The 144179-nt window shown below is 34.8% G+C and overlaps 3 protein-coding genes and 2 non-coding genes across 6 annotated transcripts in view; all 5 read left to right on the forward strand.

Annotated features, from left to right (window-relative positions):
• The first annotated feature begins 4489 nt into the window (after window positions 1-4489).
• Window positions 4490-4561, forward strand: TRNAC-GCA (transfer RNA cysteine (anticodon GCA)). The gene has a single exon. It is a non-coding gene; the product is annotated as a tRNA-Cys (tRNA).
• Window positions 4562-14070: 9509 nt separating this feature from the next.
• On the forward strand, window positions 14071-77716 carry LOC148941505 (uncharacterized). The gene is made up of 3 exons (XM_089104185.1): window positions 14071-14239; window positions 22499-23808; window positions 77516-77716. Exons 1-3 carry the CDS (start codon window positions 14071-14073, stop codon window positions 77714-77716), a joined length of 1680 nt encoding a protein of 559 aa, XP_088960311.1.
• On the forward strand, window positions 76829-76900 carry TRNAM-CAU (transfer RNA methionine (anticodon CAU)). Its single transcript has one exon. It is a non-coding gene; the product is annotated as a tRNA-Met (tRNA).
• Window positions 77717-135084: 57368 nt separating the features above from the next.
• Window positions 135085-135645, forward strand: LOC148941507 (uncharacterized). The gene has a single exon (XM_089104186.1). The coding sequence runs from the start codon at window positions 135085-135087 to the stop codon at window positions 135643-135645; it is 561 nt and encodes a 186-aa protein (XP_088960312.1).
• A 7775-nt stretch (window positions 135646-143420) lies between these two features.
• Window positions 143421-144179, forward strand: part of Abl (tyrosine-protein kinase Abl) — a 104285-nt gene continuing 103526 nt past the window's right edge. Inside the window, exon 1 of one of the 2 annotated variants that reach the window (XM_089104490.1) lies at window positions 143421-143465. Coding sequence is in view for 1 of the 2 variants with exons in the window: in XM_089104488.1 (XP_088960614.1) it covers window positions 143561-143592 (32 nt within the window). In the remaining variant the exon portion in view is untranslated. Of the gene's footprint in view, window positions 143593-144179 lie in introns of both variants that reach the window. The other variant, XM_089104488.1, reaches the window with a different exon arrangement.

Consider the following 144179-nt stretch of genomic DNA (forward strand, 5'->3'; position numbering starts at 1 on the left):
AATATTTTTGCAGTTTACATAATAATTTTAGCGATTAAGCCAAAAAAGAAAATTTTGGTTCCAGGAGTTTCGGTTACTATTGAGACAAGTAGCTATTATTACTATAGAGTTCATTACATGGACTGTTTTATTGCTTCAAAATTCAAATATCTTTGAAAAGACTGCAGTATGAAAATACATCAAAAATGCAATTTTTTTGACAAAATTGATTCTACTTTAAAAAGTATTTTATTTTTAAATACAAAAGTGACTAGATGTTGCAATTTCCTTTAAAATGAGCTATTATACAGCTCTCTATGATTTTCCAGTGCCCAGCTAGCTGAGCAGAAAAAAAAGCGGAAAGAAAAAAATATCCCGTTTGTGGAGAATAACGTGGTAAAAGTCAATTTTCTTGATTTTCAAGCCAATATATTTTCTTTGTTATTCAAGCCAAAGGGCGGTAAGTTTCCTTTATAGAGGATTCGGACAAGGCGGTTCTAATGGTGTACTTTTTGTTTTGATCTGACTCTTTTTTTAGGAGTTGGGGGGTTTTATATTTCTTGACATTGGAGGTGATCGTCTCTTACTAGGTTGCTAGCTACCGCTGCAACCCGGATTACCATGAACTGTTTGATTGCTTCAAAATTCAAATATCTTTGAAAAGACTGCAGTATGAAAATACATCAAAAATGCAATTTTTTTGACAAAATTGATTCTACTTTAAAAAGTATTTTATTTTTAATTACAAAAGTGACTAGATGTTTCAATTTCCTTTAAAATGAGCTATTATACAGCTCTCTATGATTTTCCAATGCCCAGCTAGTTGAGGAGGAAAATCAAGCGGAAAGAGAAAAATATCCCGTTTAGGCAGAAGGTTGTAGTAGCTGCCATTTTTCTTGATTTTCAAGCCAATATATTTTCTTTGTTATTCAAGCCAAGGGACAGAAAGTTAACTATAGGGAAGTTTCAGACAGGGTGGTTCTAATGGTGTAATTTTTGTTTTGATCTGACTCTTTTCTTAGGAGTTAGGGGTTTTTATATTTCTTAACATTGGATGTGATCGTCTCTTACTAGGTTGCTAGCTACCGCTGCAAACCGGATGGAAGAGAAAGCAAAACAGAAAAGAAAAAAAGATGTCGTTTAGGCAGAATGCTGTAGTAGCTACCACTTTTCCTGATTTTTAAACCAATATATTTCCCGTGCTGTTCAAGCCAAAGGACAGGAAGTTTCCTATACAGGGGTTTCGGACAAGGCGGTTCTAATGGTGTAATTTTTGAGACACTCTTTTCTTAGGAGTTATGAGTTTTTTTATTTCTTAACATTGGTCGTGATCGTCTCTTGCTAGGTTGCTAGCTACCGCTACAACCTGAATTAAGTGGCCTGTAAAATTTAGTATAGGCAAGAGGTGGTTCTTTACTATAAATTTTATGCTATATCATTACAAACAGGAAAAAGCCTAAGGCTTTTTCTTCTTTGAAATAGTAAGAGACGAACCACAAGTAACTACCCCTGGAACCACCATATATCAGTTACTATGCATGAGCGATCGTTCTTTACTGTAAATTATCATAAATTTTATTGATCCTTTATGTAAATTTCTTCTTTGTTTGATGTAAAATTACAAACAGGAAAAAGCCTGTGGCTTTTTCTTAATTGGAATAGTAAGAGACGACCTGGTTACAAACTATGATTAAGACATCACTGATCAATCTTTAACATGAAATGTTTTTACTGTAATAGTTTGTTCTTTTCTTGGTTTCAGCAATCTCTACAGCCATGATACTGATAAATATTACACAATCCCTATTTATGTTGCAGTTATCATGGGCTAGGTGTCGTTCTTTATTGTAAGTAAAGCATTGGACATGAGTCTCCTACTAGGTTGCTAGCTACCGCTGCAACCCGGATTTTATCTCTATAATCTTCAAACATTTGAACCTTTTATAATTTATAATGATGTATCATATACATACTGTAATCTTAACTATAGTGAAGTTGCCTATGCAAGTTAGTATAGGGAAGAGTTCGATCTTTATTATAAAATACCGGGATTACGAAAAATATTCAAAATTAAAGATTAAAATTATCTCTGAAAGAATGGATTTTGTTGAAAAGTCAGCTAGAGATGCTTTCGGAAAACTCCATAGTAATATCCAAAAGAAATGTTGCATGTTTAGTGAAAAGCTTCCAAGGTATGAACCGGCAACTGTGGAACAGTTTATAGATGTAATGGGAAATTTTATAGATCACTGTGAAAATATGGAGGCATAATTGTTCTTTACTTAGTTTCAGCTTTAATTCGATGATCCAGACTTTATGTACTAACTACATCCAAAGACTATGACGTCATTGATTAATATTGTATATAAAAAATTAAGTTTTTCGTAAAAAAAATTAATTAAAAAAAAAATTAAGTACAAACAGCGCTAGATCTAGAGATTTCCTTTAAAATGAGCCATTGAACAACTCTCTACGATGTTCCAGTGCCAAGCTATCTGTGGAAAAGAAAGAATAAAAAAAAAATATCCCGTTTGTGGAGAATAACGTGGTTAAAGTCAATTTTCTTGATTATCAAGCCAATATATTTTCTTTGTTATTCAAGCCGCAGGGCGGTAAGTTTCCTTTATAGGGGTTTCGGACAAGGCGGTTCTAATGGTGTACTTTTTGTTTTGATCTGACTCTGTTTTTAGGATTTTGGAGTTTTTATATTTCTTAACATTGGACGTGATCGTCTCTTACTAGGTTGCTAGCTACCGCTGCAACCCCGATTATGTTATACTAACTACATCCAACGACTATGACGTCATTGGTCAATATTTTATATAAAAAATTAAGTTTTTCGTAAAAAATAATTAATTGAAAAAAAAAATTAAGTGCAAAAGTTGCTAGATCTAGAGATTTCCTTTAAAATGAGCCATTGAACAACTCTCTACGATGTTCCAGTGCCAAGCTATTTGTGGAAAAGAAGAAAGAAAAAAATATCCCGTTTAGGCAGAATGTTGTAGTAGCTGCCACTTTTCTTGATTTTCAAGCCAATATATTTCCCTTGCTGTTCAAGCCAAAGGACAGAAAGTTTCCTATACAGGGGTTTGGGACAAGGCGGTTCTAATGGTGTACTTTTTGTTTTGATCCGACTCCTTTTTTAGGAGCTATGGGTTTTTATATTTCTTAACATTGGACGTGATCGTCTCTTACTAGGTTGCTAGCTACCGCTGCAACCCGGAAATAATGTAAACCACCTTATATCAGTTACTATGGGCCAGAGATCGTTCTTTACTGTAACAATGATTAATCTTTAACATTAATTATAATCTTATTTTAGCTACAATGGGCTGGAAGTTTGTTCTTTAATGTAAAATAGTAAGATACGAAACTCAAACAAACAAGTAGCTAACTAAGTCCAATGTATGGAATGGTTTGTTATTTCAGTGATCGTCTTTTAATGTAAAAATATAAATACTGTAATATTAACTATAGTGAAGTTGCGTATGCAAGTTAGTATAGGGAAGAGTTTGATCTTTATTATATATATTTCTTAGCATTGGACGTGATCGTCTCTTACTAGGTTGCTAGCTACCGCTGCAACCCGGATTAGCATTGGACTGATCGTCTCTTGCTAGGTTGCTAGCTACTGCTGAAACCCAAATTATGAGAAGCAGCTTGGCCGAGTGGTCTAAGGCACTGGTGTTAGCCACCAGTCTCTTCGGAGGCGTGGGTTCAAATCTTACCGCTGGTATACGATTATGTTTGAAAGATCGCAGTGTGAAAAGACATCAAAAATGCAGTTTTTGGTGGAAAAATCTCTTTTAGAAATAATTTATTTTAGTTACAAAACGTTTTTAACCCAATTAATTTTCTTTAAAATGAGCTATTGAACAACCCTCTACGATGTTCCAGTGCCATGCTATCTCTGGATACAAAAGAAAAAAAAAGAAAAAAATATCCCGTTTAGGCAGAATGTTGTAGTAGCTGCCACTTTTCTTGATTTTCAAGCCAATATAATTCCCTTGCTGTTCAAGCTAAGGGACAGAAAGTTTACTATACAGGGGTTTCGGACAAGGCGGTTCTAATGGTGTACTTTTGAATTTGATCTGACTCCTTTTTTTAGGAACTATGGGTTTTTATATTTCTTAACATTGGACGTGATCGTCTCTTACTAGGTTGCTAGCTACCGCTGCAGCCTGGAAAACAAAGAAAAAAAGAAAAAAAAATATCCCGTTTAGGCAGAATGGTGTAGTAGCTGCCACTTTTCTTGATTTTCAAGCCAATATATTTCCCTTGCTGTTCAAGCCAAGGGACAGAAATTTTACTATACAGGGGTTTCGGACAAGGCGGTTCTAATGGTGTACTTTTTGTTTTGATCTGCCTCCCTTTTTAGGAGCTATGTGTTTTTATATTTCTTAACATTGGACGTGATCGTCTCTTACTAGGTTGCTAGCTACCGCTGCAACCCAGATATGATTTATGTCTAATATTCATGTAAACATCTTTAATTCTCTCTTAATAACAAGGGTTCGTAGCTCAGAGGTAGAGCAATTGACTGCAGATCGATAGGTCACCGGTTCGAATCCGGTTGGACCCTTATTTTTCAGAAAATAATTATGGTTTAAAATCTATTAACTGGTCTTTTACCCTAAACAAGATTTTAATTTATGTCTAATATTAATCATTATCTATATAATGATTTCTTATAATGCTTCAAATACTATGGACGAAAGTTCGTTCTTTAATGTAAAAAAAAATATCCCGTTTAGGCAGAATGTTGTAGTAGCTGCCACTTTTCTTGATTTTCAAGCCAATATATTTCCCTTGCTGTTCAAGCCAAGGGACAGAAATTTTACTATGCAGGGGTTTCGGACAAGGCGGTTCTAATGGTGTACTTTTTGTTTTGATCTGACTCTTTTTTTAAGAACTATGGGTTTTTATATTTCTTAACATTGGACGTGACTTACTAGGTTGCTAGCTACCGCTGCAACCCGGAACTATAAATACAAACAGGAAAAAGCCTACGGCTTTTTCTTCTTTTAAATAGTAAGAGACGAAACTCAAACAATCAAGTAGCTAACTAAGTCCAATGTATGGAATGGTTTGTTATTTCAGTGATCGTCTTTTAATGTAAATTTACTAACCTATACTATAGTTAAGTGGCCTATATAATTTAGTATAGGCAACAGGTCATTCTTTATTATAATTAATACAGAGCCACGGATAAAGCGGTAAAGAAGAGTGCCAGAAAAGACCAGAAAAACCTGCTGAAGCGGAAAGCAGCGAAGGCAGGAGAGGCAACGAAGAGAGGTGACTCAAGAGCCGTCTATAAAATCACTAATAAGATTATTGGAAAGAAATTCTTTATTCAACATGGACCAGTAAAAGATCCCTCGGGCATCCTGATAACCGAGCAGTCTGACGTAAACGAAGTCTGGGCCAGCCACTCCGAGAAGCTGTTGAACAGACCTCCGCCAGACGATCACCCAGAGATCCCAGCAACAACACTGTTTTCCTTAGACATCAGCACGGATCCGCCGTCATTCACTGAAATTATAGCAGTAGCAAAGAAGCTGAAAAATGGGAAAACGCTTGGCGAAGACAGGATATCCGTGGATATGATAAAAGCGACTCTTCTGACCTGCCCCAAGTTCTGGACAGCACTGTTCGCAGTAATATGGGCGACCACCAAAATACCTCCAGATTGGAAACGCCGCACCCTGGTGAGGATCTTTAAGAAAGGCGATGCGTCCCTCCCAGGCAACTGGCGAGGAATCTGTATGCTTTCAATACCTAGCAAATTGCTGACGCACATTTTCCTGCAGAGAATTAGCTCGCAGCTCGACAGACATCTTCGCGACGAGCAGCATGGATTCAGACCGAACCGTTCATGTGCGGACCTGATATTTACTCTATGACTACTGACGGAAGAGAGCAGAGAGTGGCGCTCCAAGATCTAAATGATATTCATCGTTTTTGAGAAAGCATTTGACTCAGTAGACCACCAAAGTCTGTGGTAGATCCTACTGCATTACGGAAGATAGTTTCACTGATCTTTTTCAGTGAGTTCAGTGAGATCTTTTTCACTGAGTTTTCCTGAGTTTAACTCAGTAGTTGCGTCCTATGTAGATAGCGAGTGCTGTGTAGACACCAGATGGCCAAACTCGTTTCTTCCGCATTCTGTCAGGAGTTAAGCAAGGTTGCGTCTTGTCACTGCTACTTTTCGTAATCGTCATTGATTATATACTGCGAAGTACAAGAACAGACAGAATCCAGCTGAATCCCGAAATACGCCTCAACGATGTAGACTTTACTGACAACCGTGCCGTCCGGGAATCATGCAAGCGAAGATTCCAAGAACTCCTTTACAAAGTGACGGAGAGAGGTGGCCAGGTCGGCCGGAAAATAAATAATGAGAAAACAAAATTCATGGCTACCACAGACTCACCCCTAACCATCACTTGCGGAGACCAAAACATAGAGCAATTCGTCCATTTCAAATACTTGGAAAGCACAATAGAAAGCACCGGATCGACCACAAAAGAAGTACTCACAAGAATTGGCCAAGACGATGGGGCCTTCAATAGATTACGGAAAATTTGGCGGTCCCAAAGCTTCTCTTTACGGCTAAAGCTACGACTCTTCAATCGTAATGTTATGCCAGTGCTGGTTTATACAGCCAAAACCTGGCACCTGAACAAGGAGAGAAGAATACGTGCTTTCGAAAACATATGTCTTAGAAGAATTCTACATCCGTTGGCAGCAGAGAATAACAAACCAATCCATTTGCGACAAGACGGGCCAGCCTTTTGAGACATATATCATAAGTTCTCCGATGAAGATGGAGATACCTTATCCAAGTACTACGTATGGACAATCTCCGACTGCCAAATGTAGTGATCCATTGGAAGCCCTTGGGTCCACGCCACAGTGGCAGACCCAACGCCCTGCGTCAAACGTACCAGACAGATCTCCGTAACCTGCACGCACCAATCCAATCTCAATGGGACGACATACTGGCAACAGCACAGCAGAAAACCTGCGGGAAGATTGGCGGCTCCTTCTTGATGCTCTGGGTGCCTCTGACGGCACAGGAGGATCTAAGGTAAGTAACATCCTACCTAACCTCGAAACAGTTATATCTCCTAATGTTAGAGTGTTTTTGAGATATGTAGTAAGATGGATACATTAGTAGGCAGCTTCAGACAGCGATCCGAATCAGTCATAGATTTTCCATTTGGTTGTATTAATCGTTTGCGAATCATTATAAGTGTATTGTTAGTGTATGCGACGATAAGTGTTTTTATTATGTATGTTTCTTTCTCATTTTTTATTTTATATACCTCCATATTCTTTTCGGTACATTTTTGTGTGTATAGAAGGTTCAAAGACATATCATTATTATCCAACCTAGGTGTAAATGTTTTGCATTGACAAGCTGTGTTTTAAAGTATTTTGCTAAATGTCCCTGACACTGATACATGTCCCTAACTCTATGAAACACCAGTTTATAGGGAACCCGCTCTTTTTTATTAGTACATCAACCCCTGCGAAAGCAGTGGATAGATGTCTGCTTGGTATTAAGAGGCCCGAGATTTCATGTCACCAGGATTATTGCTTCTTGCTTTAAAAAAACCGACAACAGTAACATCGAAAATTCCCGGCGCCAAGTTGGCCTCAAGTACCTGTACCTTGTTTCGAGTATCACTGCACCAAACTACAAACAACTAACATAGCCAGGCTACATCAGACCAGCCAGGCTAGATTAGAAAACAGCGTCGGACTCTCATAGTCGGGGTCAAGGGTTCGAGTTGGACATAGCGTTTTATTCCATCGGTAAATAGTAACATATTGGAATTATTTTTTCCTTTTTTATTCAAATTTGCATAAAGGGGAGAGGCCGTGTTTGTACCGTATTTTGCCTTACAGCCGAGTAACTTAATTTAAACTTCCAGTGTTTTCTAAGGGGAAAGAGGGGGAAGATGTCAAGGCAAGAAGATGTTATGTGGGATGGAGCAAACTTTCCCCCGACCCCCACAAAAGAATTATCCGCTAGCCTTGTGTCTCTTTTTATGGCTATCGTTTGACAGTCTTTACTGCTCGTAAATAAATAAATACCTTCACTGGCTGTCCCATTTTGATTAGATATGTAATTGCTTGACTTGCTTCCATGTGAAACATTTATGTTCTCCTTTCTTAAATGTTGAGCCAATTTCCTTGCTTTCTTCTTTAGAAATTCAACCGTCTTTTCTTCATTATATTTAAAAGCTTTTAAAGACTTGTCACCTGCAATTTAATGAAGTTACTTAAAAATCCTGAAAGAAAAACATCCACGGAGGGAAATATAGTTCCTATTTAAAAATATATAGCCTTTTCTTCATTGTATTTGCAAGCACTTAACACTATTGCTTACTGATCTGCCATCTATTTTAAACATTATAATTTCTTAAAAATAGAGAGAATGGATGTGTAAAATAAAGCTCTATTTTCAGTACCTGAATGGAAGCAAGGGGAAGGGATAGGAGGATTATTCTTAAGAGTTCCTTGGGGGTGTATCCACAAAAAAAAAGAAAAAAAAAATGAAAAAAAAAATCAAGAGTGTTATATCGTAATATTAGAGCCAGAAATTCTTATGCTTCGCTACCATTATTTAATCCAAATTCTATATGAATATACAACTATATTCCTTATAAGGTTAGAAAAATTCCGATACCCCTTTGACATTTAATGTCGCTCCAGAATAAGTTAGATTCAGCGAACAAGCACAAAACACTCCTTACATCATTTTTTTTTTACCAGCCTCTTCGTGTCGAAGGGGTACTGTAGAAACTTCGGAGAGGGTTCATTCAATTCAAAATTGAAAGTTCTATTGCCCTTTTTAAGAGCTAAAAGCGATTGGAGGCAAACCAGACCCCCCCCCCCCCCAAACCACACCTGATTTGGATGTTGTATCGGATTAACGATGCTTTTTGACTACTAAGGTCCTTGAGTAAGCCTCGCAGTGTGTTACTACAGCCGGGTTCAATCTCTGGGTCCCGTATTACTAAGCTTAGGTCAAACCCAATGCACCACCACAACATTTTCGGCTGATTTCTAAGACAAATTCTTTATTTTTAAAATTGGCTGGGTTATTTTTAAAAAATCTTCTTAAAAAAATAATAAAAACCAAAATTATGGACCTTCTAATTAAATTTCCAATTTTTTCCCATTTTTTAAAACGTATATAGTTGCGTAAGTTTCCACTTTACGAATTTAAAGACCCTATTTTTGGTGTCCTTGGTACATTTAATTCTTAAATCAAGGGTACCCTACTACATAAGAAAAATTAAAAAGTGCTATTCACCCATTCTCCCCAAAAATGGGGCCAAAAAAAGAACAAAACATAGTTTTTCTAAGGGGCTTGACACCAACACTTGGTTAGTGGGCAAAAGAAACCTTAATTAACAACAAAACACATTACGGAACGTTAAAGATCTCCTTAATCAGCGCTCTTTTTTCAATTGGCTTAAAGCCCATATTTGAAAATGCTTGGCAGATGAAACTGAAATGCACAGAAAGAAACAATAAAAAAAAAATGGTTCCCCCTGAAAATAAGGCCCGAAAACGGAACATTTTTTTTATTCCTTATAGCCTCAAGTTCTTGGGCCAAGAGTAGCCATTGCAAAAAAAAACAAAAAAAAAAACAATTTGGTTTTTCCAAAACCAAATTACTGATCTGCCATCTATTTTAAACATTATAATTTCTTAAAAATAGAAAGGAGAAGGGATAGAAGGATTTATTCTTAAGAGTTTCATGGGGTGTATCTTTCAAAAAAAAAAAAAAAAAAAAAAAAAAAAAAAAAAAAAAAAAATATCAAGAGGTGTTATATCGTAATATTAGAGCCAAAAATCCTTATGCTTCGCTACCATTATTTAATCCAAATTCTATATGAATATACAGCTATATTACTTATAAGGTTAGAAAAATTTCGATGCCCCTTAGACATTTAACGTCGCTCCAAAAGAAGTTAGATTCAACGAACAAGCACAAAGCACTCCCTGCATAATTTTTTTTTCAGCCTCTTCGTGTCAAAGGGGTATTGTAGAAACTTTGGAGGGGGTTCATTCAATTCAAAATTAACAGTTCTAATGTCCTTTTTGAATACTAAAAGCGATTGGAGGCAAACCAGCCCCCACCACCAACCGTACCGTGCTTGCCCCCCCCCCCTACCCTCTTCCCCATGGTATCAAATTAAATTTCTAGATGACGATTTTACTCATTTATTTATTTTTTTTTAATAGTCAGAAGACCCAGTAGGTATGCCCCTGGGATAACATAACCCCCGCAGCTCCAGCGACGAAGGGCCCTAATTATTATGCAAAAATTATCATTATGTACAGATAGGTTTTATAATGGAAAAAGGGCTTGAAATATTCAGGAATTGTTCCCGGGGTCAAGGGTTCCAAAATTTTTGTTGGGTTAAGGAAAGGTATTAAGTGGCCCAGAAATAAGCCGAAAAAAAGTATACCGCTTTTCAGTTTAAAGCTTTCATCTGTAAATCTCTGGCCCAGGGGTACACTTCTTTCCAATTCCAATTTGCTAACAAGACGTTACGATTAGCTTATTTTTGTTCATTCAATCACTGAATTTTTACCCAGATTACTTCCAATTAATAGCTGTGTTTTCCTTTTGCAGCAGCAATCGGGGAAGTAACACTTTCTAGAGCTCCATGATAATACATTTTTCCCTAATTTTCTGCTGATTTGTATTTTGTTGTATCGGGTTAACGACGCTTCTTGACTACTAAGGTCCTTGAGTTGGCCTTGCAGTGTGTTACTACAGCCGGGTTTGATCTCTGGGTCCCGTATTACTAACCTGAGGTCAAACCCAATGCACCACCACAGCACTTTCGGCTGATATCTAAGACACATTCTTTATTTTTAATATTGGCTAGGTTATTTTTAAAAACTCTTCTTAAAAAAATAATGAAAAACAAAATTATGGACCTTTTAATTAAATTTCCGATTTTTCCCATTTTTTAAAACGTATATAGTTGTGTAAGTTTCCACTTTACGAATTTAAAGACTCTATTTTTAGTGTCCTTGGTACATTTAATTCTTAAATCAAGGGTACCCCACTACATAAGAAAAACTAAAAAGTGCTATTCACCCATTTTCCCCAAAAATGGGGCCCAAAAAAGGACAAAACATTGTTTTTCTAAAAGGCTTGACACCCACACTTGGTTAGTGGGCAAAAGAGACCTTAATTAACAAAAAAAAAAAAAACACATTACGGAACCTTAAAGATCCCCTAAATCAACCCTCTTTTTTCAATTGGCTTAAAACCCATATTTGAATATGCTTGGCAGATAAAACTGAAATGCACAGAAAGAAAAAAAAAATGGTCCCCCCTGAAAATAAGGCCCGAAAAGAGGACATTTTTTTTAATTCCTTAAAGCCTTAAGTTCTTGGGCCAACAGTAGCCATTGAAAAAAAAAAACAACCAAAAAATAATTTGGTTTTTCCGAGAATGGGCTTGAGAAACAGTTAAAAACGTCGTTCCAAAAGTCTTGAAAAAGTTTTTATTTGCATTAAACTTACATTTTCAAGATCTTCTGTCAAAAGGATCCTGATTCAAAAAAAAAAAAAAAAAAAAAAAATCAACAGAATTTGGTTCACCTGAAAATGGGGCCAAAAACTTATTTTTCCAAACAGTTCGAAATAAATCTCAAAGTTTATGTGTCAAGGGGCCTTACTCTGAAACAAATCTTTAATTTGGGGTTAAGGAAGAGATTTTAATTTTGGGTTAGAATAGGTCAGAAAGACGATTTTTTCCGATCAGTTTGAAAGTTTCTGGGATTGTTTCCTGTACCAAGGGGAGCTAAAATTTTTTTTTTGCCAATCGGTTAGGGAATAAGGGATAAAAATATGAGCCACAGCCTGCTTTTCTGGTTAGTGAAAAGCTTTCAGGAATTGTTCTTCGGGCCAATAAGGTCCACAAAGCAAAAAAAAAAATTGTTTCCAGAAATGGCCGAAAATCTTTCTCGAACCTTGTCGAAGTTTCTTTTCGAAGCTGTTATTTTCTTAACAGCTTGAAAAAAAAAAAATCCGTAATTTCCTCCGCGAAAGGGACTCCAAACAGAAAAAATATCTTAAATTCGGGCACGAGTCCCTCTGGCCCAAAATGGGCCAGACCCCTGTTTTTTCGAAAGTTTTTCTTTATATAATTGTTGATTAAAACACGCTATATACATGATGGGGAGCAGAATGGCTTCAATCCCAGCGACCACAAGTAATCCTATTCCACTGAGGACAAAAAACCATGTAAGGGCTTGGGTGTCATTTGTGGTGCATTTCTGAAAACAAAATACATTCTAAACAGTCTTTCTTTTATGAATATAGTTTGGAAAATTAAAAATTGGTCAAATTTCCAAGTAAGTCTTTCTTTTTATCAGTATTTTTTTTATCAATATTGTTTTTCATCAAATATTTTTTTCTTTCATGTAACTCTGATTAGTACTGTGATTTCCATTTCTTTTATTACGTTTTGATAAACAAAAACACTGTTCAAAACACATGTCATTTTCAGTAAAGTGCAAATAACAATGACCTTTTGGTGGGTTTAAGGGGACAGCATTCCCATTATTATTTCTAAACCTTTATAAAAACTCTGGTTTTCTTTTCCTATTGTTGTCGAAAAACATACTATTCGAAATATAGATCACTTTCTGTAAAGTACAAATAACACTGTCAAAGACTGTCACAGATGACAAATAAAGCTGATCTCAAGAAAGAACTTTATCAAACTCTACAGTTAGCGGCTAATAACATTCTGGAACATTATATTTTTTCGTATTCTCGGTGATATTAACTCATCCTAAGATGCTTGGTAGACACAGAAGGAGTGCGCGCATCGAGAGCAGAACGACGATGACCGACTTGGCAATAGCCCAAGACCAAGTGAGAGGAAGTAGCATCATCCTATCATATTGGCTGACTGTTCCCCTGACGGAACGGTCTTCTTCTTCTTATTTGATTATTTAAGAATGTTTATATATAATCTTCAAGTACTTCCGGGCCCTGCAGCTGCTGAGATTGAAAGCCAGGTCCTGCATTACCAAGAGGAGACCAATCCCACTGTGTCACTCCAGGATTAAAAAGCTAAAAGAGTATTTTTGTACAAATAATTTGCGATCACTGCCGTAATCTGATTGCATCTCTTAATCCACAATTCAAAGGGAGAATCTCACAACAATAGTATCATGACAGCTAATTTTTGCATGAATCAATTGAAACAGTTAGAAGTCAAACTGATCAGTTTCTTATCATTGGGATGTTTCATTGAAATATACAACCTGTGAACACATATAGACGTGTTGAAGTCAAATTGGGCTGCCAGTCGCTATTCACTAAATCCTCCCTAAAGTTGAGGAAAAAATGAGCCTAATTATGAACCTGATATGGTTCGGACAAGCTGCAGGATTAAACGACTAAACATGAGCTCATTATTGAACTGAGCCAGACTCAATTCGGGAAGCGGAAAGTGTGCCGTAATTTAAAAACCGGCTAAAGAAGCATCTCCTTGCGGGCAGTTGGTGAGCGTGGGACTGGATTGCGAGAGAGGACAATTTAAATATTTTTTTTCTGTTAAGAACTTTTTTTTTAATTTATTTTTCTGTAATTATTATTAACATCTCTTTTTTTCTTTATTTATTTTTATTTCAGTGATGATTGGCTTAGTTGTATAATTTAGCAATTGTGTACTGGTTGCGTTTTTCAATCAGATTTGTGCTTTGTTGGTAACCGGTTGTCAAGCCGGCATGAATTATATTTAATAAAGATGTTGAATCCATACGTTGAATCCTGAGCGACAAATTATAAGCATTGCGTATGACAAAGCTTAAATTCAATTCGTGCCAAAATTTAAGACACAAAATTCTTAAATTTAAGAAAAAAAAAATAGCCCAGCGACCAGAAGGAGGGTCAGCAAAGTATAGAAGGAGGATTCGGCTAGTATATATACATATCTCTATAAGGATTTCTGCACATTACTATCTTGTGCCTTAGCCAAAAAAAAAACAAAACAAAAAAAACAAAAAAAAAACACACTTATTAACAGACAAAAAGATGAATAGTAGTTTAAGCTCTAAATCTTGTGGCTCACAAGGAAGAAGTTTCCTCATGGAGGAGAAAAGAAAGATGGCAAGCAATAATATGAGGAAAAATAAAGATTTGTACAGCGAGTCGGCATACAATAATCTTAGGTGGCTTAAGAGACCTCGGGCACCGAATGAAGGTACGTTAGAACAGCACCATAGTCTGCTCATAGTCGCTGTTTAAGAAGGGTGACGTCAACTTGAATCTGAAAAGAAACCATATTTTATACCCTATCTAAACAAAAGTGCTGATTCTTCAAAAGCATGAATGGATTCTAAAAGTTAGTTCCAATTGATTCTAAATGAATTAGTTCTAAAACAAGTCCTAAATATGCATACTACGACAATTACAATAGTAATCCTGAAATTTGTGTGCAATTTCTTTTCAATTAGTAGACATAAAAACGCCATACATTTACTGGGTCAGGCTTGACTGCCGTGGGTATTTATTGATTCGCTCATTATATGCTTCATTGCATCTGCCTATAGTACTATTAGAGTCTGCGAAGCAGCATCTTCTAGTGGCCTCAGAATTACTTACCTAAAGCGGAAGGCCCGGAAGAAATTTCGCATCTTCTGGTGTTGTTTTATATTAGGAATTTATAATGAACTGTATCGATCCTTTATGTAAAACTAAGTCCAATATATGGATCGCCTTTTAATGAAAACATCTAAGTATAGCATAAACTATTTGAAAATTGTGTCCTTGAAAGCTTGCGTGGTGCAGTGGATAGCGTGTTGGAATTAACTCCGAAGGTTCAATTACTGCTGCAGGCAATTTTGTATTTATATTTTTTACCCACTAATGACAACAAGGTAAATAGCGGAGCAATGTATAAGAGACAAAAAAAGACACAAGCTACTAAAAAAAATATACACACAAGACACGAAAAAATATATACACTCAACAGACAAAACGAAAGAGCAAAAAAAGACTCAAACTACTAAAAATATATACACTCAAGACAGTGAAACGGCGGTAGTTGGTTCTTATTTATATCCTGAAAACGTCTGTATACTTCCCAATAACCCATGCTATATATCAACATTGGGTAAAGTTCATAACTTTCAGCCCTTCCCCCGGGGACTTTGGGGGATTAAGTTATCCTAAAAGACATAGTTATTATATTTTCGACCATGCTGAACAAAATGGCTATCTCAAAATTTTGATCGGGTGACTTTGGGAAAAAAATGTGCGTGGGAGGGGGCCTAGTTGCCCTCCATTTTTTTGGTCACTTGAAAAGGACACTAAAACTTTTAATTTCCGTTCCAATGAGCCCTCTCGCGATATTCTAGGACCACTGGGTCGATACGATCATCCCTGAAAAAAAAAAAAAAAAAAAAAAAAAAAATCCTTGATCTTTCTTCTGGCAAAAAATGCGAAGTTCCACATTTTTTTAGATAGGTGCTTGAAACCTCTACAGTATGGTTCTCTGATACGCTGAATATGATGGTATGATTTTCATTAAGATTCTACAACTTTTAGGAGGTCTTTCCCCCTTTTTTCTAAAATCAACCAAATTTTCTCAGGCGCGAAACTTTTGATGGGTAAGATTAAACTTGATGAAAGTTATATATTTGAAATCAGCATTAAAATCTGATTCTTTTGATTTATCTATTGGTATCAAATTTCCGTTTTTCGAGTTTTGGTCACCATTGAGCCGGGTCGCTCCTTACTTACAATTCGTTACCACGAACTGTTTGACTAACTAAGTCCAATGTATGCAATAATTTTTTATTCCAATGATCGTCTTTTAATTTAATAATTGACATATACCATTTTTGATGAGCTATATTGGTCCTTTATGTAACATAATAATGGATAATTATATAATAAAAACCTAATTGACAAATACCATTTATGATGAACTATATTGGTCCTTTATGTAACTTTGTTAGGAACTATGGGTTTTTATATTTCTTAACATTGGACGTGATCGTCTCTTACTAGGTTGCTAGCTACCGCTGCAACCCGGATAAAGAAATGTATTTCTTAGGGTTGGACGTGATCGTCTGAAACTAGGTTGCAAGCTACCACTGCAACCCAGATCAAGTTGCCTATATGAGTTATTATTGGCAAGAGTTCGTTCTTTAATATAAAATTTTAAGAATCAGGCAGCTATCTAAATCCAATATATGCAATTTTTGTGTTCTCCAAGTGATCATCTTTCAACATGATTCCGAAGGATTTGAGTTCAACACACTCTGTGGCAACGATCGATCTTGAATTATATCTTTTCTTTTCCCTGTTGGATCACTTACTATGAGATAGACTTCGGTTCTGACTGTGACAAACAGGAAAAAGCCCATGGCTTTTTCTTATTTGGAATAGTAAGAGACGACCTTGAAAAAGTCACGTACCAAACTTCCGTTTAGAAGTTGAATTTATTATCTTAACGTTTAGTTACTATGTGCCATGGTTTGTTCTTTACTCGGCTTCAGCTATATCCACTGAAAGTAGCTTAGGCCCCATTTATCATAAGTGTTATCGATCCTTTATGTAATTACATTATCCCTATTTATGTTTCAGTTAACATGGGCTAGGTGTCGTTCTTTATTGTAAATATCTATAAAAACCTTATATTCCCCCAGGGTAGAACTTACAACCTTTGCCCTTGGGGCTCTGTGGGGTTTATCATCCATAAATACATAATTTCCAGAACTTTCAACTATGTTGAACAAAATGGCTATCTATAAACTTTGATTGATTGTTTTTGGGGAAATGGTGGGCGTAAGAGGGGGTTAGTTACTCTCCAATCACTTTCGACTATTAAAAAGGGCAATTTCTATTTCCAATGAAATGAGCTCTTTTTGAATTTCTATAAAAACTTTCTATATAAACTTTATATGCCCCCAGGGCATAACTTAAAACCCTTGCAGTGAGGGCTGTGAGGAGGTTATCATTCTCAAAGACTTAATTTTCAGAACTTTTAACTACGTTGAACAAAATGGATAACTCAAATATTTGATTGAATGTGTTTGGGAAAATGGTGGGTGTCAGAGGGGCGTTAGTCGCTATCTAATCACTTTCAACTATTAAAAAAGGCACTAGCCGTTTCAATTTCCAATTGAATGAGCCCTTTTGAAGTTTCTACGACAAAGCTTTCAATAAAAACTTTATATGCCCCCAGGGTATAACTTACAACCCTTGCCCTGAGGGATCTGGGGAGAGGGGTTGTCATACTTAAAGACCTTATTTCAAAAACTTTCAACTACGTTAAATAAAATAGCTATCTAAAAATTTTGATTGGATATGTTTGGGGTAAAGGCGGGCGTGAGAGGGGGGCTATTCGCCCTCAAATCAATTTCGACTATTAAAAAGGGTACTAGTCCTTTGAATTTTAAATCGAATGAGCCCTTTTTCAAGTTTCTATGACAAAGATTTCAATAAAAATCTTATATGTTCCCAGGGCATAACTTATAACCAAGTTATGCCCTGGGATCCCAGGGCATCCCAGGAAGGGATGCTCATTAAAACTTCGGAGATGGCTACTTTTATTTAAAATTTTAAGTTCTGGCTCAATTTTTAATATTAAAAAGTGATCGGTGGGCAAGTCCCCCCCCCCATCCTCCCCGCCCTACCGGCAGCCGATAAAAAAGTGAGATAGACAATTTGTTAAAATTAGTTCAAATTTATGATAACAAAAAACTCTGGTATCGACACAGCCTCCAAGGGCCAGGGGGTAGGCGTTGTAAGATATGCCCTGGGGGCTTATGTGGTTGTTATGGAAGGGATGCTCGTATAAACATCCAACGGGGGCTCATTTGATTGGAAATTGAAAGTTGTAATTCAGTTCTTAAGAGTCAAAAGGGATTGGAGGGCAGCTAGCCTCCCCCCACACTCTATTATTTTTTTTTCCCAGAGGCACTTTATATAGAAGGGGTCGTCTTATAAACTTCAAATGGGGGTCATTCGATTGGAAATCGAGATGTTCTAGTGCCCTTTTTAAGAGTCAAAAGTGATCAGAGGGATACTGGCCCTCCAATCCCTTTTTCCCCAAACACATCTGATAAAAAATTTGAGGTAGTCATTTTTTTAAAAATAGTTCAAAGATCATATAACAAAAACTCATTTGCGTATGTTAAAAAAAGTTCAAAGGTCAGATAAGAAAAACCCCCGTGTCGAAACAACCCCCTCCAGGGTCCGGGAAAGACGCTGTAAGTATTTCTCTGGGGGCATATATGGTTCTTATGTAGGGTATGCTGGTATAATCTTCAGAGGGCTCATATGATTGGAAATTGAAAGTTTTCCTTCACCTTTTACGAGTCAAAAGATATCGAAGGGCAACTAGTCCCCCTCTTCACGCCCTATTTTCCTCAAAATCATCCGATAAGAACATTAAGAGAGCCCTTTTTTGAAAATAGTTCAAAGGTCAGATAAAAAAAACTCTGGTGTCAACACATCCACCCAGGGCCCGGGTGGTAGGCATTGTAAGACATGTTCTGGGGCTGTATGTGGTTCTTATGAGGGATGCTCGTATAAACTTCAGAGAGGGTTCATTTGAATGGAAATTCAAAGTTGTAGTTCATTTTCTTAGAGTGAAAAAAGATAGGAGGGCTAGCCCCTCCTGCCCTCCCCACCTTTGGATGTATTGAATGGATAAACCAATCGGATAAAAACTTGAGGTTACCATTTTGTTAAAAATTGTTCAACCATCAGATATTAAAACTCCAGGGTCAACACAATCCCCCAGGGCCAAGAGACAGAAGTTGTAATTTATACTCTGGGGATTTATATTTGGTTCTTATAGAATTACAGGGCCCGGGCGGTAGGCATTGTAAGACATGTCCTGGGGCCGTATGTAGTTCTTATGAGGGATACTTGTATAAACTTCAGAGACTGCTGATTTGATTGAAAATAGAAAGTTCTAATTCAGTTTTAAAGAGTCAAAAGAGACTGAAGCTTAATTAGACCCCAAAGGCCCTTTTCCCCCATACCCATCCGATAAAAATTTTGAGATAGCAATTTTGTTAAAAATATTTCAAACATCAGATAATAAAAAATCCGAGGTTGACACAAACCAATTTTTCACTTTCTATATTGTTACTTTGATACCAGTTTTGATACTTTGATGAATATTTGATTTTTTTTTGTTTAATTTGATTTTGAAATAAGGAATTTTTAAAAACTTGAAATTTTTTGCAATCAAAAACGAACAAAAATTAATTAAGAAAACTTTCAAATAAATATTTTTTTAAATGGATGTTTGTGGAAATTTTAAACTTAAGATAAGCAGGTAGGTACAAATACCTTTTAAAATTCAAACTCAAAACGACCAGAAATTACTATTAAAGAATAAATGAAACCTAAAACGAACAGAAATTAAATAAACAGTCATAGCAAAAACATACAAAAAGTAATAATATAAATGAATAAATAGATCTTAAAGCAGGTAATGCTTATATTGAATATGAAAATCAAGCTTAAAACGAGAAAAATATTTATAAGCTTAAAACTGAAAACTATATGCGTCTTGAACAGTCTTGGAAAGTATAAACAACATCAAACTGAATATTTGATGTATAATGATAATAATTGTTGAAAGATCCATCCTTTCAAGAGGTTATTTCACTGTAATTGTATTTTTGTTTTCAATGCTGTAAGAACTGGAAAAGAAAATTTTTGTAATATAATTTGTTTTCAGTTAAGCGCCAATAACGCAGTAGGCTTTTGGTTTTTATTTATAGTTAGGAAAGGAGGCAGTATCCAAACACCTGTTTGTAGGGTAACTATATTCGTCTTTAATAACTTTAAAAGGTGCTAATAAATTAACTGAATATTTGATGTATAATGATATTAATTGCTGAAAGCTCATCAGTTCAAAATGTTACTACAATTTTAATGTTTATTTTCAATATTAAGTACAAAAGAAAATATTTGTCATAAAATTGGTTTTCAGTAAAGCGCCAATGATGCAGTAGGTTTTAGACTTTTAGAGTGAGAGAAGGAGATCATACCCAAACTCTTGTTTGAAGTGATTTTTTTTCGTTTGAAGCTTGATTTGCATATTCAATTTCAGTTTCACACGTTTTAAGATTTATTTATTAATTTACATTAATATCTATTTTATGCTTGTTTGCATTGATTGTTTATTTCTGTTAGATTTAAGTTTCATTTATACTTCAATATGAAAATATTTTTTTTCGTTTAAGCTTGATTTTAATATTCAATCTAAGCATTACTCGCTTTAAGATCTATTTATTCATTTATATTATTGCTTGTTGTATGTTTTTGCTATGATTTTTTATTTAATTTCTGATGTTTTGGGTTTCGTTTATTCTTTAATAGTAATTTCTGGTCGTTTTTATTTTGTATTTTAAAAGGTATTTGTATATTCTGATCTTAATTTTAAAATTGATTTTAATTTTATTTTAAATACTTATTTTCGGAAAGTTTTTTTTTATTAAAATAAGTAAAGAGCAATTAAGTTTCGATTTATTAATGTTTTCCGGCATGGAAGGAGTTGTCGCAGAAACTTTGATTTTGAGTCGGCATCTAGCATCCAGCTTGTGAGTATTTTGGTTGTTACCCAGTGAACCAAGTTTATCTTTCAGACAATTAACTTCGAAAAAAAGATGGTTAGACAACGACGTGTTTTGTCCTGAATGTTAGCTAAGAGTTTTTTTTAATTCTGTGAAATCTGGAGGGTGCAATCGCTCGTTCCATGCAGGAGCGAAAAATGTGCCAAAATTAATACAGTTAATTAGAGTATTAGCTGGAGTTGTCCCGAATAATCTTCTCTTGATGTTTCAAAGTTCGTTTTCGATTTTCTTTTTCGTTGAAATCTAAGAGTTGGAATATTTCAGTAGTGTTTTGTCGTGGTTTACCATATCACTGTTACATTCTCTTGATGTTTCAATGATCATTTTGGATTTTTTCGTTGACATCTAAAAGTTGGAATGTTTCAGTAATGTTTTATCGTGATTTACCTTGTCCCTGTTACATTCTGAAAATGTTTCTAAATTCATTTGGATTTTTTTTTATTGAAACTTAAGAGTTAAGAGGCTAAAGGAAAATTAACCAGATTCAAATAAATGAAAAATTGTGTTCATAAATGCAAATCTTGTTATAATTTGACCTGAAAATTTTTGGGAGCTAGGGATAATGGGGGGAGGGGGGCTAAAAGAACATTTTGTAATCAGCACAAGAGAAGAACTGCCAATGGAACCATATCTTACTCACCTTGACAATTAAGTAACATAACCGTATGCAAAAAGAAGAACAACAATATTAATTTTAAAAATTGTCTTTTGTCTCTTTTGTAACTATTTCTGCCATAGTATGACACTACCATAGGTATTTTACAGAAAAAGTGAGAATTCACACCCTATATCGATTGTCTCTTTAATAGACTTATTGACTCTTATAAATATTGAGACATTTGCGAGTGATTAGCTGGAAAATGTTTCCTAGGAAACATCATCTCTTCATTAGAATAAAAAATGATGGAAGTTTTTTATAGTTGCGGTGTAGAACTTGCACAGTTCATGTAAAGTAATCAAGATGTCACAATTTGAAATGATTCGCTTAAGATATTAAGAAACAATTAAAATTACAAGGATTACCATTTATATTTGTTGAAGAAGTATCTCTTGATTCACCCGTTGAAATTTTTCTGCCCCAGCTGTGCACATATTTAAAAAATATCCTTCCTAGAAATAAATTCTGACTTGTGTAAATGTATCAAAAAGGCATATATTGCATACACTATATTGCATACATATATATATATATATATATATATATATATATATATATATATATATATATATATATATATATATATATATATATATATATATATATATATATATATATATATATATATATATATATATATATATATATATATATATATATATATATATATGCATATATTTAACACCATCAGAGATTTTAATAACTTTTTCCATATTTTGTTGAGGGCTGATTTTGTTTTCTATATTTGTTTTATATCTAACTGCATAGTGTTTTTTTTAATAAAAGAATTTTTGTTGAAACATCGGAACCATGTACAAATATTAAAATTAGTTACTTTTTAAAGGATTGTAGTTCAAGAATCTTCTTGACTTTACTGTTACAGACTAACATTTTTTGAATTTGACTTAAAAAATCGTTTTTTTATAACACCATTAAACTGCTGTGAAAATTAATCATGATAACTTTTTGAAGTTACGACGTTATGACATCATAACTGAAGATTTTTTTAATGAGGTCAAACGTTTTTTGTTACGGTGTGGCGTCACTGACAATTAAATGTAATGACATCATTCATTCCTTAAATTAAATTTTCTTTGTCCAGCTGAGTCATTCTTGAAAATTAATTGCATAAGCAACATGAAAAAAGTCTTCAACAGTTGGTTCCTAACCCATTTGCAAAAATTAAGAAACATTTCAGACTTTAATAGAGATTTACTGTTTCCTGTAAGAACTAATGGAAAACCTACCAAGGTTATCTTTAATGAAGTTATACCTAAGAAGGGTGATTTTGAGCTTGGAAATGAAGCTAAGTCAAGTGTTAATTGGCATAACTACAAAAAGAAGCTATTTGCAGACTTCATAACCTTTCGAAATACCGAGGGAAGTAATGGCTGGCACCAAATTACTCGTCGCTATCATGATCATTTGAATAAGAGAAGAGCTAGATGTGATGATGTGCCTGTATCCAACATAAGCCATGTTTCAAGGAGCAGCTACAACCTGGTAGAGAGTTCAAAGACATGTATGGAAATGTTTAACGAAAAATACTGCTTAAATAAGACAGTGCTAGGACATGGACAAAATGGATTTGTCCGCATTGCAAGCCAAATAGAAGACAATGAAAGAAAAGTTGCCGTTAAAATTGTAAAACTAGAAGACGCTAGGACCATCCGAGATGAAAATTCTGGAATTTTTATCCCAATGGAACTTTACTGGCTGAAAAAAGTTAAAAATATAGAAGGCTGCCTAAAATATATTGACCTCTATGTTGACGAAAAAAATGCTGTTATTGTTACAGAATTACAAGAAAATTCTCTTGATTTGTACAGGTTTATCGAGTTTTTAAAAATATCAAGAAAGGGTTATGATGGAAAATTAAAACACTGGTGGAGTGAATATGACTTTCTTAAAATATTCGAACAAATAGTGTCCGTAGTGGCGAGATTAGAAGAGCGTGGAATTTCTCATAGAGATCTAAGAACAAACGGTATACTTATAGATGATAATTATAAAGTAACTATAACTGATTTTCGTTCATGCAAAAACATGGAAGAGAAAATTACAAAACCTGCACCCGGTTTTGATGCCTTATACCCTCCTTCCGAATTGAACAATTTCATTCCAGAGACTGACGACAAAATCAAAAACGAAATGACTAGAATTTATGGTATAGGTTCAGTACCAACAAGGTCCTTGGGGGCAATCTTGGGACAACTGTTACTAATTGAAGAAGACACATTTTGGTGGAGCGCAGACTATGATTATGTTTCACAAGCTTTGGAAAGCAGAATATCTGCATCCCAAATTTCAACTATGGCCAAGCATCTATTGATTATGTGTCAGAACCAAGATCCAAACAAACGGCCAAGTACCAAGGAAATTTTGGAATATTTACATTTTAATCTACCTTACATCGTAAATAATAAAAAAAACATGTCAAATAAAATAAAGAGGGTAGAATTTTTCAAAAAAGTATCCTCTGATAAGATTTTGAAGCCTCATGCAGAGGTTCAGACCATTTGGAATGTTTTCAAGCACCTTCAGCCTTCTTTTCCATGGGGGGGGGGGGTATTATCCCCGGGGGGTAAAGTATTTGGACAGTTTGAAGTCAGAAAATAATTATTTCTAGGTAATAGGGCTGCTAAAAAATTATGGAAGAATAGCGAGGTATCTGGAAATGTTGTTAACTAAAAAAAAAAAAAAATATTCTTGTATAAATTAAATTTAATCTTTCATTTAAGTTTTTTTTGAAATAAAATCAGTGTCGATCCGGAAGCATTACGGTTTATGCTAAGGTTAAATTTATGTAACCTGGGACTAAACAAGCAAAATTGTTGGGTCAACCATGTAGGCTCAACTCTAGGAGATTCCTATCTGTTAAGAAGGGACTATTTAAGATGCAGTAAAAACACATACTAAGTTGACCTACCTTTCCAATATATTCATAACCCAATTCACTGTTATCTTTGTTCGACTATTCCCGCTGTTTAATAATGAAACAATTATGAAAGCCGCAATTGATATTACGAGTTATAACTTTAGTCTGTAAATGACAATTATTGAAATATGTCTTGCAATTTTTGTGAATTAAATTTCATTGGTGGTATTATTCAATTTTCTGCTGTTGAGGTAGTCTTAGAGTTGTATTATAACCATGGCATGTTATTGAGAAGCAGGAAGTGTGATAACTGTGGCCAGATTTGCGTAAAATATAGAAATTCGTTTCGTTGCCAGAAGTCTAGGCTTATACCCATCCGAGGTGGACGCGAATATTCTCAGGTAAAGTGTAATTTTTCAAAATCAATCTATGACAAAACATGGATGGCTGGTTCACACCTGTCTCTGCTAGAAAATTCCCGTTTTTTGATGATTTGGCTTCAAATACCGCCTCCAACGGAGGATTTCATGATAAAGAATGTTTCTTGTTGTAAAAAAAACCTTTGTGGATTGGAGCCAGTTCTGCAGAGAGGTTTGTATGTACATATGTCATTCAAACTCCGCTCCTTTGGGAGGAGAAGGAGTCATTGTTGAGATACATGAAGCCAAATTTGGGAAGCGTAAATATAATCGTGGTCGGATTGTCGCGGGTGCTTGGGTATTTGGTGGAATAGAGCGAGGAACTGGTAATTCATTCATGGTTTCTGTGCCGGATTTAAGTAGTGCCACATTGTTGGGAATTATCCAAAACCAAATCCTGCCAGGTACAACAATTATCAGTGACTGTTGGAGGGCCTACAATTGCTTGGCTAGCCAGGGCTATCAGCATTTATGTGTCAACCACAGCATAAATTTTGTTGACCCTGCAACAGGTACTCACACACAAAACATCAAAAGACACTGGTGTGAAGTTCGAGACAACATACCCAAATAAGGCAGAAGAGAAGAACACATGGAAGGATATCTGGCAGAGCACTAAGCACTATTTCAAAAAAAAATATTCAATCTCCTCGAGAATGCACCATTTCATGAAACATATATCGGAGCTTTATAGCCCCAACTAATTTGTTTTTATGAGTATTATTTAGTAATTAATTTTTAAAACGTTGTCACAGAAAATTTGGCAATTTACGGTATCTAACCGCATTTGTTCTTAAAGCAATTCAAATGTTTTTTCCAAATAGTTTAGTGTAGCAATCTTCATTCTTGAAGCTACGAGACGTTATTGAAGTGTAAATAGGGAGGGGGAGAGAGGGGGCAGAAGTACATATTTAGCTATAGAATAATCGGTACTTGTGCATTATAAATAACCCACCACTATACATGAAAGAAGTTAAGTTTGGTTACTGCTAGTGAAATAAAATAAAATATGATGAAAATATAATAGTTTAGAAACCAATTTGGGCTATATATTTGCACATTAGGGAGGGGGGGGTAAATCATAGCATATATTAAATATGTAACCTAACCTAGGTACCTTTTTCCCTTCCTAAACCCAAAAAAACAACAGTTTAAATATTGTAAACGCAATTAAAAATCACGCTTTGCGATCCATTTGTCTAACAAATACCCGTTTGTCTGGTTTCCTTGTACAGTCTATAGCGGTGGGTTATTTATAATGCACAAGTACCGAATAATCTATATTCGTTTTGATTATTTTTTTGGAAACCCCTTAACATTTTGAGTTGGGTAACCACATAAAACATATTCAAATAGCTTAATCCTATAATGTTGAAAAATTTTGCTTTTCTTTTTTACATCCGTGATTTAAAATATGTAAAAAATGTTGGAACTTTTATAAAAATTTTCTTTCACGGGTGGAATGGTTAGCTGCAAGGGGATTTAATCGTGGGGGAGGGCGGGGGCGGTGGTCAGCAACCTGCTCGCGGTGCCCCTGCTTATACTAATCTAAGCTGACCATTTCATTGCAACGTGTTGCAACGGAATCTTACTCTAAAATCTGGTTGATAATATGCCTGTCTAAAAAAATTTCTCTGAGTTTCGTAAAAGGGGGAAACAACCCCTAAAAGTCAAAGATTTTAATAAAACTCATACCATCAAATCTTTGGTTCTTGGCGAATACCCGCCAGAAAACCCCTCCGGAAAATACCTCCCCGCGGAAAATACCCCCCCCCCCGGAAATTGTTTTCAGCTTCAAAACTTTGCTCAATCCCAACTTATAAGGTTTTAAATATATGCAAATACATTTCCTAAATTTTGGAAATAAAACATTGATATGCCTTAAAATTCTGCTCAAATAACTGAAATTCCATTTTCAGAACTAAAGCCAAAGAAAAAGAAACTGATAACTGAAAATTAAGGTAAAATGTTGTTTTGTCAAAATTTCAATGGGTAATGGGTATTTCAAAAACATCTTCCCATGACATAAAAAACATCTTCCCATAACATAAATTGTCCTCTAAAGTCGATTCTGATGTTTGTAGTGATTAAATAAAAAAAAAAACAAGTTTTTTAAACTGAATGTAAGGAGCGACATTAAAACTTAAAACGAACAGAAATTATTCCGTATATGAAAGGGGCTGTCCCCTCCTCAACGCTTCGCTCTTTACGCTAAAGTTTTTTATTGTTTCAAAAATAAAGTTGTGACACAGAGTCAAACTTTAGCGTCAAGACCGAGGCGTTGAGGAGGGGACAGCCCCTTTAATATACGGAATAATTTCTGTTCGTTTTAAGTTTTAATGTCACTCCTTACATTCAGTTTAAAAAACTTGTTTTATTTAATTAATTTTTGATCGTTTTTTAGTTAATGCAGCTTTTATTTTGGCCCACCGTCATTGAATAAGTTAACAAAATTTGCATAAAAATTTTACTTTTCTTTTGCTAAATGGATGTCTTTTACTTTGGTTATGACTTAGTTTACAAATTAACTTACGTAACTAACTTCGACATTCGTATATTTTCCTTCTGGCAAAAAATAAAGAATTGCATATTTTCGCAGATATGAGCTTGAAACCTATGTAATAGGGTTTTCTGATACGCTGAATCTGACGGTGTGATTTTCATTAAAATTCTTTCACTTGCAGGGGATGTTTCCCCCCTCTTTTAAAAATCGGGTAAATTTTCTCAGGCTCGTAGCCTTTGATGAGTAATACTAAACTTAATAAAATTTATATATTTAGAATCAGCATTAAAAACCCATTCTTTTGATACATTTATTGACATCAAAATTTCGTTTTTAAAAGTTTCGATTACTATTGAGCCGTATCGCTTGTTTTTTTTTATTGTTTTTTTTTTGCTACGTATATGTTATTACGTATATGAGGGGTTCTCCCCTTAGTCAATACCACGCTCTTTACGTTAAAAGTTAAAAAAAAAATTTAATTCACAAACCCCTGAATCACAAAGACCATTTAATTACAATAGATAGCTCTTTTGAAAGCACTAAAAAAAACTGTAGTGTAAAGAGCGAGGTATTGACTTGGGGAAGAACCCCCTCATATACGTTATAATTTCTGTTCGTTTTAAGTTCTAATGTTGCTTCGTATTTTCAGTTGAAAAAAACTTGTTTTTTTTAAATTTAATTTTCTGATCGTTTTTTAAATAATGCTTGGAAATCCGGCGCCCCCTTCATAGAAATGTCCCTTACCCCAAAGAACCATCCTCCATGGAAAGATTCTCCCGAGTAACCCCCTCCTCCAGCTCCACCCTCCAGAAAAAAAATCCTTCCTGAAAATGTCTGTATACTTCCCAATAACTAATAAATAATGCTGGCAAGTCCGGCGCCCCCTTCATGGCAATTTCCCTTCCCCCATGAAAACTTTCTTCATGGACAAATCCTCCAGCATAACCCCCGACCCACCCACCCCCCCACTACCAGAAAAAAACCTCCTGAAACCTTCTGTATACTTCCCAATAACCAATACTATATGTTAACATTGGGTGAAGTTCATAACTTTCAGCCCTCCTCCCGGGGACTTTGGGGGATTAAGTCATCCTTAAAGACATAGTTATCATATTTTCGACCATGTTAAACAAAATGGCTATCTCAAAATTTTGATCGGGTGACTTTAGGAAAAAATAAGCGTGGGAGGGGGCCTAGTTGCCCTCCATTTTTTTTTCACTTAAGAAGGGCACTAGAAATTTTAATTTCCGTTCCATTGAGTCCTCCCACAATATTCTAGGACCACTGGGTCGATAGGATCAACCCTGGGAGAAAAAAACAACAAAAAAACAAATAAACACGCATCCATGATCTTTCTTCTGGCAAAAAATGCAAAATTCCACATTTTTGTAGATAGGAGCTTGATACCTCTACAGTAGGGTTTCTCTGATACGCTGAATATGATGGTGTGATTTTCATTAAGGTTCTATAAATTTTAGGAGGTCTTTCCCCCTTTTTTTGAAAATCAGCCAAATTTTCTCAGGCACGTAACTTTTGATGGGTAGCACTAAACTTGATGAAAGCTATATATTTGAAATCAGCATTGAAATCTGATTCTTTTGGTGTATCTATTGGTATCAAAAACCCGTTTTCTAGAGTTTCGGTTACCATTGAGCCGGGTCACTCCTTATTCACAGTTCGTTACCACGAACTGTTTGATCTATGTCTTAGCGCTTTACAAATATTTAAAAAAGCTTCTGAAGTAGAATTTTGGAAAACTTTGAGTTTGGGGGGAAGGGGGATTTCAAAAACATCTTCCCATGACAGAAATTGTCCTCTAAAGTCGATTCTGATGTTTGTAGTGCTCTATGTCTTAGCGCTTTACAAATATTTAAAAAAGCTTCTAAAGTAAAATTTTGGAAAATTTTGAGTTTGGGGGGATAGGGGGATTTCAAAAATATCTTCCCATAATGTAATTTGTCCTCTGAAGTCGATTCTGATATTTGTAGCGCTCTATCTATTAGTGCTTTAGAAATATTTGAAAAGCTTCTAAAGTAGAATTTTTGAAAATTTTGAGTTTGGGGGGAAGGGGATTTCAAAAACAACTTCCCAAGACATAAATTGTCCTCTAAAGTCGATTCTGGTGTTTGTAGCGCTCTATGTCTTAGCGCTTTAGAAATATTTAAAAAAGTTTCTAAAGTAGAATTTTGGAAAATTTTAAGTTTGGGGGGAAGGGGGATTTCAAAAACACCTTTCCATGACATAAATTGTCCTCTAAAGTCGATTCTGATTTTTGTAGTGCTCTATGTCTTAGCGCTTTTCAAATATTAAAAAAAGCTTCTAAAGTTGAATTTTGGAAAATTTTGAGTTTGGGGCAAAGGGGAATTTCAAAAACATCTTCCCATGACATAAATTCTCCTCTAAAGTTGATTCTTGTTTTGTAGCGCTCTTATGTCTTAGCACTTTAGAAATATTTAAAAAAGCTTCTAAAGTAGAGTTTTAGAAAATTTTGAGGTTGGGGGGAGGTGGGATTTCAAAAACCTCTTCCCGTGATATAACCTGACCTCTGAAGTCAATTCTGATGTTTTTAGCACTCTATCTTTTAGTGCTTTAGAAATATTTTAAAAGCTTCTAAAGTAGAATTTTAGAAAATTTGAGTTTGGGGGAAAGGGGGATTTCAAAAACATCTTCCCATGACATAATTTGTCCTCTAAAAACGATTCGGTTATTTTTACTGGTCTATCTATTGTCAAATCCTTTCCCTAATTAATAAAGTTTAAATGGCTTATCTACACTTGCCACTTGCATGCTACCCACAAGGGGTTATGATAAACAAAGATGTGACATCATAGACCCGCTTTCATTATACCATAACCAAAGTCAGCATGGGTAGAAAATTCAATGGCTTATTATGGAAATGAGATTTCGGAATATATTTTAATGAACAAGGTTAAAAGCTGAAGTTGTGTTAGGTAAGCAGTGATTTATAATTATGATAGTAATATAGGATGAAATATGAGCTAAAACAACTAGTAATGTGCATTAATTTACCATTATATATAGGGGGAGGGATGAGTAGAGGTAGGTACTTCAAAGTACCTTCCCGGGACATACCTTAGCATATACATCCATCCCTGAAAGTTTCATTTTCCTCCCCCAACCCCTTTCCAAGATAGCCAAAAGTAACTAAAGCAGAATTTTACCTCGAAAGTAATTGAAAAGCGACTAACACCCCTTCCACGCCCACCATTTCCTAAAACACATCCAATCAAAATTTTTAGATAGTTATTTTGTTTAGCGTAGTTGATTTCCACATAGAAATTATGTTTTTGAGGAGGACTCTCCTCCACAGGTTGTAAGTTATGTCCTGGGGGAATATAAGGTATTTGTAGAAAGAGTTGTCGTAGAAACTTCAAAAACGGCTCCTTGACTCCTTCGATTCGAAATTCGAAAGGCTAGTGCCCTTTTGAATAGTCGAAAGTGATTGGAGGGCAACTAATCCCCCTCTCACGCCCACTTCTCCCCAAACACATCCAATCAAAATTTCGAGATAGCCATTTTATTCCACGTAGTTTTAAGTTCTAGAAATTAGGTCTTTGAGGATGACAAACCCCCCAAGGGCCTCAGGGAAAGGGTTTTAAGTTATACTCTTGGGGCATATAAGGTTTTTATAGAAGGCGTTTTCGTCGAAACTTCAAAAAGGGCTCATTCAATTGGAAATGGATTGCGCCCTTTTTAATAGTCGAAAGTGTTTGGAAGGCAGCTAACACCTCTTCTACATCCACCATTTCCCCAAACGAATCCAATCAAAATTTTGAGATAGCCATTTTGTTCCACGCAGTTTAAAGTTCAGGAAATTAGACCTTTGAGCAGGACACTCTAACCACAGTCTTCAGGGCAAGGGTTATAAGTTATGCCCTGGGGACAAATAAGGTTTTTATTGAAGTCTTTGTCGTAGAAACTTGAAAAAGGGCTCATTCGAAAGGAAATTCAAAGGGCTAGTGCCCTTTTTAATAGTCGAAAGTGATCTGAGGGCAACTAACCCCCCTCTCATGCCCACCTTTTGCCTAGAAACATCAAATCAAATTTTTAGATAGCCATTTTATTCAACGTAGTTGAAAGTTTTGGAAATTAGGTCTTTAGGGATAACAAACCCTCACCCCAACAGCCCTCAGAGAAAGGGTTGTAAGTACTGCCCTGGGGGGATATATGGTTTTTATAGAAAGCGATGTTGTAGAAACTTCAAAAAGGGCTCATTCAATTAAAAATTGAAAGGGCTACTGCCCTTTTTAATAGTCTAAAGTGATTGAAGGGCAACTAACCACCCTCTCACGCCCACCATTTTCTCAAACATATTCAATTAAAATTTTGAGATATGAATTTTTTTCCACATAGCTGAAAGTTCTGGAAATTAGGTCTCTTAGGATGATAACCCACTCAAAGCCCTCAGTGCCAGGGTTGAAAGTTATGCCCTGGGGGCATATAAGGTTTATATATAACGTTTTTGTAGAAATTTCAAAATGGGCTCATTAGATTGGAAATTAAAATTACCCTTTTTAATAGTAAAAATTGAGTGGAGAGTAATTAACGCCTCTCTCACGCCCACCATTTCCCCAAAAACATTCAATCAAAGCTTAGATACAGCCATTTTGTTCAACGTAGTTGAAATTTCTGGAAATTAGGTATTTAAGGATGAAAAACCCCCTAGAGCCCCCAGGCCAAAGGTTGTAAGTTGTGCCCTGGGGCATATAAGGTTTATATGCCCCCAGGGCACCCCTATTCCTTCCCAAGGCCAGAACATAATTTGCACTTTACTGAAAAAAATACAAATGAATGTGCATTCTCAGTTTAATATACATATACTGATATTTAGTAATCAAAATGTTAATATTTTTTATTTATTAAAGTTATAACAGTAAAAAAATTTATATTTTTTTCAGTAAAGTGCAAATTATGTTCTTGCCTTGGGAATGTATAGGGGTTTTGAGCCCAACTTATGTTAATATCTGCTCCTTCTGAGTTTGACTCAGTTATTTATTATAATTTCTGTTCCTTTTGGGTTTCATTTATTTATCAATGCTGATTTGTGATAGTTTCACGTTTAGTAGATCATTTGATTTTATTTTTGCTCTTTTTTTGTTTAATGAAGTTCTTTATTTTTCTTTGAAAGACTTATTTTGTGGAAACAGTTTTCTAATTAATACATAATAATGTAGAATCAGAGGCAACGCTGTAGCGTTGCCTATAGTAAAGGTCATACCAATCCAATGTTTTATTGTTATTTTTTACTTTATTTTTTTCCCAGAGGCTCTTCATATCGAAGGGGTCGTCTTAGAAACTTAAAAGGGGGCTCATTCGATTAAAAATCGAGATTTCTAGTACCCTTTTTAATAATCGAAAGTGATTGGAGGGCAACTAGAACCCCCCCCCCTCCCCCTCCACGCCCATTATTCTCCCAAACACATCTAATAAAAATTTTTAGTTAGCCATTTTGTTCAGCGTAGTCGATTTCCAGATAAAAAATATGTTTTTGAGGAGGACACTCCCCCACAACCCTCAGGGTAAGGGTTTTAAGTTATGCCCAGGAGGCATATAAGGTTTTATAGAAGGCGTTGTCTTAAAAACTTCAAAACAGGCTCATTCGATTAGAAATTTAAAGGAATAGTGAATTTTTAATTTTCGAAAGTGATTGGAGGGCAAATATCGCCCCACAACCATCATTCCCCCAAACACATCCAATCAAAATTTTCAGACAGCCATTTTGTTCAGCGTAGTTGATTTCCAGATATAAAATATGTTTTGAGGAGGAAACCCACAACCCTCAGAGGAAGGGTTTTAAGTTATGCCCTGCGGGCATATAAGGTTTTTATAGAAGGCGTTGTCATAGAAACTTCTAAAAAGGCTCATTCGATTGGAAATTCAAAGGGCTAGTGCCCTTTTGAATAGTCGAAAGTGATTGGAGGGCAACTAGCCCCCTCCCCCCCAACCCCATCATTCCCCCAAACACATCCAATCAAAATTTTGAGATAGCTATTTTGTTCAGCGTAGTTGATTTCCAAATAGAATATGTATTTTTGAGGAGGACACTCCCCACAACCTTCAAGGGGTAGGGTTTTAAGTTATGCCCTGAGGGCATATATGATTTCTAAAGAAGGCTTTGTGGTAGAACTTTAAAATGATGTTCATTCGACAGAAAATTCAAAGGGGTAGTAGCCTTCTTAATAGTTAAAAGTTCTTGGATGGCGACTAACCCCTCTCACATACCAACCATTTTCCAAAACACATCCAAACTAAAAATCAAAATAACCATTTTATTCAACTCAGGTTTAAGTTCTGTAAATTAGGTCTTTGAGGATGACAACTCCCCCAGAGACCTCAGGGTAAGGTTTGTAAGTTAGGCCCTGGGGTATATAAGGTTTTGTATAGACAACGTTGTCGTAGAAACTTCAGAAAGGGCTCATTTGATTGGATATTTAAATGGTTAGTTCCCTTTTTAATGGTCGAAAGTGATTCTAAGGCAACTGACACCCCTTCCACGCCTACCACTTCCCAAACACATCCAACCAAAATTTTGAAACAGTTATTTTCTTCAACGTAGTTGAAAGTTCAGGAAATTTTATGTTTCAGCAGGCCACTCCCCCCACAGTCTTCAGGGGCAAGGATTATAAGTTATGCCCTGGGGGCATATATGGTCCTTATGGAAGGAATGCTCGTATAAACTTCAGAGAGGGCTCATTTGATTGAAAATTGAAAGTTCTAGTTCACTTTTTAAGCGTCAAAAGATATTGGAGGGTGACCAGCTCCCCCCCCCCCAAACCCTTTGTCCCCAAATGCATCCAATAAAAATTTTAAGATGACTATTTTGTTAAAAATTGTTCTAAGATCATATAATAAGAACTCCGCAGTCAACACAACCCACCAGGGCCCGGGGGCAGGCGTTGTAAGTTATGCCCTTGGGGCATATATGGTTCTTATGGAAGGGATGCTCGTATAAACTTCAAAGAGGGTTAATTTGATTGGAAATTTAAATTTCTAGTTCAATTTTTAAGATTCATAAGATATTGGTGGGTACCTAGCCCCCCCCCCCCCCGCTCCACGCCCTTTTTTCCTCAAACCCATCCGATAAGAACTTTGAGATTGTTTTGTTTTTTAAAAATAGTTCAAAGACCATATAACGAAAACTCAGGGGTCAACACAGCCCCCTTGGGTCCGAGGTCAGGCGTTCTAAGTTACGCTTTGGGGGAATATATGGTTCTTATTGAAGGGATGATCGTAAAAAAACTTCAGATAAGGCTCATTTGATTGGAAATTGAAAGTTCTAGTTCAGTTTTTTAGATTCAAAAGAGATTGGAGGGCAACAAGCCCCTTCCCAATGCCCCTTTTCCCCAAATGCATCCAATTAAAAGTTTGAGATAGCCATGAAGTTAAAAACTATTCAAAAGTCAGATAACAAAAAATCAGGTTTCGTCAAAACCCCCCAGGGCCCAGGGGCAGGCGTCTTAAGTTATGCCCTGGGGTGTATATTGTTCGTATGAAAGTGATGCTCGTATAAACTTCAGAGAGAGCTCATTTGATCGGATATTGAAAGTTCTAGCTCACTTTTTAATGGTCAAAAGAGATCCGAGGTCAGCTAGCCCCCTCCCCCCTCCATGCCTTCTTTTTCAAAACCCATCTGATGAAAATTTTGAGATAGACATTTTGTTAAAAACGTTCAAAGTTCGGATAAGAAAAAATATGGTGTCAATAGAACCCCCCAGGGCACAGGGGATGGCGTTCTAAGTTATGCCCTAAGGGTTTGTATGGTTCTTATGAAAGGGATGCTCGTATTAACTTCATAGAGGGCTCATTTGATTGGAAATTGAAAGTTCTAGTTCACTTTTTAAAAGTCAAGAGAGTTAAACTAGCCTCCTACGCTCTTTTTTCCCCAAACCCGTCCGCTACATATTTTGAGATAGCCAGTGTTTTGGAAATTGTTCAAAAATTAGATAACAAAATCACCCCCCCCCCCCCCCAGCCCGGGGGATAGGCGGTGTAAGGGTTGTCCGGGCGGGGTATATGGTTCTTATGAAAGGGAAGCTCGTCTAAAATTCAGAGGGGGCTCAATTGATTGGAAATTGAAAGTTCTACTTCAATTTTTAAGAGTCAAAAGATATCCGAGGGTAACTAGCCCCCTCCCCCACTCACCCTTTTTTCCCCAAGTTGATCCGATAAAATTTTATAATACCAATTTCATTGAAAATAGTTCAAAGGTCAGAAAAGAAAAATTCCTGTGTCGACGGAGCCCACCAGGGCCCGGAGGCAGGCGTTATGAGTAATGCTCTAGGGGCATATATAGTTCTAACGGAAGGGATGCTCGTATAAACTTGGGAGAGTGCTCATTTGATTGAAAATTGGAAGTTCTAATTCAATTTTTAAGAGTCAAAAGAGATCGAAGGGCAACTAGCCCCCCCCCCCTCCGCCACGCCCTAATTGCATCCGATAAACATTTTAAGACAGAAATTTTGTTGAAAATAGTTCAAAGTTGTGATAACAAAAAACTCTGGTGTCGACACAGCCCAGGGTCCAGAGGTAGGCGTTGTAAGTTATGCCCTGGGGGCATATATGGCTGTTATGGAAGAGATTCTCGTATAAAGTTCATCGAGGGCTCATTTGATTGGAAATTGAAAGTTTTAATTCAATTTTTAAGAGTAAAAAGTGATTGGAGGGCAGCTATCCTTCCCCCACACTCCATTTATTTTTCCAGAGGAACTTCATATAGAAGCGGTTGTTGTATAAACATCAAAAGGGACTCATTTGATTGAAAATCGAGAGCTCTAGTGCCCTTTTTAAAAGTAAAAAGTGATGAGGGGGCAACTAGCCCACTAATTTGAGGTAGCCATTTTGTTAAAAATAGTTCAAAGATTATATAACAAAAACTCCTTTACGTATGGTCATTTCGTTAAAAATAGTTCAAAGTTTAGATAAGAAAAACTCCTATGTCGACACCCCCCCCCCCAAGGGCCCGGGTCGCCGTTGTAAGTATTGCTCTGGGGGCATATATGGTTCTTATGGAAGATATGCTCGTATAAACTTCAGAAAGGGTTCATTTGAATGGAAATTAAAAGATGTAGTTCATTTTCTCAAAGTGAAAAAGATCAAAGGGCAACTAGCCCCTCCCGTCCTTTACGCCTTTGAGTGTATCGGATAGACAAACCCATCCGATAAAAATTTCATGTTACCATTTCGTTAAAAATAGTTCAACCATCAGATTTTAAGACTCCAGGGTCGACACAACCCCCAGGGCCCAGGGACAGGCGTTGTAAGTTATACTCTGGGGTTATATATGTTTCTTATAGAAGGGACACTATTATAAACTTCAAAGAGGGCTCATTTGAAGGAGAATAGAATGTTGTAGTTCACTTTTAAAGATTCAAAAGAGATCGAAGCTTAATTTAGTCCCCCCACGCCCTTTTTCCCCAAACCCATCCGATAAAAATCTTGAGATAGCAATTTTGCTAGAAATAGTACAAACATCAGATAATAAAAAGTCCGAGGTTGACACAAACCCATTTTTTCACTTTGATATTGTTACTTTGATATCAGTTTTGATACTTTGATAAATATTTGATTTTTTTTAATTGGATTTTGAAATAAGGAATTTTTACAAACTTCAAATTTGTTGCAATCAAAAACATACAAAATTAATTTAAAAAAATTCCGAAAAATAAGTTTTACAAAGAAAACTTAAGCTTAATTGTTCGTTTCAAGCTTAATTTGCATATTCACTTTAAGTTTCACTTGTTTTAAGATTTATTTATAAATTTACATTAATATCTATTGTATGTTTATTTTCATTGATTGTTTATTTAATTTCTGTTCATTTTGAGTTTCATTTTTCCATCAATAGGAAAACCTTTTTTTCATTTTAAGCTTAATTTTCATATGCAATCTAAGCATTACTCGCTTTAAGATCTATTTATTCATTTATATTATTACTTGTTGTATGTTTTTTCTATGATTGTTTATTTAATTATGTTACCTGTTACGAGAACTAAACACGTAACAAGTTCTCGTAACAGGTAACAAAAACCTAACAACAAATAAAACTAATTTTAAAATTTTCAGGTATTTTACTAGTGTAAATAAAAATTGAAATTATTGCTAAGATACCATAAATATTTTTGCAGTTTACAACTCTAGAGATTCTGAACTGAAAACAAAAAAAAATAAAATTAGATTTTTCAATTTTTACGTCACGTCACTCACTACGTCATATATCGTTATTAGTGCACAGTTATTATTAGATAGTACGTCATGTCACTTATTACGTCATATATGTATATGGTCATTAGTAGACAATCGGTGTTAGAAGTCAGACTTGCTTCCAATATTTTTTTTTTTATTAAAATCTTCGATTTTTACACATAAATTTGACAAGGATGACAACGTTATTGCAATACTGATGTAATTAAAAAGGACGTCACTCACATAATTTATTTTTTTCTATAAATTAGGCTCTTAGCAAATTTTCTCAAACTTCTTACCTATCTAGATCGTTTTCTTAGGCCAGAATATCCCCGGCTGCCAATTTTTCCGAAAACATCTGGAACCGTTTTCGAGAAAAATATATACATAAATAAATATACAATTATCGCTCGTTTATAAAGATAGTATTTATAGTGTCTCTGCAAAAAATTTGCTTTCTGAATTGAAATATTTAACTTGCCTGAAAATTAAAAAAAAATTATTTTATTTCAGTTTTCAGCTCAGTCTAAGAGTTATTATGTAAAATGCAAAAAAAAATTTATAGAGTCTTAGCATAGTTAAAATATGAACAGAGTTGGCTGCAATATGAACGACTCGGAGAACTAATCATTACAACTATGACTTAAATAGAAAAAAGCTATATTATGACGTTACCTCAGATGAAATCAAACAGTTTGTCATATATATATATATATATATATATATATATATATATATATATAATAATAAAATATCTTTGAACAGACTTCAGATGAAAAAATATTTAATTGCGTAAAAAGCAAAAACTGGTAATTGCAAAAAAAATTGTAGCTTAGTACATATCGTTGTTAGAAATCGGCCTTGCTTTAATAATCAAATATCTTTGAAAAGACTGCATTATAAAAAGACAACAAATTGTCTGCGGCTAGAAGACAAGCGGCTTTGCCGCCGGTCTTTATATATAAAAATCTTAACGAATCTTAACCAAAATCACACTATTAGATTCAGCGCATCAGAGAACCTTACTGTGGAGGTTTCAAGCTCCTATCTATAAAAATGTTGAATTTGGTATTTTTTGCCAAAAGAAAGATCACGGATTCGTGTTTATTTGTTGGTTTGTTTGTTTCTTTTCCCCAGGGGTGATCGTATCGACCTAGTGGTCATATAATGTCGCGACAGCGCTCATTCGAGCGGAAATTAAAAGTTCTAGTGAATTTTTTTATGAAAAACAAAAAAAAAATTATAAATAGAATCACTTTTAACAAAAAACTGAATTTTTGATGTCTTTTCATACTGCATTCTTTTCAAAGATATTTGATTTTTGAAGCAATCAAACAGTTCGTGGTAACGAACTGTATAGTAAGAGCGACTCGTCTCAATAGTAACCGAAGCTTTAAAAACGGAATTTTGATACCAATAGATACATCGAAAGAATTGAATTTTTATCCTGATTTTAAATATTTAAGTTTTGTTAAGTTTTACATTAAAAGACGATCATTGGAATAACAAACCATTGCATACATCGGACTTAGTTAGCTACTTGATTGTTTAGGGGTTCGTCTCTTACTATTTCAAAGAAGAAAAGGCCGTAGGCTTTTTCCTGTTTGTAATCAGGTTTTTACATACAATAAGGACCGAAGTCTATCTCATAGTAACTGATGCAACAGGGGAAAGAAAAAGAGGTCTCTGGTGTATATTTTAGTTACTATAGATTTTTAACCCAATTAATTTTCTCTAAAATGATCTATTGAACAACCCTCTACGATGTTCCAGTGCCAAGCTATCTCTGGATACAAAAGAAAAAAAGAAAAAAAAATATCCCGTTTAGGCAGAATATTGTAGTCGCTGCCACTTTTCTTGATTTTCAAACCAATATATATCCCTTGCTGTTCAAGCCAAGGGACAGAAAGTTTCCTTTACAGGGGTTTCGGACAAGGCGGTTCTAATGGGGTAATTTTTGTTTTGATCTGACTCCTTTGTTAGGAACTATGGGTTTTTATGTTTCTTAACATTGGACGTGATCGTCTCTTACTAGGTTGCTAGCTACTGCTGCAACCCAGATCTGAACGGAAAACTAAAATAAATAAAAATTTTGTTTTTCAATTTTTACTTAACGTCACTCATTACGTCACATATGGTCATTAGTTCACAATCGGTGTTAGACATTGCGTCATATATATAAGGAATCAGTCTTGTTAATTATTTAATCTAAATAATGATTCCTTATAAATACTACAGTTACTATGGACTAAAGTTCGTCCTTTAATGTAAAACCACTATATATCAGTTACTATGGGAGAGAGATCATTCTTTACTGTAACCCGGATGCTAGCTACCGCTGCAACCCGGATGAAAGTTTTAGTTACTATGTGCCTTGGTTTGTTCTTTACTAGGTTTCAGCTATATCCGATGAAATTTATGCTATAAGATATCATAAAATAATTAATTAGCTTTCTACATGTATCTCATATGGTCCAGTGGCTTAGAATAGTTGGCTTTCAACCAATTAACTTGGGTTCGAATCCCGGTGTGGGAATTATTTTTAAAACAAAATCCGATGAAATTAATTAGCTAATTTGACAAGAAATTGGTAACTAAGGCCAAGAGTTCGTTCTTTATTATAAAATGCTTTCTAAAACTTCATAGTAATATCCAAAAGAAATGATGTATATTTAATGAAAAGCTTCCAAGGTATGAACCGGCAACTGTGAAACAGATTCAGGATGTAGTGAGAAACATTAAAAATTACTTTGGATAAATGGAGGAATAATTGTCCTTTGTTTAGTTTGAGCTTTGTTTGATGATCGTGCCTTTATTTTCTAACTACATCCAACGACTAAGCCGTCACTGATCAATAGAGCATATAAAAAATTTAGCTTCCCGTAAAAAATTGATTCTATTTTAAAAAACATTAAGTACAAGTGGCACTAGATCTAGATATTTCCTTTAAAATGAGCCATGGAACGACTCTCTACGATGTTCCAGTGCCAAGCTATCTGTGGAAAAGAAAGAAAGAAGAAAGATGCCGTTTAGGCAAAATGCTGTAGTAGCTGCCACTTTTCTTGATTTACAAGCCAATATATTTCCCTTGCAGTTCAAGCCAAATGACAGAAAGTTTCCTTTACAGGGATTTCAGTCATGGCGGTTTTAATGGTTTTCTTTTTGTTTTGATCTGACTTTTTTTTAGGAGTTATGGGTTTTTATATTTCTTTTTATATTAACACCATTTATGATCGATCGTTATATCCCTCTATACAAGTTTGTATAGGCAAGAGTTCGTTCTTTATTGTAGAATTCAAGCCAATATATTTCCCTTGCTGTTCAAGCCAAGGGACAGAAAGTTTCCTATACAGGGGTTTTGGACAAGGCGGTTCTAATGGTGTACTTTTTGTTTTGATCTGACTCTTTTCCTTAGGAACTATGGGTTTTTATATTTCTTTACATTGGACGTGATCGTCTCTTACTAGGTTGCTAGCTACCGCTGCAACCCGGAAATTCTATTCAGGGGTTTTGGACAAGGCGGCTCTAATCGTGTACTTTTTGTGTTGATCTGACTCCTTTTAGGAGCTATGGGTTTTTATATTTCTTAACACTGGACGTGATGGTCTCTTACTTGGTTGCTAGCTACCGCTGCAACCCGGATATATCTGCCCCAAATTTTAGGTTTTAAAAAATATGTTTTTATAGCTAAAGTTTCTACATACTCTACATAAGTCTTTGCTAGCAACGGACTGTGTTGATCTGACTCCTTTTAGGAGCTATCGGTTTTTATATTTCTTAACATTGGACGTGATCGTCTCTTACTTGGTTGCTAGCTACCGCCAATATATTTCCCTTGCTGCTCAAGCCAAGGGACAGAAAGTTTCCTATACAGGGGTTTCGGAAAAGGCGGTTCTAATGGTGCACTTTTTGTTTTGACCTGACTCTTTTTTTAGGAGTTAGGGTTTTTTATATTTCTTAACATTGGACGTGATCGTCTCTTACTAGGTTGTTAGCTACCACTGCAACCCGGATATAGGATTTACTTTAATTAACAAAATACCCCTGATTACAAACAGGAAAAAGCCTACGGCTTTTTCATCTCTGAAATAGCAAGAGACGAACCTCAAACAATCAAGTAGCTAACTAAGTCGAATGTATGCAATGGTTTATTATTCTAATGATCGTCTTTTAATGTAAAATAGATTATTTCAGTTAGCATGGTCATGTCGTTCTTTACTGTAATTCTAATGATGTAATTTTTGTTTTGATCTGACTCCTTTTTTAGGAACTATGTTTTTTTTTTATTTCTTAACATTGGACGTGATCGTCTCTTACTAGGTTGCTAGCTACCGCTGCAATCCGGATAGTAAAAAATGTTGTTATGAAAGTAATATGATTTTATAAAAACTACAGGTAACTCAGTAAAGAAGGTACAATTTTCTGCAAAATTAATTACTTTTGTAATTAAAAATAAAATACTTTAAAAAGTATTTTATTTTTAATCACAAAAGTGACTAGATGTTGCAATTTCCTTTAAAATGAGCTGTTATACAGCTCTCTATGATTTTCCAGTGCCCAGCTAGCTGAGGAGAAAAAAAAAAGCGGAAAGAAAAAAATATCCCGTTTGTGGAGAATAACGTGGTTAAAGTCAATTTTCTTGATTTTCAAGCCAATATATTTTCTTTGTTATTCAAGCCAAAGGGCGGTAAGTTTCCTTTATAGGGGTTTTGGACAAGGCGGTTCTAATGGTGTAATTTTTGTCTTGATCTGACTCTTTTTTTAGGAGTTAAGGGTTTTTATATTTCTTAACATTGGACGTGATCGTCTCTTACTAGGTTGCTAGCTACCGCTGCAACCCGGATTGACATTTCCATAATACTTATTTTCTTATTAAAATTACAACATAGAAAAAGAGTTGTCAAGATTTGAATTTTGACAAACATACTGCTGCAAACCGGATAACTGTTCCACACACCCATAAAACAGCATCCGCTCTTTCAAAGAGAATTTTAATCTGTAATTTTGAATACTTTTCGTGATCCCGATAAAACATGCGTAAAATGTTTCTCAATTTACAAAGATCAGCCTGCATTTTTGCCATCTTCTTGCATTTCTGAATGTAATTTTTCCCTTTGTCCTTATGCGTTCTTCGGTACAACCTCGCAGAGAATTTAATTTTTTCATTATAGCTTTTGTCACCCCAGTATCTACCCATTATTCTGGTAGCAACTTTTTTATTATGTTTGTTTCGGTAATCTATATCGTTATCATACCGTTCCTTGCTCTTTTGTTTGGTTGTCTCAATTTTCCCTTCTCGATACCCCTGATCCGTAACATACCTCTGTTTTGCTCTGTCATATTTCATTTTCTAAAATCCTGGATCACAAGACCTCTTAGTAGCAATCCTTACGCGTGCTCGAGCTTTATTGCGTTCGGTGGCATTTTTATCTCTTTTAAATAAACTTTTCCTATATTTCAGGATGTTAGCTTTATTTTTTGTTTAGTAAAGTTTTATATTATTAGAAATTTGGATTGCTCTATTTTTATATTGTTTTTGGTTATTCTTTCTTTTTTTCCACTCGCGTGAGAACATATTTTTCAATGTTTAAAATTATTAAGTACACAATACCCCGTTTCGAGTATCTGAAACCTAGCATAAAAAAAAACTAATTTTTAAATTTCCATGTATTTATCTTGTTTGAATTACAAAATTAGTATTATTGGTTAGACACCATAAATATTTTTGCTGTTTACATAATAAGTTTAGCGATTCTGGACTGAAAACTAAAATAAGTGCAATTATAAGACAATAATATGGCTCACGGGTTACAAACCCGTAAAAAAAAAGTTTGGTTCCAGGATACAATAATAACTTTGAACTGAGATGAAAAAAATTGTTCTTCCAGGAGACAAAAAGTAAAACTAATTATAAAATTTTCATGTATTTTCGTTGTTTAAATTAAGAACTTACTATTACTGATTAGGCATCATAAATATTTTTGCAGTTTACATAATAATTTTAGCGATTAAGCCAAAGAAAAAAATTTTGGTTCCAGGAGTTTCGGTTACTATTGAGACAAGTAGCTATTATTAATATAGAGTTCATTACCATGAACTGTTTGATTGCTTCAAAATTCAAATATCTTTGAAAAGACTGCAGCATGAAAATACATCAAAAATGCAATTTTTTTAACAAAATTGATTCTACTTTAAAAAGTATTTCATTTTTAATTACAAAAGTGACAAGATGTTGCAATTGCCTTTAAAATGAGCTATTATACAACTCTCTATGATTTTCCAGTGCCCAGCTAGCTGAGCAGGAAAAAAAAGCGGAAAGAAAAAATATCCCGTTTGTGGAGAATAACGTGGTAAAAGTCAATTTTCTTGATTTTCAAGCCAATATATTTTCTTTGTTATTCAAGCCAAAGGGCGGTAAGTTTCCTTTATAGAGGATTCGGACATGGCGGTTCTAATGGTGTACTTTTTGTTTTGATCTGACTCTTTTTTTTAGGAGTTAGGGGCTTTTATATTTCTTAATATTGGACGTGATCGTCTCTTACTAGGTTGCTAGCTATCACTGCAACACGGATTCTTGATTTTCAAGCTAATATATTTCCCTTGCTGTTCAAACCAAGTGACAGAGCGTTTCCTATACAGGGGTTTCGGACAAGGCGGTTTTAATGGTGTACTTTTTTTGATCTGACTCCTTTTTTAGGAGCTATGGGTTTTTATATTTCTTAACATTGGACGTGATCGTCTCTTACTAGGTTGCTAGCTACCGCTGCAACCCGGATAGCTACCGCTGCAACCTGGATGTTACTGATTAAGCTATGTATTCTAACACCCCCTTTATATAACCGTTTATTAAACCATAGGCATCTTATCATTCTTTATTATAAAGAAAAGAGAAAAAAATATCCCGTTTGGGGAGAATAACGTGGTTAAAGTCAATTTTCTTGATTTTCAAGCCAATATATTTCCCTTGCTGTTCAAGCCAAGGGACAGAAAGTTTCCTATACAGGGGTTTCGGACAAGGCGGTTCTAATGGTGTACTTTTTGTTTTGATCTGACTCCTTTGTTAGGAACTATGGGTTTTTATATTTCTTAACATTGAACGTGATCGTCTCTTACTGGGTTGCTAGCTATCGCTGCAACCCGGAAAAAAAAACACATTGTGCCCACATCGTTCTTTACTCAGGCAGTGCTAGCGCGCTGCCTATGATAATAAACTGATTACACACAGGAAAAACCCTACGGCTTTTTCTTCTTTTAAATAGTAAGAGACGAGTCTCAAATAATCAAGTAGCTAGCTAATTCCAAAGGTATGCAATTTTTGTTATTCCAATGATCGTTTTTTATTGTAACTAGGTTTCAGCCATCTCTACAGCCATGATACTATTGGAAATTACATAATCCCTATTTATGTTTTAGTTAACATGGGCAAGGTGTCGTTCTTTATTGTATACTAAACTCTAAACTAAAACTCTGAAGTCTAAACTAAAACTCTTATTTAAAATTAAACTAAACTATAACTCTAACTAAAACTCTAAGCTAAGACTCTAAACTAAAACTCTGAATTAATAGCTCTTAAAAAAAGAGTCAGATCAAAACAAAAAGTACATGATTAGAACCGCCTTGTCCGGAACCCAAATATAGGAAACTTTTCGTCCCTTTGCTTGAACAGCAAGGGATATGTCTCCAGAGATAGCTTGGTACTGGAACATCGTAGAGGGTTGTTCAATAGCTCATTTTAAAGGAAATTAATTGGGTTAAAAACTTTTTGTACTTAAAACAATGTATTTTTAAAATAGAATCAGTTTTTTACGAAAAATTTCATATTTTATATTAAAGATTGATCAATGACGTCATAATCGTATACCAGTGGTAGGATTTGAACCCACACCTCCGAAGAGACTGGTGACTAACACCAGCGCCTTGGACCACTCGGCCAAGAAAAATATCCCACAAACGGGATATTTTAAAGTAAACAACGATCTTTAGGGTAGTTGGCTTTCAATTAATTGTCTTGGGTTCGAATCCCGGTGTGGGAATTATTTTTAAACAAAATTAGATGAAATTAATTAGCTAATTTGACATGACATAGTAGGTAACTAAGGGCAAGAGTTCGTTCTTTACTATAACAACCAGGATGACGTCAGTTACAACTTGGAATTCGTTTTATGCTATATCATTACAAACAGGAAAAAGCCTACGGCTTTTTCTTCTTTGAAATAGTAAGAGACGAACCACAAGTAACTTCCCCTGTAACCACCATATATCAGTTACTATGCACGAGTGATCGTTCTTTACTGTAAGTGTAACTACACCTGGAACCACCATATAATCAGTTAGTATGGGAGAGAGATCGTTCTTTACTGTAAAATATCCCGTTTGTGGGATATTTTTCTTGGCCGAGTGGTCCAAGGCGCTGGTGTTAGTCACCAGTCTCTTCGGAGGTGTGGGTTCAAATCCTACCACTGGTATACAATTATGACGTCATTAATCAATCTTTAATATGAAATATGCAATTTTTCGTAAAAATCTGATTCTATTTTAAAAATACATTATTTTAAGTACAAAAAGTTTTTAATCCAATTTATTTCCTTTAAAATGAGCTATTGAACAACCCTCTACGATGTTCCGGTGCCAAGCTATCTCTGGATACAAAAGAAAAGAGAAAAAAAGAAAAAAATATCCCGTTTAGGCAGAATGTTGTAGTAGCTGCCACTTTTCTTGATTTTCAAGCCACTATATTTCCCTTGCTGTTCAAGCCAAGGGACAGAAAGTTTCCTATACAGGGGTTTCGGACAAGGCGGCTCTCATGGTGTACTTTTTGTTTTGATCTGACTCCTTTTTTAGGAACTATGGGTTTTTATATTTCTTAACATTGGACGTGATCGTCTCTTACTAAGTTGCTAGCTACCGCTGCAACCCGGATGTAACTACGTAACTCATTTTAAAGGTAGAACTCTTTCTAATTGATTACAAACAGGAAAAAGCCTACGGCTTTTTCTTCTTTGAAATAGTAAGAGACTAGCCTCAAACAATCAAGTAGCTAACTAAATCTAATGTATGTATTGGGCTTTTATTCGAATGACCGTCTTTTAGTGGAAAATTTTAATGTATTGGACTTAAATATAATAACTGTACTAGCCTTTGCTATAGTTAAGCGGCCTATAAAATTTAGTATAGGAAAGAGGTCGTTCTTTATTATAATTATAATGATGCATAATATAAATACTGTAATCTTAACTATAGTGAAGTTGCGTATGCAAGTTAGTATAGGGAAGAGTTCGATCTTTATTATAAATAACCCAATTAATTTCCTTTAAAATGAGCTATTGAACAACCCTCTACGATGTTCCAGTGCCAAGCTATCTGTGGAAAAGAAAGAAAAGAGAAAAAAAGAAAAAAATATCCCGTTTAGGCAGAATGTTGTAGTAGCTGCCACTTTTCTTGATTTTCAAGCCAATATATTTCCCTTGCTGTTCAAACCAAGGGACAGAAAGTTTCCTATACAGGGGTTTCGGACAAGGCGGTTCTAATGGTGTACTTTTGTTTTGATCTGACTACTCTGTTAAGAACTATGGGTTTTTATATTTCTTAACATTGGACGTGATCGTCTCTTACTAGGTTGCTAGCTACCACTGCAACCCGGAAAGACGAGTCTCAAAAAATCAAGTAGCCAGCTAATTCCATTGTATGCAATTGTTTGTTATTCCAATGATCGTCTTTTATCGTAATAATTGACAAATCAGTTACTATGAGCGAGAGATCGTTCTTTACTGTAATTTATTATAAAATTTTTACTTTTGATGATTTCTTAAGGAACATAATTAAAATTTCTTAATATAATAGAAATAATTTGTTTTAATTACAAAAGGTTTTTAATCCCATTAATTTCCTTTAAAATGAGCCATTGAACAACTCTCTACGATGTTTCAGTACCATGCTATCTGTTGAATTACTAACCTATACTACAATTAAGTGGCGTATAAAATTTATTATAGGCAAGAGGTCGTTCTTTATTATAACAATATTTCTTAACATTGGACGTGATCGTCTCTTACTAGGTCGCTAGCTACCGCTGCAACCTGGAAATATTTGATGAAACTTACATATTCTGCATTTACGACGAACCCTATTGATCCTTTTATGTACTTGTAGCTACCCCTGGCGCCACTGTATATCAGTTACTATTGGCGAGAGATCGTTCTTTACTGTAACTTCCATGTTTTAATTACAAAAGGTTTTTAACCCCATTAATTTCCTTCAAAATGAGCCATTGAACAACTCTCTACAATGTTGCAGTGCCATGCTATCTGTTGAATTACTAACCTATACTATAGTTAAGTTGCGTATAAAATTTAGTATAGGTAAGAGGTCGTTCTTTACTGTAAAATTTTCTAAGAAGTACGCCTCCGTATATTCACTGTGTTGTCGAACATTTTCCATTGCATCTATAAACTGTTCCGCAGTTGCCAATCCATACCTTGGAAGCTTTTCGTTAAACTGACAACATTTCTTTTGGATATTGCCATGAAGCTTTGCCAAAGCATTTCTAGCCGACTTTTCAACAGCATCCGCTCTTTCAAAGAGAATTTTAATCTGTAATTTCGAATACTTTTCGTGATCCCGATAAAACATGCGTAAAATGTTTCTCAATTTACAAAGATCAGCCTGCATTTTTGCCATCTTCTTGTATTTCTGAATGTAATTTTTCCCTTTGTCCTTATGCGTTCTTCGGTACAACCTCGCAGAGAATTTAATTTTTTCATTATAGCTTTTGTCACCCCAGTATCTACCCATTATTCTGGTAGCAACTTTTTTCTTATGTTTGTTTCGGTAATCTATATCGTTATCATACCGTTCCTTGCTCTTTTGTTTCGCTGTCTCAATTTTCCCTTCTCGATACCCCTGATCCGTAAGATACCTCTGTTTTGCTCTGTCATATTTCATTTTCTTAAATCCTGGATCACAAGACATCTTAGTAGCAATCCTTACGCGTGCTCGAGCTTTATTGCGTTTGGTGGCATTTTTATCTCTTTTAAATAAACTTTTCTTATATTTCAGAATGTTAGCTTTATTTTTTGTGTAGTAAAGTTTTCTATTAGTAGAAATTTGGATTGTTCTATTTTGATATTGTTTTTGGTTATTCTTTCTTTTTTTCCACTCGCGTGAGACCATATTTTTTCAAGATTTAAAATTATTAAGCACACAAAATCCCGTGTCGAGTATCTAAAACCTAGCATAAAACAAAACTAATTTTAAAATTTTCAGGTATTTATCTTGTTTGAATTACAAAATTAGTATTATTGGTTAGACACCATAAATATTTTTGCAGTTTAAATAATAAGTTTAGTGATTCTGGACTGAAAACTAAAATAATTGCAATTATGAGACAATAATATGGAGATATGTACTTTACGGGTTACAGGATACAATAATAAATTTGAACTGAGATGAAAAAAAAATTTCTTCCAGGAGACAAAAAGCAAAACTAATTTTAGAATTTTCATGTATTTTTGTTGTTTAAATTAAAAAATTACTATTACTGATTAGGCATCATAAATATTTTTGCAGTTTACATAATAATTTTAGCGATTAAGCCAAAAAAGAAAATTTTGGTTCCAGGAGTTTCGGTTACTATTGAGACAAGTAGCTATTATTACTATAGAGTTCATTACATGGACTGTTTTATTGCTTCAAAATTCAAATATCTTTGAAAAGACTGCAGTATGAAAATACATCAAAAATGCAATTTTTTTGACAAAATTGATTCTACTTTAAAAAGTATTTTATTTTTAAATACAAAAGTGACTAGATGTTGCAATTTCCTTTAAAATGAGCTATTATACAGCTCTCTATGATTTTCCAGTGCCCAGCTAGCTGAGCAGAAAGAAAAAGCGGAAAGAAAAAAATATCCCGTTTGTGGAGAATAACGTGGTAAAAGTCAATTTTCTTGATTTTCAAGCCAATATATTTTCTTTGTTATTCAAGCCAAAGGGAGGTAAGTTTCCTTTATAGAGGATTCAGACAAGGCGGTTCTAATGGTGTACTTTTTGTTTTGATCTGACTCTTTTTTTAGGAGTTGGGGGGTTTTATATTTCTTGACATTGGAGGTGATCGTCTCTTACTAGGTTGCTAGCTACCGCTGCAACCCGGATGTTTGAATTACAAAAGGTTTTTAACCCCATTAATTTCCTTCAAAATGAGCCTTTGAACAACTCTCTACAATGTTGCAGTGCCATGCTATCTGTTGAATTACTAACCTATACTATAGTTAAGTTGCGTATAAAATTTAGTATAGGTAAGAGGTCGTTCTTTATTATAAAATTTTCTAAGAAGTACGCCTCCGTATATTCACTGTGTTGTCGAATATTTTCCATTGCATCTATAAACTGTTCCGCAGTTGCCAATCCATACCTTGGAAGCTTTTCGTTAAACTGACAACATTTCTTTTGGATATTGCCATGAAGCTTTGCCAAAGCATTTCTAGCCGACTTTTCAACAGCATCCGCTCTTTCAAAGAGAATTTTAATCTGTAATTTCGAATACTTTTCGTGATCCCGATAAAACATGTGTAAAATGTTTCTCAATTTACAAAGATCAGCCTGCATTTTTGCCATCTTCTTGTATTTCTGAATGTAATTTTTCCCTTTGTCCTTATGCGTTCTTTGGTACAACCTCGCAGAGAATTTAATTTTTTCATTATAGCTTTTGTCATCCCAGTATCTACCCATTATTCTGGTAGCAACTTTTTTCTTATGTTTGTTTCGGTAATCTATATCGTTATCATACCGTTCCTTGCTCTTTTGTTTCGCTGTCTCAATTTTCCCTTCTCGATACCCCTGATCCGTAAGATACCTCTGTTTTGCTCTGTCATATTTCATTTTCTTAAATCCTGGATCACAAGACATCTTAGTAGCAATCCTTACGCGTGCTCGAGCTTTATTGCGTTTGGTGGCATTTTTATCTCTTTTAAATAAACTTTTCTTATATTTCAGGATGTTAGCTTTATTTTTTGTGTAGTAAAGTTTTCTATTAGTAGAAATTTGGATTGTTCTATTTTGATATTGTTTTTGGTTATTCTTTCTTTTTTTCCACTCGCGTGAGACCATATTTTTTCAAGATTTAAAATTATTAAGCACACAAAATCCCGTGTCGAGTATCTAAAACCTAGCATAAAACAAAACTAATTTTAAAATTTTCAGGTATTTATCTTGTTTGAATTACAAAATTAGTATTATTGGTTAGACACCATAAATATTTTTGCAGTTTAAATAATAAGTTTAGTGATTCTGGACTGAAAACTAAAATAATTGCAATTATGAGACAATAATATGGAGATATGTACTTTACGGGTTACAGGATACAATAATAAATTTGAACTGAGATGAAAAAAAAATTTCTTCCAGGAGACAAAAAGCAAAACTAATTTTAGAATTTTCATGTATTTTTGTTGTTTAAATTAAAAAATTACTATTACTGATTAGGCATCATAAATATTTTTGCAGTTTACATAATAATTTTAGCGATTAAGCCAAAAAAGAAAATTTTGGTTCCAGGAGTTTCGGTTACTATTGAGACAAGTAGCTATTATTACTATAGAGTTCATTACATGGACTGTTTTATTGCTTCAAAATTCAAATATCTTTGAAAAGACTGCAGTATGAAAATACATCAAAAATGCAATTTTTTTGACAAAATTGATTCTACTTTAAAAAGTATTTTATTTTTAAATACAAAAGTGACTAGATGTTGCAATTTCCTTTAAAATGAGCTATTATACAGCTCTCTATGATTTTCCAGTGCCCAGCTAGCTGAGCAGAAAGAAAAAGCGGAAAGAAAAAAATATCCCGTTTGTGGAGAATAACGTGGTAAAAGTCAATTTTCTTGATTTTCAAGCCAATATATTTTCTTTGTTATTCAAGCCAAAGGGAGGTAAGTTTCCTTTATAGAGGATTCGGACAAGGCGGTTCTAATGGTGTACTTTTTGTTTTGATCTGACTCTGTTTTTAGGAGTTGGGGGGTTTTATATTTCTTGACATTGGAGGTGATCGTCTCTTACTAGGTTGCTAGCTACCGCTGCAACCCGGATAAATACTTTAATCTTAACTATAGTAAAGTTGCGTATGCAAGTTAGTATAGGGAAGAGTTTGATCTTTATTATATACTGGAAACAAAGAAAAGAGAAAAAAAATACCCCGTTTAGGCAGAATGTTGTAGTAGCTGCCACTTTTCTTGATTTTTTAGTACTGATTTTTTAACTTGTGTGTAGCTTGCTTTGATCTAACCATTATGTATTCATGAATGAGACCATTTACAGTTTTGACGTTTCTTATATAGTAATTATGACGTCACTGCATTAAAAATACAGTTTTTATTGGAAAAATTTATTCTCTTTTAGAAATAATTTATTTTAGTTACTATAGATTTTTAACCCAATTAATTTCCTTTAAAATGAGCTATTGAACAACCCTCTACGATGTTCCAGTGCCAAGCTATCTCTGGATACAAAAAAGAAAAAAAAAAGAAAAAAATATCTCGTTTGGGGAGAATAACGTGGTTAAAGTCAATTTTCTCGATTTTCAAGCCAATATATTTCCCTTGCTGTTCAAGCCAAGGGACAGAAAGTTTCCTATACAGGGGTTTCGGACAAGGCGGTTCTAATGGTGTACTTTTTGTTTTGATCTGACTCCTTTTTTAGGAACTATGGGTTTTTATATTTATTAACATTGGACGTGATCGTCTCTTACTAGGTTGCTAGCTACCGCTGCAACCCGGATGATTACAAACAGGAGAAAACCCACGGCTTTTTCTTCTTTGGTATAGTAAGAGACAACCTGGCTAGAAACTATGATTATGGCATCAATGATCAATCTTTAACATGAAATGTTCTTTTTGTAATGGTTTGTTCTTTACTAGGTTTCAGACACCTCTGCAGCCATGATACTGATGGAAATTACATAATCCCTAGTTATGTTTCTTTTAACATGGGCTAGGTGTCGTTCTTTATTGTACAACCCGGACTGCCGCTGCAACCTGGATTACTATCTCTGTTTTTTTTGTAGTACTGATTTTTTAACTTGCGTGTAGCTTGCTTTGATCTAACCATTATGTATTCATGAATGAGACCATTTACAGTTTTGACGTTTCTTATATAGTAATTATGACGTCACTGCATCAAAAAAGCAGTTTTTGGTGGAAAAATTTATTCACTTTTAGAAATAATTTATTTTAGTTACAAAAGGTTTTTAACCCAATTAATTTCCTTTAAAATGAGCTATTGAACAAACCTCTACGATGTTCCAGTGCCAAGCTATCTCTGGATACAAAAAAAGAAAAAAAAAAGAAAAAAATATCCCGTTCGGGGAGAATAACGTGGTTAAAGTCAATTTTCTTGATTTTCAAGCCAATATATTTCCAATACTGTTCAAGCCGAAGGACAGAAAGTTTCCTATAAAGGGTTTTCGGACAAGGTGGTTTTAATGGTGTACTTTTTTTTTTTATCTGGCTCCTTTTTTAGGAGCTATGGGTTTTTATATATCTTAACATTGGACGTGATCGTCTCTTACTAGGTTGCTAGCTACCGCTGCAACCCGGATTCTGTGGAGAATAACGTGGTAAAAGTCTATTTTCTTGATTTTCAAGCCAATATATTTTCTTTGTTATTCAACCCAAAGGGCGGTAAGTTTACTTTATAGAGGATTCGGACAAGGCGGTTCTAATGGTGTACTTTTTGTTTTGATCTGACTCTTTTTTTAGGAGTTGGGGGGTTTTATAATTCTTAACATTGGAGGTGATCGTCTCTTACTAGGTTGCTAGCTACCGCTGTAACCCGGATTCTATTCACGTCATAGCTCTAATATAAAACTATGACGACATTCATTATTTATCTAGTAAGGTTTCAGACAAGGTAAAATTTAGTATAGGCAAGAGGTCGTTCTTTATTATAAAAAATTATTATCATATCTTATATGTAAATTTAATTTTATAAGTCTTCGACAGTCTAATGGTAAGTATAACCACTTGTTACCTGGTAGAAAGGGGTTCGATTCCCCGTCGGGGAGAACTTTTTATATGTAGAATTAAAAGCACTATCTTTTCAATTTAAAATTTAAAAAAGAAACTTGTTTATTTACATTCTAGCTAAAATAATGAAGATAATATGAATGAACCACAGTGTTCAGTTTCTTTGGACTTGAGTTCGTTTTTTAACTATAAATACAAACAGGAAAAAGCCTACGGCATTTTCTTCTTTTAAATAGTAAGAGACGAAACTCAAACAATCAAGTAGCTAACTAAGTCCAATGTATGGAATGGTTTGTTATTTCAGTGATCGTCTTTTAATGTAATATAAAATATTTAAGTTACTATTGGCTAGAGTCTGTTCTTTATTATAATTGTTATTCAAGCCAAAGGGTGGTAAGTTTCCTTAATAGGGGTTTCGGACAAGCTGGTTCTAATGGTATACTTTTTGTTTTGATCTGATTCTTTTTTTAGGAGTTAGGGGTTTTATATTTTTTTACATTGGAGGTGATCGTCTCTTACTAGGTTGCTAGCTACCGCTGCAACCCGGATTAAAATGAGCCATTGAACAACTCTATACGATGTTCCAGTGCGAAGCGATCTGTTGAATTACTAACCTACACTATAATTAATTGGCGTATAAAATTTAGTATAGGCAAGAGGTCGTTCTTTATTATATCTTTAACTCTTTAGAAAACGTAGTCTTTTTCAAATAATACACATAAACAGGTTATACATGCTTTGTTATGAAAATTGACGCGCAGATATTTTCATAACAAAGCATGTCTAACCTGTTTATGTGTATTATTTGAAAAAAACTAAGCTTTTTCGTAAATGTAAATTCGGGGGATAATTTTTTCGGTCTGAAAATATCAAAAGGCCCTAACAGGTCCAATTCAGCTTCGAATGAGTCCTCATTCAACCGGATCCGTTGCCAACTGTGGCCTGTAGGCGTGGCTAAGAAAAAAAAAGAAATGATGAGAATGAATTTTAAGTGGCTATATTTGGTTTTTTGAAAACCGGGAAGGAGTGATCGGATTGAGCTGAAATTTCGAGGATAAGCTCCCGAGCCCTAGAAAAGCTTAACGTTTAAATTTCAGCCCAATCGGACAACGTTAAAGGGGGGCTGTGGTGGTAGGGTCGAAACTTCCGGTCCAGTTTACCCCATGAAGATAAAGTCGGAGGAGGATGAAATTTTTCAAGTTTCTTAGTTTGAGCTTGGGCTACAAAATGCGATTACCGCCGTCTCTCTGCGACCTCTAGGACCTGAAATCGCTTAACATTGTGGTGGGTCGCGTCTTTATAGAGGCACAAGTGTGCCTCCTTGAAAAACTTTTAGAAAAATCTCTGTTGGCTTGTATTTCTTGGTTATTTTAAAATTAAAATAGTTTGGGAAAAATAGATAAAAAAAACGACTTCAAAACTGTACTTAATTTTGTTTTATCAGTTTACTCTCTGCACTTAATCTGTTCAGCTAAAATGACGTCAATACAGCCAAAGGGTGGTTAATAATATTAGGTTTTACTCACTTAAATTTTTGCTGCAAAGCTTTAGTTTGTCCTTTAATATAAAAAAAAGAAACTTGTTTATTTACATTCTAGCTAAAATAATGAAGATAATATGAATGAACCACAGGGTTCAGTTTCTTTGGGCTTGAGTTCGTTTTTTAACTATAAATACAAACAGGAAAAAGCCTACGGCTTTTTCTTCTTTTAAATAGTAAGAGACGAAACTCAAACAATCAAGTAGCTAACTAAGTCCAATGTATGGAATGGTTTTTTATTTCAGTGATCGTCTTTTAATGTAATTTTACAATGAGGCATGATCGCCTTTTATTAGGTTGCTAGCTACTGCTGCAACCCGGAAAATTTTGAATAATTTTCATTGGAAATACAGGACAACAATATAGAGATACGTACTTTACGGGTTAAGGCAAAAAAGTTTGGTTCCTGATACAAAAAAATGCAATTTTTTTGACAAAATTGATTCTACTATAAAAACCATTTTATTTTTAACTAAAAAAGGCACTAGATGTAGCAATTTCCTTTAAAATGAGCTATTATACAGCTCTCTATGATTTTCCAGTGTCCAGCTAGCTGAGGAGAAAGAAAAAGCGGAAAGAAAAAAAAATATCCCGTTTGTGGAGAATAACGTGGTTAAAGTCAATTTTCTTGAGTTTCAAGCCAATATATTTTCTTTGTTATTCAAGCCAAAGGGCGGTAAGTTTCCTTCATTGGGGTTTCAAACAAGGCGGTTTTAATGGTGTACTTTTTGTTTTGATTTGATTTTTTTTTTAGGAGTTAGGGGGTTTTATATTTCTTAACATTGGACGTGATCGTCTCTTATAATTTAACACAATTAATTTCCTTTAAAATGAGCCATTGAACAACTCTCTACGATGATCCAGTGCCAAGCTATCTGTGGAAAAGAAAAAAAAAGAGAAAGAAAAAATATGTCGTTTGTGGAAAATAACGTGGTTAAAGTCAATTTTCTTGATTTTCGAGCCAATATATTTCCATTGCTGTTCAATCCAAGTGACAGAAAATTTCCTATACAGGGGTTTCAGACATGGCAGTTCTAATGGAGTACTTTTTGTTTTGATTTGATCTTTTTCTTAGGAGTTATGGGTTTTTATATATCTTAACATTGGACGTGATCGTCTCTTACTAGGTTGCTAGCTACCGCTGCAACCCGGATATACATGATATAATATTTAGTCCAATAATAGTGTAAGCCTTTGGTAGCTCAGTTGGTAGAGTCGTCGGACGGCAAACGGGACGTATTTTGCTGGTTCAAATCCAGGTCGAAGAAATTTTTTACCACCTTTGTTTTCAACTATACTCTGTCTCGTGTTTTAAATTAAAAAACCACAGAAAATCAGGCAACTAAGCTATTCAATTACATGCTGTTGTTTGTTATTTACTAATTTTCAGATCGATCCTTTATGTATATACTACTTTTAATTAATATTTCAGTTACTATGAGCAAGCGTTCGTTCTTTATTATAATCAGTCCTTTATGTAAACCTTACTAACCTATACTATAGTTCAGTGGTCTATAAATTTAGTATAGGCAAGAGGTCGTTCTTTATTATATTTTGGTGGAAAAATTTATTCTCTTTTAGAAATAATTTATTTTAGTTACAAAAGGTTTTTAACCCAATTAATTTCCTTTAAAATGAGCTATTGAACAACCCTCTACGATGTTCCAGTGCCAAGCTATCTCTGGATACAAAAAAAGAAAAGAGAAAAAAATATCCCGTTTGGGGAGAATAACGTTGTTAAAGTCAATTTTCTTGATTTTCAAGCCAATATATTTCCCTTGCTGTTAAAGCCAAGGGACAGAAAGTTTCCTATAAAGGGGTTTCGGACAAGGCGGTTCTAATGGTGTAATTTTTGTTTTGATCTGACTCCTTTTTTAGGAACTATGGGTTTTTGTATTTCTTAACATTGGACGTGATCGTCTCTTACTAGGTTGCTAGCTACTGCTGCAACCCGGATACCATCACCGAAAAAAGGGGGAAGCAACCCCTAAAAGTCATATAACCTTAATAAAAATAGTGGCTTATTTAGTATAGGAAAGAGTTCGTTCTTTATTATATATAAAAACCATTTTATTTTTAACTAAAAAAGGCACTAGATGTAGCAATTTCCTTTAAAATGAGCTATTATACAGCTCTCTATGATTTTCCAGTGCCCAGCTAGCTGAGAAGAAAGAAAAAGCGGAAAGAAAAAAAAATATCCCGTTTGTGGAGAATAACGTGGTTAAAGTCAATTTTCTTGAGTTTCAAGCCAATATATTTTCTTTGTTATTCAAGCCAAAGGGCGGTAAGTTTCCTTCATTGGGGTTTCAAACAAGGCGGTTTTAATGGTGTACTTATTGTTTTGATTTGACTCTTTTTTTTTAGAAGTTAGGGGGTTTTATATTTCTTAACATTGGACGTGATCTTCTCTTATAATTTAACCCAATTAATTTCATTTAAAATGAGCCATTGAACAACTCTCTACGATGATCCAGTGCCAAGCTATCTGTGGAAAAGAAAAAAAAGAGAAAGCAAAAAATATGTCGTTTGTGGAAAATAACGTGGTTAAAGTCAATTTTCTTGATTTTCGAGCCAATATATTTCCATTGCTGTTCAATCCAAGTGACAGAAAATTTCCTATACAGGGGTTTCAGACATGGCAGTTCTAATGGAGTACTTTTTGTTTTGATCTGACCTTTTTCTTAGGAGTTATGGGTTTTTATATATCTTAACATTGGACGTGATCGTCTCTTACTAGGTTGCTAGCTACCGCTGCAACCCGGATATACATGATATAATATTTAGTCAGATAATAGTGTAAGCCATTGGTAGCTCAGTTGGTAGAGTCGTCGGACGGCAAACGGACGTATGTCGCTGGTTCAAATCCAGGTCGAAGGAATTTTTTACCCCCTTTGTTTTCAACTATACTCTGTCTCGTGTTTTAAATTAAAAAACCACAGAAAATCAGGCAACTAAGCTATTCAATTACATGCTGTTGTTTGTTATTTACTAATTTTCAGATCGCTCCTTTATGTAGCTACCAGAACTTTTTAGAATGATGTTTAACGGCTCATTGGAAAACTTTTGCTCATATCTACTTTCTTTTTATCAATTCTACCATTCTAAAGTAAGCACTGAAAACAACACTTTTGGTACCACTTCTTAAGGGGAAAATCATGGAAGTATAAAATGGTATCATTGTAATAATTATGGGCCAAAACCCTTAACTGGAGGTTTGCAAGAACACCTCCCGCATGTTCCTCCTCCAGGCCCTCTTAATAAGCTACACAAATAAATTCCTACAAACACTAATATATTAAATTACATTATTAAGGGCACGGATCTGTTTTTACAGCACTGGGATTCAAATTAGACTATCATCCGGTCGATTCTAGCTTGGATTTCTTATTTTAAATCATGGTTTGTCCCTTCTTTTGATTACTTTTCAGATAATCCACTATTTTCGCAAATGGTATGCACTCATTTTTTAAAACATCCCGGGGAGGCTTATTTTGTACCTATTACTCGTAACTACGTGCTTCTTATCAATTTTATCGTCCATAAGTGCCATATAGCACTAAAAATGGCATTTTTGGTGCCACTTGTTAAGTGAAAGAGTTTGGAAGCATAAAAGGGTACCATAGCAATAATTTTGTTCTAAAGTCTTTAACTGGAGGTTTATAAGAACCCTTACATATAATCCCCCTCCAGACCCTCTTAGTAAGTTTCATAAATCGGCTACTCATCTTGAAAGTAAAAGATTATTGCGAAAACAAATTAACTAAAAGTAAAAACTTTTCAACTAGAAATCAACCAAAAATTTAACTTGAATGATCAACAGTTTTGAATTGAACCTTCAAACTTCACTGTGCAATGAAGCCTGTGTGCTAGTTTTAATGACGGTAATTGAGGGGAAAGGACATCCTTGTCCCCTTAGTTTTTTCTCCTGCCTAAGTTTTTTGACACTATTCCCCGAAGCCGCGCCACGCCGAAATGACGGCGGCGAATGGGTGATTCAGTATCGGCGGCGGCGCCGGCGGGAAATTTTTTGGCGGCGCGCCGCCGATTTTAGACCGGCAGCGCGCCACGGTGCGCCGATTTTTCTAATTAAAAATAATAATAAAAATTCCACTTCACCAAGCACGTTCAACCTCGATTTTAGAAAGGATTTTTAAATGATTGGCTAAAAACGTACAAGAACAATATGACAAAACAAGAATTTTTTGGGCCGTGCGGAAAGTGTTTATGTTCACCGTCGATCAGACCAAGAAGAAGTCTCATTTTTGGCCACTAGACCCAGGGAAACCTATGTTGTGTTTATGTTTAACATCGCATTGTTCCTATAAAATCCCGTGTTTAGTCATTTCCTTCTTTTTAATAATTTGGGCTAATGTGTGTATAAATGTGTGTAAGTTCAAACATCTCCTGTTCATCAAATACATACGAAAAAGAAGTGAAAAAAAAAACAAATAACAACATCGAAAAAACACTGTATACAAATCAGATACCATGGCTTAACAACACCAACAATTTTTCAATCAGCGGTTACATCACTTCAGTTACAATTGATGTAACAAAAGTCAGTTTGTTCACTCTGCCTGGGGCCATTGATCTTTTTGCAGTCACTATCAGTCCTGTCGTGCTAAAAAGCCGTTTAGCTGGGGCACGTGGCTGGTACAGCCAGAACTTGACGAGCGTAAACTGCCACTCGTGGGATCTGATACTAGTACTGGACCTTGGGGTCCCACAGAATGCCGCAAATGGGCTTCTTCTTTGTTTCTGCTGAAATAAATTGTTTTGCAAAGAAGAAAAAACCTACACCTTCACCAGCGGGCTCCTGCGGCGTAAACTACAGGAGGAACTAAACTGCGACTTTGCCCTCTTTTCTTATCATCATATATTAAACCTTTGAAATTCTATTCTAACAGAAATGGTCAATATGAAACGTTTTAAGTCAAAATTTAAGGCTAATTCAACTTCAGTGTGCTCTGCTAATTGTGCAAAAAAATGTAATTCATTTCTATAGATATAATTCTATACTAGCTCTAAATAACCTACCAAGCGGGAAACTACCGCAAATCAGCATCGATAAATAAATGAAACCCAAAACGAACAAAAATAATAATAAATAACTGAGTCAAACTAAAAACGAGCAGATATTAACATAAGTTGGGCTCAAAACCCCCTATGCCCTCTAAAGGCCAGAACATAATTTTAACTTTACTGAAAAAATATCAAAGTTTTTACTTTTATAACTGTGATAAATCAAATAATGCTAACATTTTGACTACTAAATATTAGTATATTCATATTAAACTGACAATGTATATCAAATTGTAGTTTTTTAAGTGAAGTAAAAATTATGTTCTGGCCTTGGAAAGTCAGAGGGGTTTTGAGCCCAACTCATGTTAATTTCTGCTGGTTTTGAATTTCACTCGAGTATTTATTGTACTTTCTGTTCGGTTGGGGTTTCATTTATTTATCGATCTGATTTGTCGTAGTTCCACGGTTGGTAGATTATTTGATTTAATTTTGCCCATTTTTGGTTTAATGGAGTTCTTTACTTTTCTTTGAAAAAAACTTATTTTTTGGAAACAGTTTTTTTAATTAATTTCTGTTAGTTTTATATTGACATCTTTATTATAAAATAAATTACAAACAGGAAAACGCCTACGGCTTTTTCTTCTTTGGAATAGTAAGAGACGATCCTCAAATAATCAGGCAGCTAACTAGGTTTATAATTTGTTCTTTAAAATAAACTTCATTAATCGGATATTTTAATATATCCTATATGGTCTAGAGGTTGGGATAGTTCTCACCCAGCAGGCTTGAGTTCAATTTCCGCATGAGAAATTTTTACTTATGATGATTTCTTAAGGAACATAATTAAAATTTCTTAATGTAATAAAAATAATTTGTTTTAATCACAAAATGTTTTTAACCCCATTAATTTCCTTTAAAATGAGCCACTGAACAACTCTCTACGATGTTCCAGTGCCATGCTATCTGTTGAACTACTAACCTATACTATAATTAAGTGGCGTATAAAATTTAGTATAGGCAAGAGGTCGTTCTTTATTATATATTTTGGAACCGCTGAATTGAGAGGCTGGACAGAAAAATTTTCAACCAATGTAGATTTTGCACTTTCTGTCAGTTTCTGAAGGATTGCAGCTTCCGGTATTTCAGGTAAATTATCAACACCAACCGCTTTTTCAGCAAGACGGGCTTCAAGTATTTTTTTTAAATCTTCTAGGGTGTATGCATGTATTGTTTTATAGAGACTGTTGTTCTCTCTTAACCACAACAGAGCTTCATGGACTTTTCTCAGATCTATTAGTGCAGTCCAAACATTCTTGTTGTAAGTAGGCTGACCATTGACAATGACTACAAAACTATCAATGTTAAGAAGTTTTTCAGGCTGAATATCTGCATTTGCTTGCACATCAACAGGTAGATATACTATTCTCCCCTTAAGAGCGTCAACAAGTTCTGTTCTAGGTCTCTTCAATGCAGTTACTTGCCCTAATCTGACGATCGTAAGACAAGGCATTACAAATCGAATCATTGCCATTTCAAAATTATTTAAACACTTTATACATTCCGGTGTACAGTCTATATGAAGGTTATTTAATACTGATCGGACATTCTCCTGACTTTTCAACATTTTCCCAGCACAGTAATCACAGACAAAGAATGAATCTATGACATCCTCTTTCCAACCTGTACATTGAATTAGTTGTTCTCTGTCATCTTTGGGTATGTCCTGTTGTAGGTGTTCTAAAATCGTGGCCATCATTACATCAAAACCTTTCTTATTTGAAAGGGATCTTAGACTCTTCAATTGGTATTTTGTCTTTATCTGCTCACAACTGTCACAATGCATTGTGGGGTATACATCCCTAATGTTAGCTACCTTATCAAGGCTCTCACCAAATAATTTTATTATTGTATTTTCATCCACAGAAACTCTAATATTGCTATCACCGTAAATGAAGTCTTGACTATTATTACGACAGAGTCTACTTGACACTTCTTCTATGTAATGACTTAGTTCCTTGTACGAGCCCTCGACTTTTAGTAGATTAATATGTTGTATAATCTTACATTTTGATACTGCCTTATATACGCTATTAATGAAACAGTTCAAGACAGGAAAATGTGGAGCTAGTGCCCTTAGAGAACGCAAATAGCTCTGACATCCCTCATTTGGGCTACAGTATAACGAATGCCCATGCTTTCTTGTGTCCCTGTAATTGATTTCACAATAATCCAAGCCGCCAAGGTAGAAATTAACCACTTTGTCAGTTGAAAATTTTAATGCTATATTATTTTCAAGGATATCAAAAAGAATTTGACATAATTCAATATCCGTCGGATAGAGCTTGCAGATATCAGGGTGACATTGCCAAGTAACCTGCTGCCCAATTTTTGGTTTTGAATGTTTACTCAGATTGTTATAGGTGACTTCAGCCATCATAATTTCCTTGTCAGATCTAGATTCAGAGCATTCTTCAATAGTTGTCTCGTACTTTTCAGGACAGTTTGTTCTACTACACAGAGAATTTTTTGCCAAATATTCAGTAGAACTAAAAGAACTGTTTAAAACACAGTTAGAAATGCTTTTTTCTTGAGTCGGTGTTCCAGGAATTTGTTCTAAATCATTAGTCTTACAAACACATTTACTAATAACCCTAACAGGCTCGTTTTCGCCATAATTGAAAAACATTGCTTTTCCTTCGCTGTTGATAGGTATGCTTGTATATATGTTTTTATTGCTGCTACATAAACTGCAATTGCTCCTTCCAAATTAATATACGAATTTTCAAAGAAGTACGCCTCCGTATATTCACTGTGTTGTCGAACATTTTCCATTGCATCTGTAAACTGTTCCGCAGTTGCCAATCCATACCTTGGAAGCTTTTCATTAAACTGACAACATTTCTTTTGGATATTACTATGAAGCTTTGCCAAGGAATTTCTAGCCGACTTTTCAACAGCATCCGCTCTTTCAAAGAGAATTTTAATCTGTAATTTTGAATACTTTTCGTGATCCTGGTAAAACATGCGTAAAATGTTTCTCAATTTACGAAGATCAGCCTGCATTTTTGCCATCTTCTTGTATTTCTGAATGTAATTTTTCCCTTTGTCCTTATGCGTTCTTCGGTGCAACCTCGCAGAGAATTTAATTTTTTCATTATAGCTTTTGTCACCCCAGTATCTACCCATTATTCTGGTAGCAACTTTTTTCTTATGTTTGTTTCGGTAATCTTCATCATTGTGATAACACATCTTGCTGTTTTCTTTTGCTCTCTCAATTATTACTTCTCGATACGCCTGGTCGGTTGAATACCTTTGTTTTGCTCTCTCAATTTTTACTTCTCGATACGCCTGGTCGGTTGAATACCTTTGCTTTTCTCTTTTCAAGATACTAGCTCTGTTGTTTGTGTAGTACTCTTTCTTCAAATTGCGTATAGCTTGCTTTGATCTAACCATTATTCTAATCAAGAATGAGAGAATTTTCAGTTTTGCCTTTCTTATATACTAATTATGACGTAACTCTATTCACGTCATAGCTCTAATATAAAACTATGATGACGTTCATTATTTATCTAGTAGGGTTTCAGACAAGGTATTTCTAATGATGTACTTTTGTTTTGATCTGACTCTATTTTTAGGAGTTTTGGGTTTTTATATTTCTTAGCATTGGACTGATCGTCTATTACTAGGTTGCTAGCTACTGCTGCAACCCAAATTCACATATATATTTATTTATGAGAGGCAGCCTGGCCGAGTGGTCCAAGGCACTGGTGTTAGCCACCAGTCTCTTCAGAGGCGTGGGTTCAATTCTTACCGCTGGTATACGATTATGTTTGAAAGACTGCAGTGTGAAAAGACATCAAAATTGCAGTTTTTGGTGGAAAAATTTTTTCTCTTTTAGAAATAATTTATTTTAGTTACTATAGATTTTTAACCCAATTAATTTACTTTAAAATGCGCTATTGAACAACCCTTTACGATGTTCCAGTGCCAAGCTATCTGTGGAAAAGAAAAAAGAAAAAAAAGAAAAAAAAAAGAAAAAAATATCCCGTTTAGGCAGAATGTTGTAGTAGCTGCCACTTTTCTTGATTTTCAAGCCAATATATTTCCCTTGCTGTTCAAGCCAAGGGACAGAAATTTTACTATGCAGGGGTTTCGGACAAGGCGGTTCTAATGGTGTACTTTTTGTTTTGATCTGACTCTTTTTTTTAAGAACTATGGGTTTTTATATTTCTTAACATTGGACGTGATCGTCTCTTACTAGGTTGCTAGCTACCGCTGCAACCCGGATATGGACTAAGGTTCGTTCTTTCATGTAAAACTAGCAAAACATTTTTTAAGCCTGATGAAGATTTAACTAATGTGTCAAAAGTAAGGTTGCAAGTCGACGATTTTGTTTTGGCCTTATTATAATTGGTATGGTGAAATAATAATACGCATATGGCTCTAAAATCATACTTCTTTATGGTTCAATATGGTCTAGTGGCTAGGATAGTTAACTTTCACTTAACAGGCTCGGGTTCGATTCCCGAGGTGGGAAAATTTTTAACTCTATAATCTTCGAACATTTGAACCTTTTATAATTTATAATGATGCATAATATAAATACTATAATCTTAACTATAGTGAAGTTGCGTATGCAAGTTAGTATAGGGAAGAGTTCGATCTTTATTAAGACATCAAAAATGCAGTTTTTGGTGGAAAAATTTATTCTCTTTTAGAAATAATTTATTTTAGTTACTATAGATTTTTAACCCAATTAATTTCCTTTAAAATGAGCTATTGAACAACCCTCTACGATGTTCCAGTGCCAAGCTATCTGTGGAAAAGAAAAAAAAAGAAAAAAATATCCCGTTTGGGGAGAAAATCGTGGTTAAAGTCAATTTTCGTGATTTTCAAGCCAATATATTTCCCTTGCTGTTCAAGCCAAGGGACAGAAAGTTTCCTATACAGGGGTTTCGGACAAGGCGGTTCTAATGGTGTACTTTTTGTTTTGATCTGACTCCTTGTTTAGGAACTATGGGTTTTTATATTTCTTAACATTGGACGTGATCGTCTCTTACTAGGTTGCTAGCTACCGCTGCAACCCGGATATGGGCTGGAAGTTTGTTCTTTACTGTAATTTCTTTAGGAAAATAATTAAAATTTCTTAATGTAATAAAAATAATTTGTTTTAATTACAAAAGGTTTTTAACCCCATTAATTTCCTTTAAAATGAGCCATTGAACAACTCTCTACAATGTTCCAGTGCCATGCTATCTGTTGAATTACTAACCTATACTATAATAATTAGGTGGCGTATAAAATTTAGTATAGGCAAGATGTCGTTCTTTATTATAAATTTCAGTGATCGTCTTTTAATGTAAAAAAAAATATAAATACTGTAATCTTAACTATAGTAAAGTTGCATATGCAAGTTAGTATAGGGAAGAGTTTGATCTTTATTATACTGGAAACAAAGAAAAGAGAAAAAAAATATCCCGTTTAGGCAGAATGTTGTAGCAGCTGCCACTTTTCTTGATTTTTTAGTACTGATTTTTAACTTGCGTGCAGCTTGCTTTGATCTAACCATTATGTATTCATGAAAGAGACCATTTGCAGTTTTGACGTTTCTTATATAGTAATTATGACGTCACTGCAGCAAAAATACAGTTTTTATTGGAAAAATTTATTCTCTTTTAGAAATAATTTATTTTAGTTACTATAGATTTTTAACCCAATTCATTTCCTTTAAAATGAGCTATTGAACAACCCTCTACGATGTTCCAGTGCCAAGCTATCTGTGGAAAAGAAAAAAGAAAAAAATATCCCGTTTGGGGAGAATAACGTGGTAAAAGTCTATTTTCTTGATTTTCAAGCCAATATATTTTCTTTGTTATTCAAGCCAAAGGGCAGTAAGTTTCCTTTATGGAGGATTTGGACAAGGCGGTTCTAATGGTGTACTTTTTGATTTGATCTGACTCTTTTTTTAGGAGCTACGGGTTTTTATATTTCTTAACATTGGAGGTGATCGTCTCTTACTAGGTTGCTAGCTACCGCTGCAACCCGGATACAATTTTACCTGATGACGTCGTGGTGTAAGGGGCTAACACGATCGGCTGTTAAGCGAAGGGTTGGTGGTTCAAGGCTACCCGGGGTCAATTTCTTTAAAATGTAATTCAGCTATCATTAAAACCATGATACGGATGATACTTACAAAAAACCCATTTACAGTATCGACCCTTTATGTAACGAACTGATTGACAATACTGACGGTTAGAGTTCGGTCTTTAAATTATCATATACTTTTAAAATTCTTTTTTATATGAATGTTTCTTGGTGTAGTGGTTAGCACTTAGTTCGGTATTTAAGTTATCATATACCGTTAAAATTCTTTATTAAATGAACGTTTCTTGGTGTAGTGGTAAAAAACATAAGACTTTGAATCCGGTGATCTGAGTTCAAATTCCGGTGGGCAGTTCTTAAGAAATGTAGCTTACTTATGCTACCATTTAGGTTTCCGCCGTAATTCTTTCTTTTCAAAATTAAATTAGTTACTATCGCCATGAGTTAGTTCTTTACCATGTCGTAACAATTTGTTTTATAATAATAATTGAGTTTGTTAATTACAAAAGGTTTCTATATACAGTAGTTTTCTTTAAAATGAGCCATTACACAGCTCTTTATTATGACAACGAACTGTTTGATTTAATACTTAAGTTACGATGGGTTCAGTTCGTTCCTTATTGTAACTAGCTACCACTTAAACCAGGATTATGTAATAGGTTGCTAGCTACCGCTGCAACCTAGATATTCTTATTTCTGCTACTATGGGCTAAGGTTTGTTCTTTCATGTAAAACTAGCAAAACATTTTTTAAGCCTGATGAAGATTTAACTAATGTGTCAAAAGTAAGGTTGCAAGTAGACGATTTGGTTTTGGCCTTATTATAATTGGTATGGTGAAATAATAATATGCATATGGCTCTTAAATCATACTTCTTTATGGTTAAATATGGTCTAGTAGCTAGGATAGTTAACTTTCACTTAACAGGCTCGGGTTCGATTCCCGATGTGGGAAATTTTTTAACTCTATAATCTTCGAGCATTTGAACCTTTTATAATTTATAATGATGTATAATATAAATACTGTAATCTTAACTACAGTGAAGTTGGGTATGCAAGTTAGTATAGGGAAGAGTTCGATCTTTATTATATCTTATTTGAAATTTATCTGCTCACAACTGTCACAATGCATTGTGGGGTATACATCCCTAATGTTAGCTACCTTATCAAGGCTCTCACCAAATAATTTTATTATTGTATTTTCATCCACAGAAACTCTAATATTGCTATCACCGTAAATGAAGTCTTGACTATTATTACGACAGAGTCTACTTGACACTTCTTCTATGTAATGACTTAGTTCCTTGTACGAGCCCTCGACTTTTAGTAGATTAATATGTTGTATAATCTTACATTTTGATACTGCCTTATATACGCTATTAATGAAACAGTTCAAGACAGGAAAATGTGGAGCTAGTGCCCTTAGAGAACGCAAATAGCTCTGACATCCCTCATTTGGGCTACAGTATAACGAATGCCCATGCTTTCTTGTGTCCCTGTAATTGATTTCACAATAATCCAAGCCGCCAAGGTAGAAATTAGCCACTCTGTCAGTTGAAAATTTTAATGCTATATTATTTTCAAGGATATCAAAAAGAATTTGACATAATTCGATATCCGTCGGATAGAGCTTGCAGATATCAGGGTGACATTGCCAAGTAACCTGCTGCCCAATTTTTGGTTTTGAATGATTACTCAGATTGTTATAGGTGACTTCAGCCATCATAATTTCCTTGTCAGATCTAGTTTTAGAGCATTTTTTCAATAGTTGTCTCGTACTTTTCAGGACAGTTTGTTCTACTACACAGAGAATTTTTTGCCAAATATTCAGTAGAACTAAAAGGACTGTTTAAAACACAGTTAGAAATGCTTTTTTCTTGAGTCGGTGTTCCAGGAATTTGTTCTAAATCATTAGTCTTACAAACACATATACTAATAACCCTAACAGGCTCGTTTTCGCCATAATTGAAAAACATTGCTTTTCCTTCGCTGTTGATAGGTATGCTTGTATATATGTTTTTATTGCTGCTACATAAACTGCAATTGCTCCTTCCAAACTTAATATACGATTTTTCAAAGAAGTAAGCCTCCGTATATTCACTGTGTTGTCAAACATTTTCCATTGCATCTATAAACTGTTCCGCAGTTGACAATCCATACCTTGGAAGCTTTTCATTAAACTGACAACATTTCTTTTGGATATTACTATGAAGCTTTGCCAAGGAATTTCTAGCCGACATTTCAACAGCATCCGCTCTGTCAAAGAGAATTTTAATCTGTAATTTTGAATACTTTTCGTGATCCTGGTAAAACATGCGTAAAATGTTTCTCAATTTACGAAGATCAGCCTGCATTTTTGCCATCTTCTTGTATTTTTGAATGTAATTTTTCCCTTTGTCCTTATGCGTTCTTCGGTACAACCTCGCAGAGAATTTAATTTTTTCATTATAGATTTTGTCACCCCAGTAACGCTCCTTGATCTTTTGTTTGGCTGTCTCAATTTTTGCATGTCTATAATCTTCATCATTGTGATAACACATCTTGCTGTTTTGTTTTGCTCTCTCAATTATTACTTCTCGATACGCCTGGTCGGTTGAATACCTTTGTTTTGCTCTCTCAATTTTTACTTCTCGATGCGTCTGGTTGGTTGAATACCTTTGTTTTGCTCTCTCAATTATTACTTCTCGAAACGCCTGGTCGGTTGAATACCTTTGTTTTGCTCTCTCAATTTTTACTTCTCGATGCGCCTGGTCGGTTGAATACCTTTGCTTTTCTCTTTTCAAGATACTATCTCTGTTGTTTGTGTAGTACCGTTTTTTCAAATTGCGTATAGCTTGCTTCGATCTAACCATTATTCTAATCAAGAATGAGAGAATTTACATCTGTGCCGTTCTTAAGTAGTAATTATGACGTCAAGGCGTAATGATTTTATTGACGTCAAGGCGCAATGATATTATTTCATGACGTCATCAGAAACAACAATATAATTTCGTGTTTTTCTATTCACTTCATAGCTCTAATATAAAGCTACGACATTCATTATTTATCTAGTAGGGTTCCAGACAAGGTAGTTCTAATGATGTACTTTTGTTTTGATCTTACTCTATTTTTAGGAGTTTTGTTATATTTCTTAGCATGGGACTGATCGTCTCTTACTAGGTTGCTAGCTACTGCTGCAACCCAAATTCACATATATATTTATTTATGAGAGGCAGCCTGGCCGAGTGGTCCAAGACACTGGTGTTAGCCACCAGTCTCTTCGGAGGAGTGGGTTCAAATCTTACCGCTGGTATACGATTATGTTTGAAAGACTGCAGTGTGAAAAGACATCAAAAATGCAGTTTTTGGTGGAAAAATTTATTCTCTTTTAGAAATAATTTATTTTAGTTACTATAGATTTTTAACCCAATTAATTTCCTTTAAAATGCGCTATTGAACAACCCTCTACGATGTTCCAGTGCCAAGCTATCTGTGGAAAAGAAAAAGAAAAAAGAAAAAAATATCCCTTTTGGGGAGAATAACGTGGTTAAAGTCAATTTTCTTGATTTTCATGCCAATATATTTTCCTTGCTGTTCAAGCCAAGGGACAGAAAGTTTCTTTTACAGGGGTTTCGGACAAGGCGGTTCTAATGGTGTACTTTTTGTTTTGATCTGACTCCTCTGTTAGGAACTATGGGTTTTTATATTTCTTAACATTGGACGTGATCGTCTCTTACTAGGTTGCTAGCTACCGCTGCAACCCGGATGTATGTGTAAGTTTTTGTTTGTGTATACCACTTAAACCCGGATTATGTAATAGGTTGCTAGCTACCGCTGCAACCTAGATATTCTTATTTCTGCTACTATGGGCTAAGGTTCGTTCTTTCATGTAAATCAGTTCAGAATAGCTAAAGTTACTGTGTAAACTGCAAAAATGTTTATTTTGTCTGAGCATTAATTTAAAAATTTTAATTCAAACTAGAAAAATACCTGAAAATTCAGAATCGGTTTTTTTTTGTTTGGTTTTTACTACTCGTCATGGGATTTTATGGGTAGAACTTTAAATGTAAGAAAAGATCGTGGTTACAGCAATAGCTAGCAACCCCTTCAGTTTGTATGAGTATGTGTTTGTGTATGCTGCAACCTGGACTACAATTAATTATTATTTCAATTCCTGTGAGCTAGTGTTCGTTCTTTATTATATTTTTTCTCCTTTGAAGTAGTAAGAGACGAACTTCAAACAATCAAGTAGCTAACTAAGTCCAATGTATGCGATGGTTTTTTATTATTCTAATGATCGTCTTTTAATATAAAATATGATTTATGTACAAAAATCAAATATCTTTGAAAAGACTGCAGTATGAAAAGAAAGCAAAAATGCAGTTTTTAGCGGAAAAATTTATTCTCTTTTAGAAATAATTTATTTTAGTTACAAAAGATTTTTAACCGTAATAATTTCCATTAAAATGAGCCATTGAACAACTCTCTACGATGTTCCAGTGCCAAGATATCTTTGGAAAAGAAAAAAAAGAAAAAAAAATATCCTGTTTATGCAGAATGTTGTAGTAGCTGCCATTTTCCTTCATTTTCAAGCCAATATATTTCCCTTGCTGTTCAAGCCAAGGTATATAGAGTTTCCTATATACGGGTTTCGGACAAGGCGGTTCTAATGGTGTACTTTTTGTTTTGATCTGACTTTTTTTTAGTCTCTTACTAGGTTGCTATACACCGCTGCAACTCGGATTTTACTATGGGCTAAGGTTTGTTCTTTACTGTAAACATTGGACGTGATCGTCTCTTACTAGTTTGCGAGCTACCGCTGCAACCCGGATCTAAATAAAAAAACTTTAATATAAAATAATATAGGCAAAAGGTCGTTCTTTATTGTATCCAGTGCCAAGCTATCTGTGGAAAAGAAAGAAAAAGTAAGAGAAAGAAAAAAATATGCCGTTTGTGGAGAATAACGTGGTTAAAGTCAATTTTCTTGATTTTCAAGCCAATATATTTCCCTTGCTGTTCAAGCCAAATGACAGAAAGTTTCCTATACAGGGGTTTCGGACAAGGCGGTTCTAAGGGTGTACTTTTTGTTTTGATCTGACTCCTTTTTTAGGAGCTATGGGTTTTTATATTTCTTAACATTGGACGTGATCGTCTCTTACTAGGTTGCTAGCTACCGCTGCAACCCGGATCCTTTATGTAAACTATGAGCTAAGGTTCGTTCTTTATTATAAACAGGAAAAAGCCTACGGCTTTTTCTCTTTGAAATAGTAAGACACGAACCTCAACAATCAAATAGCTAACTAATTCAAATGTATGTAATTGTTTGTTATTCCAATGATGGTCTTTTAATGTAATTTAGTTAACATGGGCAAGGTGTCGTTCTTTATTGTATTGTGATAACACATCTTGCAGTTTTGTTTTGCTCTCTCAATTATTACATCTCGATACGCCTGGTCGGTTGAATACCTTTGCTTTTTTCTTTTCAAGATACTATCTCTGTTTTTTTTGTAGTACTGTTTTTTTTAACTTGCATGTAGCTCGCTTTGATCTAACCATTATGTATTCATGAATGAGACCATTTACAGTTTTGAAATTTCTTATATAGTAATTATGACGTCACGGCATAATGATTTTATTTCATGACGTCATGCCGCAATGGCATTATTTTATGACGTCTTCAGAAACAACAATATAATTTCGTGTTTTTCTATTCACGTCATAGCTCTAATATAAAACTATGATGACTGACATTCACTATTGATCAAGTAGGGTTTCAGACATGGTAGTTCTAATGATTTACTTTTGTTACTATATACTACATATTACCTATACTATAGTTAAGTGGCCTATAAAATTTAGTATAGGCAAAAGGTCGTTCTTTATTATAAAAGTTTAAAATACAACCTTACCACGAATTGTTTGATTGCTTCAAAAAAAAAATCAAATGTCTTTGAAAAGACAGCAGTATGGAAAGACATCAAAAATACAGTTTTTAGTGGAAAAATTTATCCTGTTAAAATTTGTTTAAGTTACAAATGGTTTTTAACCCAATTAATTTCCTTTAAAATGAGCCATTGAACAACTTTCTATGATGTTCCAGTGCAAAGCTATCTCTGAATAACAAGAAAGAAAAAAAATATACCGTTTAGGCAGAATGTTGTAGTAGCTGCCACTTTTCTTGATTTTCAAGCCAATATATTTCCCTTGCTGCTCAAGCCGGATGACAGAAAGTTTCCTATACAAGGGTTTTGGACAAGGCAGTTCTAATGGTGTACTTTTTGTTTTGATCTGACTCCTTTTTTAGGAACTATGGGTTTTTATATTTCTTAACATTGGACGTGATCGTCTCTTACTAGGTTGCTAGCTACCGCTGCAACCCGGAACAGCGTGGCCGAGTGGTCAAAGAAGCTGGTGTTAGTCACCAGTCTCTTCGGAGGCGTGGGTTCAAATCCTAACGCTGGTATATGATTCTGACGTCATTGATCAATCTTTCATATAAAATATGTTTAAAATGAGCCATTGAACAACTGTCTACGAAGTTCCAGTGCCAAGCTATCTGTGGAATGACTAACCCATACTATAATTAAGTGACGTATAAAATTTAGTATAGGCAAGAGGTCGTTCTTTATTATAATTTTAACCCCATTAATTTCCTTTAAAATGAGCCATTGAACAACTCTGTACGATGTTCCAGTGCCAAGCTGTCTGTTGCATTACTAACCTATACTATAATTAGGTGGCATATAAAATTTAGTATAGGCAAGAGGTCGTTCTTTATTATATGAAATTAATTAGCTAATTTGACAAGACACAACTCTCTACGATGTTCCAGTATCAAACTAACTATGCAAAAGAAAGAAAGAAAAAAGATAGGCAGAGTGCTGTAGTAGCTGCCAGTTTTCTTGATTGTCAAGCCAATATATTTCCCTTGTTGTTCAAGTCAAATGACAGAAAGTTTCCTATACAGGGGTTTAGGACATGTCGGTTCAAATGGTGCACTTTTGTTTTGATCTAACTTTTCTTTAGGAGTTATGGGTATTTATATTTCTTAACATTGGACGTGATGGTCTCTTACTAGGTTGCTAGCTACCGCTGCAACCCGGATTTGAAATTTTCAGGATTTATTGTAGTTTCAGTTAACAAATATATTTTTTGTTACAACCCCCAAAAAATTACTGTATTTTACATAATAATGGATAATTATATAAAAAACCTAATTGACAAATACCATTTATGATGAACTATATCGGTCCTTTGTGTAATCTTTATTATAATGTTCTTCTATTGATCGTCTTTTAATATAAACCACCTTATATCAGTTACTATGGGCCAGAGATCGTTCTTTTGTTTAAAAAGGATTTGAGTTAGTATAAGCGAGGGTTCGTTCTTTTAATATACTTCTCGATACGCCTTTTCGGTTGAATACCTTTGCTTTTCTCTTTTCAAGATACTATCTCTGTTGTCTGTGTAGTACTGTTTTTTTTAACTTGCGTGCAGCTTGCTTTGATCTAACCATTATCTAATTAACGAATGAGACCATTTACATTTTTGTCGTTCTTAAGTAGTAACTGGTATACGATTATGTTTGAAAGACTGCAGTGTGAAAAGACATCAAAAATGCAGTTTTTGGTGGAAAAATTTATTCTCTTTTAGAAATAATTTATTTTAGTTACTATAGATTTTTAACCCAATTAATTTACTTTAAAATGAGCTATTGAACAACCCTCTACGATGTTCCAGTGCCAAGCTATCTGTGGAAAAGAAAAAAAAGAAAAGAGAAAAAAATATCCCGTTTGGGGAGAATAACGTGGTTGAAGTCAATTTTCTTGATTTTCAATCCAATATATTTCTCTTGCTGTTCAAGCCAAGGGTCAGAAAGTTTCCTATACAGGGGTTTCAGACAAGGCGGTTCTAATAGTGTACTTTTTGTTTTGATCTGACTCCTTTGTTAGGAACTATGGGTTTTTATATTTCTTAACATTGGACGTGATCGTCTCTTACTAGGTTGCTAGCTACCGCTGCAACCTGGAATGTTTCAGTTAACATGAGCTAGGTGTCGTTCTTTATTGTAATGCTGCAAGCCAAATTCACATATATATTTATTTATGAGAGGCAGCCTGGCCGAGTGGTCCAAGGCACTGGTGTTAGCCACCAGTCTCTTCGGAGGCGTGGGTTCAAATCTTACCGCTTGTATACGATTATGTTTGAAAGACTGGAGTGTGAAAAGACATCGAAAACGCAGTTTTTGGTGGAAAAATTTATTCTCTTTTAGAAATAATTTATTTTAGTTACAAAAAGGTTTTTAACCCAATTAATTTCCTTTAAAATGAGCTATTGAACAAACCTCTACGATGTTTCAGTGCCAAGCTGTCTGTGGAAAAGAAAAAAAGAAGAAAAGAAAAAAAATATCTCATTTAGGCAGAATGTTGTAGTAGCTGCCACTTTTCTTGATTTTCAAGCCAATATATTTCCCTTGCTGTTCAAGCCAAGGGACAGAAAGTTTCCTAAACCTGACTCCTCTGTTAGGAACTATGGGTTTTTATATTTCTTAACATTGGACGTGATCGTCTCTTACTAGGTTGCTAGCTACCGCTGCAACCCGGATACATAATTAAGTGGCATATAAAATTTGGTATAGGCAAGAGGTCGTTCTTTATTATAATTGATTCTACTCGTAATACTCAAGGCGTTTTTTTTTTTTTTTTTTTTTTTTTTTTTTTTTATAGTAGCAACGCCGCTTCAAGTTTACATCAGAAAAATAATCCCTATTATCGTAAATGCATAATTGCACACAGATGCAATCCGAAAAGCAAGAGATTATAATTTTTCCCAGGGGTCCTAGGGGGTGTCAAAACGTGAAAAAAGTAAATTTGTATACCACTATTTATATACTGTTATACAACTAATGCCATAACTAATACCACTATTGTATAACTAAGGAGGAAGGGGGAATCCTTGCGTGTAGGACTGGTGTTGCGTGTAGCTACCGCTGCAACCCGGATCCTTTGCGTAGATACCCTAGAAAAGTTTACCGATGATAATACAAACACTAAAGCTAAGGCTACAACTATTATTTTATATTTTATTTAATATCAGCTAGCGTTCGTTCTATATTATAAATTTCTCAACAATTACTATGGGATTGAGTTCATTCTTTAATATAAAAAAAAATAAGTACAAATGGCACTAGATTTAGAGATTTCTTTTAAAATTAGCCATTGAACAATTCTCTACGATGTTCCAATGCCAAGCTATCGGTGGAAAAGAATCTTTAATATTAATTATAATCTTTTTTTAGTTACTATGGGTTTGAAGTTTGTTCTTTACTGTCATATTACAATGATCGTCTTTTAATGTAATTCTAGCTAAAATAATGAAGATAATATGAATGAGCCACAGTGTTCAGTTTCTTTGGTCTTGAGTTCGTTTTTTAATTATAAATACAAACAGGAAAAAGCCTACGGCTTTTTCTTCTTTTAAATAGTAAGAGACGAAACTCAAACAATCAAGAAGCTAACTAAGTCCAATGTATGGAATGGTTTGTTATTTCAGTGATCGTCTTTTAATGTAATTTAACCCTATTAATTTTCTTTAAAATGAGCCATTGAACAACTCTCTACGATGTTCCAGTGCCAAGCTATCTGTTGAATTACTAACCTATATTATAATTAAGTGGCGTATAAAATTTAGTATAGGCAAGAGGTCGTTCTTTATTATACTAGCTACCGCTGCAACCCGGATTAGGAACTATGGGTTTTTATATTTCTTAACATTGGACGTGATCGTCTCTTACTAGGTTGCTAGCTACCGCTGCAACCCGGATTATAATTGGTATGGTGAAATAATAATATGCATATGGCTCTTAAATCATACTTTTTTATGGTTCCATATGGTCTAGTGGCTAGGATAGTTAACTTTCACTTAACAGGCTCGGGTTCGATTCCCGGTGTGGGAAAATTTTTAACTCTATAATCTTCGAACATTTCAACCTTTTATAATTTATAATGTTATAATACCGCTGCAACCCTGATATGGGCGAGAGATCGTTCTTTACTGTAATTAGTTACTATAGATTTTTAACCCAATTAATGTCCTTTAAAATGAGCAATTGAACACGCTCTCTGATGCTCCAGTGCCAAGCTATCTCTGGAAAAGAAGAAAAAAAGAAAAAAAGAAAAAAAAATGTCCCGTTTAGGCAGAATGTTGTAGTAGCTGCCACTTTTCTTGATTTTCAAGCCAATATATTTCCCTTGCTGTTCAAGCCAAAGGGCGGTAAGTTTCCTTTTTAGGGGTTTCGGACAAGGCGGTTCTAATTGTGTACTTTTGAATTCGATCTGACTCCTTTTTTAGGAACTATGGGTTTTTACATTTCTTAACATTGGACGTGATCGTCTCTTACTAGGTTGCTAGCTACCGCTGCAACCCATATTAAATACATAACCTAACGTAACCTAGGTACCTCCCCCCCCCCAACCCCAAAAAACAACAGTTTAAATATTGTAAACGCAATTAGCAATTACGCTTTGCCATCCATTTATCTCTTGCAAATGCCCGTTTGACAGTTCCTCGTACAGCATATAGCGGTGTGTACCAGATAATGCACAAGTACCAAAGTTTCATTTTCCTAACTTAACCCCTTTCCAAGATAGCCAAAAGTAGCTAAAGTAGAATTTTAAATCATTTTCACTTGGTTTTGGAAAATTGGCTCCAACTCCCCCCCCCCCCCCGGATTTGACAAAATTACGCCACGGCCTCTATCTCTAAACAAAAAGATCATTATGAGTCTGTATGTTTGTAGTTCGTGTTCAAATCCATGGTCGAACCAGTTAATTCAGCATATCTCTCTTGGTTCCAGTTTGAATTTAAGAGCAGCTTGGCGCAGCGGAAGCGCGCTGGGCCCATAACCCAGAGGTCGGTGGGTCGAAACCACTAGCTGCTACTTTTAGTCTTGCGGAGAGAATTCCAGAGAATAAATTTTGTAGGTTGTTGAAATCTTGAGCGAAAAGTTTACTCCATTTTTTAAAGTATAAATGCTCTGTAATACTGTTAGAAATGTGGAAATGTTAGACATGCCCATTCGTTTACGGTACCATAATACGTAACTTACTTTTATAAAGGGAAATTGACAACAGTTTTTTTTTCAGTTTGTGGATATACCACAAAAAACCTTTACTAATGTAAATACCAAAAAGAATTACTTTTCAAATATAGAGGGGGGTGGGGGGGGGGGAATACCCCCTTCTATTGACACGATTAATCAAACATCAGGTCTCTGGTTCCAAACCCACCTTAGATGTCATAATTTTGTATAATATCTCATATGCTTTAATATATGTTTCATCTTTTCCATATTGGCCTATTTGTCTGTAATGAAATTGAATGTTCTTATATCGTGTCTTAACTTTTTAGTTGTGATAGCAAATTAGAATCGCTAATTAATTATAGTTAATCAGCATACTTTCCTCTTACACTATCCATGATTTTTATTTCTTTTATTTTTTGTAATAGGTTATGTGGATATTTATAAGGCTTAATTAAAGTTTTTTATTTTTAGAGTCTGTTGAACGAAGACTTAGCTCCCACTGAGAAGACATTGTTGAAGAAATATATTCGAGAAGGAAAAATGAACGGTTTTGAATTATCAGAAAAAGGACTATCAGTTGTCAAACAAAACATGGCAAAGTTGGAGGAGGCCAAATCTGCATATAGAAATCGAGTTAAGGTACGCAGAATTCGTATTTTGCAGATTCACTAAGGTATTCTAAGTCGGTATAGATTGTCTACCAGGGTGCTTTTATTCCCAGGCTTGTTGTTCTTGCTATTTCTGGAATTTTACTAGAATTACAGTCGCTTAATCAAAAAGTTTTTGAGGCACGTGAATGAATCTTGTAACATTGGGTATACTGGCCCTCCCCCTCCCGCCCCTAAAGAAGAAACTCAAAGAACCAGGCAGCTAACTAAGTCCAATATATGCAATGATTTGATCGCCTTTTAACATAATTAGCCACCAGTCTCTTCGGAGGCGTGGGTTCAAATCTTACCGCTGGTATACGATTATGTTTGAAAGACTGCAGTGTGAAAAGACATCAAAAATGCAGTTTTTGGTGGAAAATTTAGTTACTATTATTTTAGTTACTATAGATTTTTAACCCAATTAATTTCCTTTAAAATGAGCTATTGAACAACCCTCTACGATGTTCCAGTGCCAAGCTATCTGTAGAAAAGAAAAAAAAGAAAAGAGAAAAAAATATCCCGTTTGTGGAGAATAACGTGGTTAAAGTCAATTTTCTTGATTTTCAAGCCAATATATTTCCCTTGCTGTTCAAGCCAAGGGACAGAAAGTTTCCTATACAGGGGTTTCTGACAAGGCGGTTCTAATGGTGTACTTTTTGTTTTGATCTTACTCCTTTGTTAGGAACTATGGGTTTTTATATTTCTTAACATTGGACGTGATCGTCTCTTACTAGGTTGCTAGCTATCGCTGCAACCTGGAAAAAAAAACACATTGTGCCCACATCGTTCTTTACTCAGGCAGTGCTAGCGCGCTGCCTATGATAATAAACTGATTACACACAGGAAAAAGCCTACGGCTTTTTCTTCTTTTAAATAGTAAGAGACGAGTCTCAAATAATCAAGTAGCTAGCTAATTCCAAAGGTATTCAATTTTTGTTATTCCAATGATCGTTTTTTATTGTAACTAGGTTTCAGCCATCTCTACAGCCATGATACTATTGGAAATTACATAATCCCTATTTATGTTTTAGTTAAAATGGGCAAGGTGTCGTTCTTTATTGTATATGGACTAAGGTTCGTTATTTCATGTAAAACTAGCAAAACATTTTTTAAGCCTGATGAAGATTTAACTAATGCGTCAAAAGTAAGGTTGCAAGTCGACGATTTTGTTTTGGCCTTATTATAATTGGTATGGTGAAATAATAATACGCATATGGCTCTTAAATCATACATCTTTATGGTTCAATATGGTCTAGTGGCTAGGATAGTTAACTTTCACTTAACAGGCTCGGGATCGATTCCCGGGGTGGGAAAATTTTTAACTCTATAATCTTCGAACATTTGAACCTTTTATAATTTATAATGATGCATAATATAAATACTGTAATCTTAACTATAGTGAAGTTGCGTATGCAAGTTAGTATAGGGAAGAGTTCGATCTTTATTATAATTTATGTACTACATCCAACGACTATGACGTCATTGATCAATATTGTATATACAAAATTTAGTTTTTCATGAAAAATAATAAATAAAAAAAATTAAGTGCAAAAGGCGCTAGATCTAGAGATTTCCTTTAAAATGAGCCATTGAACAACTCTCTACGATGTTCCAGTGCCAAGCTATCTCTGGAAACAAAAGAAAGAAAAAAATATCCCGTTTGTGCAGAATAACGTGGTTAAAGTCAATTTTCTTGATTTTCAAGCCAATATATTTTCTTTGTTATTCAAGCCAAAGGGTGGTAAGTTTCCTTTATAGGGGTTTCGGACAAGGCGGTTCTAATGGTGTACTTCTTGTTTTGATCTGACTATTTTTCTAGGAGTTAGGGGTTTTTATATTTCTTAACATTGGACGTGATCGTCTCTTACTAGGTTGCTAGCTACCGCTGCAACCCGGATATTTCCCTTGCTGTTCAAGCCAAGGGACAGAAAGTTTCCTATACAGGGGTTTCGGACAAGGCGGTTCTAATGGTGTACTTTTTGTTTTGATCTGACTCCTCTGTGGGTTGGTTCCTCTGACTCCTCTGACTCCACAATCGGTTTTTATATTTCTTAACATTGGACGTGATCGTCTCTTACTAGGTTGCTAGCTACCGCTGCAACCCGGAAACTATGGGTTTTTATATTTCTGAACATTGGACGTGATCGTCTCTTACTAGGTTGCTAGCTACCGCTGCAACCCGGATGGTGTACTTTTTGTTTTGATCTGACTCCTTTTTTAGAAACTATGGGTTTTTATATTTCTTAACATTGGACGTGATCGTCTCTTACTAGATTGCTAGCTACCGATGCAACCCGGATTACCTATAAAAGTTAGTACAGACAAGAGTTCGTTCCTTATTATACAAAAATACAGTTTTTAGTGGAAAAATTTATCCTGTTTTAATTTGTTTTAGTTACAAAAGGTTTTTAAACCAATTAATTTCCTTTAAAATGAGCCATTGAACAACTTTCTGCGATGTTCCAGTGCAAAGCTATCTCTGGATAACAAGAAAAAAAAATATCCCGTTTAGGCAGAATGTTGTAGTAGCTGCCACGTTTTAGTTACAAAAGGATTTTAATCCAATTAATTTCCTTTAAAATGAGCCATTGAACAACTCTCTACGATGTTCCAGTGCAAAGCTATCTCTGGAAAAGAAGAAAAAGAAAAAAATATCCCGTTTGTGGAGAATAACGTGGTTAAAGTCAATTTTCTTGATTTTCAAGCCAATATATTTCCCTTGCTGTTCAAACCAAAGGGCGGTAAGTTTCCTTTCAAGGGTTTTCGGACAAGGCAGTTCTAATGGTGTACTTTTTGTTTTGATCTGACTCCTTTCTTAGGAACTATGAAGGTTTTACATTTCTTAACATTGGACGTGATCGTCTCTTACTAGGTTGCTAGCTACCGCTGCAACCCGGATTACTAACCTATACTATACTTAAGTGGCGTATAAAATTTATTATAGGCAAAAGGTCGTTCTTTATTATAATAGTTCTTTAAGGCCCCATATGGTCTAGTGGCTAGGATAGTTAACTTTCACTTAACAGGCCCGGGTTCGATTCCCGGTGTGGGAAAATTTTTAACTCTATAATCTTCGAACATTTGAACCTTTTATAATTTATAATGATGTATAATATAAATACTGTAATCTTAACTATAGTGAAGTTGCCTATGCAAGTTAGTATAGGGAAGAGTTCGATCTTTATTAAATTGACCTTAAATATAATAACTGTACTAGCCTATACTATAGTTAAGTGGCCTATAAAATTTAATATAGGCAAGAGGTCGTTCTTTATTATATGCTAGCTACCGCTGCAACCCGGATTTTCTATGGAGTTATGGGTTTTTATATTTCTTAACATTGGACGTGATCATCTCTTACTAGGTTGCTATTATAATTACATCCTAGCTAAAATAGGGAAGATAATATGAATGAGCCACAGGGTTCAGTTTCTTTGGACTTGAGTCCGGTCTTTACTATAACTACCGCTTGAGCCCGGATTATAAATTACAAACAGGAAAAAGCCTACGGCTTTTTCTTCTTTGGAATAGTAAGAGACGACCCTCAAATAATCAGAGAGCTAACTAGGTTTATAATTTGTTCTTTAACATAAACTTCATTAATCGGATATTTTAATATATCCTATATGGTCTAAAGGTTTGGATAGCTCTCACCCAGTTGGCTTGAGTTCAATTTCCGTATGGAAAATTTTTACTTATGATGATTTCTTAAGGAATATAATTAAAATTTCTTAATGTAATAAAAATAATTTGTTTTAAATAAAAAAGGTTTTTAACCCCATTAATTTCCTTTAAAATGAGCCATTGCACAACTCTCTACGATGTTCCAGTGCCAAGCTATTTGTTGAATTACTAACCTATACTATAATTAAGTGGCGTATAAAATTTAGTATAGGCAAGAAGTCGTTCTTTATTATAAATTGGTATGGTGAAATAATAATACGCATATGTCTCTTAAATCATACTTCTTTATGGTTCAATATGGTCTAGTGGCTAGGATAGTTAACTTTCACTTAACAGGCTCGGGTTCGATTCCCAGTGTGGGAAAATTTTTAACTCTATAATCTTCGAACATTTGAACCTTTTATAATTTATGATGATGCATAATATAAATACTGTAATCTTAACTATAGTGAAGTTGCGTATGCAAGTTAGTATAGGGAAGAGTTCGATCTTTATTATGTTTAGTTACTAAAGATTTTTAATCCAATTAATTTCCTTTAAAATGAGCTATTGAACAACTCTCTACGATGTTCCAGTGCCATGCTATCTGTGGAAAACAAGGAAAAAGAAAAAAAATATGCCGTTTGTGGAGAATAACGTGGTTAAAGTAAATTTTGTTGATTTTCAAGCCAATATATTTCCCTTGTTTTTCAAGCCAAATGACAGAAAGTTTCCTATACAGGGGTTTCGGACAAGGCGGTTCTAATGGTGTACTTTTTGTTTTGATCTGACTCTTTTTTTAGGAGTTAGGTTTTTTTTATTTCTTAACATTGGACGTGATCGTTTCTTACTAGGTTGCTAGCTACCGCTGCAACCAGGAAATTCGATGATAGAGCCTTTATGTAACCCGGATTAAAAAATTATTATCATATCTTATATGTAACTTTTATTTTATAAGCCATCGATAGTCTAATGGTAAGTATGCCCACTTGGTCCCTGGGAGAAGGGGGTTCGATTCCCCGTCGGGGAGAACTTTTAACATGTTGAATTAAAAGCACTATATTTTCAATTTAAAATTTAAAAAAGAAACTTGTTTATTTACATTCTATCTAAAATAATGAAGATAATATAAATGAACCACAGGGTTCAGTTTCTTTGGACTTGAGTTCGTTTTTTAACTATAAATACAAACAGGAAAAAGCCTACGGCTTTTTCTTCTTTCAAATAGTAAGAGACGAAACTCAAACAATCAAGTAGCTAACTAAGTCCAATGTATAGAATGGTTTGTTATTTCAGTGATCGTCTTTTAATGTAACAACCCGGAAAATATAAATACTGTAATCTTAACTATAGTGAAGTTGCGTATGCAAGTTAGTATAGGGAAGAGTTTGATCTTTATTATACAAGGCGGTTCTAATGGTGTACTTTTTGTTTTGATTTGACTCCTTTTTTTAGGAACTATGGGTTTTTATATTTCTTAACATTGGACGTGATCGTCTCTTACTAGGTTGCTAGCTACCGCTGCAACCAGGATAAACATTGCTCCATCATCATTGAGCTGTCTTTGATATTTCAGTTATTATGAGCAAGTGTTAATTCTTTATTATAAAAAAACAGGAAAAATCCTACTGGCTTTTTCTTAATTGGAATAGTAAGAGATGACCAGGATACAGCCTACGATTAAAACATCTTTGATCAATCTTTAACCTGAAATTATAATCTTATTTTTGTTACTATGAGCTGGAAGTTCGTTCTTTACTGTAAAAAAATTAATTAAAAAAAAAAATAAGTACAAATAGCGCTAGATCTAGAGATTTCCTTTAAAATGAGCCATTGAAGAACTCTCTACGATGTTCCAGTGCCAAGCTATCTGTCGAAAAGAAAGAAAGAAAAAAATATCCCGTTTGAGGAGAATAACGTGGTTAAAGTCAATTTTCTTGATTATCAAGCCAATATATTTTCTTTGTTATTCAAGCCGCAGGGCTGTAAGTTTCCTTTATAGGGGTTTCGGACAAGGCGGTTCTAATGGTGTACTTTTTGTTTTGATCTGACTCTGTTTTTAGGAGTTAAGGGTTTTTATATTTCTTAACATTGGACGTGACGTCTCTTACTAGGTTGCTAGCTACCGCTGCAACCCGGATATTTAATAATGATAATATTGTATCAAGTTGTTTAAACATTAAGATAAAATAAGACTCATTTAAAGATTTTTAGGAATGTATATAGTTTCTTTTCATAAAGTGAAATTATTTCTCAAACATTCTGAATATTTTTGCATTTTACAGAGTTTTGCACTTTTTTCTCATACCTTTTGCATTGTCATAATATAAATACTGTAATCTTAACTATAGTGAAGTTGCCTTTACCAGTTAGTATAGGGAAGAGTTCGATCTTTATTATAAAAACACTTTTAGATCAAGTTCTTCCTGAAATAAGTCTTCGCTCTCACCTTTTAGTTTCTTGATTTGAAATTGGTCAGTACCAAGATCTTTCATTTGCTTAAAATCTTCAATGAAGTCTTTTGGAACCGCTGAATTGAGAGGCTGGACAGAAAAATGTTCAACCAATGTAGATTTTGCACTTTCTGTCAGTTTCTGAAGGATTGCAGCTTCCGGTATTTCAGGTAAATTATCAACACCAACCGCTTTTTCAGCAAGACGGGCTTCAAGTATTTTTTTTAAATCTTCTAGGGTGTATGCATGTATTGTTTTATAGAGACTGTTGTTCTCTCTTAACCACAACAGTGCTTCATGGACTTTTCTCAGATCTATTAGTGCAGTCCAAACATTCTTGTTGTAAGTAGGCTGACCATTGACAATGACTACAAAACTATCAATGTTAAGAAGTTTTTCAGGCTGAATATCTGCATTTGCTTGCACATCAACAGGTAGATATACTATTCTCCCTTAAGAGCGTCAACAAGTTCTGTTCTAGGTCTCTTCAATGCAGTTACTTGCCCTAATCTGACGATCGTAAGACAAGGCATTACAAATCGAATCATTGCCATTTCAAAATTATTTAAACACTTTATACATTCCGGTGTACAGTCTATATGAAGGTTATTTAATACTGATCGGACATTCTCCTGACTTTTCAACATTTTCCCAGCACAGTAATCACAGACAAAGAATGAATCTATGACATCCTCTTTCCAACCTGTACATTGAATTAGTTCTTCTCTGTCATCTTTGGGTATGTCCTGTTGTAGGTGTTCTAAAATCGTGGCCATCATTACATCAAAACCTTTCTTATTTGAAAGGGATCTTAGACTCTTCAATTGGTATTTTGTCTTTATCTGCTCACAACTGTCACAATGCATTGTGGGGTATACATCCCTAATGTTAGCTACCTTATCAAGGCTCTCACCAAATAATTTTATTATTGTATTTTCATCCACAGAAACTCTAATATTGCTATCACCGTAAATGAAGTCTTGACTATTATTACGACAGAGTCTACTTGACACTTCTTCTATGTAATGACTTAGTTCCTTGTACGAGCCCTCGACTTTTAGTAGATTAATATGTTGTATAATCTTACATTTTGATACTGCCTTATATACGCTATTAATGAAACAGTTCAAGACAGGAAAATGTGGAGCTAGTGCCCTTAGAGAACGCAAATAGCTCTGACATCCCTCATTTGGGCTACAGTATAACGAATGCCCATGCTTTCTTGTGTCCCTGTAATTGATTTCACAATAATCCAAGCCGCCAAGGTAGAAATTAACCACTTTGTCAGTTGAAAATTTTAATGCTATATTGTTTTCAAGGATATCAAAAAGAATTTGACATAATTCAATATCCGTCGGATAGAGCTTGCAGATATCAGGGTGACATTGCCAAGTAACCTGCTGCCCAATTTTTGCTTTTGAATGTTTACTCAGATTGTTATAGGTGACTTCAGCCATCATAATTTCCTTGTCAGATCTAGTTTTAGAGCATTTTTCAATAGTTGTCTCGTACTTTTCAGGACAGTTTGTTCTACTACACAGAGAATTTTTTGCCAAATATTCAGTAGAACTAAACGAACTGTTTAAAACACAGTTAGAAATGCTTTTTTCTTGAGTCGGTGTTCCAGGAATTTGTTCTAAATCATTAGTCTTACAAACACATTTACTAATAACCCTAACAGGCTCGTTTTCGCCATAATTGAAAAACATTGCTTTTCCTTCGCTGTTGATAGGTATGCTTGTATATATATTTTTATTGCTGCTACATAAACTGCAATTGCTCCTTCCAAAATTAATATACGAATTTTCTAAGAAGTACGCCTCCGTATATTCACTGTGTTGTCGAACATTTTCCATTGCATCTATAAACTGTTCCACAGTTGCCAATCCACACCTTGGAAGCTTTTCGTTAAACTGACAACATTTCTTTTGGATATTGCTATGAAGCTTTGCCAAAGCATTTCTAGCCGACTTTTCAACAGCATCCGCTCTTTCAAAGAGAATTTTAATCTGTAATTTCGAATACTTTTCGTGATCCCGATAAAACATGCGTAAAATGTTTCTCAATTTACAAAGATCAGCCTGCATTTTTGCCATCTTCTTGTATTTCTGAATGTAATTTTTCCCTTTGTCCTTATGAGTTCTTCGGTACAACCTCGCAGAGAATTTAATTTTTTCATTATAGCTTTTGTCACCCCAGTATCTACCCATTATTCTGGTAGCAACTTTTTTCTTATGTTTGTTTCGGTAATCTATATCGTTATCATACCGTTCCTTGCTCTTTTGTTTCGCTGTCTCAATTTTCCCTTCTCGATACCCCTGATCCGTAAGATACCTCTGTTTTGCTCTGTCATATTTCATTTTCTTAAATCCTGGATCACAAGACATCTTAGTAGCAATCCTTACGCGTTCTCGAGCTTTATTGCGTTCGGTGGCATTTTTATCTCTTTTAAATAAACTTTTCTGATATTTCAGGATGTTAGCTTTATTTTTTGTGTAGTAAAGTTTTCTATTAGTAGAAATTTGGATTGTTCTATTTTGATATTGTTTTTGGTTATTCTTTCTTTTTTTCCACTCGCGTGAGACCATATTTTTTCAAGGTTTAAAATTATTAAGCACACAAAATCCCGTGTCGAGTATCTAAAACCTAGCATAAAACAAAACTAATTTTAAAATTTTCAGGTATTTATCTTGTTTGAATTACAAAATTAGTATTATTGGTTAGACACCATAAATATTTTTGCAGTTTACATAATAAGTTTAGTGATTCTGGACTGAAAACTAAAATAATTGCAATTATGAGACAATAATATGGAATGTACTTTACGGGTTACAAACCAAAAAAAGTTTGGTTCCAGGATACAATAATAAATTTGAACTGAGATGAAAAAAAAATTTCTTCCAGGAGACAAAAAGCAAAACTAATTTTAGAATTTTCATGTATTTTTGTTGTTTAAATTAAAAAATTACTATTACTGATTAGGCATCATAAATATTTTTGCAGTTTACATAATAATTTTAGCGATTAAGCCAAAAAAGAAAATTTTGGTTCCAGGAGTTTCGGTTACTATTGAGACAAGTAGCTATTATTACTATAGAGTTCATTACATGGACTGTTTTATTGCTTCAAAATTCAAATATCTTTGAAAAGACTGCAGTATGAAAATACATCAAAAATGCAATTTTTTTGACAAAATTGATTCTACTTTAAAAAGTATTTTATTTTTAAATACAAAAGTGACTAGATGTTGCAATTTCCTTTAAAATGAGCTATTATACAGCTCTCTATGATTTTCCAGTGCCCAGCTAGCTGAGCAGAAAAAAAAAGCGGAAAGAAAAAATATCCCGTTTGTGGAGAATAACGTGGTAAAAGTCAATTTTCTTGATTTTCAAGCCAATATATTTTCTTTGTTATTCAAGCCAAAGGGCGGTAAGTTTCCTTTATAGAGGATTCGGACAAGGCGGTTCTAATGGTGTACTTTTTGTTTTGATCTGACTCTGTTTTTAGGAGTTGGGGGGTTTTATATTTCTTGACATTGGAGGTGATCGTCTCTTACTAGGTTGCTAGCTACCGCTGCAACCCGGATTAGAGTTTGGTCTTTAAGTTATCATATACTGTTAAAATTCTTTCTTATATGAACATTTCTTGGTGTAGTGGTTAGCACTTAAGACTTTGAATCCTGCGATCCGAGTTCAAATCCTGGTGGACGGTCGTTATTAAATGTAGCTTACATACTACCATTTAGGTTTCTGCTGTAATTCTTTCTTTTCAAAATTAAATTAGTTGCTATCGCCTAGAGTTAGTTCTTTACCACATCGTAATAATTTGTTTTAAAATAATAATTAATTTTTTTAATTATAAAAGGTTTCTATATACAGCAGTTTCCTTTAAAATGAGCCATTACACAGCTCTTTACTATGACAACGAACCGTTTGATTTAATACTTAAGTTACTATGGGTTAAAGTTCGTTCCTTATTGTAAATGTCAAGACGAAACTTAGTATGTCTGCTAAGAAGCCTTGATTTAAAATATTCTGCATTCCTAATCCGAAATGGTCTTGCCTTGTCACGCAAGCCATATTTGCCTTTCGGGAAAAGATTTGGAAACACTTTTAGATCAAGTTCTTCCTGAAATAAGTCTTCGCTCTCACCTTTTAGCTTCTTGATTTGAAATTGGTCAGTACCAAGATCTTTCATTTGCTTAAAATCTTCAATGAAGTCTTTTGGAACCGCTGAATTGAGAGGCTGGACAGAAAAATGTTCAACCAATGTAGATTTTGCGCTTTCTGTCAGTTTCTGAAGGATTGCAGCTTCCGGTATTTCAGGTAAATTATCAACACCAACCGCTTTTTCAGCAAGACGGGCTTCAAGTATTTTTTTTAAATCTTCTAGGGTGTATGCATGTATTGTTTTATAGAGACTGTTGTTCTCTCTTAACCACAACAGTGCTTCATGGACTTTTCTCAGATCTATTAGTGCAGTCCAAACATTCTTGTTGTAAGTAGGCTGACCATTGACAATGACTACAAAACTATCAATGTTAAGAAGTTTTTCAGGCTGAATATCTGCATTTGCTTGCACATCAACAGGTAGATATACTATTCTCCCCTTAAGAGCGTCAACAAGTTCTGTTCTAGGTCTCTTCAATGCAGTTACTTGCCCTAATCTGACGATCGTAAGACAAGGCATTACAAATCGAATCATTGCCATTTCAAAATTATTTAAACACTTTATACATTCCGGTGTACAGTCTATATGAAGGTTATTTAATACTGATCGGACATTCTCCTTACTTTTCAACATTTTCCCAGCACAGTAATCACAGACAAAGAATGAATCTATGACATCCTCTTTCCAACCTGTACATTGAATTAGTTGTTCTCTGTCATCTTTGGGTATGTCCTGTTGTAGGTGTTCTAAAATCGTGGCCATCATTACATCAAAACCTTTCTTATTTGAAAGGGATCTTAAACTCTTCAATTGGTATTTTGTCTTTATCTGCTCACAACTGTCACAATGCATTGTGGGGTATACATCCCTAATGTTAGCTACCTTATCAAGGCTCTCACCAAATAATTTTATTATTGTATTTTCATCCACAGAAACTCTAATATTGCTATCACCGTAAATGAAGTCTTGACTATTATTACGACAGAGTCTACTTGACACTTCTTCTATGTAATGACTTAGTTCCTTGTACGAGCCCTCGACTTTTAGTAGATTAATATGTTGTATAATCTTACATTTTGATACTGCCTTATATACGCTATTAATGAAACAGTTCAAGACAGGAAAATGTGGAGCTAGTGCCCTTAGAGAACGCAAATAGCTCTGACATCCCTCATTTGGGCTACAGTATAACGAATGCCCATGCTTTCTTGTGTCCCTGTAATTGATTTCACAATAATCCAAGCCGCCAAGGTAGAAATTAACCACTTTGTCAGTTGAAAATTTTAATGCTATATTATTTTCAAGGATATCAAAAAGAATTTGACATAATTCAATATCCGTCGGATAGAGCTTGCAGATATCAGGGTGACATTGCCAAGTAACCTGCTGCCCAATTTTTGGTTTTGAATGTTTACTCAGATTGTTATAGGTGACTTCAGCCATCATAATTTCCTTGTCAGATCTAGTTTTAGAGCATTTTTCAATAGTTGTCTCGTACTTTTCAGAACAGTTTGTTCTACTACACAGAGAATTTTTTGCCAAATATTCAGTAGAACTAAACGAACTGTTTAAAACACAGTTAGAAATGCTTTTTTCTTGAGTCGGTGTTCCAGGAATTTGTTCTAAATCATTAGTCTTACAAACACATTTACTAATAACCCTAACAGGCTCGTTTTCGCCATAATTGAAAAACATTGCTTTTCCTTCGCTGTTGATAGGTAAGCTTGTATATATATTTTTATTGCTGCTACATAAACTGCAATTGCTCCTTCCAAAATTAATATACGAATTTTTTAAGAAGTACGCCTCCGTATATTCACTGTGTTGTTGAACATTTTCCATTGCATCTATAAACTGTTCCGCAGTTGCCAATCCATACCTTGGAAGCTTTTCGTTAAACTGACAACATTTCTTTTGGATATTACTATGAAGCTTTGCCAAGGAATTTCTAGCCGACTTTTCAACAGCATCCGCTCTTTCAAAGAGAATTTTAATCTGTAATTTTGAATACTTTTTGTGATCCCGATAAAACATGCGTAAAATGTTTCTCAATTTACAAACATCAGCCTGCATTTTTGCCATCTTCTTGTATTTCTGAATGTAATTTTTCCCTTTGTCCTTATGCGTTCTTCGGTACAACCTCGCAGAGAATTTAATTTTTTCATTATAGATTTTGTTACCCCAGTAACGCTCCTTGATCTTTTGTTTGACTGTCTCAATTTTTGCATGTCTATAATCTTCATCATTGTGATAACACATCTTGCTGTTTTGTTTTGCTCTCTCAATTATTACTTCTCGATACGCCTGGTCGGTTGAATACCTTTGTTTTGCTCTCTTAATTATTACTTCTCGATACGCCTGGTCGGTTGAATACCTTTGTTTTGCTCTCTCAATTTTCACTTCTCGATGCGCCTGGTCGGTTGAATACCTTTGCTTTTCTCTTTTCAAGATACTATCTCTGTTGTTTGTGTAGTACTGTTTTTTTCAAATTGCGTATAGCTTGCTTCGATCTAACCATTATTCTAATCAAGAATGAGAGAATTTACATCTGTGCCGTTCTTAAGTAGTAATTATGACATCACGGCGTAATGATTTTATTGACGTCAAGGCGCAATGATATTATTTCATGACGTCATCAGAAACAACAATATAATTTCGTGTTTTTCTATTCACGTCATAGCTCTAATATAAAGCTACGACATTCATTATTTATCTAGTAGGGTTTCAGACAAGGTAGTTCTAATGATGTACTTTTGTTTTGATCTTACTCTATTTTTAGGAGTTTTGTTATATTTCTTAGCATGGGACTGATCGTCTCTTACTAGGTTGCTAGCTACTGCTGCAACCCAAATTCACATATATATTTGTTTATGAGATCATCGATGGTTATGAGATCTCGATGCACCTGGTCGGTTGAATACCTTTGTTTTGCTCTCTCAATTTTTACTTCTCGATGCGCCTGGTCGGTTGAATACCTTTGCTTTTCTCTTTTCAAGATACTATCTCTGTTGTTTGTGTAGTACTGTTTTTTCAATTTGCGTGCAGCTTGCTTGACTGAAACCATTATGTAATTATGAATGTGAACATTTACAGTTCTGACGCTTCCTATATAGTAATTATGACGTCACAGCGTAATGATTTTATTGACGTCAAGGCGCAATGATATTATTTCATGACGTCATCAGAAACAACAATATAATTTCGTGTTTTTCTATTCACTTCATAGCTCTAATATAAAGCTACGACATTCATTATTTATCTAGTAGGGTTTCAGACAAGGTAATTCTAATGATGTACTTTTGTTTTGATCTTACTCTATTTTTAGGAGTTTTGTTATATTTCTTAGCATGGGACTGATCGTCTCTTACTAGGTTGCTAGCTACTGCTGCAACCCAAATTCACATATATATTTATTTATGAGAGGCAGCCTGGCCGAGTGGTCCAAGACACTGGTGTTAGCCACCAGTCTCTTCGGAGGAGTGGGTTCAAATCTTACCGCTGGTATACGATTATGTTTGAAAGACTGCAGTGTGAAAAGACATCAAAAATGCAGTTTTTGGTGGAAAAATTTATTCTCTTTTAGAAATAATTTATTTTAGTTACAAAAGGTTTTTAACCCAATTAATTTCCTTTAAAATGAGCTATTGAACAACCCTCTACGATGTTCCAGTGCCAAGCTATCTGTGGAAAAGAAAAAGAAAAAAGAAAAAAGAAAAAAATATCCCGTTTGGGGAGAATAACGTGGTTAAAGTCAATTTTCTTGATTTTCATGCCAATATATTTCCCTTGCTGTTCAAGCCAAGGGACAGAAAGTTTCTTATAAAGGGGTTTTGGACAAGGCGGTTCTAATGGTGTACTTTTTAATTTGATCTGACTCCTCTGTTAGGAACTATGGGTTTTTATATTTCTTAACATTGGACGTGATCGTCTCTTACTAGGTTGCTAGCTACCGCTGCAACCCGGATGTTCTTTACTCAGTTTTAAATTTAATGTAATCGATCTTTATTATAAATATATTATTATAATATAGTTAAGTGGCCTATATAATTTAGTATAGGCAACAGGTCGTTCTTTATTATAAAATTTACTGTAAATTTGTTATTTCAGTGATCGTCTTTTAATGTACTTACTGTAACGTCAATATAATGAATAGTAAATTGTTAATTTTTGGCTTTGAAGACTCTTCGAGTAATGCGATATAATTCTTCAATCGTGTCGCATTCGATGACACATGCTTTTCCATTATCATTTTGCAATGGTGCTCCTCTGGGTCCGCATGAGTGAGAATCTGTAAAATAGTATTTTTCATCATAATGCATAAGACCCAGTGATTTCGAGTATGCGACTATTATTCCAGCATTATGTTCTCTAAATAATTTTTTTAAAGCCGCCAATAATGTAATTCCTAATTCTCCATTATTTATAGAATCCAATAAACTTCCGCTGCACAACCAATTATCGTCATAATTTAGGGAAAATACTGCGTCATACATTAGAAAATCGTCCTTGATGACATCTAAATTTTTCAATACCAAATAGCCACTAGGAGGAATCGGAAAAACTCTTGGATTTCTATTATTATTTTCACGTATGAGAGCATAAATAGTATCCCCTTCAATCATGTTTCTATTCAGAATATTTTTATTCCATTGCCTTGGAGGTATAATAGCAGCTCGGACAATATTTGCGAGTACCATGGCAAAGCATTGGCTGCCTGCGTATCCAGAGAGAAATATATTATCTTCTGCTTGATTCCAGTCAGCATGTTTAATTCTTGATACCTTTCTATTACTATCAAGAGTAACATATGCACTTGCTGGTGCATTTGCATTATTAGCATTATTGTGTTGTTCTTGACGATCTTGGGCCGGTTGAATGACACGAAATATATCATTGTGATCAGGTTTCGCATTAATATTTAATTTTTTCTTTTTTGTTGACACCACCGGTCCGACACTAGTTATCCTTTTCTTATGTTTGGGATAAATTTCTATTAATAAGGGTTCTTCAACTGAAGGGCTTCTCATTCTTTTTCTGGGACCTCCAACAATGGAAATTTTTTTCCTTGAGTCTGTTGTCCTTTAGAGTTTACTTCATTTGTTATACATACTTCATCTGGTGTACCTCTGAGTTGCCTTTCTGGGAACTCAAACAATGGAAGATCTGTTCTATAAATTTGTCTCAAACGGTTGTACTCGATTAAAGCATCAACATCGCAATAAATCTTTGTCTTATCAAATTCTACTAGATGTAAACCTGCACTAGTGGTCACACGGGAAAGAGCAACGTACAACATACCTGGACCGAAGCAACAATTACCTGCGTCAACAATTGCACACTGTAAACTTAGTCCTTGGGACTTGTGTATTGTAATGGCAAAGGCCAGTTGAAGAAGAAACTGTCTTCGCGTAAAAAAGACTTGCTTCAAAACTTCAAAGCGCACGGTTTCTCTGCCAATTTCAACCGGAAGTTCCAGTCCATCAAATTTTACAAGAACTCCAATTATTTCTCCGTTTGGTAGCAACTTGAAGCTTGTTACTTTTCCCATTGATCCATTTACTAGCCCCTTAGCAACACAAATATTTCTTTGGAGCATTACACGTGCACCTACTGCAAGTAACAAGCTCATGAAAGAACCGGCTGTTCTTTTTCTGTCGTTGCCAAAGTTTAAAACAGTGTTTGCTGCTTTCTGTTCGATTCGTTTGTCGTCAACAACTGAAGAGAGTCGATCAACTGCAGAAAGTTTAACGTAGTCTGAGCAGCTTTTTGTAAGAAGTAAATCGTTGACTACCATACAATTTTCATTGGTGGGCATAAGAATGACAGGTCTATTTCCCTCTTCACACAATTTTGAGTAAAGATCTATTATTTCGTCATTTGAAGCTCTGTAGGAGTTCCCAATTTTTCTCTTGTAAAGACTATTCAAATTTTCACCAGTGCAAAACCCTTGTTTAATTTCAGAAAGTGTATTAGCATAACTCTTATCCATCTTTTGTCTCACATTTATGGTTAGTTCCTCATACTCAAATAGATGCCAGAGGTTAAAAGTACCAACTGATCCGATCCTGTTTTTTACCTCTAGTCGTGTGAGAGGCATATAAGGAGGATTACCACTTACTGGTCTTAATTGAAGAAAATCTCCCAAAAATACGCAGTTAGCATTACCCATTGGCAAATCAACTGCCAATATTTCCGATAGTCTTAAATGAATGTAGGTTAAAAGAAGAGACGAAACCATACAAATATCATCAATAATAAAAACTCTTGTCTCCTTAAGTGTCTTTCTCAAAGTGAGAAGTTTTTCAGTGGAGAGAGGTGTGTATTTTGTGGTGTTTTCCTGATCAATAGCTACACTTAAACAACTATGTATTGTTAAACCATTTATGCTATGTGCAGCAATACCAGTAGGTGCCATAACTACAACGGGACAATCTTCATTCTTGAACTTGTTGCAAAGTAGTCTTCTCACGACACTGATAACCCTAGATTTTCCTGTACCCCCACATCCAGATACAATAAACTTCAAAGATGTTGCACCATTGCGCTTGGTAACTGAGTCTAAAATTTTGTCAACAACTCTCTTTTGATCAATATTGAGCGACTCATAATCATTTTTCAACCTGTCTTCGGAGTCACCATTTAAAATCTGTTTTTTTGCGTCTAACAAATCCTCCATAGCATCTGCTGCTCTGTCAATGACTCCTCCCTGAATTGCATTTTCTGGGTCATCTTCAATGTTTTCATCAATATTTTCTGCCTTCTGAATTTCTTTTGCACGTTCTCGGACCCTTTCTTCAAATTCTATATCACTGTTCCTCTTAACAACAAATTTATCGTGGTAAGCTACCATGTTGGGATAGTTTACGCTTTCAACACAGTAGGTTTTGTAGTTGCTATTTCCACTGACTACTAGTTCATTTTCATCTCTTCAAGGTTTAAACAATTTTAAAAGATCTCCATAGTAAGCATTTTTCTTCTCGTCAGTTTCAAATGGGTTTACCTTTCTGTGCTGTATGATATACGGTTTAAAAAGCCTTTTTCTGAGGTAGAAGGACCCGTCAGTTAACATCATATTATCATCAGTACCTTTACGCTCCCGTTCATACCAAGACAATAACTGAAAAAGACTGATATTTTCCATATGTTCCGGTCTTTTAGGGTAGATATCAATAACCCAGTGGTCAATGTACAAATCACTACTCTGTGGATCGTTTTTAGCAAGCTTTTCAAGCTCCTCATACCTTCTCAGTGTCCTCTTCACCTCGCTCTTTTTCGCAAGGTCAATATATCTAAATTGCCTAGAAATAATATACAATTTAGTACCAAGAAGCCTATCAGCAGCTTCAACTGCTCCAACTTGACGGGTTTTTATGGACTTCAACAAGTAGGACATAGTTCGTTGACCAAGACTTTTGCATGCATTATTTACTTCCTCCCACATTGCTTCTATTTCGACACTCTCTGCGTTTGTCATGTAATCGGTAATGTAATACGGTAATTTAGAGCCCAAATGGCCAATATATTGAACATCAATGTTTGCTTGATTAGCAATAAGTAACGCAGGAGAATAGTCATTTATATAACGCTCGTCATCTCTTCGAAGCAGATGATATATTCTTTTTCTTGGCTTTTTACGTTTTGTACCATGAGCCAAGCAGTCAAGGATGTCATATAATTCTGTTCGTTCCTTTGTAGGACGAGGAAAGCCAAACTTACAATACGTAACCCATCTTCCTCTTTTTCTCTTATACTTTCTTTGACAGTATGTATTACAGCGGTGCACTTGATGGTCTTTGACCAGTTTGTGAAGAGTTGGACGAGTCAATCTATTTGGTATTTCACAAGTTATAATACTATTGATATACTGAATCACTTCAGACGCTGTTGATTTCCCAATAATAGGAGCATCTTCAATCCACAACACACAGTGTACATGAAGCGCACCTCGTTTCTGATACTCGATACGCCAGAAATGATCCTTAATTTTACCAAACAAAGGATTTGTCTTTGAACAAATTAGCTCATTAAATATAGGTGTCCATTTTTCGTCAAAGTGCATGGAAACTGCAATTGGATCTAGACACGTCAACTCTGCTGGGGTCATTTTTGCCACACCAGGTAAGTTCTCATGGACAGTCCGTAAATAGTCAATAAATTCAGGAGAGTACCACTCAGCACATGAAACTGTCAGAAACAAAGTCGGTGGACCCAATTGCTCAATCATTGACTTTACTTTATAGGAAAGAGATTGAAAATACTGCTGAGATCCTCTGATTTTTGATTGAACAGAAAACAAAGTCGCTTCCATCTCTCCATCACGGGAATGAAGCCTGTCTATAAATTGACGAGCATTTTGATTTGGTTTCACAGTCCGCAACATATGACCAACGCTATTACACATGTAAGAGAATTCTTGCAATTGGAAGCTGTGAAAAAGAAACTGTTTGTCAAGACGAAACTTAGTATGTCTGCTAAGAAGCCTTGATTTAAAATATTCTGCATTCCTAATCCGAAATGGTCTTGCCTTGTCACGCAAGCCATATTTGCCTTTCGGGAAAAGATTTGGAAACACTTTTAGATCAAGTTCTTCCTGAAATAAGTCTTCGCTCACACCTTTTAGTTTCTTGATTTGAAATTGGTCAGTACCAAGATCTTTCATTTGCTTAAAATCTTCAATGAAGTCTTTTGGAACCGCTGAATTGAGAGGCTGGACAGAAAAATGTTCAACCAATGTAGATTTTGCGCTTTCTGTCAGTTTCTGAAGGATTGCAGCTTCCGGTATTTCAGGTAAATTATCAACACCAACCGCTTTTTCAGCAAGACGGGCTTCAAGTATTTTTTTTAAATCTTCTAGGGTGTATGCATGTATTGTTTTATAGAGACTGTTGTTCTCTCTTAACCACTACAGTGCTTCATGGACTTTTCTCAGATCTATTAGTGCAGTCCAAACATTCTTGTTGTAAGTAGGCTGACCATTGACAATGACTACAAAACTGTCAATGTTAAGAAGTTTTTCAGGCTGAATATGTGCATTTGCTTGCACATCAACAGGTAGATATACTATTCTCCCCTTAAGAGCGTCAACAAGTTATGTTCTAGGTCTCTTCAATGCAGTTACTTGCCCTAATCTGACGATCGTAAGACAAGGCATTACAAATCGAATCATTGCCATTTCAAAATTATTTAAACACTTTATACATTCCGGTGTACAGTCTATATGAAGGTTATTTAATACTGATCGGACATTCTCCTGACTTTTCAACATTTTCCCAGCACAGTAATCACAGACAAAGAATGAATCTATGACATCCTCTTTCCAACCTGTACATTGAATTAGTTGTTCTCTGTCATCTTTGGGTATGTCCTGTTGTAGGTGTTCTAAAATCGTGGCCATCATTACATCAAAACCTTTCTTATTTGAAAGGGATCTTAGACTCTTCAATTGGTATTTTGTCTTTATCTGCTCACAACTGTCACAATGCATTGTGGGGTATACATCCCTAATGTTAGCTACCTTATCAAGGCTCTCACCAAATAATTTTATTATTGTATTTTCATCCACAGAAACTCTAATATTGCTATCACCGTAAATGAAGTCTTGACTATTATTACGACAGAGTCTACTTGACACTTCTTCTATGTAATGACTTAGTTCCTTGTACGAGCCCTTGACTTTTAGTAGATTAATATGTTGTATAATCTTACATTTTGATACTGCCTTATATACGCTATTAATGAAACAGTTCAAGACAGGAAAATGTGGAGCTAGTGCCCTTAGAGAACGCAAATAGCTCTGACATCCCTCATTTGGGCTACAGTATAACGAATGCCCCTGCTTTCTTGTGTCCCTGTAATTGATTTCACAATAATCCAAGCCGCCAAGGTAGAAATTAACCACTTTGTCAGTTGAAAATTTTAATGCTATATTATTTTCAAGGATATCAAAAAGAATTTGACATAATTCAATATCCGTCGGATAGAGCTTGCAGATATCAGGGTGACATTGCCAAGTAACCTGCTGCCCAATTTTTGGTTTTGAATGTTTACTCAGATTGTTATAGGTGACTTCAGCCATCATAATTTCCTTGTCAGATCTAGATTCAGAGCATTCTTCAATAGTTGTCTCGTACTTTTCAGGACAGTTTGTTCTACTACACAGAGAATTTTTTGCCAAATATTCAGTAGAACTAAAAGAACTGTTTAAAACACAGTTAGAAATGCTTTTTTCTTGAGTCGGTGTTCCAGGAATTTGTTCTAAATCATTAGTCTTACAAACACATTTACTAATAACCCTAACAGGCTCGTTTTTGCCATAATTGAAAAACATTGCTTTTCCTTCGCTGTTGATAGGTATGCTTGTATATATGTTTTTATTGCTGCTACATAAACTGCAATTGCTCCTTCCAAAATTAATATACGAATTTTCAAAGAAGTACGCCTCCGTATATTCACTGTGTTGTCGAACATTTTCCATTGCATCTGTAAACTGTTCCGCAGTTGCCAATCCATACCTTGGAAGCTTTTCATTAAACTGACAACATTTCTTTTGGATATTACTATGAAGCTTTGCCAAGGAATTTCTAGCCGACTTTTCAACAGCATCCGCTCTTTCAAAGAGAATTTTAATCTGTAATTTTGAATACTTTTCGTGATCCTGGTAAAACATGCGTAAAATGTTTCTCAATTTACAAAGATCAGCCTGCATTTTTGCCATCTTCTTATATTTCTGAATGTAATTTTTCCCTTTGTCCTTATGCGTTCTTCGGTGCAACCTCTCAGAGAATTTAATTTTTTCATTATAGCTTTTGTCACCCCAGTATCTACCCATTATTCTGGTAGCAACTTTTTTCTTATGTTTGTTTCGGTAATCTTCATCATTGTGATAACACATCTTGCTGTTTTCTTTTGCTCTCTCAATTATTACTTCTCGATACGCCTGGTCGGTTGAATACCTTTGTTTTGCTCTCTCAATTTTTACTTCTCGATACGCCTGGTCGGTTGAATACCTTTGCTTTTCTCTTTTCAAGATACTAGCTCTGTTGTTTGTGTAGTACTCTTTCTTCAAATTGCGTATAGCTTGCTTCGATTTAACCATTATTCTAATCAAGAATGAGAGAATTTTCAGATTTTACTTTCCTTATATACTAATTATGACGTAACTCTATTCACATCATAGCTCTAATATAAAACTATGATGACGTTCATTATTTATCTAGTAGGGTTTAAGACAAGGTATTTCTAATTATGTACTTTTGTTTTGATCTGACTCTATTTTTAGGAGTTTTGGGTTTTTATATTTCTTAGCATTGGACTGATCGTCTATTACTAGGTTGCTAGCTACTGCTGCAACCCAAATTCACATATATATTTATTTATGAGAGGCAGCCTGGCCGAGTGGTCCAAGGCACTGGTGTTATCCACCAGTCTCTTCAGAGGCGTGGGTTCAACTCTTACCGCTGGTATACGATTATGTTTGAAAGACTGCAGTGTGAAAAGACATCAAAAATGCAGTTTTTGGTGGAAAATTTCTTGATTTTTTAGTACTGATTTTTTAACTTGCGTGCAGCTTGCTTTGATCTAACCATTATGTATTCATGAATGAGACCATTTGCAGTTTTGACGTTTCTTATATAGTAATTATGACGTCACTGCATCAAAAATACAGTTTTTATTGGAAAAATTTATTCTCTTTTAGAAATAATTTATTTTAGCTAATATAGATCTTTAACCCAATTAATTTCCTTTAAAATGAGCTATTGAACAACCCTCTACGATGTTCCAGTGCCAAGCTATCTGTGGAAAAGAAAAGAGAAAAAAATATCCCGTTTGGGGAGAATAACGTGGTAAAAGTCTATTTTCTTGATTTTCAAGCCAATATATTTTCTTTGTTATTCAAGCCAAAGGGCGGTAAGTTTCCTTTATGGAGGATTTGGACAAGGCGGTTCTAATGGTGTACTTTTTGTTTTGATCTGACTCTTTTTGTAGGAGCTACGGGTTTTTATATTTCTTAACATTGGAGGTGATCGTCTCTTACTAGGTTGCTAGCTACCGCTGCAACCCGGAACCGCTGCAACCCACTGCAACCCGTATTTCTACCGCTGCAACCCGTATTATGTAATTAATAGGTTGCTAGTTACCGCTGCAACCTAGATATTCGTATTTCTGTTACTATGAGCTAAGGTTCGTTCTTCACTGTAAAATCGCTGCAAACCGGATACGACAACTCCTTCGATACGAAGTGCCTGACTGAAGAAGAAAAAAACACATTGTGCCCACATCGTTCTTTACTCAGGCAGTGCTAGCACGCTGTCTCTGATAATAAACTGATTACACACAGGAAAAAGCCTACGGCTTTTTCTTCTTTGAAATAGTAAGACACGAGTCTCAAGCAATCAAGTAGCTAGCTAATTCCAATGTATGCAATTGTTTGTTATTCCAATGATCGTCTTTTATTGTAATCTAGCTAAAATAATGAAGATAATATGAATGAACCACAGTGTTCAGTTTCTTTGGACTTGAGTTCGTTTTTTAACTATAAATACAAACAGGAAAAAGCCTACGGATTTTTCTTCTTTTAAATATTAAGAGACAAAACTCAAACAATCAAGTAGCTAACTAAGTCCAATGTATGGAATGGTTTGTTATTTCAGTGATCGTCTTTTAATGTAAAAAAAAAATATAGATACTGTAATCTTAACTATAGTAAAGTTGCGTATGCAAGTTAGTATAGGGAAGAGTTTGATCTTTATTATACTGGAAACAAAGAAAAGAGAAAAAAATATCCCGTTTAGGCAGAATGTTGTAGTAGCTGCCATTTTTTTTGATTTTTTAGTACTGATTTTTTAACTTGCATGTAGCTTGCTTTGATCTAACCATTATGTATTCATGAATGAGACCATTTACAGTTTTGACGTTTCTTATATAGTAATTATGACGTCACTGCATCAAAAATACAGTTTTTATTGGAAAAATTTATTCTCTTTTAGAAATAATTTATTTTAGTTAATATAGATTTTTAAACAAATTAATTTCCTTTAAAATGAGCTATTGAACAACCCTTTACGATGTTCCAGTGCCAAGCTATCTCTGGATACAAAAAAAGAAAAAAATATCCCGTTTGGGGAGAATAACGTGGTTAAAGTCAATTTTCTTGATTATCAAGCCAATATATTTCCCTTGCTGTTCAAGCCAAGGGACAGAAAGTTTCCTATACAGGGGTTTCGGACAAGGCGGTTCTAATGGTGTACTTTTTGTTTTGATCTGACTCCTTTTTTAGGAGCTATGGGTTTTTATATTTCTTAACATTGGACGTGATCGTCTCTTACTAGGTTGCTAGCTACCGCTGCAACCCGGAAAAACTAGCAAAACATTTTTTAAACCTGATGAAGATTTAACTAATGTTTCAAAAGTAAGGTTGCAAGTCGACGATTTTGTTTTGGCCTTATTATAATTGGTATGGTGAAATAATAATATGCATATGGCTCTTAAATCATACTTCTTTATGGTTCCATATGGTCTAGTGGCTAGGATAGTTAACTTTTACTTAACAGGCTCGGGTTCGATTCCCGGTGTAGGAAAATTTTTAACTCTATAATCTTCGAACATTTGAACCTTTTATAATTTATAATGATGTATAATATAAATACTGTAATCTTAACTATAGTGAAGTTGCGTATGCCAGTTAGCATAGGGAACACTTCGACCTTTATTATAATTCTTTTGGATATTAATATGAAGCTTTTTCAAAGCATTTCTAGCCAACTTTTCAACAGCATCCGCTCTTTCAACGAGAATTTTAATCTGTAATTTTGAATACTTTTCGTGATCCCGATAAAACATGCGTAAAATGTTTCTCAATTTACAAAGATCAGCCTGCATTTTTGCCATCTTCTTGTATTTCTGAATGTAATTTTTCCCTTTGTCCTTATGCGTTCTTCGGTACAACCTTGCAGAGAATTTAATTTTTTCATTATAGCTTTGGTCACCCCAGTATCTACCCATTATTCTGGTAGCAACTTTTTTCTTATGTTTGTTTCGGTAATCTATATTGTTATCATACCGTTCCTTGCTGTTTTGTTTGGCTGTCTCAATTGTTGCTTCTCTGTAATCTTCATCATTATCATGCCGTTCCTTAATCTTTTGTTTGGCTGTCTCAATTTTCGCATGTCTATAAACTACATCATTATAATAACGCTGTTTGTCACTATCAATTTTTGCATCTCGATACGCCTGGTCGGTTGAATACATTTTCTTTTCTCTTTTCAAGATGCTATCTCTGTTTTTTTGGTAGTACTGTTTTTTTAACTTGCGTGTATCTTGCTTGATTGAAACCATTATGTAACCATTAGTTGAATGTTTAAGTCACGCATCAAGTGTCAAGAACCTAACAAAAAATTAAACTAATTTTTAAATTTTCAGGTATTTTTCTAGTCTAAATTAAAAGATTAAAACTATTTTTCAGACACCATAAATATTTTTTCAGTTTATAACTTTAGCGATTCTGAACTAAAAACGAAAATAAAATAAAAATTAATATTTTCAATTTTTACGTCACGTCACTCATTAAGTCATATATGGTTATTAGTACACAATAGGTTTTAGATATTACGTCATGCCACTTATTTTAGTTGATAATCGGTAAAAAATTCGTTCTTTATTATAAAAAGCACTATCTTTTCAATTTAAAATTTAAAATAGAAACTTGTTTATTTACATTCTAGCTAAAATAATGAAGATAATATGAATGAACCACAGTGTTCAGTTTCTTTGGACTTGAGTTAGTTTTTTAACTATAAATACAAACAGGAAAAAGCCTATGGCTTTTTCTTCTTTTAAATAGTAAGAGACGAAACTCAAACAATCAAGTAGCTAACTAAGTCCAATGTATGGAATGGTTTGTTATTTCAGTGATCGTCTTTTAATGTAAAAAAAATATAAATACTGTAATCTTAACTATAGTAAAGTTGCGTATGCAAGTTAGCATAGGGAAGAGTTTGATCTTTATTATACTGGAAACAAAGAAAAGAGAAAAAAATATCCCGTTTAGGCAGAATGTTGTAGTAGCTGCCACTTTTCTTGATTTTTTAGTACTGATTTTTTAACTTGCGTGTAGCTTGCTTTGATCTAACCATTATGTATTTATGAATGAGACCATTTACAGTTTTGACGTTTCTTATATAGTAATTATGACGTCACTGCATCAAAAATACAGTTTTTATTGGAAAAATTTATTCTCTTTTAGAAATAATTTATTTTAGTTACTATAGATTTTTAACCCAATTAATTTCCTTTAAAATGGGCTATTGAACAACCCTCTACGATGTTCCAGTGCCAAGCTATCTCTGGATACAAAAAAAGAAAAAAATATCCCGCTTCGGGAGAATAACGTGGTTAAAGTCAATTTTCTTGATTTTCAAGCCAATATATTTCCCTTGCTGTTCAAGCCAATGGACAGAAAGTCTCCTATACAGGGGTTTCGGACAAGGCGGTTCTAATGGTGTACTTTTTGTTTTGATCTGACTCCTTTTTTAGGAGCTATGTGTTTTTATATTTCTTAACATTGGACGTGATCGTCTCTTACTAGGTTGCTAGCTACCGCTGCAACCCGGATAAATTCTTATAACTCGTATCAGGTATCCATAACCTAACAAAAATAAAACTAATTTTTAAATTTTCAGGTATTTTGTTAGTTTGAATGAAAAGATTAAAATTATTGCTCAGATATCATAAATATTTTTGCAGTTTACATAATTACTTTAGCGATTCTAAACTGAAAAATAAAATATATATTAAAAAATGTAATTTTTTGGCCTGAAAATACATAGTCAATCCCACATCGAGTAGTTAGAACCTAACCAAAAATAAAACTAATTTTAACATTTTAAGGTATTTTTTCAGCTTGTATTGAAATATTCAAACTATTGCTCGGATACCATGGATATTTTTGCAGTTTACACAAGCTGCAAAGAACGCACAGGCTGATCTTTGTAAACTGAGAAAAACTTTACGAATGTTTTACCGGGATTACGAAAAATATTCAAAATTAAAGATTAAAATTATCTCTGAAAGAATAGATTTTGTTGAAAAGTCAGCTAGAGATGCTTTCGCAAAACTTCATAGTAATATCCAAAAGAAATGTTGCATGTTTAGTGAAAAGCTTCCAAGGTATGGACCGGCAACTGTGGAACAGTTTACAGATGTAATGGGAAATCTTATACATCACTGTGAATATAAGGAGGTATAATTGTCCTTTACTTAGTTTCAGCTTAAATTCGATGATCGAGCCTTTATGTACTACATCCAACGACTATGACGTCATTGATCAATATTGTATATACAAAATTAAGTTTTTCGTGAAAAATAATTAATAAAAAAAATTAAGTGCAAAAGGCGCTAGATCTAGAGATTTCCTTTAAAATGAGCCATTGAACAACTCTCTACGATGTTCCAGTGCCAAGCTATCTCTGGAAACAAAAGAAAGAAAAAAATATCCCGTTTGTGCATAATAAAGTTGTTAAAGTCAATTTTCTTGATTTTCAAGCCAATATATTTTATTTGTTATTCAAGCCAAAGGGTGGTAAGTTTCCTTTATAGGGGTTTCGGACAAGGCGGTTCTAATGGTGTACTTTTTGTTTTGATCTGAATATTTGTCTAGGAGTTAGGGGTTTTTATATTTCTTAACATTGGACGTGATCGTCTCTTACTAGGTTGCTAGCTACCGCTGCAACCCGGATTGCTAGCTACCGCTGCAACCCAGATTAATTTTCAAGAGAACAAGTTGCTTTATTCAACAAATGGCTTCAATCTTAAAGGCAAAGTCGGTATGATAATATTGTACCCTCTTTATAGAGTGAATTTTAATAACTACTACATGAGATCCTCTTGCCTAACACCATTTATGATCGATCCTTATGTCCCACTATACAAGTTTGTATAGGCAAGAGGTCGTTCTTTACTATAAACATCAAAAATGCAATTTTTTTTACAAAATTGATTCTACTTTAAAAAGTATTTTATTTTTAAATAAAAAAGTGACTAGATGTTGCAATTTCCTTTAAAATGAGCTATTATACAGCTCTCTATGATTTTCCAGTGCCCAGCTAGCTGAGCAGAAAAAAAAAGCGGAAAGAAAAAAATATCTCGTTTGTGGAGAATAACGTGGTAAAAGTCAATTTTCTTGATTTTCAAGCCAATATATTTTCTTTGTTATTCAAGCCAAAGGGCGGTAAGTTTCCTTTATAGAGGATTCGGACAAGGCGGTTCTAATGGTGTACTTTTTGTTTTGATCTGACTCTTTTTTTAGGAGTTGGGGGGTTTTATATTTCTTGACATTGGAGGTGATCGTCTCTTACTAGGTTGCTAGCTACCGCTGCAACCCGGATGTGCAAATACCCAAATTAACATCGATTTGAAAAAAAAAACTAAGTGAAAGAGTCAAAACAAATACCACATTATTAAAATGCATATTTTTAATTATTTTTTTTTTGTAAATTCATTTAGATTTACATGTTTTGAATATACACATTTTTTGTTGCTCGTGCTTTGGGTTACATATTTCTTTACAATGTGCATTTGGTACCACTGTTATTATATCATTGATATTAGTAGAGACAAGAGGTCGTTCTTTATTATAACTGATTAGGCATCATAAATATTTTTGCAGTTTACATAATAATTTTAGCGATTAAGCCAAAAAAGAAAATTTTGGTTCCAGCAGTTTCGGTTACTATTGAGACATGTAGCTATTATTACTATAGAGTTCATTACCATGAACTGTTTTATTGCTTCAAAATTCAAATATCTTTGAAAAGACTGCAGTATGAAAATACATCAAAAATGCAATTTTTTTGACAAAATTGATTCTACTTTAAAAAGTATTTTATTTTTAATTACAAAAGTGACTAGATGTTGCAATTTCCTTTAAAATGAGCTATTATACAGCTCTCTATGATTTTCCAGTGCCCAGCTAGCTGAGGAGAAAGATCAAGCGGAAAGAAAAAAATATCCCGTTTGTGGAGAATAACGTGGTAAAAGTCAATTTTCTTGATTTTCAAACCAATATATTTTCTTTGTTATTCAAGCCAAAGGGCGGTAAGTTTTCTTTATAGAGGATTCGGACAAGGCGGCTCTAATGGTGTACTTTTTGTTTTGATCTGACTCTTTTTTTAGGAGTTGGGGGGTTTTATATTTCTTAACATTGGAGGTGATCGTCTCTTACTAGGTTGCTAGCTACCGCTGCAACCCGGAATACATCAGTTACTATTGGTGAGAGATCGTTCTTTACTGTAAACAACCCGGAAACCAGCAAATATATTTCCCTTGCTTTTAAATCCAAATGACAGAGTTTCCTATATAGGGGTTTTAGACAAGGCAGTTCTTCTAACGGTGTAATTTTTGTTTTGACCTGAATCTATTTTTAAGGAGTAATGGGCTATAATGTTTCTTAACATTGGACGTGATCGTCTTTTACTAGGTTGCTAGCTACCGCTGCAACCCAGATTGTAAGCCATGATACTGATGGAAATTACATAGTCCCTATTTATGTTTCAGTTAACATCGTTCTTTATTGTAATTTATGTCTGTCATCTGAATGGCTCTTGATTATATCACTTCTCGGTACGCCTGGTCGGTTGAATACCTTTGCTTTTCTCTTTTCAAGATGCTATCTCTGTTTTTTTGTGTAGCACTGTTTTTTTAACTTGTGTGTAGCTTGCTTCGATGTAACCATTATGCAACCATTAGTTGAATGAGACCATTGTTTTTTGTGGTCTTTTATTATATAATTTGACAAGACATGGTAACTAAGGGCCAGAGTTCGTTCTTCACTATAACAACCAGGATGACGTCAGTTACAACTTGGGTTTCGTTTTATGCTAAATTATTACAAACAGGAAAAAGCCTACGGCTTTTTCTTCTTTGAAATAGTAAGAGACGAACCTCAAGCAATCAAGTAGCTAACTAAGTCCAATGTATGCAGTGGTATGTTATTCCAATGATCGTCTTTTAATGTAAACAGCCATGATACTGATGGAAATTACATAATCCTTATTTATGTTTCAGTTAACATGGGCTAGGTGTCGTTCTTTATTGTATTACATCAAAACCTTTCTTATTTGAAAGGGATCTTAGACTCTTCAATTGGTATTTTGTCTTTATCTGCTCACAACTGTCACAATGCATTGTGGGGTATACATCCCTAATGTTAGCTACCTTATCAAGGCTCTCACCAAATAATTTTATTATTGTATTTTCATCCACAGAAACTATAATATTGCTATCACCGTAAATGAAGTCTTGACTATTATTACGACAGAGTCTACTTGACACTTCTTCTATGTAATGACTTAGTTCCTTGTACGAGCCCTCGACTTTTAGTAGATTAATATGTTGTATAATCTTACATTTTGATACTGCCTTATATACGCTATTAATGAAACAGTTCAAGACAGGAAAATGTGGAGCTAGTGCCCTTAGAGAACGCAAGTAGCTCTGACATCCCTCATTTGGGCTACAGTATAACGAATGCCCATGCTTTCTTGTGTCCCTGTAATTGATTTCACAATAATCCAAGCCGCCAAGGTAGAAATTAACCACTTTGTCAGTTGAAAATTTTAATGCTATATTATTTTCAAGGATATCAAAAAGAATTTGACATAATTCAATATCCGTCGGATAGAGCTTGCAGATATCAGGGTGACATTGCCAAGTAACCTGCTGCCCAATTTTTGGTTTTGAATGTTTACTCAGATTGTTATAGGTGACTTCAGCCATCATAATTTCCTTGTCAGATCTAGATTCAGAGCATTCTTCAATAGTTGTCTCGTACTTTTCAGGACAGTTTGTTCTACTACACAGAGAATTTTTTGCCAAATATTCAGTAGAACTAAAAGAACTGTTTAAAACACAGTTAGAAATGCTTTTTTCTTGAGTCGGTGTTCCAGGAATTTGTTCTAAATCATTAGTCTTACAAACACATTTACTAATAACCCTAACAGGCTCGTTTTCGCCATAATTGAAAAATATTACTTTTCCTTCGCTGTTGATAGGTATGCTTGTATATATGTTTTTATTGCTGCTACATAAACTGCAATTGCTCCTTCCAAAATTAATATACGAATTTTCTAAGAAGTACGCCTCCGTATATTCACTGTGTTGTCGAACATTTTCCATTGCATCTGTAAACTGTTCCGCAGTTGCCAATCCATACCTTGGAAGCTTTTCATTAAACTGACAACATTTCTTTTGGATATTACTATGAAGCTTTGCCAAGGAATTTCTAGCCGACTTTTCAACAGCATCCGCTCTTTCAAAGAGAATTTTAATCTGTAATTTTGAATACTTTTCGTGATCCTGGTAAAACATGCGTAAAATGTTTCTCAATTTACGAAGATCAGCCTGCATTTTTGCCATTTTCTTGTATTTCTGAATGTAATTTTTCCCTTTGTCCTTATGCGTTCTTCGGTGCAACCTCGCAGAGAATTTAATTTTTTAATTATAACTTTTGTCACCCCAGTATCTACCCATTATTCTGGTAGCAACTTTTTTCTTATGTTTGTTTCGGTAATCTTCATCATTGTGATAACACATCTTGCTGTTTTCTTTTGCTCTCTCAATTATTACTTCTCGATACGCCTGGTCGGTTGAATACCTTTGTTTTGCTCTCTCAATTTTTACTTCTCGATACGCCTGGTCGGTTGAATACCTTTGCTTTTCTCTTTTCAAGATACTAGCTCTGTTGTTTGTGTAGTACTCTTTCTTCAAATTGCGTATAGCTTGCTTCGATCTAACCATTATTCTAATCAAGAATGAGAGAATTTTCAGTTTTGCCTTTCTTATATACTAATTATGACGTAACTCTATTCACGTCATAGCTCTAATATAAAACTATGATGACGTTCATTATTTATCTAGTAGGGTTTCAGACAAGGTATTTCTAATGATGTACTTTTGTTTTGATCTGACTCTATTTTTAGGAGTTTTGGGTTTTTATATTTCTTAGCATTGGACTGATCGTCTATTACTAGGTTGCTAGCTACTGCTGCAACCCAAATTCACATATATATTTATTTATGAGAGGCAGCCTGGCCGAGTGGTCCAAGGCACTGGTGTTAGCCACCAGTCTCTTCAGAGGCGTGGGTTCAATTCTTACCGCTGGTATACGATTATGTTTGAAAGACTGCAGTGTGAAAAGACATCAAAAATGCAGTTTTTGGTGGAAAAATTTTTCCTCTTTTAGAAATAATTGATTTTAGTTACTATAGATTTTTAACCCAATTAATTTCCTTTAAAATGCGCTATTGAACAACCCTTTACGATGTTCCAGTGCCAAGCTATCTGTGGAAAAGAAAAAAGAAAAAAAAAGAAAAAAAAAAAGAAAAAAATATCCCGTTTAGGCAGAATGTTGTAGTAGCTGCCACTTTTCTTGATTTTCAAGCCAATATATTTCCCTTGCTGTTCAAGCCAAGGGACAGAAATTTTACTATGCAGGGGTTTCGGACAAGGCGGTTCTAATGGTGTACTTTTTGTTTTGATCTGACTCTTTTTTTTAATAACTATGGGTTTTTATATTTCTTAACATTGGACGTGATCGTCTCTTACTAGGTTGCTAGCTACCGCTGCAACCCGGATATGGACTAAGGTTCGTTCTTTCATGTAAAACTAGCAAAACATTTTTTAAGCCTGATGAAGATTTAACTAATGTGTCAAAAGTAAGGTTGCAAGTCGACGATTTTGTTTTGGCCTTATTATAATTGGTATGGTGAAATAATAATACGCATATGGCTCTAAAATCATACTTCTTTATGGTTCAATATGGTCTAGTGGCTAGGATAGTTAACTTTCACTTAACAGGCTCGGGTTCGATTCCCGAGGTGGGAAAATTTTTAACTCTATAATCTTCGAACATTTGAACCTTTTATAATTTATAATGATGCATAATATAAATACTATAATCTTAACTATAGTGAAGTTGCGTATGCAAGTTAGTATAGGGAAGAGTTCGATCTTTATTAAGACATCAAAAATGCAGTTTTTGGTGGAAAAATTTATTCTCTTTTAGAAATAATTTATTTTAGTTACTATAGATTTTTAACCCAATTAATTTCCTTTAAAATGAGCTATTGAACAACCCTCTACGATGTTCCAGTGCCAAGCTATCTGTGGAAAAGAAAAAAAAAGAAAAAAATATCCCGTTTGGGGAGAAAAACGTGGTTAAAGTCAATTTTCGTGATTTTCAAGCCAATATATTTCCCTTGCTGTTCAAGCCAAGGGACAGAAAGTTTCCTATACAGGGGTTTCGGACAAGGCGGTTCTAATGGTGTACTTTTTGTTTTGATCTGACTCCTTCTTTAGGAACTATGGGTTTTTATATTTCTTAACATTGGACGTGATCGTCTCTTACTAGGTTGCTAGCTACCGCTGCAACCCGGATATGGGCTGGAAGTTTGTTCTTTACTGTAATTTCTTTAGGAAAATAATTAAAATTTCTTAATGTAATAAAAATAATTTGTTTTAATTACAAAAGGTTTTTAACCCCATTAATTTCCTTTAAAATGAGCCATTGAACAACTCTCTACATTGTTCCAGTGCCATGCTATCTGTTTAATTACTAACCTATACTATAATAATTAGGTGGCGTATAAAATTTAGTATAGGCAAGATGTCGTTCTTTATTATAAATTTCAGTGATCGTCTTTTAATGTAAAAAAAAATATAAATACTGTAATCTTAACTATAGTAAAGTTGCGTATGCAAGTTAGTATAGGGAAGAGTTTGATCTTTATTATACTGGAAACAAAGAAAAGAGAAAAAAATATCCCGTTTAGGCAGAATGTTGTAGCAGCTGCCACTTTTCTTGATTTTTTAGTACTGATTTTTTAACTTGCGTGCAGCTTGCTTTGATCTAACCATTATGTATTCATGAATGAGACCATTTGCAGTTTTGACGTTTCTTATATAGTAATTATGACGTCACTGCATCAAAAATACAGTTTTTATTGGAAAAATTTATTCTCTTTTAGAAATAATTTATTTTAGTTACTATAGATTTTTAACCCAATTCATTTCCTTTAAAATGAGCTATTGAACAACCCTCTACGATGTTCCAGTGCCAAGCTATCTGTGGAAAAGAAAAAAGAAAAAAATATCCCGTTTGGGGAGAATAACGTGGTAAAAGTCTATTTTCTTGATTTTCAAGCCAATATATTTTCTTTGTTATTCAAGCCAAAGGGCGGTAAGTTTCCTTTATGGAGGATTTGGACAAGGCGGTTCTAATGGTGTACTTTTTGATTTGATCTGACTCTTTTTTTAGGAGCTACGGGTTTTTATATTTCTTAACATTGGAGGTGATCGTCTCTTACTAGGTTGCTAGCTACCGCTGCAACCCGGAAAACCTACGATTATGACATCATTGATCAATCTTTAACCTGATATTATAATCTTATTTTAGTTAGTATGGGCTGGAAGTTCGTTCTTTACTGTAACTATTGGTATCAAAATTCCGTTTTTAGAGTTTCGGTTTCTATTGAGACGAGTTGCTCTTACTATACAGTTTGTTATCACGAACTCTGTGATACCACTGCAACCCAGAGGTTGCCAGATACCGATGCAACCTGGATATTCTTATTTCTCTTACTATGAGCTAAGGGTCGTTCTTTACTGTAAAATAAGTAAAATAAATATATATAAAAGAAGTCAAATATGCGCAATGGTTAGTTTTTCTAATTATCGTCTATTAATGCAACTTTTTTGTTTACAAAACAAAATATTTTCTTTGTTTTCAAGCCTAAGGACTGTTAGTTTCCTATAGAGGGGTATTGGAAAAGGCCGTTCTAATAGTGCACTTTGTTTTTTGATCTCATTATAGTTTCCATATTTATGGGCTATTTACTTTTTACTGTTGGGCATGATCCATTTTTACTAGGTTGCTAGCTACCGCTGTAACCTGGATCATTTAAATATAACATAAAACATTTTAAAATTACGTCACTTAAAGCCTGCGTGGCGCAGTGGATAGCATGTTAGGATTTTACTTTGAAGGTCACGGTTCAATTCCTGTCGTAGGCTTTTTTTACACGTTTGGCAATTTAAAGTCTGAACAAAACTTCTATTAATAACTACTACATGAGATTCTCCTGACTGACAAAATTTATGATAAACTACATTGATCTTTAATATAACTGCGGTTATAAAACAAGTTACAATCAGAATCCATATATATAGAATCCAGAATCCAATATATATAGAAGCCTGCCACGTGCCAAGTGCCGGGGTCCAGCGGCGAAGCCGCCAGGCTCTCGGTACTATAAATAATGTAAACTCCACAGCTAACTCAGTCCAATATAGGCAATGGTGTGCTTTTCTAATGATCGTCCTTTAATCTAAACTATGGACTAAAGTTCGTTCTTTAATGTAAAAGCCAAAAAAGAAAATTTTGGTTCCAGGAGTTTCGGTTACTATTGAGACAAGTAGCTATTATTACTATAGAGTTCATTACATGGACTGTTTTATTGCTTCAAAATTCAAATATCTTTGAAAAGACTGCAGTATGAAAATACATCAAAAATGCAATTTTTTTGACAAAATTGATTCTACTTTAAAAAGTATTTTATTTTTAAATACAAAAGTGACTAGATGTTGCAATTTCCTTTAAAATGAGCTATTATACAGCTCTCTATGATTTTCCAGTGCCCAGCTAGCTGAGCAGAAAGAAAAAGCGGAAAGAAAAAAATATCCCGTTTGTGGAGAATAACGTGGTAAAAGTCAATTTTCTTGATTTTCAAGCCAATATATTTTCTTTGTTATTCAAGCCAAAGGGAGGTAAGTTTCCTTTATAGAGGATTCGGACAAGGCGGTTCTAATGGTGTACTTTTTGTTTTGATCTGACTCTTTTTTTAGGAGTTGGGGGGTTTTATATTTCTTGACATTGGAGGTGATCGTCTCTTACTAGGTTGCTAGCTACCGCTGCAACCCGGATAATTTATATAATATCAGAAAACCTTACTGCAGAGGTTTCGAGCTCCTGTCTACAAATATGTGGAATTTGGTATTTTTTTGGCAAAATTGCTTAATAAATCAAATATCTTTGAGAAGACTGCAATATGAAAAGACAATCGATAAAAGTATCATGTGTAACATATTGTTAATTTTTAAACTTTTAGTCCAAGTGGCAAGCACGATCGGCCTTTAACCGAAAGGATGGTGGTTCAAGTCAACCGGGATCATTTTCTTTAATTTTTCATTCGGCTATCAATAAAATCATATCATTACTATATAATTAATTAGTATAGGTTTATTTAATATAGGAAAGAGATCGTTCTTTATTATAAAATTTTTTATTCCAATTATCCTCTTTTAATGTAATAATTGACAAACACCAATTATGATGAGATATATCGGTCCTTTATGTAATTAACATTGGAAGTGATCGTCTCTTACTAGGTTGCTAGCTACCGCTGTAAACCGGAAGCTGCTAGCTACCACTGCAACCCAGATTTGTTACTATATACTATATATTACCTATACTATAGTTAAGTGGCCTATAAAATTTAGTATAGGCAAAAGGTCGTTCCTTATTATATTAACCCAATTAATTTCCTTTAAAATGAGCTATTGAACAACCCTCTACGATGTTCCAATGCCAAGCTATCTGTGGAAAAGAAAAAAAAAGAAAAGAGAAAAAAATATCCCGTTCGGGGAGAATAACGTGGTTAAAGTCAATTTTCTTGATTTTCAAGCCAATATATTTCCCTTGCTGTTCAAGCCAAGGGACAGAAAGTTTCCTATACAGGGGTTTCGGACAAGGCGGTTCTAATGGTTTAATTTTTGTTTTGATCTGACTCCTTTGTTAGGAACTAGGGGTTTTTATATTTCTTAACATTGGACGTGATCGTGTCTTACTAGGTTGCTAGCTATCGCTGCAACCCGGAAAAAAAACACATTGTGCCCACATCGTTCTTTACTCAGGCAGTGCTAGCGCGCTGCCTATGATAATAAACTGATTACACACAGAAAAAAGCCTACGGCTTTTTCTTCTTTTAAATAGTAAGAGACGAGTCTCAAATAATCAAGTAGCTAGCTAATTCCAAAGGTATGCAATTTTTGTTATTCCAATGATCGTTTTTTATTGTAACTAGGTTTCAGCCATCTCTACAGCCATGATACTATTGGAAATTACATAATCCCTATTTATGTTTTAGTTAACATGGGCAAGGTGTCGTTCTTTATTGTATCAGTTGAAAATTTTAATGCTATATTATTTTCAAGGATATCAAAAAGAATTTGACATAATTCAATATCCGTCGGATAGAGCTTGCAGATATCAGGGTGACATTGCCAAGTAACCTGCTGCCCAATTTTTGGTTTTGAATGTTTACTCAGATTGTTATAGGTGACTTCAGCCATCATAATTTCCTTGTCAGATCTAGATTCAGAGCATTCTTCAATAGTTGTCTCGTACTTTTCAGGACAGTTTGTTCTACTACACAGAGAATTTTTTGCCAAATATTCAGTAGAACTAAACGAACTGTTTAAAACACAGTTAGAAATGCTTTTTTCTTGAGTCGGTGTTCCAGGAATTTGTTCTAAATCATTAGTCTTACAAACACATTTACTAATAACCCTAACAGGCTCGTTTTCGCCATAATTGAAAAACATTGCTTTTCCTTCGCTGTTGATAGGTATGCTTGTATATATATTTTTATTGCTGCTACATAAACTGCAATTGCTCCTTCCAAAATTAATATACGAATTTTCTAGGAAGTACGCCTCCGTATATTCACTGTGTTGTCGAACATTTTCCATTGCATATATAAACTGTTCCGCAGTTGCCAATCCATACCTTGGAAGCTTTTCGTTAAACTGACAACATTTCTTTTTGATATTACTATGAAGCTTTGCCAAGGAATTTCTAGCCGACTTTTCAACAGCATCCGCTCTTTCAAAGAGAACTTTAATCTGTAATTTTGAATACTTTTTGTGATCCCGATAAAACATGCGTAAAATGTTTCTCAATTTACAAAGATCAGCCTGCATTTTTGCCATCTTCTTGTATTTCTGAATATAATTTTTCCCTTTGTCCTTATGCGTTCTTCGGTACAACCTCGCAGAGAATTTAATTTTTTCATTATAGATTTTGTCACCCCAGTAACGCTCCTTGATCTTTTGTTTGGCTGTCTCAATTTTTGCATGTCTATAATCTTCATCATTGTGATAACACATCTTGCTGTTTTGTTTTGCTCTCTCAATTATTACTTCTAGATACGCCTGGTCGGTTGAATACCTTTGTTTTGCTCTCTCAATTATTACTTCTCGATATGCCTGGTCGGTTGAATACATTTGTTTTGCTCTCTCAATTTTTACTTCTCGATTCACCTGGTCGGTTGAATACCTTTGTTTTGCTCTCTCAATTATTACTTCTCGATACGCCTGGTCGGTTGAATACCTTTGTTTTGCTCTCTCAATTTTTACTTCTCGATGCGCCTGGTCGGTTGAATACCTTTGCTTTTGAAGATACTATCTCTGTTGTTTGTGTAGTACTGTTTTTTCAATTTGCGTGCAGCTTGCTTGACTGAAACCATTATGTAATTATGAATGTGAACATTTACAGTTCTGACGCTTCCTATATAGTAATTATGACGTCACAGCGTAATGATTTTATTGACGTCAAGGCGCAATGATATTATTTCATGACGTCATCAGAAACAACAATATAATTTCGTGTTTTTCTATTCACTTCATAGCTCTAATATAAAGCTACGACATTCATTATTTATCTAGTAGGGTTTCAGACAAGGTAGTTCTAATGATGTACTTTTGTTTTGATCTTACTCTATTTTTAGGACTTTTGTTATATTTCTTAGCATTGGACTGATCGTCTCTTACTAGATTGCTAGCTACTGCTGCAACCCAAATTCACATATATATTTATTATTTATTAGAGGCAGCCTGGCCGAGTGGTCCAAGGCACTGGTGTTAGCCACCAATCTCTTCGGAGGCGTGGGTTCAAATCTTACCGCTTGTATACGAATATGTTTGAAAGACTGCAGTGTGAAAAGACATCGAAAATGCAGTTTTTGGTGGAAAAATTTATTCTCTTTTAGAAATAATTTATTTTAGTTACAAAAGGTTTTTAACCCAATTAATTTCCTTTAAAATGAGCTATTGAACAACTATCTACGATGTTCCAGTGCCAAGCTATCTGTGGAAAAGAAAAAGAAAAAAAAAGAAAAAAATATCCTGTTTGGGGAGAATAACGTGGTTAAAGTCAATTTTCTTGATTTTCAAGCCAATATATTTCCCTTGCTGTTCAAGCCAAGGGACAGAAAGTTTCCTATACAGGGGTTTCGGACAAGGCGGTTCTAATGGTGTACTTTTTGTTTTGATCTGATTTCTTTGTTAGGAACTATGGGTTTTTATATTTCTTAACATTGGACGTGATCGTCTCTTACTAGGTTGCTAGCTACCGCTGCAACCCGGAAAATTTGATGATCGAGCCTTTATGTAACCCGGATTAAAAAATTATTATCATATCTTATATGTAACTTTTATTTTAAAAGTCTTCGATAGTCTAATGGTAAGTATGTCCACTTGTTACCTGGAAGAAGGGGGTTCGATTCCCCGTCGGGGAGAACTTTTAATATGTTGAATTAAAAGCACTATCTTTTCAATATAAAATTTAAAAAAGAAACATGTTTATTTACATTCTAGCTAAAATAATGAAGATAATATGAATGAACCACAGTGTTCAGTTTCTTTGGACTTGAGTTCGTTTTTTAACTATAAATACAAACAGGAAAAAGCCTACGGCTTTTTCTTCTTTTAAATAGTAAGAGACGAAACTCAAACAATCAAGTAGATAACTAATTCAAATGTATGGAATGGTTTGTTATTTCAGTGATCGTCTTTTAATGTAAATTAGAGGTTCTCAACTAAAAACTAAATGATCTTAGAGTTTTTGATTTTTCTATAGCATCATATCCATTAACAGCTTCATAGAAAGGTGGCCTGATAGCAAAACACATCGAAGAGTTTAAGTTTTAGTTTAGAGTTTTAATTTAGAGTATTATGGCGTTTATAATGGCATTATAACGGCATAGTTATGTGAGGCAGCGTGGTCGAGTGGTTTAAGGTGCTGGTGTTAGCCACTCTTCAATTCGGAGGCATGGGATCGAATCCCACCGCTGACAGTATTTTATACCAAAGCTAATTATAATCTTGTTTTAGTTACTATGGACTGAAGTTCGTTCTTTACTATATGATTTTCAAGCCAATATATTTCCCTTGCTGTTCAAGCCAAGGGACAGAAAGTTTCCTATACAGGGGTTTCGGACAAGGCGGTTCTAATGGTGTACTTTTTGTTTTGATCTGACTCGTTTTTTAGGAACTATGGGTTTTTATATTTCTTAACATTGGACGTGATCGTCTCTTACTAGGTTGCTAGCTACCGCTGCAACCCGGATAGCATTGGACTGATCGTTTCTTGCTAGGTTGCTAGCTACTGCTGCAGCCCGGATTCAAATATATATTTATGAGAGGCAGCCTGGCCGAGTGGTTCAAGGCACTGGAGTCAGCCACCAGTCTCTTCAGAGGTGTGGGTTCAAATCTTACCGCTGGTATACGATTATCTTTGAACGACTGCAGTGTGAAAAGACATCAAAAATGTAGTTTTTGGTGGAAAAATTTATTCTCTTTTAGAAATAATTTATTTTAGTTACTTTAGATTTTTAACCGAATTAATTTCCTTTAAAATGAGCCATTGAACAACTATCTACGATGTTCCAGTGCCAAGCTATTTCTGGATACAAAAGAAAAAAAAAGAGAAAAAAACATATCCCGTTTAGGCAGAATGTTGTAGTAGCTGCCACTTTTCTTGATTTTCAAGCCAATATATTTCCCTTGCTGTTCAAGCCAAGGGACAGAAAGTTAACTATACAGGGGTTTCGGACAAGGCGGTTCTAATGATGTACTTTTTGTTTTGATCTGACTCCTTTGTTAGGAGCTATGAGTTTTTATATTTCTTAGCATTGGACTGATCGTCTCTTACTAGGCTGCTAGCTACTGCTGCAACCCAAATTATGAGAGGCAGCTTGGCCGAGTGGTCCAAGGCACAGGTGTTAGCCACCAGCCTCTTTGGAGGCGTGGGCTCTAATCTTACCGCTGGTATACGATTATGTTTGAAAGACTACAGTGTGAAGACATCAAAAATGCAGTTTTTGGTGGAAAAATTTATTCTCTTTTAGAAATAATTTATTTTAGTTACTATAGATTTTTAACCCAATTAATTTCCTTTAAAATGAGCTATTGAACAACCCTCTACGATGTTCCAGTGCTAAGCTATCTGTGGAAAAGAAAGAAAAAAGAAAAAAAAATATCCCGTTTAGGCAGAATGTTGTAGTAGCTGCCACTTTTCTTGATTTTCAAGCCTATATATTTCCCTAGCTTTTCAAGCCAAGGGACAGAAAGTTTCCTATACAGGGGTTTTGGACAAGGATGTTCTAATGGTGTACTTTTTGTTTTGATCTGACTCCTTTGTTAGGAACTATGGGTTTTTATATTTCTTAACATTGGACGTGATCGTCTCTTACTAGGTTGCTAGCTACCGCTGCAACCCGGATGAGCCTTATCTGTCTTTTGTGTAACGTCTCTTACTAGGTTTCTAGCTACCGCTGCAACCCGGAATGATGTTAGCCACCCGCCACATCGGAGGTATGGGTTTGAATCTCCCTGATGACAGTATTTTATACCAAAGCAAACAAATTACTAGTTTGAGTCTAAAATTATAATCTTTTAGTTTTAGATACATGTTTTAGTATCATAGGCGCGCTGCCTTTGATAATAAACTGATTGCACACAGGAAAACGCCTACGGCTTTTTCTTCTTTCAAATAGTACGAGACGAGTCTAAAACAATCAAGCAGCTAGCTAATTCCAATGTATGCAATTGTTTGTTATTCCAATGATCTTCATTTATTGTAACTAGGTTTCAGCCATCTCAACAGCCATGATACTGCTGGAAATTACATAATCCCTAGTTATGTTTCAGTTAACATGGGCAAGGTGTCGTTCTTTATTGTGAGATTTTCGTAAAAAACTGATTCAATTTTAAAAATACATTGTTTTAAGTACAAAAAGTTTTTAACCCAATTAATTTCCTTTAAAATGAGCTATTGAACAACCCTCTACGATGTTCCAGTGCCAAGCAATCTCTAGATACAAAAGAAAAGAGAAAAAAGAAAAAAATATCCCGTTTAGGCAGAATGTTGTAATAGCTGCCACTTTTCTTGATTTTCAAGCCAATATATTTCCCTTGCTGTTCAAGCCAAGGGACAGAAAGTTTCCTATACAGGGGTTTCGGACAAGGCGGTTCTAATGGTGTACTTTTTGTTTTGATCTGACTCCTTTTTTAGGTACTATGGGTTTTTATATTTCTTAACATTGGACGTGATCGTCTCTTACTAGGTTGCTAGCCACCGATGCAACCCGGATGAAAAACTAACTCAGTCCAATATATGCAATGGTGTGCTTTTCTAATGATCGTCCTTTAATATAAACTATGGACTAACGTTCGTTCTTTAATGTAAAAATTCGATGATCGAGCCTTTATGTAATCATAGCTCTAATATAAAGCTACGAAATTCATTATTTATCTAGTAGGGTTTCAGACAAGGTAGTTCTAATGATGCACTTTTGTTTTGATCTTACTCTATTTTTAGGAGTTTTGTTATATTTCTTATCATTGGACTGATCGTCTCTTACTAGATTGTTAGCTACTGCTGCAACCCAAATTCACATATATATTTATTTATGAGAGGCAGCCTGGCCGAGTGGTCCAAGGCACTGGTGTTAGCCACCAGTCTCTTCGGAGGCGTGGGTTCAAACCTTACCGCTGGTATACGAATATGTTTGAAAGACTGCAGTGTGAAAAGACATCGAAAATGCAGTTTTTGGTGGATAAATTTATTCTCTTTTAGAAATAATTTATTTTAGTTACAAAAGGTTTTTAACCCAATTAATTTCCTTTAAAATGAGCTATTGAACAACTATCTACGATGTTCCAGTGCCAAGCTATCTGTGGAAAAGAAAAAGAAAAAAAAAGAAAAAAATATCCCGTTTTGGGAGAATAACGTGGTTAAAGTCAATTTTCTTGATTTTCAAGCCAATATATTTCCCTTGCTGTTCAAGCCAAGGGACAGAAAGTTTCCTATACAGAGGTTTCAGACAAGGCGGTTCTAATGGTGTACTTTTTGTTTTGATCTGACTCCTTTGTTAGGAACTATGGGTTTTTATATTTCTTAACATTGGACGTGATCGTCTCTTACTAGGTTGCTAGCTACCGCTGCAACCCGGAAAATTTATTTTCTTTTAGAAATAATTTATTTTAGTTAATAAAGGTTTTTAACCCAATTAATTTCCTTTAAAATGAGCCATTTAACAACTCTCTACGATGTTCCAGTGCCAAGCTATTTGTGGAAAAGAAAAAAGAAAAAAAAGAAAAAAATATCCCGTTTAGGCAGAATGTTGTAGTAGCTGCCACTTTTCTTGATTTTCAAGCCAATATATTTCCCTTGCTGTTCAAGCCAAGGGACAGAAAGTTTCTAAATACAGGGGTTTCGGACAAGGCGGTTCTAATGGTGTACTTTTTGTTTTGATCTGACTCCTCTGTTAGGAACTATGGGTTTTTATATTTCTTAACATTGGACGTGATCGTCTCTTACTAGGTTGCTAGCTACCGCTGCAACCCGGATTATTTTCCAGTTAACAATGGCTAGATGTCGTCCTTTATTATAATTCAAGCCAATATATTTCCCAGTTTTGTAAAAAAAAAACCGATTGTATTTCAAAGATAATTTGTTTTAGTTACAAAAAAGTTTCAACCTCATTAATTTCCTTTAAAATTAGCCATTGAACAACTCTCTACGATGTTCCAGTGCCAAGCTGTCTGTGTAATTACTAACCTATACTATAATTAAGTGGTGTATAAAATTTAGTATAGGCAAGAGGTCGTTCTTTATTATAAAAAGAAAAAAAATATCCCGTCTGGGGAGAATAACGTGGTTAAAGTCAATTTTCTTGATTTTCAAGCCAATATATTTCCCTTGGTGTTCAAGCCAAGGGACAGAAAGTTTCCTATACAGGGGTTTCGGACAAGGCGGTTCTAATGGTGTACTTTTTGTTTTGATCTGACTCCTTTTTTAGGAACTATGGGTTTTTATATTTCTTAACATTGGACGTGATCGTCTCTTACTAGTCTCACAATTTATTTTCCAGTTAACATGGGCTAGGTGTCGTTCTTTATTGTAAAATAAGTCAAATATGGTTATTAGTATACAATAGGTTTTAGATATTACGTCATGTCACTTATTACGTCATATATGGTTATTAGTAGATAATCGGTAAAATATTCGTTCTTTATTATAATTCTCTATAAAGTTTATCATTGTGATAACGCTCCTTGATCTTTTGTCTAGCCTGCTAAATTCTTGCTTCTCTGTAATCTTTATCATTATCATACCGTTCCTAGCTCTTTTGTCTAGCCTGCTCAATTGTTGCTTCTCTGTAATCTTCATCATTACGATACCGCTCCTTGATCTTTTGCTTGGCTGTCTTAATTTTTGCACGTCTATTATTATCATCATTGTGATAACACATCTTGCTGTTTTGTTTTGCTCTCTCAATTATTACTTCTAGATAAGCCTGGTCGGTTGAATACCTTTGCTTTTTTCTTTTCGAGATACTATCTCTGTTGTTTGTGTAGTACTGTTTTTTTAACTTGCGTATAGCTTGCTTTGATGTAACCATTATCTAACTATAAATGAGAACATTTACAGTTTTGACACTTCTTATATAGTAATTATGACGTCATGGCGGAATGATTTTATTTCATGACGTCATGGCGCAATGGTATTATTTACTTTACTTTGCTCTAATGTACTATACTCTATGGACTGAAGATCGTTCTTTAATGTATTACTATGGCCTAGAGTTAGTTGTTTACAATATTGTAACAATTTATTTTATGACAATAATTATTTTTGTTAATTAAAAAAGGTTTCTATATACAGCAATTTTCATTAAAATGAGCCATTAGACAGCTCTTTATTATGACCAAGAACTGTTTGATTTAATAATTCAATTACTATGGGTTACAATTCATTCCTTATTGTAATTACCATAATCTACTATATCAGTCCCTTATGAAAACTTTACTAACCTATACTATAGTTAAGTGGCCTATAAAATTTAGTATAGGCAAGAGGTCGTTCCTTATTATATCTGCTTAAAATCTTCAATGAAGTCTTTTGGTACCGCTGAATTGAGAGGCTGGACAGAAAAATGTTCAACCAATGTAGATTTAGCGCTTTCTGTCAGTTTCTGAAGGATTGCAGCTTCCGGTATTTCAGGTAAATTATCAACACCAACCGCTTTTTCAGCAAGACGTTCTTCGAGTATTTTATTTAAATCTTCTAGGGTGTATGCATGTATTGTTTTATAGAGACTGTTGTTCTCTCTTAACCACAACAGTGCTTCATGGACTTTTCTTAGATCTATTAGTGCAGTCCAAACATTCTTGTTGTAAGTAGGCTGACCATTGACAATGACTACAAAACTATCAATGTTAAGAAGTTTTTCAGGCTGAATATCTGCATTTGCTTGCACATCAACAGGTAGATATACTATTCTCCCCTTAAGAGCGTCAACAAGTTCTGTTCTAGGTCTCTTCAATGCAGTTACTTGCCCTAATCTGACGATCGTAAGACAAGGCATAACAAATCGAATCATTGCCATTTCAAAATTATTTAAACACTTTATACATCCCGGTGTACAGTCTATATGAAGGTTTTTTAATACTGATCGGACATTCTCCTGACTTTTCAACATTTTCCCAGCACAGTAATCACAGACAAAGAATGAATCTATGACATCCTCTTTCCAACCTGTACATTGAATTAGTTCTTCTCTGTCATCTTTGGGTATGTCCTGTTGTAGGTGTTCTAAAATCGTGGCCATCATTACATCAAAACCTTTCCTATTTGAAAGGGATCTTAGACTCTTCAATTGGTATTTTGTCTTTATCTGCTCACAACTGTCACAATGCATTGTGGGGTATACATCCCTAATGTTAGCTACCTTATCAAGGCTCTCACCAAATAATTCTATTATTGTATTTTCATCCACAGAAACTCTAATATTGCTATCACCGTAAATGAAGTCTTGACTATTATTACTACAGAGTCTACTTGACACTTCTTCTATGTAATGACTTAGTTCCTTGTAAGAGCCCTCGACTTTTAGTAGATTAATATGTTGTATAATCTTACATTTTGATACTGCCTTATATACGCTATTAATGAAACAGTTCAAGACAGGAAAATGTGGAGCTAGTGCCCTTAGAGAACGCAAATAGCTCTGACATCCCTCATTTGGGCTACAGTATAACGAATGCCCATGCTTTCTTGTGTCCCTGTAATTGATTTCACAATAATCCAAGCCGCCAAGGTAGAAATTAACCACTTTGTCAGTTGAAAATTTTAATGCTATATTATTTTCAAGGATATCAAAAATAATTTGACATAATTCAATATTCGTCGGATAGAGCTTGCAGATATCAGGGTGACATTGCCAAGTAACCTGCTGCCCAATTTTTGGTTTTGAATGTTTACTCAGATTGTTATAGGTGACTTCAGCCATCAAAATTTCCTTGTCAGATCTAGATTCAGAGCATTCTTCAATAGTTGTCTCGTACTTTTCAGGACAGTTTGTTCTACTACACAGAGAATTTTTTGCCAAATATTCAGTAGAACTAAAAGAACTGTTTAAAACACAGTTAGAAATGCTTTTTTCTTGAGTCGGTGTTCCAGGAATTTGTTCTAAATCATTAGTCTTACAAACACATTTACTAATAACCCTAACAGGCTCGTTTTCGCCATAATTGAAAAACATTGCTTTTCCTTCGCTGTTGATAGGTATGCTTGTATATATGTTTTTATTGCTGCTACATAAACTGCAATTGCTCCTTCCAAAATTAATATACGAATTTTCTAAGAAGTACGCCTCCGTATATTCACTGTGTTGTCGAACATTTTCCATTGCATCTATAAACTGTTCCGCAGTTGCCAATCCATACCTTGGAAGCTTTTCGTTAAACTGACAACATTTCTTTTGGATATTGCTATGAAGCTTTGCCAAAGCATTTCTAGCCGACTTTTCAACAGCATCCGCTCTTTCAAAGAGAATTTTAATCTGTAATTTCGAATACTTTTTGTGATCCCGATAAAACATGCGTAAAATGTTTCTCAATTTACAAAGATCAGCCTGCATTTTTGCCATCTTCTTGTATTTCTGAATGTAATTTTTCCCTTTGTCCTTATGCGTTCTTCGGTACAACCTCGCAGAGAATTTAATTTTTTCATTATAGCTTTTGTCACCCCAGTATCTACCCATTATTCTGGTAGCAACTTTTTTCTTATGTTTGTTTCGGTAATCTATATCGTTATCATACCTTTCCTTGCTCTTTTGTTTCGCTGTCTCAATTTTCCCTTCTCGATACCCCTGATCCGTAAGATACCTCTGTTTTGCTCTGTCATATTTCATTTTCTTAAATCCTGGATCACAAGACATCTTAGTAGCAATCCTTACGCGTGCTCGAGCTTTATTGCGTTTGGTGGCATTTTTATCTCTTTTAAATAAACTTTTCTGATATTTCAGGATGTTAGCTTTATTTTTTGTGTAGTAAAGTTTTCTATTAGTAGAAATTTGGATTGTTCTATTTTGATATTGTTTTTGGTTATTCTTTCTTTTTTTCCACTCGCGTGAGACAATATTTTTTCAAGGTTTAAAATTATTAAGCACACAAAATCCCGTGTCGAGTATCTAAAACCTAGCATAAAACAAAACTAATTTTAAAATTTTCAGGTATTTATCTTGTTTGAATTACAAAATTAGTATTATTGGTTAGACACCATAAATATTTTTGCAGTTTACATAATAAGTTTAGTGATTCTGGACTGAAAACTAAAATAATTGCAATTATGAGACAATAATATGGAGATATGTACTTTACGGGTTACAAACCAAAAAAAGCTTGGTTCCAGGATACAATAATAAATTTGAACTGAGATGAAAAAAAAATTTCTTCCAGGAGACAAAAAGCAAAACTAATTTTAGAATTTTCATGTATTTTTGTTGTTTAAATTAAAAAATTACTATTACTGATTAGGTATCATAAATATTTTTGCAGTTTACATAATAATTTTAGCGATTAAGCCAAAAAAGAAAATTTTGGTTCCAGGAGTTTCGGTTACTATTGAGACAAGTAGCTATTATTACTATAGAGTTCATTACATGGACTGTTTTATTGCTTCAAAATTCAAATATCTTTGAAAAGACTGCAGTATGAAAATACATCAAAAATGCAATTTTTTTGACAAAATTGATTCTACTTTAAAAAGTATTTTATACTTTAAATACAAAAGTGACTAGATGTTGCAATTTCCTTTAAAATGAGCTATTATACAGCTCTCTATGATTTTCCAGTGCCCAGCTAGCTGAGCAGAAAAAAAAAGCGGAAAGAAAAAAATATCTCGTTTGTGGAGAATAACGTGGTAAAAGTCAATTTTCTTGATTTTCAAGCCAATATATTTTCTTTGTTATTCAAGCCAAAGGGCGGTAAGTTTCCTTTATAGAGGATTCGGACAAGGCGGTTCTAATGGTGTACTTTTTGTTTTGATCTGACTCTTTTTTTAGGAGTTGGGGGGTTTTATATTTCTTGACATTGGAGGTGATCGTCTCTTACTAGGTTGCTAGCTACCGCTGCAACCCGGATTGCTAGCTACCGCTGCAACCCGGATATGATGATTTCTTAAAGAACATAATTAAAACTTCTTAATGTAATAATAATAATTTGCTTTAATTACAAAAAGTTTTTTAACCCCGTTAATTTCCTTTAAAATGAGCCATTGAACAACTCTCTACGATGTTCCAGTGCCAAGCCATCTGTTGAATTACTAACCTATACTATCATTAAGCGGCATATAAAATTTAGTATAGGCAAGAGGTCGTTCTTTATTATAAACCCGGAAAAAAACACATTGTGCCCACATCGTTCTTTACTCAGGCAGTGCTAGCGTGCTGCCTATGATAATAAACTGATTACACACAGGAAAAAGCCTACGGCTTTTTCTTCTTTTAAATAGTAAGAGACGAGTCTCAAATAATCAAGTAGCTAGCTAATTCCAAAGGTATTCAATTTTTGTTATTCCAATGATCGTTTTTTATTGTAACTAGGTTTCAGCCATCTCTACAGCCATGATACTATTGGAAATTACATAATCCCTATTTATGTTTTAGTTAACATAGGCAAGGTGTCGTTCTTTATTGTATTAATTACAAAAGGTTTTTAACCCCATTAATTTCCTTTAAGTTGAGCCATTGAACAACTCTCTAAAATGTTCCAGTGCCATTCTATCTGTTGAATTACTAACCTATACTATAATAATTAGGTGGCGTATAAAATTTAGTATAGGCAAGATGTCGTTCTTTATTATAAATTTCAGTGATCGTCTTTTAATGTAAAAAAAAATATAAATACTGTAATCTTAACTATAGTAAAGTTGCGTATGCAAGTTAGTATAGGGAAGAGTTTGATCTTTATTATACTGGAAACAAAGAAAAGAGAAAAAAATATCCCGTTTAGGCAGAATGTTGTAGCAGCTGCCACTTTTCTTGATTTTTTAGTACTGATTTTTTAACTTGCGTGCAGCTTGCTTTGATCTAACCATTATGTATTCATGAATGAGACCATTTGCAGTTTTGACGTTTCTTATATAGTAATTATGACGTCACTGCATCAAAAATACAGTTTTTATTGAAAAAATTTATTCTCTTTTAGAAATAATTTATTTTAGTTACTATAATTTTTAACCCAATTAATTTCCTTTAAAATGAGCTATTGAACAACCCTCTACGATGTTCCAGTGCCAAGCTATCTGTGGAAAAGAAAAAAGAAAAAAATATCCCGTTTGGGGAGAATAACGTGGTAAAAGTCTATTTTCTTGATTTTCAAGCCAATATATTTTCTTTGTTATTCAAGCCAAAGGGCGGTAAGTTTCCTTTATGGAGGATTTGGACAAGGCGGTTCTAATGGTGTACTTTTTGTTTTGATCTGACTCTTTTTTTAGGAGCTACGGGTTTTTATATTTCTTAACATTGGAGGTGATCGTCTCTTACTAGGTTGCTAGCTACCGCTGCAACCCGGATTTGCCAAGGAATTTCTAGCCGACTTTTCAACAGCATCCGCTCTTTCAAAGAGAACTTTAATCTGTAATTTTGAATACTTTTTGTGATCCCGATAAAACATGCGTAAAATGTTTCTCAATTTACAAAGATCAGCCTGCATTTTTGCCATCTTCTTGTATTTCTGAATGTAATTTTTCCCTTTGTCCTTATGCGTTCTTCGGTACAACCTCGCAGAGAATTTAATTTTTTCATTATAGATTTTGTCACCCCAGTAACGCTCCTTGATCTTTTGTTTGGCTGTCTCAATTTTTGCATGTCTATAATCTTCATCATTGTGATAACACATCTTGCTGTTTTGTTTTGCTCTCTCAATTATTACTTCTCGATACGCCTGGTCGGTTGAATACCTTTGTTTTGCTCTCTCAATTATTACTTCTCGATACGCCTGGTCGGTTGAATACCTTTGTTTTGCTCTCTCAATTTTTACTTCTCGATGCGCCTGGTCGGTTGAATACCTTTGTTTTGCTCTCTCAATTATTACTTCTCGATACGCCTGGTCGGTTGAATACCTTTGTTTTGCTCTCTCAATTTTTACTTCTCGATGCGCCTGGTCGGTTGAATACCTTTGCTTTTCTCTTTTCAAGATACTATCTCTGTTGTTTGTGTAGTACTGTTTTTTCAAATTGCGTATAGCTTGCTTCGATCTAACCATTATTCTAATCAAGAATGAGAGAATTTACATCTGTGGCGTTCTTAAGTAGTAATTATGACGTCACGGCGTAATGATTTTATTGATGTCAAGGCGCAATGATATTATTTCATGACGTCATCAGAAACAACAATATAATTTCGTGTTTTTCTATTCACTTCATAGCTCTAATATAAAGCTACGACATTCATTATTTATCTAGTAGGGTTTCAGACAAGGTAGTTCTAATGATGTACTTTTGTTTTGATCTTACTCTATTTTTAGGACTTTTGTTATATTTCTTAGCATGGGACTGATCGTCTCTTACTAGGTTGCTAGCTACTGCTGCAACCCAAATTCACATATATATTTATTTATGAGAGGCAGCCTGGCCGAGTGGTCCAAGACACTGGTGTTAGCCACCAGTCTCTTCGGAGGCGTGGGTTCAAATCTTACCGCTGGTATACGATTATGTTTGAAAGACTGCAGTGTGAAAAGACATCAAAAATGCAGTTTTTGGTGGAAAAATTTATTCTCTTTTAGAAATAATTTATTTTAGTTACTATAGATTTTTAACCCAATTAATTTCCTTTAAAGTGAGCTATTGAACAACCCTCTACGATGTTCCAGTGCCAAGCTATCTGTGGAAAAGAAAAAGAAAAAAAAAGAAAAAAAATATCCCGTTTGGGGAGAATAACGTGGTTAAAGTCAATTTTCTTGATTTTCAATCCAATATATTTCCCTTGCTGTTCAAGCCAGGGGACAGAAAGTTTCCTATACAGGGGTTTCGGACAAGACGGTTCTAATGGTGTACTTTTTGTTTTGATCTGACTCCTTTGTTAGGAACTATGGGTTTTTATATTTCTTAACATTGGACGTGATCGTCTCTTACTAGGTTGCTAGCTATCGCTGCAACCCGGATAATTTCGTATTTTTCTATTCACGTCATAGCACTAGTATAAAGCAATGACGACATTCATTATTTATCTAGTAGGGTTTCAGACAAGGTAGTTCTAGTGATGTACTTTTGTTTTGATCTTACTCTATTTTTAGGAGTTTTGTTATATTTCTTAGCATGGGACTGATCGTCTCTTACTAGGTTGCTAGCTACTGCTGCAACCCACATTCACATATATATTTATTTATGAGAGGCAGCCTGGCCGAGTGGTCCAAGACACTGGTGTTAGCCACCAGTCTCTTCGGAGGCGTGGGTTCAAATCTTACCGCTGGTATACGATTATGTTTGAAAGACTGCAGTGTGAAAAGACATCAAAAATGCAGTTTTTGGTGGAAAAATTTACTCTCTTTTAGAAATAATTCATTTTAGTTACTATAGATTTTTAACCCAATTAATTTCCTTTAAAATGAGCTATTGAACAACCTTCTACGATGTTCCAGTGCCAAGCTATCTGTGGAAAAGAAAAAAAAAGAAAAGAGAAAAAAATATCCCGTTTGGGGAGAAAAACGTGGTTAAAGTCAATTTTCTTGATTTTCAAGCCAATATATTTCCCTTGCTGTTCAAGCCAAGGGACAGAAAGTTTCCTATACAGGGGTTTCGGACAAGGTGGATCTAATGGTGTACTTTTTTTTGATCCGACTCCTTTTTTAGGAACTTTGGGTTTTTATATTTCTTAACATTGGACGTGATCGTCTCTTACTAGGTTGCTAGCTACCACTGCAACCCAGATTCTCTTTTAGAAATAATTACTTTAGTTACAAAATGTTTTTACCAGAATTAATTTCCTTTAAAATCAGCTATTGAACAACTCACTACGATGTTCCAGTGCCAAGCTATCTGTGGATACAAATGAAAAGAGAAAAAAATATCCCGTTTGTGGAGAATAACGTGGTAAAAGTCAATTTGCTTGATTTTCAAGCCAATATATTTTCTTTGTTATTCAAGCCAAAAGGCGGTAAGTTTCCTTTATAGAGGTTTCGGACAAGGCGGTTCTAATGGTGTACTTTTTGTTTTGATCTGACTCCTCTGTTAGGAGCTATGGGTTTTTATATTTCTTAACATTGGACGTGATCGTCTCTTACTAGGTTGCTAGCTACCGCTGCAACCTGGATATGGACGAGAGATCATTCTTTACTGTAAAAACTGACAACATTTCTTTTGGATATTGCTATGAAGCTTTGCCAAAGCATTTCTAGCCGATTTTTCAACAGCATCCGCTCTTTCAAAGAGAATTTTAATCTGTAATTTTGAATACTTCTCGTAATCCCGATAAAACATGCGTAAAATGTTTCTCAATTTACAAAGATCAGCCTGCATTTTTGTCATCTTCTTGTATTTCTGAATGTAATTTTTCCCTCTGTCCTTATGCGTTCTTCGGTACAACCTCGCAGAGAATTTAATTTTTTCATTATAGCTTTTGTCATCCCAGTATCTACCCATTATTCTGGTAGCAACTTTTTTCTTATGTTTGTTTCGGTAATCTTCATCATTATCATACCGTTCCTTACTCTTTTGTTTGGCTGTCTCAATTTTCGCATGTCTATAATCTTCATCATTGTGATAACACATCTTGCTGTTTTGTTTCGCTCTCTCAATTATTACTTCTCGATACGCCTTGTCAGTTGAATACCTTTGCTTTTTTCTTTACAAGACGTTGTCTCTGTTTTTTGTATAGTACTGTTTTTTTAAATTACGTATAATAACTCGCTTAGAAGGGATCTTATTACAAAACAAGAAATAATATTTTCATCTAATTAACGTTTCTTATAACTCGTATCAGGTATCCATAACCTAATAAAAAATAAAACTAATTTTTAAATTTTCAGGTATTTTGTTAGTTTGAATGAAAAGATTAAAATTATTGCTCAGATATCATAAATATTTTTGCAGTTTACATAATAACTTTAGCGATTCTAAACTGAAAAATAAAACATATATTAAAAAATGTAATTTTTTGGTCTGAAAATACATAGTCAATCCCACATCGGGTAGTTAGAACCTAACCAAAAATAAAACTAATTTTAACATTTTAAGGTATTTTTCCAGCTTGTATTGAAATATTCAAACTATTGCTCGGATACCATGGATATTTTTGCAGTTTACACAAGCTGCAAAGAACGCACAGGCTGATCTTTGTACACTGAGAAAAATTTTACGAATGTTTTACCGGGATTACGAAAAATATTCAAAATTAAAGATTAAAATTATCTCTGAAAGAATAGATTTTGTTGAAAAGTCAGCTAGAGATGCTTTCGCAAAACTTCATAGTAATATCCAAAAGAAATGTTGCATGTTTGGTGAAAAGCTTCCAAGGTATGGACCAGCAACTGTGGAACAGTTTACAGATGTAATGGGAAATCTTATACATCACTGTGAATATATGGAGGCATAATTGTCCTTTACTTAGTTTCAGCTTAAATTCGATGATCGAACCTTTACTTACTACATCCAACGACTATGACGTCATTGATCAATATTGTATATACAAAATTAAGTTTTTCGTGAAAAATAATTAATAAAAAAAATTAAGTGCAAAAGGCGCTAGATTTAGAAATTTCCTTTAAAATGAGCCATTGAACAACTCTCTACGATGTTCCAGTGCCAAGCTATCTCTGGAAACAAAAGAAAGAAAAAAATATCCCGTTTGTGCAGAATAACGTGGTTAAAGTCAATTTTCTTGATTTTCAAGCCAATATATTTTCTTTGTTTTTCAAGCCAAAGGGTGGTTTAGTTTCCTTTATAGGGGTTTCGGACAAGGTGGTTCTAATGATGTACTTTTTGTTTTGATCTGACTATTTTTCTAGGAGTTAGGGGTTTTTATATTTCTTAACATTGGACGTGATCGTCTCTTACTAGGTTGCTAGCTACTGCTGCAACCCGGATTATTCTAATGATCGTCTTTTAATGTAATACTGCTGCAACCCAAATTCACATATATATTTATGAGAGGCAGCCTGGTCGAGTGGTCTAAGGCACTGGTGTTAGCCACCAGTCTCTTCAGAGGCGTGGGTTCAAATATTACCGCTGGTATACGATTATGTTTGAAAGACTGCAGTGTGAAAAGACATCAAAAATGCAGTTTTTGGTGGAAAAATTTATTCTCTTTTAGAAATAATTTATTTTAGTTACTATAGATTTGTAACCCAAATAATTTCCTTTAAAATGAGCTATTGAACAACTATCTACGATGTTCCAGTGCCAAGCTATCTCTGGAAACAAAAGAAAAAAAAATATCCCGTTTAGGCAGAATGATGTAGTAGCTGTCACTTTTCTTGATTTTCAAGCCAATATATTTCCCTTGCTGTTCAAGCCAAGGGACAGAAAGTTTACTCGACAGGGGTTTCGGATAAGTCGGTTCTAATGGTGTACTTTTTGTTTTGATCTGACTCCTTTTTTAGGAGCTATGGGTTTTTATATTTCTTAACATTGGACGTGACCGTCTTACTAGGTTGCTAGCTACCGCTGCACTCACGGAACTATTGCAACCCAGATCCCAGTTACTATGGGCCATAGCTCGTCCTTTAATGTAAAACCACATCGATCCTTTATGTAATGCAACTACACCTGGAACCACCATATATCAGTTAGTATGGGAGGGAGATCGTTCTTTACTGTAAATTTTCTTTTAATTTGTAATTCAGTTATCAATAAAACCATATCATTACTATATCATTAACAATAATTAAGTTGAGTATGCAATATAGTATAGGCATGAGTTCGTTCTTTATTATACTACCCCTGGAACCAACATGTATCAGTTACTATGGGCGAGAGATCGTTCTTTACTGAAAAAATCAGGCAGCTAACTAAGTCCAATGTATGCAATTGTTTGTTATTCCAACGATTGTCTTTTAATGTGACTACCATTGCAACCCGGAATATATTAAAGATTTGAGTTAGTATAAGCGAGGGTTCGTTCTTTATTATAATACTATCAAGTGTACTATATGCACTTGCTGGTTAATTTGCATTATTAGCATTTTTGTGTTGTTCTTGACGATCTTGGGCCGGTGGAATGACACGAAATATATCACTGTGATCAAGTTTCGCATTAATATATAATTTTTTCTCTTTTGTTGACACCACCGGTCCGACACTAGTTATCCCTTTCTTATTTTTGGGATAAATTTCTATTAATCAGGTGTCTTCAACTGAAAAAAAAAATATAAAAAAAAAATAAAAAAAATAATAAATAAAAAAAAAAATATTCATGAATTACCCTTAGGTTTACAAAATAAAATTTATAAAGTCATCAAGGAACAATGAGCATATACATCAGTTCAAGAGATGATAATATTTTTAACAGAAGGAGACAAAATATTTAACTGGGTCAAAGGCATTTTGGACTGTGACCCTTCCATTTTTTCTAAAAATGTTCTTTCACGTTCTTCGTATAATTTGGGCAAAGATGTGAATTGGTTTTGAAAAATTACGTTTTTAGTATCTAAATCAAAAAAGAAAACCGAAGGGAATTTTTTGTCCCCCTCCCAAATTTTCTTGAATTGGCTGTGATGTAATTTTCTTATTTTATGAAGCCTTTCTCATCTACCCACCCAACCTCCTGTGCTTTATTGAGATTATATTTTTTGGTGCCGATCATACTATTTTGACGACCACTTGATGGCGAAGATTGCTAATGAATTGTCCTGTCAGTGCCACAAAGCTTAAAAGTCTCTTTATTACAAAAAACAAAAAAAAAATCCTCAGGAGCAATGTGCCGACGAAATTCCTTAGGGGGGCATTTGCCCCTTCTTGCCCCCCTAGTTACGCCACTGCATTCACCTATTTACGGTAGTTTGAAATCCCTACAAATTTGACCCTTGTAGACTCACCAGACAGTCCCCTTCAAATCCCTGTCATCAAAATCCCCTTTCAATGGAATGAAAAAAATTATATTTCTGAAAAACCCAGAGGTATCCATACTTTTTACCCTTCCCCCTTTTGGTTGTCACTGGACTTACATGGTCGGTGAGCAGAGCACGAACACTAATACAATCAAGAGTCAATGATCTAGTCAGAGTTTACACAATCCTTAGTGGCTATCACGTACGGCCCTTCCCTGTAGACTGCGTTCCAAGTCAGAAATTAGTTTTCCTCCCCCTGTAGAGGATTTATGCTTGCAGATCTATTTATAATTAACTGATTTGTGATACGGAGTCTCCTTGAGAGAGTTTGGGAAGTGATAAGCTCTGAGGATTGTGGAAAATGTGGCCTCTCATCAGCCCTTGTTACAACTATCATTCTAATAGTGGAATTATATTTCAGGTTTCCTTTCACAAGCTTCCAAGTGATAAGGATATGAGAAAGGAGTGGCTTGTGAAGATTCGAAGAGATGAAGGTACCTTGTTCCAAATCTCAGATGCCTACACTAGAGTATGTTCTAGACATTTCAACACTGAGGACTTCTATGCTGAATTTGCATCCGGAAGAAGAGAACTCAAACCAGGATCTATCCCAAGTATTTTTCCTTGGACAAATGAATCATTGTTCAGGCGAAAAGCTCCTAAAGAAAGACAAGTTAGTGAGAAACATCACAAAGGCCAGAAAAAACTCAGTGCTGAGATTACTCAAGTTGAAGATGTGTCTGCAAGTGGGCTACTGCACACTATAACAAGCAAGGAACTTTTTGGGAGTGGTGAAGGCAATGAACCTTGTGAAATAACTAGCTCAGGGAATGTTAGCAGTACCAGCGATAATGTGACTGTCAGTTTATTATCAAGAGTTAGAGAACTAGAAGCAAAGGCAAGGTATATGCAAATTGAACTGCAAGATAAAAAGAAAGAGATGGAAAAACTGCAGCACATTAATATGGACATAAAAAGCAAACTCGTTGCCTCTGATCAAGCTTTGAAAGATGGTACATTTACTTATGCTAACGTGAAAAAGGATAACAAACTACTGCAGTTCTATACTGGGTTCACCTGTTCATCTGACTTTGAATCTTTTTTTGAATTCATCAACTGTGGTGAAAATGTGAGACTCACTGAAGCTCATGTGAGAGATCCCGAAGGTTCAGCTAAGAGACGCAACAGAAAGCTCTCTGGACGTGATCAGTTGCTTCTTGTCCTTTGCAGGCTAAAAGTGGGAATATACGAATAAGACCTGGCATTCCGTTTTTCAATTAGTCAGGGGACCATTAGCAAAATCCTTGTGAGCTGGATCAATTTCTTATATATACAGTTGGGAAGACTTGTTCTCTGGCCGTCAAGACAATATGTCAACAGAAATATGCCAGATGACTTTAAAGCTGAATATCCCACAACTCGTGTTGTGATCGACGCAACTGAAATTCAGTGTCAAGTTCCTTCGTCATTCCTAAATAAAACTCTGTCTTATTCGTCATACAAAAATCGGCAGTCTAAAAAAGGTCTCAGTGGCAGTGCCCCACACGGCATTGTGACATTTTTATCTGAGTTGTACGATCAGTTCATCTCTGATGTAGAATTTGCCAAAAGAGGTGGAATCCTGAAGATGCCATATGGTGATGGTGATAGTCTACTGGCGGATACGGGTTTCTTCACACAGACTGACTTGCCTTCTTGTGTAAGCCTAAATATTCCCCCGTTTCTTCAAAATGCTGGGCAATTTGCAGCTTCTGATGTGATTGAAACACAGAAGATTGCCCGCCTCCGAATACATGTTGAGAGACTCATAATGCGAATTAAGTGCTATGGGATCTTAAGAGAAACAATCCCAGTTAACCTTGTCTCAGTTCTGAATCAGATGTGGACTGTTTGTTCCATAATGACAGTCTTTATGAACCCCATCATCAGCTCTTCAGGTGAATAAGAGATACCAAGTGAAGAATAATTATTTTTTTCCTTTGAGTCTTCTTTTATTTGAAGCATATGCCGATCCTATGCTTAAGTATATTGAAGGTTAAATAAAAGGAATTGAAATAGAGGATACACAAATAAAAGTTCAAAGTTTTTTTTATTATCTAACAGTATTTACAGAAACAGAAGATTTTCTTGAAGTTTGACTTTCTCACAACTCTTTTAAACAATAAAAACTTTTGCGTAATGAGCGTGGCTTTGAGGTGGGCACAACCTCTTTCATATCCGGACGGGGGATTTGGGGGAGTGGCAACCCCCCAAAAGTACCACCAAAAACCTGTCCGGGTTTATGTTAGCACATGTGACTAAGCCACTTTAAATCCGTATAAAAAGTAGTTTTTTTCAAAAAATTTCTACACGTTTTTGTACAGTTTATTACTTATTATTGCTTGACTAACTGTTAGCTGATCTTTTCAGGAGTTAAAGATGGGGGGCTGCCGCCTCCTAAACCCCCGCTTTTGAAGATTCTTGTGTTAAGGCTTTTAATTCCTGAATACTTAAATCAAATGCACAGTAAGATTTTCTTTTTTCAACTTTTCTTTGAGCATGTGGGTATACGGCATGTTATCAAAGCAGTGGAGACTTACCTGTAACCTGAAGGCCGACTGTGATGTTCTGCTGGAGACGCCTGTTGAGCCGAAGGATTTAATAGATTTGATTTAAAAAAGAAACTGAGTTTCTTTTTTAAACTTTAAATTCTTTATATAAAAAAATTTCTCTCACAGGGAATCCAACCCGGATCTTCTGCCTGACAGTCAGGAACAGCGGCCATTGTACCACAGAGACGCTAGTTATATTGTTTTAGTCTCTCGTATCTATTTTTGACGCAAGCAAATCCCCACAAAACTTGATATTTGGTTTTTGAAAAATAGGGAAGGAAGGATCGGATTGAACTAAAATTTTGACGATAAGTTCCCAGGCCCCAGCAAAGCTTATCCTTTAAATTTCAACCCGATCGGACAACGTTAAAGGGGGGTTGTGTTGGGAAAAATTAACATGGGCTTTTATAGGAAAACGAGGTTTTTCGTAAATATAATTCGGGGGATAATTCTTTCGGTCTGAAAATGTCAAAAGGCCCTAAGAGGTCGAATTCCGCTTCAAATGAGTCCTCATTCACTCGGATCCGGTGCCAACTGTGGCCTGTAGGCGTGGCTGATAAAAAAAAAGAGAAATGAACTTTAAGTGGCTATATTTGGTTTTTGGGAAAGGAGTGATCGGATTGAGCTGAAATTTCGAGGATAAGCTCCCGGGCCCTAGGAAAGCTTAACCTTTAAATTTCAGGCCAATCGGACAACGTTAAAGGGGGGCTGTGGTCGGAGGGTCGAAACTTCCGGCCCACTTTTACCCATGAAGATAAAGTCGGAGGGGGTGAAATTTTGCACGTTTCTTAGTTGGAGCTTGGGCTACAAAATGTGATCACCGCTGTCTCTCTGCGACCGCTAGGACCGGAAATCGCTTAACATTGTGGTGGGTCTCCTCTTTAGAGGCACAAGTGTGCATGCTTATTTTTCAAGATAGAAATAAACAAAGCAAAATTTGAGAGTTCCACCCTCAGATATGAGGATAGAGATGTCGTGCATGGTTTACCAAACAAAAAAGAAACCCAAGTACTAGGAACAGTTTTCAACAACAGTAGGAAGAAAACGCAGAAATTAAATAGGAATGAAATTAGAAGCATTGTAAAAAAGGCAATTTCTTATGGAAACAACTGAAGTCTAACTATACACCAGAAGGCTCCGTATGTAATTATTTCTGTATGCCCTATAATATTGTATTCTGCAACAGTTTCTCTACCGAATAAAACAACATTGAAGGAAATAAAAAGAATAATTTATCAATTTGTATGGAAAATAAAGTAGCCAGCCAAATTAAAGAAAACGGATTTGACTAGTGGCCGTATTTTTGATGAAAGACAGGTTTTAGTTAGTTTTATATATATATATATATATATATATATATATATATATATATATATATATATATATATATATATATATATATAATATATATATATATATATATATATATATATATATATATATATATATATATATATATAGGTTAAAAAAGAATGCTTATATTCGCAGGAACTCATAATCACATAAATCAAAGGAACTCTGAATCACAAAAATAAAAGGAAATCAAAATACATTACTTCGACATTTCCAAAGTGTTGCTTCTGCAACATGGACCGTTACTGAAGCTTGAGCATCAACCACTCAGTGTTGAGTAACTCAACTGACACTTTTTTACAAAGAAATCTTTTTCCGTAACTGTTACCTGTGAGTTGTTCTCTTTCGTGGTTTCTGGATACGTCGACAAGGTCTATCACAGTAATCAAAGGATCTCAAATTACATAAGCTCAGACAAGTATTCTAGATAATGTTGGAAATAGAAATCAGTCAGAGTTTTGACTTCATTTTCCCAAAAAACATTATCAAAAGGTATCCTTTGTATTATTATAACATTTCTTGTCCATCATACAAAGCCAAACCACGATAGTCCAGTAATGCCAAGTTGCCCTTGGATCTTGTAAAATTAGTGGTGGTCTTTTCTCAAGCATAGGAGGCATGGGCATTCAGCTAAAAACTGTTCCTCAGTTTTGTCTCGAAGACTATATGGGCACTTGACTTGAATAATGACATGTGGGTCTCTTTTGCATGGGTCAAACACACGTCTATCAGGAGACGTGGCAAGCCAGTACTCAGCTGGTATCACAATCCCACAGTTCATAACCACAACGTCCCTTCCTCTTTTTTTCATATTTTTTTTTGTAAATTAGAACAGCAGTTGCTTCATGCGTCCTGCCCCACTTTACAGCTGGGTTTCTATCCAAATTTCGATCTGCAAAGTTTGACGAAACTGATTTTTTGCTCCAAGGAGTGACCCTTTTCACCACCAAACCGAATTTGCTGGAGGTAAGTCGAAACTCACGTGCACGGAACCACGTTTCACTTTCAGCTTGTCTGCGAGAATTTTTTTCAATTTCTTTGGCTTCTGATGCTGACACTCTTAAGGAGTCTATCACTTGCTGCTGTTTTGGATCAGGATTTGTCAACATGTAACTATCTGTACGCCCATACACAGGAAAATCAGGAAACTCAGCAGCCTTGAACAATGCACTGGTTACAACCCTGAGAATTGGTTATAATACTACAAGTAGGATCATCTACTTGTAAATGGTTGGTCAATGTTGACAGCACTGGGCATTCCAATAATCTGTTCTGAACAAGCTTGACCTGGGAATATTCTCTTCTTTCGATGCTGTCTTTCAAAATATCTGCAAGAAAATCCTTTTTTAAAGGTCTACTTAACACAGAAATAAAAGTTTTAGCATGCCTTGGACTTCAAACTTTAAGTGCTTGCATCAATCTGGAAATGAGAGAACCAGCAGCATAGCCAGGATTTCGTTTCGGGGGGGTGTCAGTCTACATAATATAGTAGTCAAGAAAGCAAAAAATGGCATTAATTGTAGTGAAGGATCCGGGATTTACGATGAAAGGAGGGGGGGGGGGAGAAGTAAAAAGAAATTAATTTTATCGAGCAATTTTAATTAAAGGCATGGTCATACAAATTTATTTGGACCTTAGGAAGGGGCGACGAAAATGTGCGGACAAAGTCAAATCTGAGCAGAAAATTTTGAGGTTTGAAGTGGTAAATATATCTATTTTGGGCAAGAAGATGGGTTGAAAGCAGTGCTTTCTGCCGCAAAGCAGCGGAAATTTTAGAACCATGTATAACTAAAAAGTGTACTATTCCATATATTTACTTCTTTTACACCTATCTTTGAGGATTAAATTATCTTAAAACTAGTGTTGTGCGAAGAGTCTAAGTTTTAAGAAAATGTCTAGTAAGAAATGTCATTTTCTATTTTTTTTTCCTGCTCATAATGAAGTTGGTGAATAGTCAAGGATAGAAAAGTATTTTCTGGCATGAAGCACTACATTTTTGGATTTACCACTAAAGCGTGCATTTTTTTTTCTATGAACAAGTAATTACTCTTTGGCTCCTTAATGCCTCCCGGCTACAGGACCTAATCTTCTGTGCCGACCATACTATTTTGATGACCATTGGATGGTGAAGATTGCTAATGAATTGTCCTGTCAGTGCCAAAAAGCTTAATTTTTCTGTTAAAAATGCGTTTTCAAGTCTCTCTATTACAAAACCCAAAAAAGAAAAATTCCTCTGGTGCAATGTATCAACCCATCCTTAGTTACGCAACTGATGATAAGTTCCAGGGTTTTCGAACAGTCTGGAATAAGCAATTTAAGGCATTACAAGAACGCCGCTGCCCACTTCGGACTGTGAAAATTTCCAATTTTATGGCATTTATAACAAACTTTATCAGATTTCAGAAGGAGGGTGATCACCCCTATCCCCCCCCCCTAATATAAGCTCATGACCGCTGCAACCCTGAAAGCCCTGGAAAAACTTAGTTAAAATTGTACGACAACCCCTTTTGCTTTATTGGAACTTGCTATCTGTTGTCTTATTCCTTGGCACGTGTACTTGTAGTCATGAAGCAAAACTTTTGAGATTCAAGTCACAACACAGACTCACATAATTAGTCATAAATTTTCCATTGCAAAGTATGAAGACCACAGTTCAAGAACAGAAAGATGTCTAAATGACTATAATATAAATGCAAAGAAAAATTTTTTCGTCAACAGTAACCTATTCACAGGAGAGCAATCTCAGGATCCAAAGTCAAGATACAGCTTACATTTGAAAATATAATTTTTAAACATAAGTTATTGTTTCTGAGAGTAAAATAAAATTGCTTTAGTGAATCAGATTTACCTTTATAAAAAGCCATTAACAAAAATAAACAAAGATTATGTAACAGAAACTCTGTCCTACCTGAAAATGCCGATACAGCTGGGCTAAGGGAAGAACTAAGTTGCACAACTTGCAATCTCCGACTGAGACAATCATCTTTACTGACCCGCGGGTCATACAGCTGCACTGTCTTTGGAGTTGACAGTCCTCCTTCCCGAACATGGCGAATGTCAATGTCCATCACCTTTTGTGGCTCAAGATCCCGCTTTCTCATGTAATTCCACTGTTGAGGCATCTCGGTGCAGCTCAGGGAGGCAGGGATTTCTTTGTACTCCAGACTCTTCATCAAATTTATAATTTTCAAGAGCAACACATGGTTAATGCAAAAAATATTTCCAGCGATACATGAACAAGCACTGATGATAATCTGGCTGTCACAGGAAAGATATAGTGTGATGGAATGTTGTTTGTCCCTCTTTTCAAAACTGCGATAGCAAGTCCCTTTTATCACTAGCCCTTTATTTCCAAAAAGTCCTTCCACTTCTAAAATATGCACGGTTTCCAGGTCAATATATTGCTCCACCAAAAAGCTGTAGCTTCTCTTGAGTTGCCGGCTGGCTGAATTTGAAGCTTTGTAATAATCTTCAATAAGATTGTATGAGATAAGTGGGACAATATCAAGATCTCTGCACCACTGGCCCTAAAAAATATGAGAAAATTAGAGTTGACAAATTTTGTACTGATTTGTTCTTCAAATAGACATAGGCCTAGGCCTAACCAGTTAAACTGAGGAGATTTGAGTATGGTTTTTGGGTATGAAATGACTTTATAAAGTTCTGAGAGTGTTGGAAGAGTAAACCTACTATGGGCTGCTTTAATTCAGTGGTTGAGGGGGGGGGGCACCAGCTCCAGACAAATAAAAAAAAACAACTGGATTGGACTGGTCTTGACAATCTTTGGAAATTTCAGGGGGGCCAGGCCCCTGGCCCCCCTAAACATGCCACTACTTTAAATTATGTTTTTAGGAACTCTGGGATGCTTTTGTGTGACAGACATACCTTAAATTACCTTAAATCGCACCTGCTAGCAATAGGACGAATCCTGTGTCCGCCAGCTTCAGTGATGATAGTTAATCATCATTTGTGGCGTCCCAAATGGTGCACCACGGTTTGTTGAGCCACTCCCTATCCACTGATGACTTGAACGAACGCAAACTTTTTTTTGGAGACCTGAGATCAGACACCGGAGGCCAGAGTGCTAAAAATACAAATTTATACTCTTGTGTTTGGTGTAGCCTAAGGAAAAGTTAGAAAAAATGCAGCTATCCTGCTGCTGAAGGAAAAGCAGGAGCAAAACAGATTAGGATCAAGGTCCATTTTCAGGAGAGGAAGAGGACTATTACCATGTGCTGAATTACTAGGAATGGACTTAAATCTCCCTGATAGCTGACCAAAACCAGGGCCAGAACAGGGCAGCTGCCCTGGGCACTGAGTTGCGGGGCGCCAAAGGTGTCCCCTGCAACCCTCAAAAGTTAATTAATGTTTCTGAAAAACATATTTTGATTCTGTTCTAGGGACAGAAACTGAGGAAGGGGGATCCTGAGCTCCTCAAAACCTCAAATGGCACCCTTCTCAGCTAGGTCAACTCATAAATTCTCAGTCACAACACAAACATAACTGAATTTTTCATTAATATGTGCTCACTCTGCAAAACTCACTTGTACTTTTCATTGGATCCAATATGTTCATGGAACAAAAATCAATTCTGGTAATCAATTAATCAAATTTAATTTCACATTGAATTCATTAAATAAAATTAACTCAATTAATTGAATAATTAATTTGAATTCAATTTCAATTCCAAATAGCTTATATTCTATAAGTAAATCATTTTTTTGTATTCATATATTCAAAATCTAGTTATTGGTAATAGCAAGGCCCATGGACATAGTCAGGGGCATCACCAAGGGGGGGGGGCATAATATTTATTTTAAAATTATTTGCTTTCCTACAAAGAAATCTGAGATGCAAATGAAAAAAAATACACATTTTAGTAGGAAGTTTGAAAATTTTCCAGCACTTTTCACCAGAAAATACCATTTCAGACCATCCAATTATTTTATCTGCTGTCTAATAATCAAGAAAACAAACTGACAATATCCTTGACCTAAATTTATAATATGTAATCCTTTGCGGAAAACTATTAGTTAATGATTATTATATTTGGATTCAGCATGAAATTCTAAATGGAGATGTAGGTCTATTTCTTAGCTATCTCAATATTCCATGTATGGAAAAATTTACTAAAATGGTAGCCTACCACATGATGCCTGTGCAGTTGGAACACAAAATATTAACCTGGCTGGACAGAGGAATTTCTAGAAGGGCACTGACCCCAAAACCATCCAATTATCATCACCTTTGTAGCAGAATCTAGCCTCTTGGTACTGATTCACAATGTTAATTTCTAAGGGTCAAATTTTCCTTAAAAACTGGAAAGCCAACCCAGGTTCTTAGGTCATAAACATGTTAAAATTATTGTAGAGACTATGGCGGATCTTTCTGTGTCACTTTTGTTAACTTCTTTGCCTGTTTTGGCACCTAAATAAATGTTTGTAATTTTCAAGTTGGAGTCCATGATTGGCTGGGCAAAGATATAGCCTAGTACAGGCTAAACCTACTACCCAAGCTCAGGAAAAATCAATCCAGAATGCAGGTGATGTACAGCCTTGTTATTAACAAGATTATCAACAAAATTAACTCACCAGTGTAATTTCCTGAATTTCAGGAAATTCCATGATAAGTTCCATGTTTGCACAACAAACCTGCCAACAATATGACCGATTTTCGCGCAGTGTTGCAATTCAGGCGGAAAAACGAATAAGGTGTATTTTGGTTTCACTTTTGACAGCACTGGCCATAGCTCATTTAAAGAAGAAATCAACAGCAATCTTAAACAAAATATGGGATATTGGAATGTGTGCTGAATTCCAAGGTCCAAATGCTTTTTTTTTGTTGCTTTGTTAGTGAATCCAAGCTTGATTTTATCCTGGACTCAGTGCTATGAATATGGCTTCTTAATTTCAATATATGCTGATCTACAAAATTTGTATTAAACTGAGGTAGCCTAGGCTAGCCTGACTTAGGATAATTGCTAGGCCTAGACCTAGATAGCCAAAAGTGGTAAAATTTTAGTTTATCTACTTTTTACTATCTTGGAAAGGGGTTAGGTTAGGGACATGAAACTTTCAGGGATAGGTCTACCAATAAAGTAAGGGCACTTGTTTAGAATCCATTAAGCATGCTAAATTGTATTGCAAAGATCAGATAGACATTATCTGGTAATTCATATGAGATGCTGTATAAACAAAGGGTTTCTCACCCTGGGAACTATATTTAAACTTTATTTTTTGGGGGTTTAGGGGGAATAAAAGGTACTTAGGTTTGGTTAGGTTACATAGGCCTATTTAATATATGCTATGCTTTACCACCTCCCCCCTTCTTCCCTCAGTGTGCAAATACATAGCCCAAATTTGTTTCTGAACTATCATATTTTTATAGGCTACTATTTTGTTGTATTTCACAGCAGTTTGAGATGAGTCAAAGAGCTTAACTGTTCTATTTTGCCAACTTGCCTGTACCTACCCCTCCTCAAAAAAGAAAATTGTTAGCTCTCCATGGTAGACAATACTAGCTTGCTACTTTGCTT

Source organism: Artemia sp. Qi Xiang Cuo, chromosome 18, assembly GCF_049724085.1.
Source record: "Artemia sp. Qi Xiang Cuo chromosome 18, ASM4972408v1, whole genome shotgun sequence".
Lineage (NCBI taxonomy): Eukaryota > Metazoa > Arthropoda > Branchiopoda > Anostraca > Artemiidae > Artemia > Artemia sp. Qi Xiang Cuo.

Coding starts and splice junctions, on each gene's coding strand:
- LOC148941505 (XM_089104185.1), top strand. CDS start 14,071: ATGAATAGTAGTTTAAGCTCTAAATCTTGTGGCTCACAAGGAAGAAGT. Junction 14,240..22,498: donor ACCTCGGGCACCGAATGAAG/GTACGTTAGAAC, acceptor GAAACATTTCAG/ACTTTAATAGAGATTTACTG. Junction 23,809..77,515: donor TTTTGAAGCCTCATGCAGAG/GTTCAGACCATT, acceptor TTTTATTTTTAG/AGTCTGTTGAACGAAGACTT.
- LOC148941507 (XM_089104186.1), top strand. CDS start 135,085: ATGCCAGATGACTTTAAAGCTGAATATCCCACAACTCGTGTTGTGATC.